This window comes from Trifolium pratense, linkage group LG3, assembly GCF_020283565.1.
Source record: "Trifolium pratense cultivar HEN17-A07 linkage group LG3, ARS_RC_1.1, whole genome shotgun sequence".
Taxonomy (NCBI): domain Eukaryota; kingdom Viridiplantae; phylum Streptophyta; class Magnoliopsida; order Fabales; family Fabaceae; genus Trifolium; species Trifolium pratense.
Window position 1 is genome coordinate 34,334,693 of NC_060061.1, and position 144,179 is coordinate 34,478,871.

Below are 144,179 nucleotides of genomic sequence, written 5' to 3' on the forward strand. Positions count from 1 at the left end.
AGGAAATAACAAAAAATGCTTAGATTCTTTCGTTCTCGTTTTGCAACGAGGAAGTAACAATTCGAGAATCGCAGCTGCGAGAGTTTTGAAATTCATCGCTATAGACGCTGAATCAGAGCTTCTAATCGGTGAGAATGAAGCTTTGATAACCGAATTGTTGAATTTATCAACGCCGGAGAAAGAGAAAGATCCAAAGCTGATTGAGAATTGCTTAGCGTGCTTAGTATCGATTTCAAAACCGAAACGGAACAAGATGAAGCTGGTGAAAATCGGAGCAATGAAGATTCTATCGAAGTTACTAACGGAATCGAATATAAGCGTTGCGGTTGTGGAAAAGGCGTTGAAGTTAGTTGAAACGGCGTCGTCGACGAGTGAAGGAAGAAAAGAGATTTGTGAAGACGCAACTTGCGTGGCGGCGATATTGAATAAAGTTTTGAAAGTATCTAACGTTGCGACGGAACACAGCGTAACGACGCTGTGGAGTGTTTGTTATTTGTTTCGCGATCAGAAAGCGCAAGAAGCGGTTACGCAAGCGAATGGATTAACGAAGATTTTGTTGCTAATACAGAGTAATTGTTCGCCACATGTTCGACAAATGTGTATGGATTTGCTTAAGATTTTTCGGGTTAATTCTAAATCATGTCTTTCAAGTTATGATACTAAGACTTCTCATATTATGCCATTTTGATGATCCATTTTTTATGGAGGCATATATTTTAGTGGTTTTTTTGTTTTTCTATTTTAAGAAAAAGAAAATATTGTGTTGTGTACATGTAAATGGAAAAGAAATTTTGTTAGTCAAAAGAGACAAAAAGAATAAAGTGGCAAATTATTGCTAGAAATTGTGAGATTGTTGAACAAATACATTCATAAGATTAGTTTAGCTTCTTGTAAATTCTTATCACTGAATTACATAATGAAATCAAGTATGTTAAAATTTTATGTAATTTAATTTAGAGAAATTATGTTTTGGATATAAAATCTTTGTTGTGAAATTTGATTTTTTTTTTGGTACATTTGTTGTGAAATTTGTTATCAAGTGTTTTTTTTTTTAAAATATTTTTGAGGTTTTTTTTTTTGTGTATATTTTTTTTAAATGTGTTTAATAAAGTGTAGAAAATAAGTCTCACTATGTAGTTTAGTGGATAGCTATGATATTATTTGAATGGCCAAATTCGAATCGCGAATTTCTTACTTTTTCACACGTTTTAAAGTATATGTGAATCTAGTCCTTGAATTGCTAAATTTTTTTGTAGAAAATGATAAATAAACTAGAGATAAAAATAAATACAATACATCATCAAATATATATATACTGAAATAACGTTTTTTATTTAATTTAAAGAGTCCGATTATTTTATTTACCAATGATCAAGTGTGTCAAATATTGGGAAACTCTATTATTGGATTGTATATATTTATTTATAGAAATGAGAAAAGTTTGTGGCGTTGGAAATAATTTTTTAGAATTCAAACCTTTATGTCTCTTGACGAATTATTGAAGAATCAAATGGAGAAGCGGAATTTCACCAACGTATCATGTGTGTGGTAATGAAGACGAAACAAGCATCCACGTTTGAGGGATTGCATACATGCAACCCAAATTTGGCCTCTAAATCATGTTACTAATGTATTTTCTTTGACTTGAAGGGACTGAATTCTTGATAATATGGCGGGAGCCCACAATAAAGAATGAAACACTGTTTTCATGGTAGAGTGCAGGTACTTGTTAACGTGGAAAAACAAGAATATTTTTTAAGATGATTTTCGACGTTTCAACAACTCAACTCATATGATTCTCAAGGTGGTAATGAAGAACGATAGATGCGATGAGACTCATTTTATTGGTTAGCCTCAACAAAAGAATAATGTTTTTATTGGTTGGCCTCAAGAGTTGTATTATTATTTAGCATTAAAATGTAGATACTACGTGTGAGACTGTGTTTATTTATTGGCAAACTTATATCAGATGTCCTTTATCTTATTTATTTGTACCATTTTGATCCTTTATCTTTTATTTGTAACATATAAGTCATTTATCTTGTATATTTGTAACACTTCGATCTTTTTTTCACATTTTATTAAAAAAATACTGATGTGACAGATAATTATATTTCTTAAATATATTTTTATTAAAAAAATTCATAAAAAAAATTTCATAAAAAGATGAAGATCTTCATCTTCTCCTTTAAATTTTCTTCTTATTCCTTTGAATCTTCATCATCTTTCTTGAATCAAAAAATGCTTACTCAAACACACCTCCAAATATTTCGAATCTATGTTATGTTCATCTCAATCATCTTTTAAGACAAAAATCAAAACCCCCAAATTAACTATAAATCCTAAACCCCACATTCAAATTAAAAAGTTCTTCAATTTATTCATCTTCTCCGTCATAAAATTGAATCCCCTTCTTTAATCATCATCAACAACAACAACAACAAAGATCATCGAGAAATTCTTCTTAACTGTGGGGCTTAATTATGTAATTGCAATTTTCTTGGCAATTTTTTTTAATGTTTTTTGGAACTAATGGGTTTGAAAAATCAACCATTTTTTAAAGATACCATGGAACCTACTCTACCATATGAAATAACCATGTGCCATATATGCAGACTGGTTGGGTGTTTGAGCAGTAACAAATTTCTACTAAGTTTTTGTGACAAATCTTGTGAAGATTCAAAGAAAGAAGATGAAGATTTTCATAGTTCATCCTATTTCTGTTTTTTTTTTAAAAAAAATCAAATTATCTGATGTGGCTGCCACATCAGTATTTTTTAAATAAAATATGAAGAAAAAAAAAAAGGACCGAAATGTTACAATTACAAATATATAAGATAAATGATTTATATGTTACAAATAAAACATAAAAGACTAAATTATTACAAATAATTAAAATAAAGGACTCCAAATGTAATTTTGTCATATTTATTTTTATTTCTTACACCTACATACTTTTTAATAATATAGTTTACATTATTTCTTACACTTAAACATACTTTTTATTTGTACTTTTTGACAAATAATAACGCGGTTTCTGTATTATATATGAATCTTAATTGGTGGTCAAGTGGATGTGCATTGAACTTGTTTGTAACTGCATCTTTAAGAATACACTGACTGAAAGCGAGATTCCGGAACTAGCTGGTAGGGAAGGGAAGGGAACCTATGTGAGATCACCACAAATACTAGTAATAGAGCATTTTTTATACTTATAAAAAGTAGATTACACAATTTTCAATATATTCATACCTTATTTAGCTCCTTAATCAGTGTCTCAGGAGCACTGGTTATCATTTTCCTTTTTTTATTCCATTTACTCACTCCTGCTTTCATGCTACAAACTTCTTTTTAGTTAACAGACTTTTTTATTAAAGTTTGTGTTAATACTCTTGTTATCAGAGGGAGATTCTATGTTAACAGTTTATTCATAAATCCAAAAGCGTTTAAATGAGATGTCGCGAATCTCTTTTAACTCAACCAAGGTCTTATGTACGATTCCAGACATGCAGTGCAGTTGCGTGTAGATGATACTCCACTATATTTATGGTGAAAAAAAAATGTTATTCACGATGAAATCAATTTTTTAAGAATTAACCTAAAATCACATACCAAGAACAATTTACAAATTTAAAACTAACCGGATATTTCACCCGTGCGATGCACGGGTATTACCCGGTGAATATTGTGGATTTTTGTGGTAGAAACACATTTTTTATTTGATTGAATAATACATATATAAACCTTCATAATATATCCAATACACTGATGTGAACAAATAATAGCAAAATGGAAACCAATTATGAATATACAAACAATTAATAGACAAACATGATATGGAGAAAAATCAACGGCTTAATTCATATTATACTTTTCAAATAGTAGTATCAACAACAATGAGATGATGAAGAGAGAAGAGATGAAATTAAAATAAATACAAAACAAACACAACTTGAGTTTTTCCAAGACAACTTGAAAATGCACGAAAAAGAAATAAAATGGAATAAGTTACCTATAAATTCAAACAAAAGGTTAAATAGGTTAATTGTTCTTCAAAAGGAATAGTCTCTTTTATGACATAATATTAAATAAATTTAATTTCTCAAAGTATCATAAGAGAAGTAGTAATCTATAAAAAAATTAACTAAACATCAAGTGATTCATTTGATTCACAACTTATTATGTTCTTCCAATTTATCTGTGAAAATTCTTCTTTTTATCATCTTAACCTTCTTCATAATTCATTGTCAATTCCAAAACTCTTGAAGTGACCCTCCATCTATCAAGTCATAAAATAATGAAATTGAAATAAAAGAATTACTCTCATTTGAAGTTAGACAACTTATAAGACACTTCAAAATAATGTACTCGTAATCTGTAGCAATTACCTCCTTTTTTTGCACCAGTAGCAATTGTCTACTCCTTACACTTAGCTAAAATGCTTCAATAATTATGCATAATGCAGAAAAAAAAAATCTACATAATAAAAAACAGTCTCAAATGCAAAAACTTTGTTTTTTCAAACAAAGCACCCAAGTTGAAATCAACAAATACATCGAAAACCACATATTTATCAAAAAAAAGAAATAACTCAAAATTACAAATTAACCACTAAATAGAATACATATCCGATCTAAGACTTGAGAAGTTTTCCCAATGCAATGTTGGAATTATGGTGTGAGTAATCTAACACTAAATCCATGAATTTATAGAACGCCAATTGAACTATATATATATATATATATATATATCAATTAAAAATTCAAAAAAAAAAAGAGTGAAAAATTCAAATTCCAAAAACTTACATTGGTTGGGATGCAAAAAGAATATCTCTCAGCTATCCAATGTTTCCTGCAAATGCAAAACTTCGAGGGAGTCAACAATGGTTGAATAATGAAGACTATATCCAAACTTAAATCTCCAATAGTAGGGACAACATCAATCTAATTGAAGCTTAAACAAATTAAGAAGACAATTTATACCCTATAAGTCAAATAAATTAGAATCCTTTTAGACATTGAAATTAGTAACAAATAAAGAAAAATGTCAAAAAGATAAATCAACATACATCCCAAAAGCAAAGAAACCGGTGACCAAAAGCGGCAAGATATTCATGGACGACAGCGAGATAAATTGGGAGGACCGGTCCACACATACAATTATATGATATAATAGGTATAATTACTTCATCAAGATGAAATTCAACATAATACGTTTGATACTTGATCCGACAATAATTAACGTACTTCTTCAAGTCAGTTATTGGATTTAGATCCAATAGTGCTATGTGTTTAATAACAACAACAAAAAAAATCATCAATAAATATAAAACAGAGCGAGAATGATTAGTTAGAACATATAAAAGAGATATGAAAGCAATAAAAACATTTTAAACAACGTAGCGCAAGTTGAGTTTCTCTATTTTAATGATCCATATTGGCAATGAAAACAGAAAACACGTGAAACTTCATCTATATATTGATGTGTTTTTAATTAATGATTTTTATTTAATAAAAAAAATGAATATTGCGTAAAAAAAATGAATATGTATAAAACGGAAAGAAAAAAAATCGGGTCTTGTATAAAAAAGGTTTAAAAACGCAGTAACATATTTGATTTTGTAGATGGAAAAAAAAGTGATTTTTGTTTTTAGAAAGAAAAATAAAACGTATTAAGTTTAAAAAGTGTGCATTAAAATGATGTTGATTACTTGTTGGTTACAAAATTATTTCAACATAATTCATATGGCTTAGTGGTAAGTCTATAAAGAAATATAACTAAAAGGTCATGGGTTTGAATCTTGGTGAGTATTTTTTTAACATTTTAATATGAATTATTAAGGTTAGGATTATGGTTAAATTAGATTTAGCTGGAGGTATTACAACTTTTGTGTATATAAAGATAAAGATTTACACACTCTCCAAAATTTAAAATTATATTTTGACCACACCACATGATCATCTTTTGTGTTTGTTTGAGATTTAAAAAGAATGATTTTTTTTGAAAAAAAATCATTTTTAAGAAAATTATTTTTTGTAGAGATTTTGAAAAAAATCTAAAGCTATTTGCCGTTTGTTTATAATCATTAAAATCTATTTTTTTAAGATGGTGAAGGATGATTAATGATAAAAAAAAAGTTTTGATAAAAGCTATTGAAAATAGATTCTCATTTTGATGAAAAAATGAAATTCTTACTAAAATGATTTTTGAAAAAATCTGAAACAAACACAAGTAAAATAAAAAAGTAATTTTTTTTTGAGAAAAATAAATTCTTTTGATAAAAAATCTGAAACAAACAACCCTTAATATCCACATAAAACAAACATCTTATTGAGAGATACTAATACATGGAGCCGTAAAATGCTGAAAATAGGGTAACTTTGCTGACTGTAACGGGAAGCTTTCTCCTTCAATTAAAATTGTCTTTTTGCAATTTAAGAATGAAAAGGATTGGAATTGAAATCCCAATTGAAAATGATTACTATTATAAAAGTAGTATATTATATTTGATATGTTTGACCACTCCAATCCCTACGGCATACATGCATGCAAATTGAATAGTTTTACTTTTAGGTCCGCTAAATAATGCCCGCCCCACATAAAATTTAAAATAATCAGATTTGTCAAATCTTAATAAAATAATTAGCTGATCAATAATCTTGACAAAGAGTGCATATATAATAGTAATATTATGTTAGGTGACCAATGACGTCTACATGGAATACTAGTTTGTCAATTTGTCTATTGTTATGAAATTATTGTTTGCTCCATTCATTCTTTGATTTTATTTTTGACCCAATTTTTAATCCACATATAATGGCTAAGATTTATTTTGAGAGATATTGAGACAAATAGAAATCGAGAAGATCCAAATCCATAGTAGCACAAGTAATGTATTTCGATCATTAAGTTTCAGCCTATATTGTTTAAAAAAAAGATTATATATAATGAGTTTTTTCTATAAATAATTTTTTTAAGCAAATAAATAAAATTTTATAATAGCGGACACACACTTATACAATACAAAATGTATCACATTAAGCAAATAAATCAAACTTAGGCCCCATTTGGATTAACTTATTTTTGAACTTATGCAAACAGTTTATACAATTTTTACGTATTATTATAAGTTTGTCAAATAAGTTTATGATAAAATAACTTATAAAAATATAATTTTCACTAGTGTGAACTTATAAAATAGCATAAAACTTATTTTATATTGAATAATCTGTTTGCATAAGTTTAAAAATAAGCTAACCCAAACATGGCCTTAAAGCTTAATGTGATACTTTAACAAAATATAACAATTTATAGATCTTTTTCCAGTCTGAAACACTTTTCCTGGATGAGATGTCTTACTTGCAAGCATTATTATTTTCATGGCTTACTTGAAATAAAATGTACTAGTAGTTAAATAGTTGTGAAATAATTCAATTACGTGCAAGTGCAAGCATTATTATTTTCATGGCTTACTTGAAATCTAAGGCTAGTTCTTGATTACTAATAATACCACTCTGGTAAGATGGGTACTGCTAATTACTGTAATAGATTACGTTAAATGCTCTTAATTATACTACAGTACCAGCATCCATTCATTCACAACAATTTGCACGCATCATCAAAGACATAAATAATTGCAAAGTCCATGCTTGGCTTCATGAATTATTTATTTATTGGATTGAACACCCACCACACGTACATTTGTTACTCAGACCTCAGTAGTCTATCAATTTCATTCAATTCAACAGCCGTAATTCAGAAAATAATTGATAGTATACGTTATTATATGTCGGGCAGTTAACTTTATAAGTGACTCTAACACCACATATTCACCTAAAACTTTAAGACATTGAGTTTATAGGTCTCTCACTTATAAAATATTCAACCTCAACTCTTCTAACCAATATGAGACTTTTTCTCATAATTGATAGATCTCAACATTATATATTTTCTCTATTCTAAAATATAAACAAAAATAAGTCAATAAAACTTAATGTATACGGTTTAAAATTTTGTTTTGGACCGACTAAACTTAATCGTCCTTGCAATTTTTTTTTTACCATATAAGTTTGTATTTGTTTTGGATTGACTAAAGACTCATGAGATAATGGGGAATGTCAAAATCAATGATAAACCGCCTATTTTGGTGTGTCGCCTTCAAGAGCTTTTGAAGTTGAATTGGCAGGTGCAGTTCAAACATACATGGCGTGAGGGAAATAGAAGTGCTGATTGACTAACTAATTTTAGGGGGGTGTATTGGATTGGGATTTTAAAAGACTTTTTTGGCAAAACAAAATCCTGAAGATTTTAAAGATTTCGTGAGATTTTATTGATTTTGTGGGATTGTAAATGACTTTTTTTAAATGACTTTTTACAATCAGGATTCTTAAACAGGATTTTGATGGATTTACAATACAGACTTTTCAGATTTCAAACTACTTTATAGATTTTTATGATTTCGAATAACTAATTGAATTTTTTAAGATTTTGAAGAATTCATTGAATTTTAAGCAAAATAATTACAAAAGTGAATAAAAAGGATGATAACTTTTTTTTTTGCGCATATAATTCTAACTTTTTATTTATTACATAAATAAATTCTAAAGTTTGAATAAAGCAAATAAAAACGAATTTTTTTATAGCAATATTCATTATTGCCTAAAAAAATAGTAACAAAGTGATTATAAATCCATGATTTTCTAAGTAGCATTTCTCCACATATCTGAACCTATACTAGTCCTCCATAAATTTGCATCTTCTCGTTCCTGCTCTTGTGTTTGAACAATGGGTTCATAATTATTGTCTTCATGATTTGGTAACACTGAAGATGAGGATGAAGACTCATCCGTAGGTTCGACTGGAAATTCATCTGAACGACATTCTTTACGAAGAAAATTATGAAGTGCTGCGCATGCCAACACAAGCTCCGCTTGTGCCTTAAATGGAAATGGAGGCGCGGACTTAAAAATTGTGAACCGCGATTTAAAAACACCAAATATTCTCTCAATCACATTCCTTAAGGACGCATGTCGAAGATTGAATAATTCCTTTTCATTTTCAGGGTCATTACCATGACCTGCAAAATCTTGTAGATGATATCGTACACCTCGATATGGGGCTAAAAATTTGCGTCGATTTGGAAATCCACAATCCACCAAAAAATACTTACCTAATTACATAAGAAATGCATATAAAATTAGTATGAAACTGAAAATAGATAAAACACAGTTTAAAAATTGACGACTTACCTTGGGGTACTTTAAGTCCATTCCTCCTTGTCAACGCATCATTTAATAGCTTGGAATCATGTGCTGAACCCTCCCATCCGCTAAGAACGTACATGAATTCCAAATCAAAGTTGCATGCAGCTAATACATTTTGTGATATATTTCCATGACGATCACGATAACTGCTTACATCTCGTCCTCTTACCATTGCCGGAATGTGTGTACCATCAATAGCTCCAATGCAATCCTAATATATATATATATATATATATATATATATATATCAATTATTATCGATATTATTATAATAATCACAATTATATTTACAATTTTGTTATAATTAGATAATGATCACATATATACCTTAAAATAAGGATAAAACCTTGTGCTTTCCCTTATTTTTGCAGGCGTAGTTGAGCCTGGTCTAGCCATCAAATCAGGTGCTAATGAGTTCAAAGCCTTCAAAACCTTGTGAAAATTTTCACTTGTAGCAAATTGTGACCGGCCAAATGTATTGCGGATTACACAATATCGAGCATTCTGACCGACAATCTGTAGGAATGATGCAAGCATTTCTTCAACACAAATAAATCTTGTATCCTTCAAAGGTGTTTTTTCTCTTATAATCGTGCACAACTTTCGAAATACATCAGGATACATCCTATATACTTGTCGAAAAATTGCAGGATCATCATTTAATGCTTTGTGTATATAGTCATATCCCCGACTAGTAATTCTCCGTCGAGTTAATGGACGCTCAATATGTTCACCACGCATCATATTCAAAAACCGATTCAGTATGTATGTTAAAGCATAAATTGCCATCACATATGTGTATATGGCTTCATAAAATTCATCATCGGTTTCCTCATCATCTATATCTTCATTTGTATCTTCACTATATATATCTTCATCCATTTCTTCGTTCTTTATGTCATGTCCATGGTTATAAGTCAATATCAAAAGTAATATCAAAGTTAATACAAAGTCATATTTAAAAATAAATACAATTAAAGTTTAACCACAACATGTTCACAAAAAACAAATACTTCAACCATAATAGTTCAACCAAAATGCAACAACGATAATTCGACAAAAAAAAAAATAAAACACTTCAACCAAACAAAGTACAACCAAAATAGAGACCCAAAAGTTATAGTTCAACAAACTCACGATGTTTAACATAATATTTTAAATAATAGATGATCAAAATATTAATCATCCCCTAACTTGAATTTTATCCAAGATGAGCGTTCTTCTGATGACATCTTTAAGAAAAAGTCCTTTTTTGCTTTAGTATTCAACAATTCAGCCGTCTTGAAACGCGTCATGTCATTCAAATTTGGAATATCTTTTATAACTTCCCAAATAATACCCTCGAGCTCTCTATCTCTATCTCTATCTTTTTCTCTTTTCTCCATCATGTTAGATATTTTTTCAAAATTCACAGCAATAGTCTCAATGCCAACAGAAAGGTTTCTCATAACATTGTCTTGATTGTTGATCCCAACAGTGGTATAACTTCCTCCATACTCGAATCTCTTTCTCTTGTGACTGTTTTGTCTTTCTAAGGGAACCTCTGAATTTAAAGGGGGATGAGATGGTGGACTAAGTTGGCTTGGTGATGGAGGTTGATATTGTGGTTCATAGTTATCTGGAGGGACAAATGTGTCACTATTAGCATCATATGAAAATTCTTCTATCCCAACACTTCTATTTTCTGGCTCATAAGTTGTTGCATTTTCTGGCTCTAAAGTTGTTGCATCTGTATCATCTGGATCTACCGCTATGGAATTATTCCCGGTAGAAACTCCACCCCCAACAACAATCTTTAAATACTCATAATCAATCATAGTCTTTCCTCGAAGTTTGTTGTGACTTGGGTGTGACTAAAAAAAAACCATTGTTAATATACTGCAAATATTATAAAGTACTAAAATTGTAACTATTATATATGTTTAAAAGATTGTGAACTTAGCACACCTTTAAGTAATCTTTCCATACTTCCTCAGTAGCGGTGAAAGTTTTTGCAATTGAGTCCCATCCAAAACCAGAGTTGTGACGCATAAGTGTTGACATCATGTTATATTGGTTCTTAAACCACTTCATCCGACTCAAATAGTGAGTATAAGTTTTAGGGAACCTAGTCTTAGCATTTAGGTCAGGAAGTATTGACCGTTCTACAGTTTGTTTGCTAAGTAATCCATTAGCATCACGCATCCCCCTATTCATAGCATCCACCAAGAGATGTAACAACTCATTGGTTTCCTCCATTGTCCAAGTTACATAATCTTTGTCTTTACTTTTTCCTCTATTATTTTCTTGCGAGTCTCCCATTTGATCGCTAATATATATACATATAATAAACTAATTATTTGATAGCTGATTTTCTAATTGTCGAAAGTGTAATAACAACTATACACCGATATAATATATAATTCAATAGAAAAATCAAACCTAATAAATAACATTATAATGAAAGGACAAGTAATAATAGTGATTTTTTGAATCAAACTAATAACAATAATATATAAAATAAAAACAATGAACAGTAAAAATTGTGTTTTTTTTAATCAAAATAATAACAATAATATATATAAAAAAAAATAACCGTAACATAAAAAATAAAAAGTGCAGAACATAATATTGTGCTGTTTGGTTATGTTAGGTATACATGGAAAAATTGCAGAATACATTCGCCGTCGTATGGAAAAAGTTGCAGAATCATCATATGAATTTTTTTTGGAAAAAGTCAATTCTTCAAATCAAAGCCATAAACGTTTTTGAACAAATCTGTATGAAAAAATCAATCATCATATGAAAAAATTCTAGCATCATATGAAAAAATCTTAAAAGTTCTAGCATCATATGAAAAAATCATCATATCAAATTGATCAAATAAACACAATCAATCATCATATGAAAAAATTCTAGCATGAACAAATTTCAGACAGATCTGTATGAAAAAATTGATCAAAGTTGTAAGAAAGAACCTAATGATGGTAGTCCTGACGGCTGGAGAAAAGTCTTGGAAAATTCTGAAAAGTCTCAAGGGTTTGAGTGGGATTGTTGGAAAAATATTTTACGTGTAATTTGAACAAAAAAGTCTATCAAAATCCATTCCATAAAAAAGTCATCAAAATCTATAGACTTTTGAATACCAATAGACATTTTAAAAAGTATGAGAAATCTCAATTGAATACCAACAGATTTTGTTGCCTTAAAAAAAAAATCATAATTGTCTTAATTGAATACCACAAGATTTGTTTAACTTTTATAAAAGTCTTGATTGAATACCACAAGACTTTTTAATCATAAAAAAGTCTTTTAAAATCCATTGAAATCTCAATTGAATACACCCCCCTTAGCTTTCTATAAATTCTTTCCAAATTCATGTAATATGGAGACTCCTCATAGTGGGATCTCAAATCTCCTTTTTGATGACATTTCTGAAGTTTGCATTCCTAGAAACATTCGTTTAACCATATAGTTTTATTTTTCTTGTTGGGCTTCGGTCCTCTTTCTCTACCAAAAGGCTCATAAGATAAGTGAACCATTTAGCGTCTGTTTGTTTTGACATTGGAGAACGACAAACGCGAGTTTGGTGCCTCGAAACGTGATTTCACCATTTTTGTATTGTTTGGGTAAATGTAAAATGCAATTCTCTGCAACGTGATTCTCAATCCATACGTGAGTTTTCTTGAAGCTAGAAAACCAAGCTTCTGCGTCAAAAAAAAAAACGTGATTCTCAAATATTTGATTTTTGATAGCATGTATTCTGACTAATTGCCCCTTTATAACTGTTTGCACTGTGATTTTGGCTTTCTTCTATTCTATTTTAGAGTTGCTATGACATGTATCATTTTGGGCAAAGGAAGGCGAGATGTGCCATGGCTGCTGCTACATTTTTTTGTGTGTACTATAGTAACATCTCCAAGGTTAGGAATGATATTGCGGGTCAAACCGGAATAAGATATGGGCTCCAAGACCAAAGGCCCATTGTCTTTTTTGATGTCTTTCCATAAGAAATGGTTTGACATTTTTAATTAAAAAATTACTAGTATAATACATTATGCATTTTAATCTAAAAGAACATAAATAATTAAATTTTTTTCGACGGAAACAAATAATTAAACTTAATAATACAATATAATTTTTTGGTCTTTAATACAGTATTTTTTTTTTTTGCCCTTTAATACAAGATAAATAATTTAAATATTAAATAATTATATATAAATTAAATCTAATTTTAAATACATATGTGTAAGCCTAATTTGGTAATTATACATCCAAACTCAATTTTGACTCAAACTATCCAAACAACATGAAATATTAAGAATCACTTTTATATTGATGTATCTAAACATAAATCAATTTTATTCAACTCATTTTTAATCAAAATCAATTTTATCAAACTCAATTATGTCAAAATCAATTCTTTCTGACTCAGAACCAAACACATACTTATATTAAGTTCATTGACATTCCTCATAATGTGGCTAAGCATGTCAAGAATTATAGGATCATAGTGTCATAGATCATACACATAGGATAGAAAGAGAGCATAGTCATGCTCATGAAGTAAAAGTTCATAGATCATATTTTTAATTTATAAAAGATGATAAAATATGTACATTAGTGTTCTTTAATATTAATAGGACGTAATTAACTAATTAATATAACCAACTATAACTAATTTCTAACTAATTAACTAACATCAACAAACTCTACTTATCTTAACAAAGCATTATGTTCTCGCTATGATGTCACACCACCAAACACAAATTACAAACCTTCGTTGCAGGTCCATCATAACTCATGCGGTACCATCCACATCGGATAAATGACATCCACAAAAAATATTTTTGAAAAATGTTTACCTGTAACTCTAAAGTGTAACTATTTAAAAAATGTTTTTATATTTTATTTTTCAATGTGGGGCTTGTGTATTTTCCAGTAAAAATCAAATGAAATCCTATTGCGTAACCCTTGGATTGTGAAAATCAGTTATTGTTTAGGTAAATCTTTATGTATTTTGTGCTATTTTATTTTTTTATAATGAAGTTGAGGATCAAATCTCACAACTTGTAACCAAAAAAAAAAAAAAAAAACTCTCACAACTAGATCAAATTTTATGTATTGTTCTATAAATAAATATTATGTATCCGGTTTTAAACTAAAATTACAAAATAATTGTGTTAGTTTTCTTGTTAAACTTGGAGCATCATCTGATATAGATCGTTTGGTTCATAACACTCCTCCGTATGGACTGAATGAGCTTCTCTCCACAAACTCTTGTGGAACCTGATTTCAAAGAATGTAGTTTTGCCTTCTCCAATTGGGAAAATTAAAAAATATTTAAATTATAGCGTTTAAGTGCAATCATGTGGAGTCAAGATCTCTCCATTTTCGTGATCACTAAAATTTTAAAAATATAAATTCAACGATGTAATATTCATTGTGGTGATGAAAGCCTATAATGTTTGGGCTTAATTAATTAAGAGAAAATACCCATAAAAGAAAAACGTGTTTCACATAATTAATTAAGAGGAGGGGAAAAAAGTGCAAATGCTTTATTTGGGCTTTCATAATCAAATTAAATGCTACTGGGCCTGGCAGGAATGAGGGTTGTTTGCGTGGAAGGATTCTCTCTCCCCCTCTCCCCACCCAAATTCTATTTCTGCCCCTGCGAAAAACTTCAAAAAGTGTTTTTCAAATTTTTTCTAGTTCAAATATTATTTTTAACGGCAAAAAAAGTTTGGAAAATGCGTTCTAAAATTTTTACGGGGCAAAAATGGATATTCAGGAGAAAAAGAGAGTCTTGGGGGGGTGGTGTCCCATATACCAACATTGTGTTGAATTTTACTCTTTAGACTCCTCAGGTTGCTCTCAAGCCCTCCAAAAATCCACTGCAGTCATTACTACTGGCAGGACATGGAGCACCTCATTTGTTACATTCATTGCTACTTCTAGCAAAGTTCTATTTCCCACAACAATTTACGGCATAACAATTTTTAATCATATATAAAAAAAAAAAAAAAACCAGTTCAATTGTTTTGTTCAATTTCATCAATGAACACAGTGTTCTTCATTTCCTTTTTCTTCTCATGAGCCTAAAAATCTGGTTCTTCATTCCCTTTTTATTCTTTCGAACGCAGTTTCAAATAAATCTGAATCTTATAGTGGTGTTCTTCATTCCCTTTTTAGGGGTTTTTAGCCCGTCTTGCCAAACCTGACTAAAGCCCGCATGGAACCGGTCTGACAAATCTGAATAAATGTAGGAATTTTTTTTTTCTACCCCAACAATTATCAATCTACCCCAACATTAATTTTGAATGGATAAATTTACCCTCATATATAAACTAAAATCCTGAAGAAAAAAATTTGGTTACCGGAACACTTTGAAAAAAAGTGTTCTGATATGTAAATTTTTTTTTGTTACCGGAACACTTTGGAAAAAAGTGTTCAGGTATATAAAATTTTTCTATTTTTTTTTTTACCTGAACACTTTGAAAAAAAGTGTGTAGGTATGTAAAATTTTTCTAATTTTTTTTGTTACCTACACACTTTGAAAAAAAGTGTGTAGGTATGTAAAATTTTTTCAAATTTATTTTGTTACCTATACACTTTGAAAAAAAGTGTGTAGGTAACAAAATAAATTTGGAAAGATTTTACATACCTACACACTTTTTTTCAAAGTGTTCAGGTAACAAAAAAAATTAGAAAAATTTTACATACCTGAACACTTTTTTCCAAAGTGTGTAGGTAACAAAATAAATTTGGAAAATTTTTACATACAATTTGGAAAGATTTTACATACCTACACACTTTTTTTCAAAGTGTTCATGTAACAAAAAAAATTAGAAAAATTTTACATACCTGAACACTTTTTTTTTTCCAAAGTGTGTAGGTAACAAAATAAATTTGGAAAAATTTTACATACCTACACACTTTTTTTCAAAGTGTTCAGGTAACAAAAAAAAATTATAAAAATTTTACATACCTGAACACTTTTTTCCAAAGTGTGTAGGTAACAAAATAAATTTGGAAAATTTTTACATACCTACACACTTTTTTTCAAAGTGTTCAGGTAAAAAAAAAATTTAGAAAAAATTTTATATACCTGAACACTTTTTTCCAAAGTGTTCCGGTAACCAAAAAAAAATTTACATATCAGAACACTTTTTTCCAAAGTGTTCCGGTAACCAAGTTTTTTTTCTTCAGGGTTTTAGTTTATATGTGAGGGTAAATTCGTCCATTCAAAATTAATGTTGGGGTAGATTGACAATTGTTGGGGTAGACAATTTTTTTTTCTAAATGTAGAGCTTGAGAGCCTTAAAATTTTAGTTCGGATTTTTTAGGGTGTTTTAGCCCGGCTTGAAAAAATCTGTTTAAAATACGAGCTCAATATAATGGATTCATTGGTTAACACCTTAATCCATATACTAAATTATAGTATATGATTTGTATCTGATCACCAAAACATGACTCTTAAATATTTTATAATTCTTCATGGAATTTCACAATTTCTTTCCTTTCACACTCAAAGTCTTATATCCATATGCTTATGATATGTAATTGTGCTATGTTATTTCTTTTGACAAAGTAATTGTGCTATGTATGTTTTTTTTTTTACAACAATTGTGATATGTATGTTAATCACCCTTTTCATTTACTTATTCTTTCATAGTCTTGTAAATCAATTTTAAATTTTATTTTGATAAACTCGTTTTTAATTAAAGCTTTTTGGCCCGATCTAATAAAATTCAAAGTCCACTCTAACCGACCCGTTTACGTTCGGGCATTTTGACAGCACTATCTAAGTGTCTTTAAATTATAACTATACCAAAATAGCACCATATCTTTAGTCAACTACCCTTTTCTTGCACTTTATTAAAATTGTACACCTTATGTTCTTTCCTATATTACTCTTAACCGATTTTCATTTTGAAGAATCACTTTAATTTCAAGCAAAAAAAAGAATGAAATGAAGATAATTAATGATGTAGCACTTTACTTAGAGCAATAACTTATCTTCACATAACACATGTACATGTACTACATCTTGCATTGTAGAAAACCAAGCATAATGGTATACATACCCTCCCCTTTCCCTCAATACAAAATAGAGGAGCATCTCTAGGGTCAAAGGTCAACCTTATCAGCTCATCATATAATCCATAACCTACCTCATAAGTTCCACTTACCCTATCTTACAAAAATACTAAAAAAAGCATACCAAATTTGACCATATTTGATACGTTTCTTGTGGCAAAGATACTGTGAGAGAATGTGGAGTATTGTATGCCACGCTTACAATTTAGAACCCAAATATAATATGTCATGCTAGGGACCGACATAGTGCCAAATGTACATATGGATATTCTAGTAAGATCATATTCAACTTAGCTAGCAATTGACTTTGAGTCACATTTTTTTTCTCAGAAGTCAAACGACTCAAGTAAGGTTTTAGGCCTTAAAATTTTAACTAATTCTCTGGTTTAGTTGGAGGCCCCATATCATGATCCTCCTCCGAAATATAGGTTACAAGACTGCATAATCGAAGCCGCTTTAGAAATCCGAATTCGGTAAGTCGAAAACTCATGTAGTTATGCATTCGGTGTTCGTAAAGCCGTACTCAGATCGGACGGTTCAAATCTCAAACTCAAATTTTATATTAAATAAATAATAAAAAAAATCTTAAGATCTGAACCTTCAATATTGACCAGACGATTAAGAGATAATGACTGCGATTAATCCGTTTGTCTATGTTAGGTCTCTAAATATGTTGGGTAGACCCAATTTTTTTATTTTTTTATTTTTTTATTTTATATATATTTGGTGATTGTGATTGATGCTGATATAACATAACATTTCATTATCTCAGGTATGATTTTAAATTTTCAAGAAAATCACACCTTTCTCTTAACGGTTTAATTCACTGCTACGATACCATGTCATAACAAAAAGAGTACACTATACTATTTCCAAACAATATATTGCTATGTGTTTCAATGAGGATCCGCAAGTTTGTTTTCATTTGTTGTTTTCTTGTTATATATTAGCCATATTTCAATTATAAACAACAGTGTATGATTTGGCTTTTTATTTTCCTTCCAGATTTTGTTCTTTTTGATGAAAAGATTGAACAAAGACAAGAAACGACAGAAGTGCAAGGACCAAACAAATAACACGTACCGGTTTGGAGAATTATTTATCGACATAACTTTCTTTTTTTCCAATTTGACAGATATTCATCACATCAATTTGAGTGAGACATGCTGGATTTTTAGCTCCATTTAATCAAAAACTCTTTGTCATTTTAATAATTGATGGTTTGATGAGCAAAGCAAAAGTTTTTGAGGTAGTAAATCGCAGCAGCTTAAACTATTTGCACCTTTAAAAAATGCATTCAACATGGATCAATCTGTTGGGGTTGATTGCAATGTAAGTCCCACATTGCTAATGAAGGGAAAAAAAAGGTCAAAGAAATTATATTGAAGAAGTCTCACATTGCTTAGAATGATGAAGCAATGGGGGAATCAAGACTATATAATGGACCTAAGTTCTTTGTTTATAATTGCACCAGTCAATAGCACTTTAAGCTTATATCTGACTTTTTTTTGTTTTTCTCTTGTACTCTTGTATTAGAGGGTTGAGAGATGTAGTTAGGTATTTGCTTTGGAGAGTGTGGGTGTATTGGGGGCCAAGGGAAGGTTGAGGGTAGTCTATGTGTTGTAACAATTTTCACATAGTGTTTATTCTCTGGTTGTCGGTTTTGACAATGACCGTGGTTTTTTTCTCCGATTTGGAGTTTCCACGTTATATTCTTGTGTGTTGATTGCGTTCATTTATTTTCTCTATGCCGGTTTTTCCCAACAACTGATATCAGAGCTCTTGGTTTGATTCAGGAGTAGGGAGTCCGCTGTGAAGTTTAGGCTAGAGAAAACTAATGGAAGAATCACGTTTGGCTTGTGGGAAATCAAGTCAAGGATATGGTGATGCAATTTGGGTTACACAAGGTCAGCCTGGAGAGGCGGTGGTAATAATACTCAACATCAGTCTAGAGAGGCGGTGATAAGAATACTCGGGTTACGTCTGAAACAACAACTTATTATGATGCAGAGGTGCTAGTGGAAGTTGGGAATTGGTGGAGTGTTGAGTCATGAACTTTGGAAGCGCCTATCACATGTGTTTGAAGAAGAAATACTTTTGAATCCTTATAGCTAGTTGAAGGTGGAGTTGTTCATCTTGGTGACGGAAAGCTAGTAAGGTTCAAGGTATGGGTGAGTTTCTTTTAACATAATGCGAAGTATTTTCTTGAACTTTGATGCATAGATAGTATGTAGATACTTGTTAGATAGTTCTACTATTATTGGTTATGCATCTGTTACTAGTGGTGATTCTCATGTTTTGGTTAAGTTGTGGATCTTCGGGTGGGTACTTGTTAGTGACGTGAGTTTAGTTGGACTAGTTAAACAAGGTTTACTAGGCGGTGTAACTAAACTGGAATTGTTGGAGCCTAACAATGGCCTGAGGTGGTTTCATAGATGTTTGAAGTTGTTCAAGTGACACATTGACATCGGTTGACATGGATGCAAGGTGTGTGATGATAGCGTGCAGGCATTGGTTGACATTGATGCAATGTACGCGGTTATCTCGATGGCTGATGAACTTCCGGAGAAAGCCAACATGGAAGTTGCACCATAAATTTTCAGCGAGGTTTCGAGATGAAATTCTTGGGATGACTTGGTTCCAAGTGAAGAAAAATCTTGGGATGGTTTAGTTCCAAGTGGAGTATACTCTTTATGGTGGAGTATGATAATTTAATTTGTCGGTATAGACAATGAGAATTATGATTGTCGGTGAAGACAATGATTGTCGGTATAGACAATGGAAGCATAAGATAATGATTGTCGGTGTAGACAATGAAGATTGAAGACCATTACAATCAAGGTGAAGATTGTTGGGGTTGATTGCAATGTAAGTCCCACATTGCTAATGAAGGGAAAAAAAAGGTCAAAGAAATTATATTGAAGAAGTCCCACATCGCTTAGAATGATGAAGCAATGGGGGAATCAAGGCTATATAATGGACCTAAGTTCTTTGTTTATAATTGCACCAGTCAATAGCACTTTAAGCTTATATCTGACTTTTTTTGTTTTTCTCTTGTACTCTTGTATTAGAGGGTTGAGAGATGTAGTTAGGTATTTGCTTTGGAGAGTGTGGGTGTATTGGGGGTCAAGGGAAGGTTGAGGGTAGTCTATGTGTTGTAACAATTTTCACATAGTGTTTATTCTCTGGTTGTCGGTTTTGACAATGACCGTGGTTTTTTTCTCCGATTTGGAGTTTCCACGTTATATTCTTGTGTGTTGATTGCGTTCATTTATTTTCTCTATGCCGGTTTTTCCCAACACAATCATCATCCAGACATAAGATTTCTCTAATCAAATAAGAAAATCAGGGCTGACCCTAGCTAAGGCCAGGAGTGTCACGACCTAGCGTCCAAAATTTTAGGGGTCCAATTTTCTTTTTGTATACTCACATACTCTTTTTTAGGGTGGGTGTCTAACAAAACAATAATCATCTAGTGGTGTTGGCTTGAGTCCTTGGAGTATGTTTCTCTAAAGGTCTCAAGTTCGATTCCCCCTGGTGCCAATTTCAATGAGGTAAGTCCATACAGAGCAAAAAAAATCTGGCTTTAAATGGGGCCCCTGCAAGTGGGCGGTGTGATTGGTCCACTTGGATTAGTCGATCCTAAGGCCGGATACCAAGTTTTTTTTAAAAAAAAAAAAACAATAATCATGAAAGAATCTGTCACTTGAATGGTTTGACGATTTTGTCAATTAAGAAAGATTTGTTGATTATAAATGATTTTGCATCTCAATATGTTAGAAGAAATCGCTTTTTATGAATTTTCGAGTAAAAACTCATTTTTTTTGATATTTTGTAAAACTATTATCATGTATTAAGGTTTATTATGTTAAATGAAGTAAGTTATTTTTCTCATGATTTGTCTAGGGACTATAAAAAGTCAGGAACGAGAATGAAGAAAACACAGCGAATGTGACGTTTTCAGGTTACAATGTGCGTACCTCGGCCTAGGCCATGAGTTAGGTTTTATAGAGGTTGAATTAGGATTCCTAGGTCTAAGAACCTTCTTCTGGATAATTGTCCTCTTGGACATGTGTAAGTAGTTAGGTTTTAAGATTTTGGATGAAAATATGATGTTTTGATTCATTTGTTATCTTTAATTGGAATTTGAAACACCAAATCATTATCCAAAACCTTCAAAAAAAAAATAAATAACCGTCTTGAATCGAAAGTGGAACACCATAACTCTTGACACTCCCCAAGCTGCAATTTACAAAATTAACCCTCTAACTAGTAACAATAGTCGACAAACGTCTGAATTGAATTTAAGCATGAGCCAAATTAAAAAAGGATGGATGTAGGACCATAATAGAAAGATGTATCTTTAACAACAAATACAAAACGATCCTAATAATTTATGGACCACACACTACACACAGGTTATCTATAGTATAGACAACATAAGCACTTTTTCATTAATAAAAAAATTACATAATCTTTATTAAAACATGCATAAAAGATTACTATGATCTGCACATTACAAAAACCAAGATTATCAACAACTTATGAGTTAAATATCATCAATTTGGTAGGCAAAATCAATGTCCACATGCACTCTAATCAGTTTCAGGTAGTAGATTAAGCTAAAGAATTAAGTAGGAGAGGATCTTCATATCTTGAGGATAGTCGCAAATCTATATGACCAATCAAAGCTAGACAATTCCAGTGTGTAGTAATTCAAATTGGTATATTCATATTCATAAGGTATAAAAAAATATTATACATGATTCTGCTTCAACTTTGAGTTGTTAGGAGGAAAGTGAATGATTGGAGATAGGTTAGTGAATTAATATATGGTCGTGTGCAATCCAAGTCGAATTCTAACCAATGCGATTAAAAAAATTCTAATGAAATCAGGGGAGTCTTAGAAAGTTAGAATAAAACAATTGGCCATGTGGGTGGGGTCTAAATTTTTGTTGTTGTATAAATCGTGTATCTTCTGCGCATAACTGCAAAGATTAATTTCTCGAGTTTTGTGGAAGAAAAACTTTTTCTAAACGTTTAAACATTGCTGCGTGCATAAGTCAGGAATCATCAAACTCATAACTTTGATTAAACTAGATGAGACTATTGTCATCTCATTTAAGTGCTGTCTAAATTTTGGTCCTGTAATATATTATGATGTGATAAAAAAATGTAATAATCATATCATACCCATAGATTTTGGTAAGTTAGCAAAAGAACTTGTTATATCTTCGATCCACGTTGTACCTTTAAATTTGCATTTTTTTTTTCTCTCTTTTTATTATGCCCAATTTTTGTTAATGGTTCTGTTCTGTCTGCATAAGATTTTTGACACCAAAACTTGTACCGCACAATATATGATTTCTGCATTTTTTAATAATTTTTGTTCTTTCTTTTCATGCTCCGACCAAGTCACAATCTCAGTACAGTATATCTTATTATGTGGTGTCCAATTAATATAGTAATATACATATATCAAATTTGGATGTCTGAATACCATTGCTCAATGGTTTTCTACATTACATTGTTTGGTGTATTAGGAGAAAGAATGTCATTGAAATAATAATATTTGGATGAGATACCATTTGTGTAAAATAATTGTTAGGCAATGGACAAAAAACACAGAACAGTACAGAATGAAAAATGTTTAAGGTAATGACAAATTTTATCTTCGGTGAAAAAAAATATTATTTTGATATTTTAGAAAATATCTACACAAGACAAAAAATTGTCTAGTGATTTATTGAAGGGCAAAACTTTTAATTTTAGTTCAATTTTTTGGTCTCCAATTTATTCAATCTCATAGAGAAATAAAGAAAAAACAACAAGGCAGAGGCAAAAACATTTTATTTTTACTTATTTCTTCAATTTGTAGCCTTTTCTCCAAGACTTTTTACTTTCATCATCATTGTACCAGTTTTTTTTTTTTCTTCTTCTTCTTCATCACCTATCAAATATGCTTTTTTGCAAAAAATATTTTAACAAATTCTACATATTTTTTTACAAACTTTTGATTCATTACAACTTTTTATAGCAAACGAATTTTTTTAGTCACATTCATTTGCTTCTGTTTCCCATCAATGATGGTAGTGATAATTTCTTTATTGGTGATCAGAAACATATATGTAAAAAAAAAATAAGGGTTTTTTATTTTTTTGTTTAAATATTTGCATTCCCAAAAAAATATAATTTCTTTTATTAAAATTTATTAATTCTTTTAAAAATTTTCAAATATACAAAAGTTTCCTAATATATAAAGTATTATGAAATCTTGATTGTAAAAAGTCATTTGAAAAAATCTCTCAAAATCCATTCAAATCATGTGTTAAAAATCTTGATTGTAAAAAAGTCTTGTAAAAAAAGTCTTTAAAATCTCACAAAATCAATATAGTCCAACAAAATATCATAAAATCATCAAGACTTTTTTTTTGCCAAAATTATCTCATGTCAAATAACCGATTATCCCAAAATCTTAAGGTGTTAGGATAGAGCCATATCAATGGTTTTATATTATTTTTAACACGCCCCCTCACGCAAGAGCCCACTTGGGCTTGAAGCGTGGATAATGCATAGGTCCACCTACCATATGCTTAAATTCCACTTTTTAATTAGAAAGTGAGGGGAGCGGAGATCAAACTCTAGACCACTTAGTCATAGAGGCTCTGATATCATGTCAAATAACCGATTATCCCAAAACCTTAAGGTGTTAGGATAGAGCCATATCAATGATTTTATATTATTTCTAACATCTCGTAAAATCTCAAAAGATTGAACTAAAATTAAAAAACAGTACAATTGAATTTATCGACAATTTATAGCCTTTTCTCCATCAATTAAGCAACACGTAAATGATTATGATCAATTATATATTGAAATAAATAAAACATTGAAAATTAATTTCAAACCTGAATGATTATGATCAATTATATATTGAAATAAATAAAACATTGAAATTGCAATTATAGAAATAAGTAAAAATAAAATGTTTTTGCCTCTGCCTTATTGATTTTTCTTTATTTCTCTATGAATTGTTATGAACCTTGTTTCAATTAAAAATCTATGTATATTATTTATTTTTTAAGTGTACGAAGAAGGAAAACAAATGTGGTGACTTTTGTTGTTAAATTGAGAGTGAAATATTATAAACATAAATATTATTATGTGTTAATGTTTACCTTTTTAAAGAAGTTGAAGAAATTTTGGGTAATTAAAAAAGAAATAAAAAATAAAAAATCATTATCCATCAATTACAACACATATATACAGCAGGTACGGATATCATATTTATTCAACGAAACATATACAAATATTATACCATCCGCTCTCGAGAATATCCATTTCTTTTATATATATATATATATAAAATCTTCACTATATATAAATCCCTCTTTCTCTCTCACTAGTATTTAAACACATGCATACCAACAGAACAGAAACTGTGTTGTTTCACTACTGCAGCAAATCCAAGTCCCTACTCCGACACCACATTGGTACGTGTTTTCCGCTTACAAATTTGCAAAGGGGATTGAAACCTTGGGGTCCATAGATCTTATTTGAGGTTAGCTCCAACATTTTCTGTTATTTTTTTATTATTATTATTTTCTCAATGTTTCTGTATTTTATACTCTTACATAAATACTACGAATTTTTATGTTCTACTATTTGTGTTGTGTTGTCATACATTGTTGCTCAATTCATGTGCTTATCTTAAATCTGTCTCCTCAATCACTGTATTTGTTTTTCTCGGATAAAAGCAAATTTGGAAAGGAAATCTCTATAATAGTGCATTTCACTATTTTTCTGGAGCAAGATCACATGATACATTATGTTTATTTAATTTCCTTTCTCATTTTTTCCTAACAAATATTTGCATTATTGTAAAAGTAGAATGAGACTTATGCTAGTAGAAAAATCAAAAGTAATGAGTGTCATTTTTGCAAAACCAAATAATTCACATTCACATATAATAAGATGATTTTTGTGTTTTTAATTTTAAAATTTGACATTGACTTTGGTCAATTAGATCTTGATAGGCTTTTTGATTCTGTCTAGTCAGAATAAAAAGCATTCAACATTATGTCTTGTGACAATTCTTACATATAGTACACTGAAGAATAGTACTAATAATCTGCAACTTGGCGGCTGTGTTAGATTTGATTCTAGGTTAAGCATAACCTCTTTTTCATGTTGGAAATTATACTACTAGTTTTGTTCTAAGAGGGTAAGAGTTTGCCAATTTTGACAAATTGAATGAAGATCACTAGATCCACAAATTTAGTCATTAATTTAGATTTTAAAATATAACTATAAATGTCGCTCATCTGATATCCGTTCAACGAGATTCGACTCTGCAACTAAATACTCAATAGTCTAGTGATCTATATGAGTAGAGTATAATTAAGTAGTAAACCAAAAAAAAAGAGAGGAGTAAAGTAAAAGATATGATTGATTTAGGATTATCCTTAATTAGTGAGAGTCTTTTAAAATACTGCCTCCGATTTTTTATTTTTTTTTGGTTACTACTATCTCTGATTTTTTTTTTTTTGAAGGATACTATCTCTGATTTTTAATATAAAGAGAAACTTTATTTTTTACTTTTTAAATACACACATTAATATTCACCAAAAAAAAAAAATACACACATTGAATAATAGTGTATTTAACTTATATTATAGGTAAAATACATTAGTGATTCAGATATTCAGACTAATAAAAAAGTGCATATATCACAAAAAAAAAAAATCAACAATGTGCATATACTTGAAGGAGCTGGTTGAACATGGTGAATGATTAATTAGCAAGCTAATACATTCTGTATGATTGCCAATTATTTTGTCTAGCTGACATACTATACTAGAGACATCTATGTCAAATTTCCAACAACATTTTCCATGATTAATTAATTGTTATATAGTATTGATGTTAATTATTGTTGGCACATGATATAATTTGTACAAATCACACAACTTGGCATGAAACCAAACACGAGTGTATGTAGTAGTAGTATTCATTATATATACAGCTAATGGTTATGTTATGTGGTTAGGGAATTAGAGGGATACACATTAAGCAGATAATGAAGCCAAATTTTTTTTTTGTACAATTGAAAGGTGCTTCTCACCGTACACTCTAGTGCTAGTGGCTCCACACTAATTGTGAAACAATACACCAGCCACGGATATTTCTCTAAAACAAATCAATCTATTTAATTAATTAACTTTTTTCAATTGGATTATTTTGATCCCCTAAATAAAATAAAATAAAATTATGTGTGGACCCGTTTTAGATACAAGAATACAAAGATACACAATAATTTTCGCTCAAAAAACAAAGCAATTTTTTCTAACCAAAATCATGACAAATTATTGCATCATAAAAATATCATATAATTAGAAACTAAATATATTTTTTTTCATATCAAAAATAAAATAGCAAGACCTATAATTATGAGATATTATGAATAGGAAAATAAAAAAATCAAGGGGTGTAAATAGGGAAAGAAAAGTGTGATCGATGGAACGTGTGTGACAGCGGTGGCAAGTTTTGGAAGGTTCGATCCATGCTAAAATGCTGATAATGATATATACTATGATCCATCTTATCACTTATTATTATTATACTTTTCTATTTAATTATATTATAATTTTTCCATTGATTTTTTTACTCTCATGTTCCATTTTTTATATTGAATATTATCAACATTTCCACGCACGGGTCACGTGAGTTTCATCTGGTTATGACTTGGTGTTGAAAAATCCTCTATAAAGGACAAGCCCAATTTAAAGAAGTTTCTTTTTTATGCAACACCCTATGATCTAGCTATAGCCTTTCAAAGAAAGAACTCATAGCTAAGGGTCATAGTGAAAGAAAGAAAGTGTTACATACAGTACATTAGAAGCACCGAGGTAGGAAGGAGTATATACATATAAAGAAATTAATTTATTTTCTTTGCCTAGATGCTAGTAGTAGTAGTAGTAGTTGAAGCATTTAAACAACAATGTGTGATTAAAACCAAAGCACTTGGCCCAAGAAATTAAAAAGTTGAACTGCAATGCAGTGTTGTAGTAGTAATGTTTTGCTGTATTAAGAAGACCTACTATGGTTCAATGTGGGCACCTATAACTTTTAGACCCTTTCATGTTTCGTCTCATCGCTTTCTCCATCAAATAGTAAATCCCCATTTCTAATTCTATACCCTCCACTATTACTTCTTCTGCCCATGTACCACCACCAATTATTCCTATCTTTGACATCACGGTAGATACGTTAGAATTACACTCACTAATGTGTGGAGGAGTCTGTCTTCAAATTATACTATAAATTTCTCACAACTAGACTAAATTTAGTGGTTTTATTGCGTTTTTCAAGCTCTCTAGATCGCAATTGTGAGATCAAACTGTGGTCCTCCCTACTAAGTTCAATCAATCACTATTAAACCAGCTAACTATGAGGATCTCTTTGATATGAAAGAAAGAAAGTGGGAGGAAAGAAAATTACACAAACCAATGAATGAATTTGAACTAAAGTTAGTCTAGGTAGGTTCATTCATTTGTTTGCGTAATCTTCTTTCCTCCAATTTCTTTCCTTCAAACGAAACGGACCCTTAGTTTACTGCATATGACTTGGATCTAATAATTTTAACATTTTTATCGACTGTTTTATAATTTATTTATTTTTTGACATAACATAATTTATTTATATTGTATGGTCTATATTATGCAACGCACAATATTAATTATTTAATATGTCTTAAAAACAAAGCTAGGAAGAATCATCAAACATGAATGGAAATTGGAATTAAATCTACCTGTATGCAATCTTTTAAAATTAGTAATATTGAGCCAAATTACAAAGATACCCATTTGATTCTGTCTGTATAATTTGGATTTCTTTATATAGAATTTGTTTCCATATTATTGTTCCCTAATAATAGGTGATTGATGAATGGCGCTGATTAGTGGTCACTAATTACAAAATTAATTACACTGAAACAATGTTTTCTTTTTGGTTGTTGTTATGACAGATAAAAGAGAAGAAAACGATAGGTGAGGATTACAAAAGCAAGAAAAAAGCACCAACGTTGTGTAGTAGAGTAGTAGAGTAGTAGAGTACTATAGAGTGGTGGTTGTTGCAGAGACAGAGTAGTAGTAGCACTAGCAACAACAGCTTCTTGTCGCTCGTGCGGTGTTGTTCTTGTTCTTGTTCTTCTTTCTCTTGTTGCTATTTTCAATCACAAATCTCGAGGCTAATTTGTAGAGGTGACAAGAGACAACACTTTTTCTTCTTCCGCCATTTTCTCTTGTGTCTTGAACCAGGGTACTGCCACCTATATCTTCATCTTTTGATTCGGTTCATTGCACTTATTACTTAATTACTTAATTATATAGTTTGAGTTTTGGAATTAAGGGGTCCTTAATATCTGGAGTGTCGGTGTTAAAGTTGAATTTTTTTTATCTTTTGCTTAGTATTTACAAGATGGGTCACTTTGTTCTTTGAGGTTTTGATTTTTGAGTAGTTTATGTTATCTGGTTTTGGGATTAGTTTTTTAATATTAATTAATATTTTTTTAATTTAAGTATTGGGATTCTGGTGATGAGGTTTTTTACAACATGCAAAAACCTCTTTTCATTGGTGGTTGTTTTTTGAGGCTGTTTCTTGGTTCCTCGTACTTGGTCTTTCTGTTTGTAGTTTTAACATAATCAGAGAGAGATTTTCGGTCCGTTGATTTTGGGGGGGTTTCATATTTAAGGGAAAGTTTTGGGAAGAGAAGATAGATACATTTTCTTTTTTCCTTTTTCATGTTGTGTGAGGAACTGAGGATTATTACAAGATATGCTGATGATCTCTGATGAAGGAGATAATGATATGTTCTTTGACTCATTGGATCGTTTGTCGCCTCCTCGAGAATCTCTTTCGACTATAAAAGATTTTGGGTATGAGATTTGGTTGAATGAGCCTCTTAGTGTGAAGGAAAGAAAGGAACAATTTCTACAAGTGATGGGTCTTGTTGATGATTCTTCTAAGTCTTGTGAGGAGAGGATCATCGATTGCAGTCAAGAGGAATCGAGTGGTTGCATTTTGCCTTCAGGAAATGAAGCCACTTCTGATGCACAAGTCTTGTTTGATCCTAAAGACGAGGACGATGATGATAAATCAGATGCGACTGTTGATGGAACGGAACATGAGGTAAGAAATAGAGAATCTGAGATTCCAGAAGAATTTCATGGGACTGATATTGGTAAAAATAAAAAGAAAAAATGGTGGAAGCAATTTGTTAACAGTGGGAGAATAGCTGGAGAGATAGTTAGATCAAAATTTAGTAATGCAGGTACGAATAAAACTCATCGAATCAATGTAAGGCAAAATAAGAAAAGCTGGAATGAGTTCAGTGCTGTGTATATTGGACAAGAGATTAGAGCACACAAAGGTTTAATTTGGACTATGAAATTTAGTCCTAATGGTCAGTATCTAGCTACCGGAGGTGAAGATGGTGTTGTTCGTATATGGCGTGTGTCGTCGCTGAAGGCTTCAAGTATTTGGTTTGCTAAAGAAGACAGTGCTGTTAGCAAATTGAGACATGACTTGTCTTTTTCTCCGAAGAAATGCTCGGGTGAATCTCCCGCTGTTCTTCCAAGTAAGATTCTCAAAATTGAAGAATCTCCTCTTCAAGAACTATATGGTCATTCCAGTGATGTGATGGATTTGGCTTGGTCTGATTCAGATGTGAGTTTAACTTGCTGAAGCTGAATATTTTTATCCCTCAATTATGCTATAAGCTATATTTTGTTCTTATTGATAGTACTTCTTTTGAAATGAAAACTGAATTAAATTATATGTTGCAGATGCTCCTTTCCTCGTCAATGGATAAAACAGTCCGCATGTGGAAAGTCGGTTGCAATCGATGTTTGAAAGTTTTCCATCACAAAGATTATGGTAAGTATGAAGTATTAATGTATTTGCACCATTTACTCGGTTCATTTTCACAATTTTCTATGATGCCAAGTATTAGGCTATTAGCTTAAATAATAATTGTATCTCTATTTTAATTGGAAACAGTTACATGCATTCATTTCAACCCGGTTGATGAAAATTACTTCATCAGTGGCTCCATAGATGGTAAAGTCCGAGTATGGGGCGTACATGAAGAACGAGTTGTTGACTGGGCAGACATACGAGATGTCATAAGTGCTATAAGTTACCAGCCAGATGGGAAGGTATGTTATGAATACATGACACAATCTTTCAAAATTGTCCCTTTTAATTGTTACATTTCTGTTAACTTTCCTCGGTTAGATTTTAAACCGATTGTTTTTTATTTATGCAGGGGTTTGTAGTTGGTTCCCTTTCCGGTACTTGCCGATTTTATGTTGCTTCAGGTATTTACTTGTCTGTTACTCAATACAAAAGAGAAAGTGTCATGAATTTAAAGTAGTTTCTAATTTGGATTTTATGGTTATAGGTAAACAATTCGAGCTTGAGACGAAGATTCGTGTCAATGAAAAGAAGAAGAGATCAGCTGGCAACAAGATTACTGGCATTCAGGTTTTTTTCTTGAAATTCTTCACCGTCAAGTGTTTTGAATTTTACTTCCTTTATTAACATTCTAACACCCAAATTTGTTGCAGTTTTCCGAGAAAAACCATCAGAGAGTTATGATCACATCACGAGATTCCAAAGTTAGAATACTGGAAGGCGGTGAACTTGTTCAGACATATAAAGGTAGATTACTGAGTTTTGATACATCAATTGTTTAATTTGCATTGCAAATATATCCTCTTATTTATGAACTTGGTTTTTGTTGCTTCCGTCCTTGGCATTGGAATATAATTCCTAAATGTTCTTTCTTTTCTCCTAAGCTTTAATCTGCGCAGTTTTTAATGCATAAATTGTAGAAAATCTCGGTTCTTTCCATTTCTCTCCATGAATAGGTTACCAGTATAGATTCTTAAGTAAGTTCATGAGCTGAACCGTAATATAATGTAGCAATAAGGGTTTAGAGATCTCGTGATTTTGAATCCTTCAGATTAATATGATCATGCATTCTATTCTTTTAATATTCTCATATACTATGCATGCTTTAATTGCAAGCTTTTGAAGTTTATTTTGAGTTGTGCGTGTATTGTATGTGTGTATTCCTTATCTGATATTTAATATCTAACTTTTAACTCTATTGTCTATATTATTGATACTTGCTTTAAATGGAATTTTCAAAATCGGCTGATTAAACTACTATAATTTGCAGGCCTTCCAATGTCAGGAGGTCAGATGTCAGGTTCATTTACATCAAATGGAAAACACATAATTTCTGTCGGAGAGGACTCTCGTGTGTATATTTGGAACTTCAATGACTCGGGAAACTATTTTTCCAAACAGAGAAAAACCGAGAGTTCTTGCGAGTACTTTCGCTCCAAGGGGGTTACCGTCGCAATACCTTGGTCAGGAATGACTGCAGAAACAGGCTGCACTCTCAGCGATTTTTCCGACTATTCTTCCATAAAGAAACGCCAATACGTTAGAGAGTCGGAACGTTTTTCTTTTGGTAGTTGGTTCTCCCTTGATGGTTCGTGCCGAGGTTCTATGACATGGCCCGAAGAGAAACTTGCAAGTTGGGATTCACCTCTTTCAGAAGATGAATTTTATGATGAGGAGCTATGTCTTAAAAATCTATGGGATGACAATGGTGTACCAGAAACATGGGGATTATCCGTTGTTGCAGCCGGCCTTGACGGAACCATCAAAACATTTCACAACTTTGGATTTCCTGTTAGGCTATAAAACTGTCACTCATGGCAACTCGATGCATGTTTGGTAACAGGTACATCGAGATTCACTCCTGACGTGAAGTATCCTCGCGATATTGTCAGTTTCCAAACACACACTCCTTCAAATTCAAAGCTCTTTGAATTTTTCCTTTTCATATAAGGAGTTTTCAAATTCAAGGCCTTGAGTTCCTAATTTAATCCTCGCGATATTGAAGCATGGTGCTTAGCTAGAACCTAGAAGTAGGATTTTGGTCATAGGTAAATTCATGTTAGATGCCAAATTTTCTGACATGTTTTGAGGATTTGTGGCCTGCTTGTAGAGTCAGGTCACAAAATCTTGCCACTTTTTTTTTGTTTTAACATTTTTTGTGTGAATATCAGTTAACTTATACAATAGATACAAATTTATAAAAAAAAAATTTATTGAAGTTTTGTTCTTTGATATGAGCTTGTGTGGATTGTAGTTTAAGAGTACTTTGTTAGCTTTGCTTGTAGTAACAGATTATTAGCATTTTTTTGGTGTATTAAATTAAATGAAAAATAGTAAAATGTTATGAATGTGGATGGTTAGAATTCAAGTTGGTGATGTCGATGATGATGATGATGGCTTTGAGTGTTTGATTAAATCAAGGACAAAGTGGCTTTCTTGAACAAAAATAGATAAGTTAGTTTATGTATTGTTTAAAAATGATTAAATAAGAAAAGGAGGAAAAACTAGTGAACACAAATGCAAGTATATATCCCAAAAATTATTTCCTTTATGCAGTCTTTGTTCTATCTAATCCTTTGAAATATTATTAGATTCCAACCTTCTTTTTTATGATGTTAACACATAATACACATTCCTATCTCTACATAATATATCAGCCTTATTTTCTTTCCACTCACAAGTTTCCATCAAGATAGAATTTTGAATACAATGAGTAGTTTATTAAGGGTGTTTTTGGAATGAGTGAAATAGGGGGAAAGAAGGTGTGGGTAAAAAAACAACTTCTCTTGTTTGGTTAAGAGTTTAGACAAAAATTAGAGGAGAGTCATAAACAAGCATGCATGGCCCTCACAAATTCCTATCTCATGAGTGTATTTTTTTTTTGGTAATAAACGTGTTCATTGTCTTTTTTAATCATAATATTCATAGTTTTAACCGCCATAATGATAATTAATCTCAATTGAAAAGTATTCTCTTTTTTTAATTGAATTTTGGGTAAATGATCATTTACCCCCTGCAAAATATAGATTCCCTCATTTTGCCTCATGGATGTACAGCAGGACATGTGACTGTGCAAATCTGCTGACGTGGCTTGTACACGTGGAAAAAATTATTTATATTTATTTTTAAATTTCACGTCAGATAATATTTTCTTTAAAAAAAATAAAAATTAATTTTTTTTCCTACAAAATAAAAAAACGAATGTTCTTATTTTTTTTTTCCCCAATTTTTTTTTTAAAAAAATTCCTATGCGAATTTGAAAAATTTCCAAATAAAATTTCTTATTTTGCTCTCAAAATAAAGATTTACTCCGAAATAAAGTTTATTTCCAAAATAAAAATTTGAAAGATTTATTTTCAAATTTTTTTGAATTAAAAAAAACATATTCTTTATTTTTTAAAAACAAAACTTTATTTTTTTTAACAAGCACTATATTATTTTTGTTAATCTCTTTGAATTAAAAAAAATAGAAAAATAAGTTTTATTCATGTTTTTCTCTTCTACCAAAACCATTTTTCCTAGAACTAGAAAAATAGAAAGAAGCATAAGACAACAATGAAGTAGAAGACGACGACGAATACAATCACGACGGTGTAAGCAAACGATTCCGGCGAAGATTATGTTTTTTTTAATCCAAAAAAAATTGAAAATAAATCTTTAAAATCTTTATTTGGGAGCAAAATAAGAAAATTTGTTTTTTTAATTTTAGGAAAAAAATAATAATTTTGTACGAAAAAAAATTTATTTGTAGGAAAGTTTTTAAAATTTTGTAGGAAAAAAATTTGATTTGTAGGATTTTTTATTTATTTTTGAAAAAAAATAACTAAGAAAATTCGTTTTTTTTATTTTGTAGGATTTTTTTATTTTGGAAAAAAAAAATAATTTTGTAGGAAAAAAAATTAATTATTTTTTTGAAAAAAATATTATCTAACATGGAATTAAAAAAATATATAAATAATTTTTTTCCATGTGTACAAGCCACATCAGCAAATTTGCATAGTCACTTGTCCTGCTGTACACCCAGGGGGCAAATTAGGAATCTATTTTTTTACAGGAGGGCAAACAGAAAAAAAATCTGCATAGGGAGGTTAACGAAAATTTCCTTATTTTGCGGGGTAAATGATCTTTGAATTTTTGTATATGCATGCATGAGTTAAAAAATCCAACTCCTCCTTATTTGTTTAAGGGACTCAAAACTTTTACCTATTGCACCAAATTCATATTATTAATTGTGTTATTGTCTTTGTATATTACTTGTGTTCTTCTATAGCTTTCAAATTTTACTAAAAGATTTGTCAAAAAGAAAATTGACTAAAGATGACAATGATTATACACAACAATACTATATTCATCTTGTTAAATAAAAATGATCTTCATGTCGGTCTGATGTTCATTTTGATATTTACTAGACGGCTATTTTAAAACTATAACTTTCCAAAAATTCATGAAGTTGTTCTCTACAATAATACCTTCTATGTATTTTTATAGTACTCTACGTAAAAAATGACAGGGAAATTCTATTCCTATGGTGATGTAGCCATGTTTAATTTTTAATTTTTTTACCTAATCATGACGTTTAACTCGTTCATCGAGTAAAATCAATGAAAAACGACACTGACAAATCGGAATGCTACGAAATTTTGTAGACTCGATATATATATATTTTTGTAGTACTCTATGCAAAAAATAACACGGAAATTCTATTCCTACGCCGTATATATAACTTTCCAAAAAATTTAAACTATACACGTAAATGACTTTCAATTGTTTTTTTTTTGTTACAAGGCTAATCAAAAAGGAAAAAAGAAAAGAAACAACAAGAACAAAAAAACAATAAATTAATCTCTCAGGAAGAAGGTTCCAGACGAGTCGCTCCTGAGAAGGTCAAGAATGCCGTCCGTCGATGAGGCATGAATTAAGAAATCTGCATCCGAAGAGGCTCCGAGCTTGACTAGGAAATCAACACATTGGCTCCGAGCTTTAACTTTTTGTTCCTTTTAAACCTAGAGTATAGAGGGTTGTAGTTTATACTTTGCACTTTAAGGAAGAGTTTATTCTGGAGTAGTTTATTCTGTTATTTTTACAACTCTTCGTTAGAGTTTTTAAGGAAGAAAGTCCATGTAGTGACTCTGGTATGAGTGACTATATTTATTACTATTTTTCAATATTATGATGATGTTTCGAGATGCATTATTGAAATTGATTATTAATGAATTTGTTTAGTTTTACTTTTGTCAACAATAAATAAATTAGAAGACTCTAATCAAAACGTAATTTGTATAATTAAAATATATATTATATTATAAAATTAATTATATAAAATAAAAATACAAACATCTATCCGAAGCACAAAATGTACCAAAATTGTCTATCATTCTTCAATTGATGGAATAATTTTTATATATAATATATCTTGTGTAAGCTTACAATTTCAATTAAGCTTACATAAGAAAACATCAAGTTGTCTGTCATTCTTCAATTGATAGAACATTTTTTTTTTACGCAATTGATGGAACAGTTTGAAAACTAAAATATCAAATAATTAATTAAAAAAAATTCAAAGCCACAAATCGAATCACAAGCACGGAAATATCAAATTCAAAGTGTTTTTTTTTGTCACATTTTTAACTTGTTGTTCTTTTTTTTTTGACAAAGTAAAATACAATAGTTTTACGATTAAATATCAAATAACATAGGAAAGTTTGTAGAGTGCGGACTGCCAAATATATAATTAGATTAAAAAAATGTCCCAGAAAAAGAAAATGTTACACCATCTGTGGTTCTGGGCACATGTTAATGCAGTTTTGTCTTTTTTTTTTATCCTCCAAAGTTTCATCAAACTTGAAGATTAGATCCTGTTGAAAAATAAAATAGGCTGTCCAATGGACCAGATACCGGTTGTAAAAACAAAACACAAAAAGTAATGATAAAAAAAATTAACTTCGATTCCAATATACAAATAGTAAGAAACCTCAAACCTGAAAAGATCAAATAATCAAAGGAAAGAAATAATCAAGAAACCTGTAAAATGCGAAAAAAATAATAAATTAAAGAAAAGAGTTAGAGTGAAACAACAGAAAGAAAAAAAAACTATTCAAACAATAAACTAAAAAGAAACCTCAAAACCCGAAAAGATCAAATAATCAAATGAAAGAAATAATCATAGAAAAAACCTGTAAAATTGGGAAAAAATAACTAATTAAATGAATGAGTAAGAGTGAAACAAAAGAAAAAAATAACTATTCAAACAATAAACTGATGTTCAAACAAATAAAAAAATAATACTATCATTCAACAATAAAAAATTTATGGACAACTATATAAATATGCTACATGTTTTTCGAATGAAAATGTGATGTATATATAATACTATGATGCTACTAACAATTAAAGGCAGTATCCCTAAAGTTTTGCAAATAGTTAACAATTAAAGGCAGTATTATAAAGTTTTGCATAAACTTTTACGGGATGTCAATAATTAACAATTTTAAAAGAGCAAATAATCTCATAAAAATGGAATCAAAGAATGAAATTAAAAAGAAATAATATATCGCACATTTACTTTATGATATAATAGCCTTAAAGAACGCAACACTAAAATTTATTCTCTCTCTTCTCAAAGAACGAAATTTATAATATAATAGCCTTAAAAAATGAAATTATTTAAAATTGAAACAATTTTTAAATTTTGTGTGTTAAAAACGCAACACTAATTTCGCGTGTTAATTATATATGCAGCTGGCAATCTTCCTTTCATAAAAAAAAAAAATAGAAACAATTGCTTTGGTACAAAAATTATTATTAGAGTAAATTTATGATTTACATAAAAAATAAAATAATGACTATATATATAATTTCTTGCTATATACAGCACTTCAGAAACAATTCCTTATATAGGTATTGATGGCAATTATTATTATTATTATCATTATTATTATTTACGGTCAATAATAATAATAATGGCAATATAATAATAATTACTACATAATGACATGCGTTTTTAAAACATTGAGAAATAATGCAACAAAAAAAAAAACGAAAAATCGTATATTCCCTCTGTCCCAAATTATAAGGGAAAATTGGTCGAAGAAAGTTGATGTGTATACAATTAAATTAATTATTTGATTAAAAGAGCAAATAACAATTTTAAAAGAGCAAATAATCTCATAAAAATAGAATCAATTGAATGCTAATAATTTATTGAAAAAAATAATAAATCAATAACCTCAACAAATAAAGATTAAATGTTACCGTAAAAAAAATAACATTTAGTGAACTATAGTGTTATTTTAATAAAAAGCATTAATTTTTTAATAAATGATTTAAATATTTGATAATAATTTGTGTAGTTTGAAAAAATTATAAAATTATAAAAAATTCTAATATGCGAAATTTATAATATAATAGCCTTCAATTTTTTTTTTTGACGAAAAAAAAAATTGAAATTGAAACAATTTGTAAATTTTGTGTGTTAAAAACGCAACACTAATTTCGCGTGTTAATTAATAATTTATTATATGCAGCTGGCAATCTTCCTTTCATAAAAAAAAATAGAAACAATTGTTTTGGTACAAAAATTATTATTAGAGTAAATTTATGATTTACGTCAACAAAAATAATGACTATATAATTTCTTGCTATATACAGCACTTCAGAAATAATTCCTTATATAGGTATTGATGGCAATTATTATTATCAACATTAAATGTGAGGAATGAGGTTGAATGAGGAGAGGAGAGAGAAAGGGAAATAAGTCTGGCTTATTACATACTAGTATCCAGACCCGTGCCAAGCACGGGTAAAAATGCGTTTGTAGATTTATTGACTTATAAGTAATATATTTTAATATATTTTACTTTAAACTGAAAAATTAAAATTTTAATTGTTGATGAAAGATAATTAATGACAACAATATAAATATTTACGATCTTATATAATTTAATAATTAAAATGACACTGATAAAAACTAACTGTAAAATTTAGTTAAATAAAAAATTAGCTTAAATAAAGTTTAAAGTCAATTGGTAAAAAATAAACGTCTCAAGAATTAGCATAAATTAAATTTAAAAAATCATTTTACTTCAGTTACTAATATTTGGGTTGGATTTCTATCGAGACATCTTGTTGCTAATATTAAATCATCAAAGTATATTTAAATATACTAAAGTCAATAAATATGTATCGTAGTTGTTGTTTATATTATTCTCCACTAAAAGAAATATAAAGTTGATGGAAATTAATTTCTCTATGGGATATATAAAAGATGTTTTGAGATTTCCCGTAAAAATATATGTTTCCGTAGAAATTACAATAAAAAATAGTCTTCATATTGATGTATATGTTGAAATATAGGCCACGTAGAAATTTTTAAAAAATAGACTTTCATATTAATATATGAATAGAAATATAAACCACAGTATAAATTAGAAAATTAAAATAGATCCCCGTATAATATATTAGAAGAAATATGATAATCTTTATCTCTCGTCATCTCTCAAATTATTTTGAGGTTTCGTCAAAAGGCTTTGAGGTGGATATGAAATATAAAAAAAAAAAAAAAAAGGTTGGTGTATCAATTAGGGATGGCAATGGGTAGGGTATGGGTAGGGTACTATAGTACCCATTCCCATACCCACAGTTTGAGAAATACTCGTACCCATCCTCATACCCGCGTGGGTAACAATCTTTGTACCCGTCCTCATACCCTATGGGTACCTAAGTACCCATACCCGTACCCGTTACCCGCATTTTTACTAAAAATAAATTTATCAATTATAAAATATCATATCGTTTTAATATAATTAATTTTTTTTTTAAAGATTTTAATGTTGACTCATGAAAATTATAAACAAAAATTTGTTCAAGTTCATTTCTTTGTTCACATATTCACATTGTGTTTGTATTATGTTATAAATAAACATTTTTATTAAAAATGTGTAATAGTTTAATAGTGTTTAATTTTTTAAAATTGATATACATATGTTATTATATAATAATATACATAAAATAAATAAATATATATTATGTGGGTATGGAGCGGGGTGGGTAATAAGGTACCCGTACCCGTTAATTTTTGCGGGTAATTACCCATACCCAAAATGCGAGTTTTTACCCTACTTATTATGGGTATTTTTTGCGGGTGCCCACTGGGTATGCGTCAAATTGTCATCCCTAATATCAATATATGGGTAGAAATATAGACTACAATATAAATAACAAAAAAAAAATGATTCCCGTATTAATATTTAAACATAAATATAGGTTCCCGTTGATTTTTAAAAAAATAAATAGTCTCCCTATTAATATATGACTTAAAATATAGATTCCGTAAAAATTATAAAATAAATAGATCTCTGTAATATATGAGTAAAAATATAGAACTAAGTAAAAATTATAAAAACAAATCATTTGTATTAATGCATAATTAAAAATATATATTCCCGTAGAAATTACAATAAAAAATATATTGTTGTATATGTTGAAATATAGGCCACGTATAAATTTTGAAAAAATAGATTTTCATATTAATATATGAGTAGAAATATAAATCACATGATAAATTACAAAATTAAAATGGATCCCCATATTAATATATTAGAAGAAATATGATAATATGTGCCCAAAAAAAAAAAAGAAGAAATATGATAATTTTTACCTCTAGTCATCTCTCAACTTGATGAACAAATCTGGAAAATAAAAGCAATCATTGTGAAATAAATTCTTAATCAAAGACAATATTTATAGCTGGAAAGATAGGAAAGTCAATATTTTTGGCTCTGCCTATGAAGCACAGACACCGGACACGACACGGACACTGATACGTCGACACCGATAAAAATTTGGAAAAATGACATAATTTAGTGTAATCATAAGTGTCGGTGTCGGACACGGACACGCCTAATCTAAGGAGTGTTGGTGTCCGTTATAATAACTTTTAGCTAATTAGAATAATTTTTATAACAATGGACCCAAAAAAAAAATATATATAACAACTTGTATTATAGTTATAAATTGTGTATAAGGTAATTATAGTATTTTAATAATAAAAAGGATATTTGTGTCAAAAATCTGAGTCAAGAACTGTATTTTTACATTAACATCGAGAATTTTCTTTCTCCAATTTTACTTAAAGATTAATAGCTTGTTTAAGCAACAATTTGAAGGCATTGAAATTCATTTTTGTCTACCTCCTGTAAACTCATCAACGCTAATTTTAATAGCTTCTTTGGGCAAGTTTTGAATAATTTTAGTATACTAATAGCCAATTCCAGCCATGATTTTGTGTATGACAGCTGAAAAAAGATAATAATTTTTTTTGAATAGCAAAGATAATAATTTTTTTTGAATAGCAAAAGATTTATTAATCAACAGTCAAGACACAAGAAGTGCCAAGAGAGGGCAAACAAAATAAAAATAAACTAAGAAAGGGAGGATTTTCACTCTAAAACAGAGGCAAAAACGCCTCCCCCCACCAACCAGACAGCCAATATCAAAACACTATGTCTAAAAAACTATCAACAATAAATGTCGGGCTCTAGATTCCATTCATAAAAAAGACACGGAGAAATCTTTAATTTCTCCAAACTCCATTTCCATGAAGTCACTTTCACCTCCTCTATAATAACTAAAGGCTCCATAACAATATTATTAAAAACCTTATTGTTTCTTGCTTTCCAAATCACCCAAAGCACCGAATGCCACACAAATCTAAAACCTTTTCTTGACTTTTTAGATAAGGCTGCTTCTCCAAAACAATAAAAAAGATAGAAAAGATTTGGCGGCATCACAATCAACACCCCTAACCACTTGAAGATTGCATATACCAAACAACATGAGCCACTTTACAATGCATTAATAAATGTCTCGAAGTTTCCAGCGAATCATCACACCACACACAATTACCACCCATATCATGATTAATGATACCTCTCAACAAAAGATTTTCCTTCGTCGGGACTCGATCATAAAGAAGTTGCCAAGAGAAAGCTAGCACAAAAAAGATAATAATTGTACATAAAAGTTGCGAAATTTGGAGATGGTAAGTTAAAATGCAACTTTTAATCTTAACCACGTAAAAACATATAAACCAAAGAAATATTTTGTGCCCCCGTCACGAAAAATAATTTTTTTTAAGCCATAAATAAAAAAATTATATGATAATTGAGAAATATATTGAATACAAATACTTAATGGAAAAAACACTACTAACAATGTGCCAAAGAAAAAAAACACTATCTTAACAAAAAAAAAAGAATGACTTAACAAAATAGTTTGCATTCTACTTCTTATACACTAAATCTATTTCTTATACACTAAATCTAAACATCTCATTATCTCAAAGCCTTTTGTAATGCTTCATAACGTGGCTCTTCTTTGTATGAGTTGCCATTTTTACTTACTTCGTCCCTCGATCTGAAATAAAACGCAATAGAATATATAAAAATCAAAACTTCACATAATTTGATAAAAGAAAATAAATATAAAGACAATAAAGATATATTTGAAAAATCATATATACGAAAGCTATGAGTCTATTTGGTATGATGGAAAAAAAGTAGGAAAAAAAAAATTACACAAATCAATAAATGAATTTGGACTAAAAATACATGTTCATAAAAACGCATCATGCTAAGCAAACAGAATATAAAATCTATCCAAGCACATCACAGTAACACCAGGAAGGGATCAAAAAGAAAGTAGCAGCAAGACAGGTTACTAAGAAATCACAGCTTCAACTGCACTTGCATAAAAGGTCGACAATATTTCACCTGAAACCAAGAAATTAAACATTGAACTTAGTAAAAAAAAAAAATTAAAAAGAACTTAGTACAATATCACTTGTGATCTTTGATTCATTATTACTCAAAAATCCTTTCAAACACTTATCAGAATAGCAAAGCACCAAAGAGAAAGAAAAAAAAAATACAGGTTTAAAGAAGAATTTCGAGAATACTAACCGTGATGTTAGACTCAAAAATACTATTTATAGACAAAGATGTATCTCAAAATAATTATCCCCTTAAATTATTATAACCAAAAAAAATTGACCATTAATATTCATCCATTAGCTTATAAAAAAAAATTCAATTTGGTAATCAAAATAATTATCCCCTTAAATTATAACCAAAATAAAAAATCGACCTTTAATATTCATTCATTTTTACATTTCAATTTGAAATTGGAATGGGAATTAGATTATGACAACATGGTTATTATATTAGGAAAACGCGTTTATTAAATTAGGAAAATAACTTAGTAAGGTTGTTTTGATTGTGATGAATAGAAACTTGGTGTAGACAGTCTATTTATAGATGCAGTATATTTTAATTATTTTTTTATTTTGTTACATGTAGTACATTGTTAGGCAATATTGACAATAATTCACATGTTATTAATGCAATTAGATGCAGTACATTGTACTGTACACAGTCAACCATCATATAGTAATCTAATTCTTTAATTTTGTTTACTGTAGTATCGAACAAAATTTAAGGCAATAATCATATTTGATCAACAATTTAGATGCAGTACATTGTACATAGTCAACAATCATATAGTAATCCAATTCTTTAATTTTCTTTACAGTAGTATTGACAATATTTAAGGCAATAATCATATAATCATATTTGATCAGCAATTTCTAAATATATTCCAAATATATGCGTGTGATATTTCTCTATTCATAATTGCGAAAATAATATATATATATATATATATATATATATATATATATATATATATATATATATATATATATATATATATATATATATATATATATATATATATATATATATATATATATATATATATATATAAAGGATGATTAATAATAGTAATTTCTATTCATCACATTTTAGTAATTTACGGTTACAAATTATTTGTAATTCAATTAATTTCTATTCACGGTAATTTCTATTCATCACATTTTAATTTCTATACTAAAGTCAATTTGACATTTTTAATTATTACAAAAATCATTAATTTCTTTTCTTTAATTCCGTTAATTGTAGTCGACCAATATAATAATGTCATTACGTTTTTTTTGTTCATAAAGATGCCAGTACGTTTTAATGCCATAAAACAATGAGAAATACAGGTCATTTAATGGTGTATTAATTCAAAAAAAATAAATATAGTGAGGAATAAATGCAAAAAAAAAAATCAAAAAATTATTTAATTCATTTATTGCTAAAACAATACGAAAGAAGAATGAACGTGGGAATGCCACGTGTACATATTGCTTTGAAAAAAAGCTCTCAAGACTGGAAAGGAGAATCACAGACATTATGATTTGTGCCACTAAAAGATAACTTATTTTAAACAATTAGAAACAAATAAAACCGGTACAAAATCAATATATAATTTAATATCAGTAAATGTATATCACCGTTCACACTTCAGATTTAGCACGACTTAGTGAATTTTCGTGAGTCAAGCCTTCGCGTAATATAGGGGATCTCGAAAGAAAAAAAACCTCCACAAATTTGGCAAATCTCTCACCTATTCAATTGAACATAATATTAAATAAAAATCAAATCAAAATGAAATGAAATGAAATCGAAAGAAAGCAGAGCAATCACAAATAACAAAGAATTTGTTGAATTTGTTGAATAAAACTTTATAGGAGACTCGCTATTTATAGATGTAAAATAATAACATAAAATGTAATAATAATAATAATAATAATAATAATAATAATAATAGGACATAATAGTAGAACATAAATATAGAATGTTGCTTAATTTATATTTGGTATAATCCAATTCATTAATATTGTTTAATTTTCTTTAATGCAGTTTTGACAGAATTGTAAATCAGTAATCATATTTGATTAACAATCATACTTGATCAACAATTTCCAAATATATGCGTGTGTTATTTTTCAAATCATAATTGTGAAAATAATTTAGTTAACACATCTACTATTTGAGAGAAATAAAAAATAAATACAAAATAAATTGCCTTTTACATTTATTTTTATCACAAATACAAAATGAAACGCGTTTTTTTTAAAGTAAAAAATAAAAACAAAATAAAACGCCTTTTTTTTATAACCATATTAAAAAAAAACCTTTTTATTTGAGTAAAAATAAATTTATATGTGATAAAAATATAATATTTAATATTTATAAAATCAAATATGAATGTACATCATTATTTGAATAAAAATAAATGTATATGTGATAAAAGTATAATATTTTAAATTTATAAAATCGAATATGAATGTATAATATTTAAATGGATAAAAATAAATTAATTTATAAAATCGAATATGAATGTTTAATATTTAAATGGATAAAAATAAATTAATTTATAAAATTGAATATGAATGTTTAATATTTAAACAGATAAAAACAAATTATATTTTCACTAATTAAATATGAATTGTTTATAAAATATATTAATTTAGTTAATTTAATTATTAATTATTGTAATAATAGCATTTAATATCAAATGCATGAGAAGAGGAGAGAAAAAGACAAATATGTCTGGCTTTTTACATATTATAGATTATAGATTATAGATTTCCTGCCTAGGAGTGAGCATAAATAACAAACTTTTTAGCCCTTTTCCCTCTCTCTTCTAATTATTGTCGTTTTCTGGGAAAACCAAAACTTGTTCAAAGTTCCCACTCGTAGTACGTACCATTCTCATTGCTATTTCTGGTTTCTTTCTTATTTACAAGAATCCTCTGTTACTTTTTAGGGTTTCCTCTCACTCTGTTCGTTCACTTTCTCACCAACAATGCATCCAACAAGGTATCGTCAACCACAACCTTACAAACACAATGTATAGTATACTATACTATTCATCAAATACATATATATTTCTTTCCTTTTTTCGTAACATTGTTCTATTCTCCATTTTCATACCCTGTTTCATTGTTAATCTTTGTTCCCTTCAGTTCACTCAACTGTTAATTTGAAGGTATTGCCGTTGATTTTGTGACTAAAGTTGATTTTGAGTTAATTGATTTTGCTAAGTTGAATTGATTTTTTGCTAAAGATACATTTAGGTAAAACTAAGTTCAACAATAAATCTTAGTCTAAAAATTAACTATAGGTTTAAATGCTCCTAATTCTAGTTTCAAGTTAGAATCAATTTTAAAGACAGAATCAATTATAGTTAGAGAGTAACCAAACATGTTAGAAGCATATAATTTGAAGTTGCGAATATGTGCATATTATGAAATTCAATGGAGGATGTGCTGCAAAAATAGGGGCATATTCTTATAATTGTCACACAAAAAGCAACATTAAATGTGTCAGTTACAGTAATTTTCAGTAAAGTTGTCATCTTTTTTTGTTTCTTTCAAAAAGATGATGCATGGATTTGGAAGAAGGTTACAAATATTCTAATGTTACAATAATTTTGACTTTAGAATGTTTGTATTTTTCCCAAATATCCTTTTGATATTTTTAAAGAGTTGTAGTAACTTGATACAGTAGAAATTTGCTGCAACTTGCAAGTGACACAGGCTTTCAATTATTTTCATGCTTGTGAGTTGTGAGTAATTAATCACATGTCTAACTGGTTCTTGTGTTTCTATAACTATTTTAATGATCTTCACAGATGAATGTCTGTCTAACATGTGGTCATAGAGGAGATTCAAAGCTCCTCATATACTGTATCCAGTGTAAAGCTTGTGCTGAACATAGGTATGTTTGTCATTTGACTATTCGAATCATCAACGACATTGTGATTTATGTTGGGAAAATGAGTTCTGATTCTATGTAGCTGTAATTGGATTTAGAATTTTTTTATAAGGTAAAACAAGATTATAGTAAAAAAATATATTAAAAATAGTTATATGAGAAATTTTAGTTTATAAGTATAGCATTACATCAAGCTTGAGCGCATGCTCGCGCACACACACCAATCTCGTTACTTGAGGACTTATAGAAAATGTCTGTCAGATTGTCACAATTGCAAATGCAGTTTCTCTGTAGTTATTTTTTCCCTTGAAGTTCTTTTTAAAATCGACCAGGAATATAAATTTGCTTGGCCCTTTGAAAAATGACTGGATCAGATGCTAAGAATATAATAGATGATCACATATGATATGAGAGCTTCATTGGCTAATGCCTATTTTATTTAGATTTTCAAATTTGAGTAGTTATCTTAATTAACTGTATGAACTAAAATCTCTTGGCTCCAATTGAGTAACTACAAATGGGAATTACAGCTTGTGAACTGTTATGATCGAGGTAATTTTAGAAGAAAGTGAACATATAATGTGATCACCACTAATGAAGCTTATGGGACTGTTAAGCATAGATATCAACATATAGCCTCCATAATTTATTTTGTAAAGGAACCAAACACATTGAGATATATTGTAGCTTCATAAACTACAACTGCATTTGTGGATTTAAAAGATCAGGTAGCAAATATTTCACTGAATTCCTAAGAGGCTCTCGAAGCAACTATATATGTGACAAACTTGGTGCATACAATGTACAGCACGCTTAGTATCTTAATATTAGTCAAGCTGTATGCTGATTCTAGAGCTTACTTTTTTCGCAATTAGAATTAACATTGCATCAATTTATACATATATAATATATTGATGTGCGGTCTGATTAGGCTCACTATTCTGAAGTACTACTATATAGTTTTCAGCGGATAATTGGACTGTTCTCAAATTGGCCCGTGTGCCATGATAAAACTGTAGTCTAAGATGTTTTGTCTACCGTTTTTGTTGCCTGTTATTTGTAAAATATGCCTAATAAATAGCATATACATTTGCAGTTATTGTCTAGAGAAGATCCACCGGAATGAGGATGGGAAAGTAATCTGGAGATGCGAGGACTGTACTCCAAATATCCCAAAATGCAAACCTGAACCGTCAAGAAAAAGCGAACGCATAAGTTATGCAACTGAAGCTAAATATAAAAGGATGATAATGAAAAAGAAGAGTTGTGCATTTAGAAAACAAACACTTTTTAGATCAAATGAAGGAGAAAGTGTTGGATGCCTTGCTAAAAAAGAGACCGGGAAGGTATTGCGAACCCTTGAGAATGAAAATGTTCTTTGTAAGCAGCCTGAATCACCCAAAGTCAATGAGACTGAGAAGGTATTGCCAACCCTTGAGAATGAAAATGTTCTTCGTAAGCATCCTGAATCACCCAAAGTCAATGAGACTGAGAAGGTATTGCCAACCCTTGAGAATGAAAATGTTCTTTGTAAGCAGCCTGAATCACCTAAAGTCAATGAGACTGACAAGGTATTGCCGACCCTTGAAAATGAAAATGTTCTTTTAAAGCAGCCTGACTCACCTAAAGTCAAAGATCCTTCGAATATATCATATGGCAAGCAAGCAATGGACTGTGAGATATATGCCGAGTCTGAAGTCTTAAGCACAATGCCTCAGTTCCTTCATTATCCAGAGTTTGACGAACATAGTCGTGCTCAGCCACTTAGGGATCCTATCTGGACGTGAGATCTTCAACTGTATTTTCTATGTTGTTGAGTTTTTTTACTTTGAATCTTTCTCTTTCTTAATTATTGATGCAAAGTTCTCAATAATATTGTTGAATTGCCTTTAGAGTGTTGTTTATGCAAGTCGTTCATTTTCGTTATACTCTTTGTTTTCTTTTATCATTTATAGGGGGCAATTTAGATTGAACAATGCAACACATTTTCATCTTGTTGCGTACATGTCAAGTAAAGCTTCTCCAAAATTCAAGTTGGCAGTAACAGAGCTCCCTAAAGTGTTTGATGTAGAGATGTTACCAAGACGGGTTATTTGGCCTCAAAGTTTTGACGTCCATCCACCTAATAGTGATGATATTGCGCTCTATTTTGTTCCCCAATATGCAAGGTATGCTTCTTCAATGGATTATTTTTTGCATATTAATTGTTAATGTCGTGTTCTGGATTTCCCTTAATATTTTGGTGATTAGCGATGAGAGGAACTTTAATCGTGTGCTGAACGAAGCAATTGAACAAGACAAGGCTCTCAAAGTCGTCAGTAACAACCTGAATATCTTCATTTTTTCTTCGCATTTATTGCCTCCGGATGATAGGCGTACGTTGTTAGAAAACTTATCCTTTTGCAGAAATTTTAGAATGATTTTGCTATGTCAAGGTGTTTGATTCAATATCTAATTTTTCAGGAATCTCCCAAAAATATTACTTGTGGAGTGTTTTCAAACCAAAGCCAAGAAAATAGGAGTGGACTTCTAATATGTTGGTATCAACTCTCAATATGAAACCTATAGTGGTGGGGACAAAGATTAGCAACTTATCAAAGTGTGAATTTTAAGACCACGTTAATGATTCATGACTTGTGGTCTGCAATGTTGAATGTGTAGTTTGGTACCCAATATTATAGGCTTAATGTTACTAAATCCAATCATTTAATCTGTTTTAGGATAAAATTGCAATACCTTGTACATCATAGAGGTATTTGAACAATTGAAAGTTGAAACAACTACTGCAAAACTTTGGAACTATAATGTTACACACTTGAACAAAAAATGTTAAATGAATGAATATAAGGAAAAATCTAATTTCTAAGCTTGATTTTGGATTGTTATTTAGTAACTTATTTATTTTTTTCTTTGCTTTAATACCATATTTTGCCTAGCAACTATTTGCATTCTCTCTAGTCTCTACTATAATGGATTCCCTTCATTTTTTTTCTCTCTCGTGTTTTCTCTTTCAATCTTTAACATTTTTCTTGCATTTGTTATCATACATCATTTCCTTTATTTTTAGTGGCTCAAATTTACTATCTCATGTGAATTGAGAGATTCCATTCTTTGTTTATATGTCTAAAGTATGCATTAATTTCGATCTAAAATTTTCGATCTAAGATCATGTATATAGTTCGAGCACCATAGGCCCATGCATCTGTGTTCCTGTTTGAAAAATTAATCTTTCCTTCTTATTTTTGGGTACAAAACATAAATCTTTTAATATGTAATAATGAAAATAATCTACTAAACAAAAATAAAATTAGTTGATTATTTGCTAAAAGTTTAGGCACAATTAAAATTATTAGAGGGTTAAAATAGTACCATTGAGAAACCAGGGGTTAAAAGTGCATTGAAGCTTAATTTATAAGATTAGGCACAAAACTAAACCTTGGTTAAACCCTCAACTGAAAGAGTGGTTGCATCGTGGTGTAGAGAGACATGTTTTGGAGGACAATTTTAAAGTGCGGCAAAGAAGCTTGTTTGATCCAGAAACAGCTCACATGGAGGAAGACGACGACGAAGATTCCTTTCTCTCATCCTTCTTCCACACATTTCTTTCATACTTTCCGATCCCATCATATTCCTAAGGTTTTTCTTCTATATTTTCTTTATAACCATTCTTTTCTATCTATATATGTATTTATGTACTATGTTAACTTTGTGACCTAGTTTTACTTACGCAAAAATTGATCCTTTTATTTGAGATGATGATTCAACTAGAGCATCGACCCGTGCGGTGCACGGGTCTGATTAGCTGTAAGATGTATAATGATAAAATAAGATATGATAATTCCAATAATGTAAGGTATATGAAAAAAGTTGAGTAACATAAAACGATAGTTCAACAATAATTTTGGAAAAATATTTATACAAAGAAAATTATGTTATATTACAGAAGACTTCCTTATAGACCACATTCGAAGTATTAGTCGTATCTTCACCGTCGTCATCGATGATCAATATTTTTAATCCTTTTCTAGAAGTAACTCTTGAAATTGTAACATATACAACTGACCATGTGAAAACACTGGCGACAGAAGATATATCCCAACATGCTTTAAAGATTGTCCCTGACTCTTATTAATAATCATCGCAAAAGAAATCATTATAGGAAATTGTCTCCGTTGAAATTTAAAAGGAATTATCACGTCAGATAGTGTCATAGAAAGAAAACAGTGTGCTCATCTTCAGGATGATAATTAAGCCGCTCAACTGTAGGATCTCTATAGTGGATATCGAAAGAAAATATCCTCCAAGTAGCTTCACATGCCGACAAATATCTACAGTCATAATACATCTTTATTTCATCAAAACATTGTGACTTGTCGCTTCCATTACCAGATGTATAGAGATTTGCTGTAACACGATCATTGTGACTTGTCACTAAATGCAAAATTGTATCGTGTGTGAAAATCCTAATATCAATACCCGGTATCATAATTTTAATAGAAATAACATATAAAATTAAATTAAATATAAATAATTGAGAATTTTGGTGTAAAAAAAATCTATTAAAAAAGTTGAAACTATACTAACTTCGGTTACGCAAAACTCAACACAGTAGGTCCGATATCTAATTTGCAATTCATTAACTAACTTCTCCCGATCATATAAAGAATTGGGATTCAAAGGATCTGTTTAAATATAATATATATATAAAGTTAGCATAAAGTTTTAAAACAATATCAATTTCAGGAATAAAGATAATAAATCACAAAACAGAATGAAAGTTTATAGACACCTCTGAGTAAATTAAGTCGAATTGTGGTGAAGTTGTTAACATGAGACATTGAGATGTGAAATACGTTTTTTTTTAATAGATTTCAATATTGTTGAAGGTGTTATAGTATGAGAATATATATATAACTTTCCAAATCACACGTGATAATAACTTTTCAAATCTCACATGATAATTATTCTCTAAATTTATGATCCGGTAGAAAAAAATCATTGATTAGGAAAGACATAAAAATATTTCGTGATGAATAATATAGTCAACAATAATTTCGATATGATATACTTTTAAAATTGATGGTGCTTATCAATTATTGCACATAATTTTAATCACAGTTGATATACTTGCCATAGTGGTTGGGAATATTGTCTTGCACTGAAGGGTTGTGAGTTCGAATCTTAGTCAAGACAAAATTGTATTATTTTTTAATAAAAATTGCAAGATAAAATGGAGGAAAAACAAATTAGGGTTTAGGATTTGCTTGTGTATACAAGCTTATAATGTAAAATATTAGTTGAGTTTAGATTGTAGAGTTGTGACTTTTCTGGTTGGGCTTGGCTTCGGGTTCTCCCCATGGAAATTTTTTTTTTCTACCCCAACAATCTTGACTCTACCCCAACATATTTTTCAAAATACCCAGTATACCCTTATAAAAAATTAGTATATTTTAACTTTTTTTTGTCGTGTTATACTGTTCCGGTACACTGTTTCATCCTCAAAAAAACTGTTCCGGTAAGTATTTATCTTTACCGGTATGTTAATTTTACCGGTACACTTTTTAAAAAATATTCCGGTATGTTTTTACCGGTACACTTTTTAATAAGTGTTCCGGTATGTTGATTTTACCGGTATACTTGATTTTAATAAGTGTTCCGGTATGTTCTGAGTTTGGTAGACGCGGTCTCCCGGGAATTGACAAGGCACCTTTTGTCTTCCTATGACCAATGGGATTGTGCTTCTTCAGCGCATCGATTTCCTGTTTTCTGATTGATTCTAAAAACTGCAAATAGAAAGAAACATCATATCAAGGTTCCTGGTTATCGTTGATAGCTTAGCTCAAAACCAGATATAATAGGCTATTATCTAATAGACTAACATAAGGTAATTGCAGATAGACTATTATCTAATATACTAACATAATGTTCCTGATCTGCTGCTAATGAATCTGAGTTTGGTAGACTCGGTCTCCCAGGAATCGATAAGGCAGTTGTTGTCTTCCTATGACCAATGACATTTTGTTTCTTCAGCGCATCGAACGAAGAGATAGTGTTTACCGGAACACTTATTAAAATAGCAACAGAAAAAAAAAAAAAAAAAAAAACCTGTTGAATTGAAGGCAATGCAAACAAGTGAAAAAATAAAGCACAAAAACATTATAAATGGTGTTGAATCGAAAGATAAATGAAATATAATATAAGTATGTATAAGTCAACTGATGATATGATGAAAGATGCATTTGAAACGGCGACGAAAGATGCAGACGGCGATGGTACAAGAGTGCAGCGAGGTGTAATCCAGTACGGCAAGGAGCGTTAGTTGGTTTCATCTAACATACCGGAACACTTTTTGAAAGTGTTCTGGTAACAAAAATTTTCTGCAATTTTTCTATACCGGAACATATTTTCAAAGTGTTCCGGTGACCAATTATGACTGGAAAATATTCTACCGGAACACTTTTAAAAAGTGTACCGGTAAAGATAAATACTTACCAGAACAGTTTTTTGGGATGATGAAAATTCTACCGGAACAGTATAATACGACAAAAAAAAAATTTAATTTTTTATAAGGGTATATTGGGTATTTTAAAAAATATGTTGGGGTAGAATGAAGATTGTTGGGGTAGAAAAAAAAAAATTCCTCCCCATGTCCTGCATGTGAATTTGAGGCCTGAGTATATTTTATTGGGCCCTACAATGGGCGTCAATGTTCTTATATGAAAAATGGGTTACTTCCTTGTTATCATTTGAGTTTCATGACGTGACATAGGGTCCGTTTGATTCGCTAAAAATAAGGGAATGGACAGGATAACTGTAGTTGTACTGTGTTTGATTGTAAAACTGTTTCAGGAACTGGACAAACTGGGAAGCAATGAACAGGACAAAAACAGAATTTTTTGTACCTCACTAAACCACAGCACAACTTTTTGTCCGCAGTACAAGTTGTCTAAAATGCCAAAATACCATTTTATTAACAAAATATCGTATAAGACAAAAAAATGTTCAATATCCCAAAAGTTTGTTCTGTGCTGTTCTGTCATGCGTTGTGCTGTTCTGTCTTGTACTGTTCTGTCCAGTACTTACCCTTTAACAAATCAAACACACCCATAGAGTATAAAAAAATAATGATATTGTACCTTATTTAAGATATCGTATCATTAATGTAAGTTAAAAAAATAAATATAAAAGGGACCACTTGTTAATAATGTATGATACCCAAAGTGGTATCATCATCGATAGGGATAGCAATGGGTGCATATGGGTGCGGGTTTGATACTATCCAAACCCACACCCATATATTCGGGTGTCACCCAAACTCAAATGTTGTTCGGGTGGGAAAATGAAACCCACACCCGCACCCGCTGGGTTCGGGTTTTTTCACCCAAACCCGAAACCCGTAACAAGAACACGCTTAATTGATTATCTGCTCAAACCCGACCCGAACTATATTTGATAAAATGCAAAATGTATCATAATTTGGTAATATAGTTTGTAAATTTTAAAATAGTTTTTTTTCTCACTAAACAATTCATCAAATGTTATCATCACTACAACATGCACTAGTACATCATTCAAAAACTTAAAAGGGAGCAAAATACATAGGGGTAACTAGGTAATTTAATATATAAACGGGTGGGTGAATGAGTTTCGGGTGTGGGTTTGATACTACTCAAATCCACACCCATATATTCGGGTGCCACCCGAACCCAAACCCAATCAACTAGGGTTTTGCCCGTTGACTTGATTTGGGTTTGAGTGGGTCTATTGGGTTTGAGTTTTCCTGCCATCCCTAACCATCGGAGATGCTGACCAAATTTTATGGATACTGTTATTATTTCTGAGATTATATGCTTTAATAACTTAGCTTAAATAAATTTTTTTATAATAAATAATAATTTTTTTGTCAAATAGTCTGGTGGCTAGAAATTCCACCCTTATGGCCCGTTTGGTGTACAGGATAAGAGACATGATAGGATAATTGTATCATATCCTGCCGCAATCCAGTGTTTGGTGATACAGCAGGATATGATAAGTTAATCCTGAAGCTTATCCTATCCTGTCTCTCTAGTTATAATTCTTATCTTGAATTTGAGCTAGGTTACCAGCAGGATAGGATAAAAAAAAATTACTGATTTATTTTGTAAAATATATTTTAAAATACATAAAATAAAATTAATAAAATATAAATAATAAAATAATTAATTTTTAAATATATATGTGATTTTCTCACAAGGGTAATTTTGTAATTTATATATTCTAAAAAATCAAAATTTTACTAAAATTACAATATTTTAAAGTAAAATGATTATTAAAAAATTGACAAATAGGGATATTAATTTAAATTTTATAAAAAATTAAATATAATTCTTTTGCAATAGTAGTTTTATTATTTACGTATGAGATATATCATATATTTATTTGGCTTATCTAACATGTATATATTATTGAGTTATTTATTTGATCATGATTCATATAAAAAATTAAACTTGATTATTTTCTCATGATTTTTATTTTAAATTATATAAAGTTATTTGATTACTTATTTATATTTTTTATTTATAAAATTCAAAGTATTACAAAATAATTTTTAAAAAATAACAATTGTTTTACAAGAGTAATTTTGTCAATTAAATATGTTATATATCTTATCATATTATTATGAGCAAATATGTATTAAAAACAAAATATAATAGTTATCATGTTTGTTATCTTGTGTGCACCAAACACATGATATGATAACTGAGTATAACTGTTATCCTGTTGTTATCATATCCTATCCTTATCTTGTTTTATATCCTATCCTGTCACTATGCTATCCTGCGCACCAAACGAGCCCTTAAGGTGGATAAGTGAAATGATCGGAGTTCAAAATCCGACTTCCTACATATATAATGCAATGTCCCGCCAACTGAGTCAAGCTCATGGGACTAAATAATAATATTTTTAGTTAAAGAAGAAATATATGTTGTACCAAAAAAAATATGCATTAATAAATAATAATATTTTAGTTATAAGAGAATTTTTATTGTTTTGTATAATAATATTTTAGTTAAAAGAGAATTTTTATTGTTTTGTTGGAAATAAAGGGCTAGTCCAAAGTTTAAACAAAAAAAAAAAGGGGCTACTCCAAACAAAAATAACGTTAAAGGAGAAATATATGCATTAATAACTTAGATTAAATAATACTCATTTCGTCCCAGATTGAATGACATAATTTTGACTTAGTGTATTATTCATATGATCTACTTTAACCTTATTTTTCTACTAATATATACATGCAAATATAAGCATATGAGATGTTTGATTTAGGGGTGTTCGCGGTGTGGTTTTGTTTTGAACATAAAAGTTATCCTAACCGCGAGATAAAATTGCAAGTGGTTCGGTTGGTTTTTAAAACATCATCCAAACCAAACCAATGCGGTTAGGGTTAGTTCGATTTGTGCGGTTTATCGCGATATAAAAAATATGACGATATTACCAACTTGTTACAAAATAACATTAGAAAATTTTAATTTATTTTATTTTTTTACGTGATATAATATGCATATACAGAAATTCCATATACATAAGAACTTATTTTTAGTAACAATAGTATAGTTTTAGATCGCGTTAAATGATATATTTTGACAGTCTATTATTTTATAGACTCAATTTTGGTTGGGCTTGCTAAGTTGGTTTAGTTAATAGGTTGATTGCTACTAGTTGATAGAGATAAGTATTGCGGTTTGGTTTGGTTTTTTGAAATGAAAACCGCAAACCAAACCGCGCGGTATAGAAGAAAAATCATCCGTATGGTTTAAACTAAATGCGGTTTTTTTGCGTTTTCGGTTTGGATTAGTTCGGTTTACGGTTTTACTTTTGGATTGGTTCGGATACGATCACCCCTAGTTTGATTTATCTCGACGAGTATTTTCAAAATATACAACTAACAAGGAAAAAAACAACGCTCGAGAAAGAAGCGCTCTCTCTCTCTCTGTCGGCCCTAATTTTCTTTTCTTCAAGTCTCCTTCTTCTTCTTCCTTGAGTGGTGAGGGATGGTTTTAGGTCCTTTTTTTTTTTTTGCCTAAAATCACCCCTTCGCATTTTATTTTCCTCCCGTTTAATCTAAATAAGTGTTTTTTCACATAACCAAGTTTTTTAGTTTTTTCTTTTGGTGTGATTTTAGTCGTCTAAGTGCGGCTGTGTGTTGATCGGCGTCTGATGGTGCGATGTTTTGGATTATCCGTTGTGTTGCGGTGTTTGTTTAGTTCATATTGAAAGATCAACTTCAATCAATGATTTGGACGTCAACGTTGCAGATCCGAAAGCACGGACATTCTGGTGACTTTGATTTTATCATATTACTTGTAGGCATTTTGCCGTTGTATGCTATTAACTTGGATGCTGTGAGTTTGTTTGCAGATTCATTCTTTTCGTTTTTAGTGAAGTTGAATTTTTATTTGCATCTGATGTATTCTATCAATTATTGGAATGAATGAATATCTTATTTTTAGTAAAAAAAAAAAACAATAAATAACTTATTTTTTTATTTTTTTTGGCTTTCACCACGTTGTGCATTGACAAATGTGAATGCGGTCAACTAGGTCATTTATTTTGGGACATAGAGTAATATTTTAGTCAAAGAGAAATATATGCATTAAAAACTTACTCCCTTCTGCTTTGACCACTATTAATATAATTTTGCCGTTAAAAAAAAACTTAGCTTATAAGTAATAAATTTAATATTGTAACTAATCTATCTATTTTAATATACATAGGATTTAAAACGTATTTACGGTAAAAAATATATTTTCATTGCATATATGTTTATAGTAAAAAAAAAAAACTATTTTGACCATCCTTCCTCCCTCTACTTATAAATAAGTATACGTTGTTCTTGCATTTCATTTCAAGTCACTAACTTTCATTTTCTTTAAAGTTTTAGCAAAATAATAATGGATTATTCCTCTTTGAAGTTGGTGATATTGCTCTTCGCTATTGCAAGTATTTTTGTGGTAACGGTACAAAGCATTAATCATGATGATGCCACTGAAAATGCACAAAAATATTCACATCCATATGGTATTGCAAGTGTTTGCTGTAACAAATTTGTCAATTGGTGTTGCCGACCAAATAAATTAACAGTGTAAAACTGTTACATATCAATGTAATAATACTCTATTCAATGATTGAATGAATAAATTGTTTTTCATTTTGTTCTAAGCACAATTTTCCCATTTTCTCGGTTGCTAAGCACATTTTTCCTTCGTAAAAAAAAGAGGGCATATTGTTCCTTCTTTTTATTAATTAAAGTGTATTATCAAATCTAGTACGTGAGGTATTTTAACATGTTACAAAAATTCCGTAAAAAAAAAACATGTTACAACATGAATGGTGATATACACTAATTAGCCGTAAGATATGTAATTATAAATTATGATATGATAATTGCAATAATATAAGGTATATAAAAATTTTTGAGTGACATTAAACGAAAGTTCAATAATAATTTTGGATAAATATTCATACAAAGAAACGTATATTACCGAAGACTTCCTTATAGACCACATTCGAAGTCTTAGTCGTATCTTCGCCGTCATCATCCATGATCAATATTTTTAATCCTTCACTTGAAGTAACTCTTGAAATCGCAACATACAACTGACCATGTGAAAACACTGGCGACAAAAGATATATCCCAACATGCTTTAAAAATTGTCCCTGAATCTTATTAATAGTCATCGCAAAATAAATCATTAAAGAAAATTGTCTCCGTTGAAATTTAAAAGGAATTTTTACGTCAGATGGTGTGAAAACATTCAAGAGCACGTTTTCCCAATCTTGTAATAATAAGTCTTGTTTCATTGCATAATCCTAATTTTTTTATTCAAATTCCTTAATAGCATAACAGGAACTCCAACTTTAAGTCTTAACTTGTGATTTGAGAGTCTCGACGTGGAAATCGTGTTAAAAAATTCGGGAGTATGAACATCATCCACTGTTTGACCATCTACATTATGTGCGAGTGGAGTAGCATAACTCAAATATGTTTTTTCTTCACCATAAATTAAATCCAACATATAATCATTTTATTGTGTTGACTATTGAATTTTTAGAAGCTAATATAGCTCTATTTTGGAAACAAGTTATATGGTTCATGTTTTGTAAAAGTTGAGGATATGTGCTTTCAACGATAGAAGCAAGAGGATCACCTGAATTTGAATTCAATAAATCTGATGGAATGTCAAGTTCTAATTCATCGTCGTTGTCATCTTCAATTTCTCCTTCGCCAACACCTAAGACCTATTCAGAAAACAATCTTCTTTGATCCGGAAAGGTTAGGATACATTGTTAGCAAGAGAAACAAATGTGAATCAGTGATTTTTTTCGTAATTAATAATATAGTCACGTTGATATATACCTGAAGTCAACTACTATTTGCATAAATATCACCTTGATATATATTTGCAGTAATACGATCAATCATACTCCTTCAGAAAGACATAAAAAAAAGTATATTTTCTTAGCATGTTTAGTTAAAAAATAGTAACTTTTAAGTCCAATGATTTTTTTCTTTCCGTAAAAAAAAAATACTAAGAAAATTGTTACCATGTTTAGTTAATTAGTAAAAAATATTGAATTAGGATAAAAAATGTAAATTTTTTCGAAAAATAAAATACTAAGAAAATGTATGATTTGATGATTTGCTAGATTTCTAATTATCGGTTCTTAATTGTTTAAACTGTGCAATGTAATTTGATGGTGTTTAATTGTTGTATGAAATATTTCCTATGAAAATTGATGGTGCTTATCAATTATTGCACATAATTTTAATCACAATTGGTATACTTGCCATAGTGGTTGAAAATATTGCCTTGCACTGAAAGGTTGCGGGTTTGAATCTTAGTCAAGACAAAATTGTATTATTTTTTAATTAATAAAAATTGCAAGATAAAAGTGGAGGGAAAACAAATTAGGATTAAAGTTTGCTTGTGTATACCAATCGTTAGTTGGTTCAGTGGTGATTGGCGCTGAACTTGGTAGGGAGGACCGCGGTTCGATCCCCCACAACTGCGATCGGGAGGGGGCTGGAACCACTTGATGCCAGAACTGACCCCCAAACCAGATTCAACTGGTGGTGAAAAACCAAAAAAAAAAAAAAAAAAGAACAAAGACCCGTGTCCCGTGTGGTGCACGAGTCTAATTAGCCGTAAGATATGTAATTATAAATTACGATATGATAATTGCAATAATATAAGGTATATGAAATTTTTTGAGTAACATTAAACGATAGTTCAACAATAATTTTAGATAAATATTCATACAAAGGAAGGTATATTACGGAAGACTTTCTTATAGACCACATTCGAAGTCTTAGTCATATCTTCGCCGTCATCGTCGACGATCAATATTTTTAATCCTTCTTTAGAAGTAACTTTTGAAATCGCAACATACAGCTGACTATGTGAAAACACTGGCGACAGAAGATATAATATGTTGCCCGGGTGCGGGTACGGTACCGGTATCGGGTACCGGTACCGGTACGTGGTACGTCATTTTTAGAAAAATAAAGGTACGGGTACGCCTCTATAATTTTTTTTTAATATATAATTATACATATTAAATAGGAGAATTACATTGTTAAAACAAATAATTAAACATAAAAAATATCACACTACACTTTTAAAATAATTTAAATTGTTCGAAACATCAAAATATGAAATTAAAAAGCAATTAGCTCAAAAAGAGTCAATTGTTTCCCACTCCGCCATCACTAAAACGAGCGACCTCTAGTTAGGTTCACCGCGAGAAAGACTAGCAACTTCAAGAATATCAACTAAGTATTAAATAAATCTCATTCATTTCTACGAATATCCCACATTTTTGTTGCACTTTCATTATAAGTATTACTATTTCTCTTTCTCGAGAGAAGACGAAGATTGGTATGAATAACAACTAGATCTTCATCTCTCTTTGAATTGAGCCTATTCATTTTCAATGAATGAGTGAATAATTCCGACGACTACTTTGTTATTGATTTTTAGCAGTAGTTGCTACTTTAATATTATAAACAATTAAAAAACCTAAATCTTCCTATAAAAAAAACTAATAAAAGAAAAAGGAGAAGAAAAAAAACGTGTTTTTTTTTTGGATTGGTGTACCACGCGTGTACCACAGGTGTACCAAGCGTGTACCCATTGCAAAAAAAAAAAAATTAGGTACGGCGTTGGTGCGTACCGGAGGAGTACCATACGCGTACCGGTACTCGGTATGTACCCGTTACCGGTACTTAATCTAAAATGGAGTACCCATGCAACATTACATGCTTTAAAGATTGTCTCTGACTCTTATTAATAGTCGTCGTAAAAGAAATCATTAAAGGAAATTGTCTCCGTTAAAATTTAAAAGAAATTCTTACGTCAGATGGTATCATAGAAAATCTAGGTATGAAAACCTAATCACCAATATTACTTCCTGAAATAATTTTTCCTTCAAGAGCACGTTTTCTCAATCTTGTAATAATAAGTCTTGTTCCATTGCATAATCCTAATTTTTTATTCAAATTCCTTAATAGCATAACAGGAACTCCAACTTTAAGTTTCAACTTGTGATTTGGGAGTCCCGACGTAAAAATCGTGTTAAACAATTCGGGAGTATGAACATCATCCACTGTTTGACCATCTACATTCTGTGTGAGTGGAGTATCATAACTCAAATATATTTTTTCTTCACCGGGAATTAAATCCAACATATAATCATTTATTGTGTCGACTATTGAATTTTTAGGAGCTAATATAGCTTTATTTTGGAAACACGTTATATCGTTCATGTTTTGTAAAAATTGGGGATATGTGCTTTCAACGATAGAAGCAAGAGGATCACCTGAATTTGGAATCAATAAATCTGATGGAATGTCAAGTTCTAAATCATCGTCGTTGTCATCATCAATTTCTCCATCGCCAACACCCAAAACTCATTCAGAAAACAATATTCTTTGATCCGAAAAGGTTAGGATACATTGTTAGCAAAAGAAACAAATGTGAATCAGTGATTTTTTTCGTAATTAATAATATAGTCACGTTGATATATACCTAGAGTCAACTACTATTTGCATAAATATCACCTTGATATATATTTGCAGTAATACGATCAATCATACTCCTCAACATGAACAAACTTTTAAGTTCAGAAAGACATAAAAAAGATATATTTTTCTTAGCATGTTTAGTTAAAAAAAAAGTAACTTTTAAGTCTATGATTTTTTCTTTCCGTAAAACAAAAACACTAAGAAAATGGTTAACATGTTTGGTTAATTAGTAAAAAATATTGAATTAGGATAAAAAAAGTAAATTTTTTCGAAAAATAAACACTATGAAAATGTATGATTTGATGATTTGCTAGATTTCTAATTATCGGTTTTTTATTGTTTAAACTGTGCAATGTAATTTGATAGTGTTTAATTGTTGTATGAAATTTTTCCTATGAAAATCGATGATGCTTATCAATTATTGCACATAATTTTAATCACAATTGGTATAGTTGAAAATATTGTCGTGCACTGAAGGGCCACATGTTTGAATCCTAATCAAGACAAAATTATATTATTTTTTAATAAAAATTGCAAGATAATAGTGGAGGGAAAACAAATTAGGTTTATGATTTGCTTGTGTATACAAGCTTATAATACCAGAGATAAGAGATGGCGGTGCTCTTTTAACAAATCAATTGTTTGTTCCATTTTTATTTTTTTTTCCGAACAACAATGGTTTGTTTCGTTAAAGTACAATATAGAATAGACTAATGTTAAACGTATTTTAAGCAAAACGACGAGTTATTCCACCAACCCAACATCACAAAATTGGAGGAACTCACAGGGTCGGCCTAAAGATAAAGCAATGCAAGTCCTTGGTTTAGGTCTCACAAAAAACAAATTAATAGCCTCTAAATAATTACATAGGGGTATATATTATTTATAGGCCTTAATGTAACATGGATTGAATCAAATTTCATAATGTTTTAATATGACAGCAGGAATAAAAAGAAGAGAAATGATATATCAACACAAATTCTAGACACAAACCAAATAAATATACAATTTTTTATTTTTTAAATAATATAATATTTTTTATAAATTTGTGTGCACACTCATTTCCTCTTATATTTATACATTGTCAAATATCTGTTGACCAAATTTGTGTTTAAATAACATAGCTCTAAAATGAAAATGGAGCACGATTCTAAAGTATTAGAACAGAAAACAAAATCTACATGCATTTTTTGGACTCACACTCTACCATCAATATATAATACTTTGTCTTTGAAGCCTTTCAATCAATATCGTCCAACCAAACACGGCTCATGCTAGGGTGAGAGAGCCTATCGTATCTCTCAGACTCTCACCGGTGGCAACTCTTAATGGCCGTCAGATTTTGAGGTCTATATATTTTAGTGTAAGTTTGTTTATACCATATTTTTTCCCTTTCTTCTCTATGCTCTTGTTAACTTGGATTTTATTTTACTTCCTATTTTTTCCATTTCCTGATTATTGTTCATGATTTCTTTTTATTCTTTGTATTTTTTTGATTTGTTATGACTCTACTTTTTCTTCAATTTCAACCTTTTCCATAACTTCTATTGATTCCTCTGAAGCTGGTGATTGACCATTCTTGAAATTTCCAAGGTGATGAAACATAGATTTAAGACTTGAAACTCCATTGATTATCATGAATTTTCAGAAACTTCAGCTTCAGAAACCTTCAATTCAATTAAAAAACTTTAAAATAAAATTTTAAAAAATTGATCTTGAGAGGATGTAGAAAGTGTTAAAAAATTGATCTTCAGAAATTGTTTTTTTTGCGTTCTGTGTCTAGAGAAGAAGCTCTGCGAGACTGCATATGCTAGGATTGTGATTCAGAAAATTCAATGAATTTGGTCGAATTCCATCCTTGTGTTATTGAGAGGTTCATCTGGGGTGGGTTGATCTGGTGACTGGTGGAGATAGAATTTCCCCCTCAAACAAGTTTAGGGTTATTTGAATTTTGGATTCTCCATAATTTTCCCTCCTAATTGGATTTCTACTTATCCAGTGGCTATTGTTATGATATTTCTATTCTTTTGTTGAATGTTTTATTGTTTGATCATATTGAAAATTAGGTTTTTTTTGGGTAAGTTGCATCTTCATGGAAAACCCCACAGGTAGTCATTCTCTATTGTTTTTGTTTTGCTACTGTTCACAGAACTGTTTTATGTGGTGTTATCTGCTATAAGTTTGTTGTGTGATGTATCATTGTTTGAAGCAATAAAAGTGTAGTTTAGTGTGGATAGAAATAGAATTAGTAATTGAGATAAAATGCATTATAGGTGTTTGATAAAATGTCTACAAAGAAAATTGTGATGGATGCAATGGAACTATGTGTGAATCACTAAGTAATTTATTTCCTTTTTCGATATTTATCCTTTATTGATAGCATATAAATATAAATACCTGATGACAATCCAAGTTTTCACACCAAAATTATGCAGCTCAGGCAACTTCAGTGGATTACTGGCGGTGATGCAATGGGAAAAATGCACATGGGATTTTGGAGGTGTTTGCTATTTCTTTATTTATTCCTGATCTTAAGGCTGAGAAAGGTATAGAAATGTGTTCTTTATGCTATTGTTATTGTTCATTTTCCTTTTAATTATATCTAACTCTTTGTGTACTGAGTGTTTATTTCTTATAGATTGTGTTTCTACAAAGTTCCTAACCACTGCATTTTTAACATGTTGAATATTGAAGCATGTTGAATAATGACATATATGTTCTTCCACTCTCATTGTCAGTGTCAAATTTCTCATAATTTCATTTTTAGGGTTCAAAGGGAATTGAAAAATTGAACTGAAGAAGTTTAGATAAAAATAATAATTGAACTCAAGTATTAATAAAAATGGTGTACTAGCATGTTAATTGAATTCATTTTTCTACTCTTTCCATTTAGATTCCTTTTTCCATATGCCAACTGTTAATTGAATAAGTATATTTCTGACTTGCCTTGGTACATGCCAAAAATTGAATTGCAGCAAGTACAAAATGTTGTCAAAATTGCCTTGGTGATCTTTGCCGATGCTTGCACTTTTTTTGGTTATTAACTCGGATGGGATGAACTTATGGCTCTTGATTATCTGGTTGTTGATGAAGTAGAATTTTTAGATAGGACATATGTATTGAAGTACCTAAGAGAGGATACATTGCCTTGCTTGAGTTATTTACTATATGTGTTCTTTGTTTTCCAGCTTGATGCTGTTATTGAAGCAGAAAAGCAAGCTGCACGAAACTTGATTCTTGAAAAGAAGAAAGATAGGGCCTTGCTGGCATTGAAGAAAAAAAAGACACGAGAAGAATTGTTGAAGCAAGTTGACGCCTGACTAATAAACGTTGAGCAACAAGTAATGACTTACTCTTCTCTGTCATTTATTAAAAAAGTTTTCTTCTTTGTTTTGTTTTGTTTTTGTCTAAAAGAGATACTTACATTTATTTCCTTGGTTTAGTTAGCAGATATCGAACTGGCAAGCAAACAAATGGCGGTGTTTGAAAGTTTGAAGGCCGGTAATGATGCAATGAAAGCCATACAAAGTGAGATAAACATCGAGGATGTTCAGAAACTTATGGATGAAACTGCTGAAGCTAAAGCTTATGGATGCAATGTAAGTTTGAGTTCACCCTTATTTATCCTTACTCTCGTTGCTTTTCAAAATTGACTTCCACCTCCAGACTCATTACAATTTTTTGGGGGTCGGAATTAGGGATTAAAATTGTACTGGTTTGATTGAGCTTTTTGTGTTGTTACTATTTAGCTGCTACTTTTTCTTTGGAAATTCTCATCTCCTGCATTTTTTTGTTTGTTTGTTTATATTTGAAACTTGCTGATGGTTTACATTATTTTGTTGAATTTGAAAGAAATTCATGCAATACTTGGGGAGGAATTATCAGTAGAAGATGAAGAGGAAGTTTTGGCAGAGTTTGAGAACTTGGAAACCCAGGTACATGGATTTTCAATTTTTATGATTTTGTATTGACTTATAATCCATTCATATTGTTCCATTTGTATTAATGCTGTAATCATAGTAGTATGGAAAGGACATGCTATATGTCATTATGCTTCAATATTCAACATGCTATAATTTTTGTTTTTTCTTTATTTTCAGACCCTGTTTTTCTTGCTTCAATATTCAACATGTTATAATTTTGTTTTTTTTATTTGATTTACATTGTTTTATTATTGCTATATTGTCTTAGATCTCATAATTTTTTGTTTTGACTTTTATTGAAAATTTGGTGTTACATTTTACTTATAATTTTCACAATTTCTTTATCAATGCATATTATAATTTTTTCAATGGATTTTCTTGGTTTAATGATCACTTGAAAGTTTCTTATTGAGTGAAAAAGATTGGCCTGCACTTCTCTTTTGAAGTGGAATAAGTTAATAAGTTTGGTCTATTCAGAGGGAGTGTGGTTATAAACTGAGCTTTTTTGCCAATTAAAGTTGCAGGTTAGTATGGTTGGCCAAAATGTGGAATGCATTTATTTTCATTTTTCTTTGGATATCTCATGTTTTCCTTTCTTTTCTCTTTTCTTGCAGAATTATTGTAAAAGAGAGGGGTAAAATGATTAGAAAAGCTATTACAAGAGAAAGAATTGAAGATGATAAAGGAGATATATATAACAAATATGAAGGAATATATCACATATTGTCTACCACTACCAATCACATTGTTTCACCTCTTCAATTTGTATGCTCAGAGGCGAGATTTCTTGGTTCAATGATCATATTCAAAGATATGCCAACTAAATTGTTTGTCTTCTTTGCACCACTCACCTACCCTAAATTAGTCATTACAAGGCTAATGTGCTAGCTTTCATTAATCTATCTCAAATAATATGACAACACAGTACATATGAAAATAACACTCTTTATTGTTCATGGATGAAAATTGTTTCTACTATCCCAATAGGATTCGTGGATTATCACTCTCTGCCATTTGTATTAGAGTATACCTTTCTTCGTAACAAAATTTTGTTTCTATTATCAAAAGATCAGGCTTCTCTTGTGCTCACAACTTGATGCAATCCATTAGAATCCTGTTGAGTGTGAAGAGAATTCAACTTGTGTTTGAAAAGTGGTGCTGCTGCATTTTGATGGTTCGATTTAATTTCTTTTTTTTTTTTGTGCTGGTTTTATGTAAGGGAGGTCAATATGGACATTTTAATTTGTTGAAAGTATCTTGATGTAGTGGACATTTTTAATTCATTTTTCTACTGTATAAAGGAAAAAAAATCTGATTATAAAAAAAATCTACCGTAAATGTTGTATATCATGAGGTATTTCAAAAAATTTGAATAAAATAATATATTATTTACTCTCTATAAGTTATTTTCGTATGTCACTAATTTTTCACTAAATGTCACTTAGTTTTTTTGCATATAATATTTGTTGGCATTTCTTCTTCAAAAAAGTATTTGTTGGCATTTCGTTTAGAAACGGCGGGTGTTACCATGAGAAACTTTTATTTTACTGGTATCGCTAGTGGGCTATTACCGGTTACTTGCGCGTCCTACAACTTTTCAATTTTACCTTTCCACTACTTAAGTAGCGTATGTTAAAAAAATCAAAAATTTTGAAAAATAACGTCCGCTACTTAAGTAGCGAACGTTATATAAGTAGGATGTTTTGAGGGGTGTCTGCTACCTAAGTAGCGGACAAGAATATTTTGGTAATTTCTTAGGGTGCATCCCATAATTAGTAGAGTGGCAAAATAAGTTCTCTTTTTTAAATTTATAATAGGTCATGATTCAAATAAAAGACCTGATGGGCCGTGCGAAAGCATGGTTAAAAAACTAGTTAATGAACATTGAGAAAAGCATGTCAAGGTAAAGGTAGAGAGAGAAGAGAGGCACATTGATACAGTGTAGCGTATGTATCATGCATTTTCACCAACGAATGGTCCAGATTCAATCTTTTAGTAGTTCACCTGTGAGCTATATGAGAGGCTCGCTCACCCTAGCCTCCGCCAACAAACACGCCAATTGTAGATGGGACACAACATTTTCACAATTTTCATAGCGCTATCTTTGTCCATGTCAGCATTAACCAAGAGAGTAAAATAACAGTACATGATGAAACCTGTAATTAAATTGTTAAGATAAGATTGTATATTTTTTACTCTTTAAGGACTAAATTATGTTAAGATTCATTCAAGAAACTCACTTGGGGTTGGTCTAGTGATGTTGGTTTGGATCCTTGAAATATGCTACTCTCAATGTGTCAGGTTTAATTTTCTCTGGTGTCAATTTCGGTGGGTCAAGTCCATACAGAGAAAAAAAACTCTAAATGGACCCGCAAGTGGGCGGTGAGATTAGTCCACTTGAATTAGTCGGTCCTAAGGTCGGATAGCAAGTTTAAAAAAAAAATCATTCAAGAGCTCTAAACTAGTGTCTTTGTTTCTAAAATGTGATTTTTGTTATGTTTCTAATTATTTCTTGTAATCATTATTCTTGTTCTTATTCATTGTTTGAGGTTCAAATCTGAAGTGATCATTTTTTTTTTCTTCCTTGATCATGAATAATCGGTTTGGACCTGGAGACCTAGGATTCATAAATTTGTAAAGTAGCTTGTGTAATTAAAATCCATTAGTGCAAAGTTTACTCTGTACAAATACTGATACATAAGATCGTGATTTTCGCACAATAATGTTATGTAAACACAAATTTTAAACACAAAGTTGACAAATATACCATTTTACAATTTTTTTAATTTGCTTTGTTATGCGTGCATAGACTCAATTTATCTATTATGTCAAATACGTGTTTGGAAAACTGTGTTGAAATAACACAGCTCATTTTCGCATATGATATATCGTGCACAAGAACCAGGGCAGGGGTGGTTGAGGTGAGTCACAAGTCACCCCAAAAAGAAAAAGAGAGAAATTACCAAACTATCCTTGATTTTTTATTATAAAATTATAAACGTCGTGTTTAACTCTTGGGGTCTGCATATCTGGTATTTTTTTTCATAAAAAAAATAAATAAATCATTTTTTAATACAAAGGGTTCAAACATGTCCTTGGGGACAGCAAAGACATTTTTCCTAAAATTTGATTTTGATACGAGTATTAATACAAAAAATGCAAAAAATTTATTTTCTTTTTAGTATTGTGTAATATATTAAAATATATTATTTTCTAATGATCAACTTTGTAATTTTAAGGTATGTAATTTAATTCATTGATAATCGAATTTGTACTTACTTGAATTTTTGTATGCAATATAATTTTCGTATTTAATTTGTATGCTACAAATTTTTTAGTGGCCACCCAATATTTTTTTACAGTTATGCCATTTGTATGTGGTTGCATGATTTTGTGTTGATTTTGTGTTAGTTGTATGTTAATTGATTGATATCAATAATATGTTTGATGTTTGATTGTGTATTTATGCATGTGTTGAGAGTTTCTTTTGCTGTGGATGTACTTCTTACGTGTCATTCAAGTTTTTCATTTTATCCATTTATTACTTAAGTAGCGGACATTAAAAAATGATAAATTTGAGAAAGAAAGAAAAAACACTTTAATATAAAATTTTCAATATTTTACACATCATTTTTTTAAGTGGCAAAATGGATATTTTGATAATTTATAGCGCGAGAAAAATCAGGGGACACAATAAGAAGTTCCTGCACGTATGTATTTTGGTAAAGGAAAATGGACCAACTATGGGCCGAGCCCATTACCAGGAATATTAAGCCGGGTCATATACTCATCGTTAGGTTGTGCTGAGCTCATATAGTCATCGTTAGGAACAAACAAAACCCTATCAAAATTCGTTGTGCTGAGCTATCTCTTCCGCCGCCGGAGTAAAAAGCATCCACCATGGCTACCGACGCACCCTCATCCCGTCAGCTCTCCCAAAAGGAAGCTGACATCCAGCTGATGTTGGCTGCCGATGTTCATCTCGGCACCAAGAACTGTGACTACCAAATGGAGCGTTACATTTTCAAACGCCGTCAAGACGGTAACATTCAAATCCCTACTACTTTCTTAAGCTTTATGTTTTATTGGTTTGACATTTGATTGTTCCGAATCGAGATTAAGATCTGGTTTATAGGATAATTATTTAGTTAATTACTATTTGGGTTCCGTAAAATGGTTTTAAGAAGTTTATGCCTTTTTTATTTTGTTTAGTTCTGTTTTTTAGGATAGTTTTAGTGTTAAAAATCTAATTTTGCTTAATTAAAGCACACCATGTGTTTGTTCTATTGTCAATGTTCTATGGTTGGAAAAATTGGGTTTTGATTGTTTATTGTTTATTTGAATGTAAGGTATTTATATTATTAATCTTGGAAAGACTTGGGAGAAACTTCAACTAGCTGCTAGGGTCATTGTTGCCATTGAGCACGCTGAGGATATTATTGTCCAATCTGCAAGGCCTTATGGACAGAGGGCAGTTCTGAAGTTTGCTCAGTACACTGGAGCTCATGCCATTGCTGGAAGGCACACTCCCGGAACTTTCACCAATCAGCTTCAGACTTCATTCAGCGAGCCTCGTCTTCTCATCCTCACCGATCCAAGAACTGATCATCAGGTTTCCCCATTATCCTTAACCCACATTGTTTTGCTAATTTATGCATATATATCATTGAATGGTTTTTTTTTTGTGCATTGCCGTTTATGAGTTTTTTATTTGTATGATAAATTTGTGTAATTTCCATATGCATGTTTGTTTAAGTGCAGCCAATCAAGGAAGCTGCTCTTGGAAATATTCCCACAATTGCTTTCTGTGACACTGATTCTCCTATGAGATATGTTGACATTGGAATTCCTGCTAACAACAAGGGAAAGCATAGCATTGGTTGTCTCTTTTGGCTTTTGGCTAGGATGGTTTTGCAGATGCGTGGTACTATTCGCCCTGGTCATAAGTGGGATGTGATGGTAAACTATTTTTGGTTTTTATACTTTTGTTATTGTTAAAAGTACACGGAAATTCTGGAACGTGAAGTATGAATACAATGCACTGTACCCCTTCAAATTTTGAAGGTTGACTTGCAGATTTCAATTATCTACATTGTCTCATGTTTTTCTTTAATGCAGGTTGATCTCTTCTTCTATAGAGAACCCGAGGAAGCCAAGGAGCAAGAGGAGGAGGAAAATCCCGCTCAAGATTACGCCATTGCTGACTTCAATGCTGTTCCATCTGATGCTCAGTGGCCTGCTACCATTGATCAACCATGGGCTGATGCTGTCCCACAACCTATTTCAGCAGCTCCTGCTGCCAACTGGGCAGGCCAAGAAGCTGGTACGTAATTATTTTGCTCTTTTGAAATTCCTAGACTAAACTGAAGTTTTATGCACCATACTTTAGCCCTGAGTTCGGTTTTTCCTATATCTCCGATTTGTTTAACTGCTGTTATTGGCATCTGCTAAAAAAATTATTTTTACTTTACTGAGCTATCATTTAGTCTGCTTCCTTGTTAATTCTCTAATTAAGATTTGTTAGGATAAAAGTTGATGCAGTATTATATTCTGTTGAGTTAATTTTTGAGTACTATATTCAAGTTTTGTTGATATAGAGTATTCTTTCAGTTGCAGGGGACTGGGGTGAAGCTGTACCACCTCCACAACAAATTCCCATTGCCGGAACTGAATCTGTGGCAGCAACTGGCTGGGATTTAAACTAGTTTTTTTTATCATATGATGTTCCATTTCCCTAAGTAAAATTTTGGTCAGTTTTTTTGGTAGCTTAGGAATTTTTGCTTCTAGTATGCTATGAGTTACAGTAATATTTGCGACTTGAGTTATTTTAATTGTACTATTATAGTTTTTACTGATTATCAAATTACTCTAGTTATTCTATTTCAATTCCAGAATCAATTTGAACTTTGGTTTTACCTGTCTATGGTGTTTTTATTTTTCTGTTAGAAATATTGTTTTTTTTTATACCAGCTGCTTGCCCTATGCATCATCATTACTAATTTAATTCTACTTATATTCAAATTATGTATTATTTCTATCAAATCTCTGATGCCATCATCCCTAGAATAAACAAGTAAACATCATCAAAGGCTTCTTGATCAAATTAGTAGGGACAACCGTAGGATAAACACCGAATCAGATTATTGGCTGGGTACGACTATTATTATTCCTCCAAATCTGTTTCATCTGTTTGCTTGTTTGTCTGATGCTGCTATTGGGAAAAATCATAGGAAGGGTGTCCGCCTGATTTGGAATGCGACTGTGTGGTTAATTTGGAAAGCAAGGAACGATACTCTGTTTGGGAATGGTTTTAAGGAAGCGGAACAGGTTGTTGAGGACATTAAAAGGCTGTTCTCCAAGTGTGTTTAGGCTTGGAGTCTCTCTTTACTGCTTGTGTTCTGTTCCCTTTCTCTCCTTGTGTACTTGTGCTTAAGGTTGAGTTAATAAATTTTTGCTGCTTCAAAAAAAAAAAAAAGATTATTGGAAAGAAAAACTCAAATTTAAGTAATCATGTAGAGGAGTGCTGCTAGAAAAAATTGATGTTCGTTTTTGCAATAAAAAATAATAAAATAAAAATTGATGTTCCTTTTTTTTTTTATTCAAATTGATGTTCCTTTCTAAAAACAAATAGACAGGGGACATATGTGTCTCTCGTAATGTTAATTCAAATTCACATCTGTTTGGTAGTTTTTATCTATATTTCAAAAACTTGTTTGGTGGTACAGAATGAGTTATTGCCTCAATCGAATTTCTTATACGCAAAAATCATAAATTGAACTTTGGATCATTTATCTCTTGCGAGAGGCATAGAATGAGGATCATCAACAAAACCTGGAGATTGAAATTCACGACCAAGTTGAAAAAAGTTCATTGTAGTGTATGGAACTATATTTACTCCAAACACTTCCAAATCCAGCATACACCAGCACGAAACAAAGAAGTATTATCACCACTGGACCTAGCTTTCAGCAATTGAATCATGTAATAGCTCAAATAGATTAGAGCATCTCAATGGGTGATGTTACCTTTTGAGTATCATACATTAATAACAAATGATTACTTCTATATTTATTTTTTTATTTTGTCTAAATAAAAATTTATTTAATTGAAATTGTGTAATATATAGAATAATATGAAATATGATCAAATATAAGTTGAGAAGAAAATATGTAGAAAACAAATAAAATACGACTTGAGAAGAAAACAAATAAAAATCGTGTAATATATAATATATTGAATAATATAAAATATCATCAAATTAATGTTAGTAAAAAAAAAGGACAATCACAAATTTAATGGAGAAAGAAAACACTCTTCAGCACCTTGACACCTCTTACAAGTATTGAAATCAAGAAGACCCCTATGGTGGAGCAAACTGCTATTAGAGGCGGAATTATGACAAACAAAGGTAGAAAATAAACAATACTCTCAGACCCTTTTATTGCCATAAGCAAGACCTGAAGGCCAAGAATCAATCAATAGGATGATGAGTGACCCTATTATTATATTCTCTCCAGTAAGTAAAACTCAATTGATAGCTACATGAACGTCGATATACCGTGGTCATACTAAACAAAAGAAGAAAATAATCGGATAGACCTCCATTTTAGCCTCTAAAAATGTAAATTATTATTATATCTGTCTTCGAATGTATTGAAATTGCAAGTATATATAACATTTTATTCTATAGTTATTTTATAAACTAAATTGTCCAACAAAGAATAAGGGTTTGCTTGGCACAACTTTTTTTTAGAGCTTATGCAAACAACTTATACAATATAAATTAAGTTTTATGTTATTTTATAAGCTATTTTATCATAAAATACCTTGACAAACTTATAATAATATATAAAAATTATATAAGCTGTTTGCATAAGCTCTAAAAAAAGTTGGGTCAAACGAGTCCTAAATATAAGAACTAAATTGATTACGTATTCAAATGCCAAAATGATTGATAAAAAATATATTTGTGCATCTGTTTAAAATTTTGAGAGACTAATGTATATGTGACAATGTGATTCTGATGTAGATTCAAAGACTAAAAATGTGGTTTGCCAAAAAAATCCTACTCAAAAAATATATCTTTGACTAATATATCTATTTGGTCATTTGTGTCTAGTAACATTTTGCAAATTCTCCCTAAAATTTCTACACTTTTTCATAAAATCCAACAAGTACCCAACCCAAAGAAAAAGTTGAGCACTACCCTGTGTTTTAGTTTTACAATTTTACTAGTATGAATACCCGCACGGGATCAATCATTATATATAAACACGAAAAATATGTAGAAAAATAATAACTTGAAAGTTTAGATAAAATTATTATTTAAAATATGTTTATTAATTAATGAAGTTGATATACATACATTAATCAGTCACGTTGTGATATACTCCCTTCGTTCTAAAATATAAGCAAATTAAAAGCTGGTAAACAAAAGTGAATATATTTGATCTGAGGGAGTACTTCTTCAGTCCTAAAATATATATAAAAAAAGTGTCAATAAAAATTAATGTATTTGATGTATTTGATCATTTTTGTTTATATCTTAGAGAAAGATGTTTCTTTCCAAAGCATGTACAACAATGGCATAATATATTTGATTATGTACATAACTTGTTGCTTACTTAAAGATGTTACAATTTTTATTTGGTATTACGATAAATTTGTTAGAATCACATACTCACAAATGAACTACCATGATGGTGCAAACTTTTCGTGATATAAACATGTATAAAGTTTAGCTTTTGTAAGAATTATAATGACTATGTAATTTTATCACAAAAATCCTTAAATAGTCACAATTTTTTGGTCACAATATTTAATCACACATACATCAAAATATATATCATTTAATTAATTAAAAAATATATATTATTTAATTATTTTCTCTCTTTACCTTTTTCTAAATATGTGAGAGTGACCAAATATGTTGTCTGGTAGTGACCACACAAGTTTTTCTCATTTTATCAACCTTATTGTCAAACTCACTATCAATCTAAATATACAATAAATAATTAAGTCTCTTTATTTATGTTACAACTCACAATCTGTATCGATGTTCTTATTTATACTTTGTGGGTTCAAACCCATGTAGATAATAAACTTACATTCAAATTAATATTTACAATCAATTTTGAAAAAGATCTAACAATTACAAATATAATGGGAATAAACTGAAATCATGCAACTCATGCATAAACTTGCTGGCTAAGACCAAAAAACTCGTCAACTGAAAGGATGAAATTCTTCTACTGAATTGCACATCTAAATTCCATTTTTGCTATTTTATTAATGCACACATTTGAGAATGTGATGTTGAAAAAGTTGTCACCTGCCACCATATTTGGAAGTCATACCTAATATGAGAACCAACACCATTCTTGTTAGCAATCGAGTAGCAAGAAGAATACATAGAGATACCAAAATGAATATTCCTCTAGAATTCAAAGGTATGATCCCAATTAGAAGTCAAATACCACATCTAAGTTTTACTTAGAGGTACCACCATATGCTAAAAACCCCATAACTCACATATTTGCATTACATTGTTTGACTATCTTAAAAATAAAAAATAGGTGAGGCTATTTGTTTCGTATTTTCTCCACAACATAACACAACAAAGCCATGTGTGTGTTTATAAGGTCATTAGGAAATTAGGAAATAAAATTAAAATATTGTACCTTTTGAAATATCAATAATAAAGCATTAAATCTAACACACCAATTATAACTTTGTCAAAAAAAAAAGAAAAGAAATATATTATTATTAGGTTGGAGTTGTATTAGAATGTTGCAAATAAAGTCCAGCATCATCAGGATGACACTATACTCCACCTGATCAATCACATGACATCCTACAATTGTAATACAAATTTAAGCAACCATTTCATATCCATCACATGGAAAGAAAACATGTAAAAATATATAAATTTTAAAACAATATTTACAAATTTACTACTTTCAAAATGCTATACTGCAGCCACTAAGAAATTTGCAAAAATAAACTATATAAAATTATGAACAAACTAAAAAACCATTTTGAAATAGTTAGTACACACAATATGGTCTTGTTCAAGGTTAATCTTTGTGGACTATGGCAGAAGGCAATATGGTGAAAATGTTATTGAATTGTCAAAACCTTGAACTCCTGCACAAAACAAATAGAAACTTGAGTTATTTTAAAATAATGCCACAGTTTTTAGACACTCAAATATTACATTGACAGAATGTAAACTAAAAGGAAACTTATATATGAATTCACATAATGGAAAGGAAATGAACCAATGAAGAAACAATCACATGGCATGTGGTCTCAGAGAAGCATGCCATGATGAATGTTGCAGAGAAGAAGACACATAGTGGATGAAACACATAATTTTCTGCATAGAAGAGACATAAAACGTTTTTTTTATAAGCATGACAAAAAAAATGGTTTTATTTGTGGATTCTTGCAGAGGATTTGAAGAAGTGAATGGAGTTTTTTTTTCTAGAGAAGTGAATCACAATTAATTGTGTAGTTAAGAATACAAAAGGTTCTCGTAAAACAAAAAGCAGAAGAAATGAAGAGATTTATTTTATTTAAAAAAATTAAAAGGAATATGAATGGTTTAAGAGGCTAATAGTCATTGAGCAGGATTTTGTAGAAGTTTAGGTAGAAGTTTAGGCGCTAAACTATGTTTGCACATGTATTCTGTCTTAATATATTAAGGATTTTAGATATGAATTTGAGAGCTACCCTAAACGTTTTTTCTCTCACCTCTCTTGTAACCAGCCTACATCACCACATCAGTTATCGCCGCTGCTATCTCCACGAACCTCCCTTTTGCTGGAGTCTTCCACCACCACCACCACCGCAATTGAAAATCTATCACATAATTATAGAAAACAATATTGCAATTGAAGATAAATTGATAGAAAATTCAAACAACATAGATGCTATTTGGTCACCGTGGAGGAAAACAAGAGAGCACAAAAGAAGACACAAATTGGGTGATGGGGAAAATAATAATGCTGAACGAAATTAGTGATTTCAAGTTTTAATTTGGGAAAATAGGGGTATTTTAGGTAATATAAATAGAATTAAAAATTAAAACATAAAATCAATTTTTGCTGATGTGGCATTGCCTAGTCAATTAATGAACCTATGTGGCACCGCCAAATCATTAAAATTTGACATGTCATAGTGTCATGTTAGCAGGGGCGGATCCAGTGTGCAACCAGGGGGTGCACCTGCACACCCTGAAATTTGAACAATTGCACCTAATACCCTCTGTTATTTCTACTTTGCACCCTCTGACATTTTACATTTGCACTCTGCACCCAAACTCGGACGCGTGTGCGGTCCAGATTTCCCCAATTTTATGAACTCTATCTTCTTGTTTTAAAGAACCGATGCATATTATTGATATTATATAAAAAAAGGACAGATGCATGATAATCAAAAAGCAGGATTGACGCATGTACAGACCAAAACCACTGCAGTCAGTCTGTTTTCATAGTTTCTTTTTACAATACTTTGTATTTTTTATTTTATTAATTCAAAATCTCTTCAATTTTTTAAAGGTTTTAAATCAGTTTGGCTAAAACAAGAAGATATGCTACCATAGCCAAAATTCCGTCAATAAAAAATGTTACCATAGCCAAACACTGCCTGTTTTCTATATATCAAGCAAAAGAACAAGTGACGTGTACACGTGAGACTCAGTTAAATACTCAAAAATGAATAATTTTATTGTGGATGCTTTTACTTGCCAATATACTACTACTTCAAAAAATAAAAAATAAGTGGATATAGCACTACTGTTTTATAAAACGCTTCTAAAAATTGTTAACTTGTACTTATTTATTTTTTAGAAGGAATATTTTAGCAAAATGCATATTTAGAGTAGATATTACCATCTTTTTCAAGAGGTATTCTTGATCGGGCACAAGGCTAAAGTATTTATATTTAGGCGTACACACTAAAAAATATTAAAAAAATAATAAGAATGATAATAAAGTGATGATAAATGATGTGACTGATTATTTAATATTTAAATTTTTTCAATCATGTGTTTGCCCAAATATTTTTTATTTGGGTTTTTGTCTATATTAAAATTCCTCCTTTTTTTTTTTTTTTTTTTTTTTAAATTTACACTTACTAATATACTCCTAAAAGGAGTATTATACATAAATTTAAAAAATTTGTATTTTATATCATACTTATAATAATTATTAATTAAAATAAAAAATTTTGCACCCCCTGAACTAGGGTCCTGGATCCGCCACTGCATGTTAGCTTTTGTTAACTCAACTTGATAGCGGAGATCAGGTTTGAAAACATGAAATTTTTTAGGAATTAATATCCGAAGAAATTTTTTCGGGGAACTAAAAATGAAAATTTGTTCTACCAAAAAAGAAAATGAAACTTTGAATTTTTAGGGATTAAAATTGAAACTTAATGTTGGGTTAATTTTGCCATGTATGCTAGTGAGATTATTGTTCATAACGGAGATTAATTACCATTGGATTTAATTGATATGCACCGACGGTGTAAAATAATTTTACACTGTCAACCAATATAAACCATGTTTTCCGCCACATCACCCCACTTCATCTCACTTTCTTGACATGACATGGCAAAATGATGGTTATTTATTGGACGATGGTGTAAAAGTATTTTACACCGTCGGTGCATATCAATTAAACTCAATTACCATTAGATGGATGCAAAATTTCATACCAATAATATGGTAAAAAAATGGCAATAAAATTGAATTTACAAATGACACTAATAAGAATAAATTTGTACAATAATTAATTTTTTGTAAGCAATTAATTATTATTTTTTGGTCAAGGAGTAATTAATTATTTTAATAGAGGGGTTAAACAAGTTTTTTGTCCCTATAAATATCTCGAATTTTATTTTTAGTCCCTATAAAAAAATTCAACAATTTTTTGTCCCCCTAAATATTTTTTGTCACATTTTTTTGCCCCTACGTACTTTTAATTAATTCTTGTGTACTTTCGAATTTTTGAATGGTTTTTTATTCATGTTTATAATATTATAAAAACATATCCCACAAAAAAATTAGAATTTTTTAACACTATATATAATATTTAAGATTTTTTAAGCGCATAACACTTAAAAATTCATATTTAATTCATTACCATGTTTAAAAAAATTAATCTTTTACAAAAAAGATTCTTATAATGTACTAAACACATAGACAAAAAAGCAGAGACATAAGTTTGTGTTTTCGTGTTTTTCTTTCCTCCCTTTTTCTTTCCCTTAAACCAAACACACGGTTAAGCAAAACTCAAGGGAGGTCAATGTAATTTTCCCTAAAATTTAACCAATTATATATTTTTTATAAAATAATAAAGGGTGGCATAATTTATGGTTTTAACATAATTTACAACTGATCAATCAAGTTTTTCCTAATACATTCCTTGAAAATTGATAAGCAAATGACTCAACTGTTTAATTTGCCATGAATGTTATAGAGATAGTTGTTTAGAAATAGTGATATTTTTTTTATAAGGCGAATAACATCTAGACATCAAGGGACAAAGCAGGTTTCGCCCCCATCGTTTGCCTATATCTCTTTATTAGATAAAAAAAGAAAAATATACATATATACAAAAAATTTGGGGGGGACATAGACCTAACTCAGTGAGTCTCATAGGATATTGAAACATACTAACTTCTAGTTAAGCCTAAAAGACAAAATAGAAGTCCTAAATATTATAGGCGAATGAACCGACCGTCAACACGAAATCAATCCAGTACCCGCAACTCCCTGCAGCAAGCAGCAAGAAATGATGGCTTTTTAAAGCTAAATGGTCTGAAACCAAGGAACTATCATGGAATTATACAGATAATGAGATAGACGAAATCTCTCCATCTACCTCTTGATGAATCAAGTCTTGTTAAAAGCAGTCCAAAACCTATCGGAAACCAGACTGAAGGATGGTCAATCCACGAAGTTGAGCACCACGAGCACAAGAAACACAAAAAATCAACAACCCGTTGGCACGACAAACGACTATCTTCGTCAACACGGAATATTTACGCACCTAACCCTTTCGAGCAATATCAGGGACGATTTTTTATGAATTTAACTCATGGAAAGCTTCAAACAAACTCAATTCCTCCAATACATGCCATCTGGTTTATACAAGCAGGTGATGTAAATTTTAAATCATCCAAGTACCCATGAATAGTACCTAGTAATAATAACCATAGACAGGTTCAACATTTCCATCCTTTCCATTGACTAATATTCTATTTTCCTCTGTTTTCCATCGACCGTAACCAACGACAGATTCGACGAAACCAACGGTCAACAGGATCTTGCCGGAAAGGATGGTTCCATTAAAACCAACCAGTTGTTTTCCATCGAGATCGACCTCTATTTTCAATCGACGGTAACTATCGACAAAATCCCCAAAACCAACGAAATCAACTGTGAATCTCGTCGGAACAGTTTAATGGTGGCATCGCGACTCCAAAGGAATTGATCACACCACCCAAACCTGCGTCTACATCGTAATTGATTCAGGTGGAGGGACTGGACGGAAGGGTGGCTCGCGAGTATAGGAAGGCAGACAACGGTGGCTCAGGAGAGGTGAGTAAGAGAGCTAGTGATATTAATTTTGACGTGTAGTTTTTCTTTCCAAGATGAGCTAATTGTGCCACATCTGTTATTCAGATAGCAGATAGTTATTACGAAAAGGTGGTATAATTTATGAAGTTAAAATAATTTGCAACTGATGTTATTCAGACAGTTGTTCTGAATATGTGTCATAATTTATGACTTTAATGTAATTTGCAAGTGGTTATTCAAGTTTTACACAACACGGGAAATTCTTTTTGAAAATTGAGAAACAAGTAGTCCAACTGTTTATCTTGTCATACATGTTTTTAAGACAACAATTACGGTGACAGAATTTACGAATTTAATGTGATTCACAATCCGTCATTCAATCTCTTTGAAATTCACATATTATTTATTGGAAATTGTTAAAAGGTGGTCCAATTATTTATTTTATCGCATGGTAATGAGATAGCTATTTGAAAATGGTGAAATTAATCTTGATGTGTTGTTTTTCTTTCCATGCTGAGCAAACTGTGTCACGTATGTTATTCAAATATTGTTCTGAAAGTATTGCGTAATTTATGACTTTAATGTAATTTGCAACTGATGTTATTTAGGTAGTTGTTCTGATTGTGTGGCATAATTCACGACTTTAATGTAATTTTCAATTGATTATTCAAGCTTTACACAACATAGACAATGCTTCTTGAAAATTGGGATTCACAGTTTGTCATTTAATCTTCGTGAAATGCATATATTTTTTATTGGAAATTTTTAAAGGAGGTCCAATTATTTATTTTGTCTGTATGTAATGAGATAACTATTTGAAAATGGTGAAATTTATTATTAATATAAAATTTAACCAATTTGATATTTTTTATAAAATAATAAAGGGTGACATAATTTTTGGTTTTAACATAATTTATAACTGATTATCAAAGTTTTACGCAATACATATATTATTCCTCGAAAATTGAGAAGCAGATGACTCAACTGCTTACCTTGTCATGAATATTAGTGAGATAGTTGTTTGGAAATTGTGAAATTAATTTTGACGTGTAGTTTTTCTTTCCACATTGATCTAATTGTGCCACATATGTTATTCAGATAGTTGTTCTAAAAGTGTGGCATGATTTATGACTTTAATGTAATTTGCAACTGATGTTATTCGGATTGTTCTCGTACTGGGGCGTAATTTACGACTTTAATTGCAATTGATTATTCGAGTTTTACGCAACATAGACAATGCTTCTTGGAGGTAGAGAAACAAGTGGTCCAACTGTTTATCTTTTCATACATGTTTTTAAGACAATAATTCAAAAACAGTGGCAGAATTTATGACTTTGATGCGATTCACTGTCTGTCATTCAATTTATTTTTTTGTATTTTCCTTGAAATAAGTTGCATGGAAAAGTGTTAAAATAATTTTGATTGATTATTGCTTATGGAGAAAATAAGAAAGAGAGAGAGAGAATTAAATGCAGTTGCATTTAATTTCAAGAGAATAAGCAAAATCTTTTCTGACAAAAAAAAGAGAGTATATTTTACCAATCGTTAGTTGGATTAGTGGTGATTGACTGTTTCGATCCCCCGCAACTACGATCAGGAGGGGGATGGAACCACTTGATGTCATAACTGACCCCGAACCAGATTCAACTAGTGGTGAAAGCAAAAATAAAAATAAAATTTTTTTACTTATAATTTGGGACATGAAGAAATAGTTTTTTCTCTTATATATTTGGATGTAAAATCCATTGTAAAATCATTAATTAATTATTATGATATAAAAATATAGATCCATTCAAATTCAATTAAGTAATTTATTGTAACTTAGTTTTTTTTTGACCAAGCATTAATTGTATTGTAAAAAGTAATTTACACATTCAATTCAATGCATGAAGTTTGTTTTTCTAATTTAGTAAAAAAAAATCGTAACAACCAACACAGTGTGACACAAGTGGTAGATGCTTGGGTCCCTTAACCTTTTGATCTTGGGTTTGACCCCTGATCGGTGCGTATGAAGAAACATTTGTTGGGAGAGGTCAACCCCTTAAATGAATCGGTTGCCTCAAGGGGATTAGTCTCTACGGTTGCGCGAAGATGATACCTTTCGTTTACCAAAAAAAAAAAGTCATAGCATTTGTCTAACACACAAAACATGGCTAATTTTTTGGCTCATCGACTGGAAACAACTATGAATTAGTAAGCAAAACTGAAAAATTGCACAAACATAAAAGTATGTGCACATTACAAGTGAACGTTAGCACAGTCAATCAAAATTTTTCACGTCATTGTTTGTAAGATTCACTTTTTTCCATCAGTAAGTGTGACATTCACTCTCCGGCGAGTGAGAGTAACAAACAAAACAAAGAATTTTTATTTTATTTTATTTTATTTCTTTCTATCACCTTCATTCTTCTTCACAGTTGAACATTTTCTCGCTTTTCTCTATAAAAATTGAATCTTTCTCTTCTTTCTCTATAAAAAGAGAGAAAGTTTAACCAATTTGATATTTTTTATAAAATAATAAAAGGGGACATAATTTTTGGTTTTAACATAATTTACAACTGATTATCAAAGTTTTACGTAATACATATATTATTCCTTGAAAATTGAGAAGCGGATGAGTCAACTGTTTGCCTTGTCATGAATGTTAGTGAGATAGTTGTTTGGAAATTGTGAAATTAATTTTGACGTGTAGTTTTTCTTTCCACGTTGAGCTAGCTGTGCCACATATGTTATTCAGATAGTTGTTCTGGAAGTGTGGCGTAATTTATGACTTTAATGTAATTTGCAACTGATGTTATTCGGATAGATGTTCTGATATTGGGGCGTAATTTATGACTTTAATTGCAATTGATTATTCAAGTTTTACGCAATATAGACAATGCTTCTTGGAGATTGAGAAACAAGTGGTCCAACTGTTTATCTTCTCATACATGTTTTTAAGACAAGTATTCAAAAATAGTGACATAATTTATGACTTTGATGTGATTCACAGTCCGTCTTTCAATCTCTTTGGAATGCATATATTTATTGTAAATTGTTAAAAGGTGGCCCAATTATTTATTTTTTCGTGTATGGTAATGAGATACTGTTGGGAAAAACCGACATAGAGAAAATAAAAGAACGCAATCAACAACACAAGAATATAACGTGGAAACTCCAAACCGGAGAAAAAACCACGGTCGTTGTCAAAAACGACAACCAGAGAATAAACACTATGTGAAAATTGTTACAACACATAGACTACCCTCAACCTTCCTTTGGCCCCCAATACATCCACACTCTCCAAAGCAAATATCTAACTACATCTCTCAACCCTCTAATACAAGAGTACAAGAGAAAAACAAAAAAGTCAGATATAAGCTTAAAGTGCTACTGACTGGTGCAATTATAAACAAAGAACTTAGGTCCATTATATAGCCTTGATTCCCCCATTGCTTCACCATTCTAAGCGATGTGGGACTTCTTCAATATAATTTCTTTGACCTTTTTTTTCCCTTCATTAGCAATGTGGGACTTACATTGCAATCAACCCCAACAATCTCCACCTTGATTGTAATGGTCTTCAATCTTCATTGTCTACACCGACAATCATTATCTTATGCTTCCATTGTCTATACCGACAATCATTGTCTTCACCGACAATCATAATTCTCATTGTTTATACCGACAAATTAAATTATCATACTCCACCATAAAGAGTATACTCCACTTGTAACTAAACCATCCCAAGAATTTTATTCACTTGAAACTAAACCATCCCAAGATTTTTCTTCACTTGGAATCAAGCCATCCCAAGAATTTCATCTCGAAACCTCGCTGAAAATTTATGGTGGAACTTCCATGTTGGCTTTCTCCGGAAGTTCATCAGCCATCGAGATAACCGCATACCTTGCATCAATGCCAACCAATGCCCGCACGCTATCATCACACACCTTGCATCCATGTCAACCGATGCCCATGTGCCACTTGAACAACTTCAAACTGCTCTGAAACCACCTTCAGGCCATTGTTAGGCTCCAACAATTCCAGTTTAGTTACATCACCTAGTAAACCTTGTTTCACTAGTCCAACTAAACTCATGTCACTAACAAGTACCCACCCAAAGATCCACAACTTAACCAAAACATGAGAATCACCGCTAGTAACAGATGCATAACCAATAATAGTAGAACTATCTAACAAGTAATCTACATACTATCTATGCATCAAAGTTCAAGAAAATACTTCGCATTGTGTTAAAAGAAACTCACCCATAACTTGAACCTTACAAGCTTTCCGTCACCAAGATGAACAACTCCACCTTCAACTAGCTATAGGGATTCAAAAGTATTTCTTCTTCAAACAAATGTGATAGGAGCTTCCAAAGTCCATATGATCAACACTCCACCGATTCTCAACTTCCACTAGCACCACCGCATCCTCATAATAAGTTGTTGTTTCAGACGTAACCCGAGTATTCTTATCACCGCCTCTCCAGACTGATGTTGAGTATTATTACCACCACCTCTCCAGGCTGACCTTGTGTAACCCAGATTGCATCACCACATCCTTGACTGGATTTTCCACAAGCCAAACATGATTCTTCCATCAATTTTCTCTAGCCTAAACTTCACAGCGGAACTCCCTCCTCCTGAATCAAACCAAGAGCTCTGATACCAGTTGTTGGGAAAAACCGACATAGAGAAAATAAAAGAACGCAATCAACAACACAAGAATATAACGTGGAAACTCCAAACCGGAGAAAAAACCACGGTCGTTGTCAAAAACGACAACCAGAGAATAAACACTATGTGAAAATTGTTACAACACATAGACTACCCTCAACCTTCCTTTGGCCCCCAATACATCCACACTCTCCAAAGCAAATATCTAACTACATCTCTCAACCCTCTAATACAAGAGTACAAGAGAAAAACAAAAAAGTCAGATATAAGCTTAAAGTGCTACTGACTGGTGCAATTATAAACAAAGAACTTAGGTCCATTATATAGCCTTGATTCCCCCATTGCTTCACCATTCTAAGCGATGTGGGACTTCTTCAATATAATTTCTTTGACCTTTTTTTTCCCTTCATTAGCAATGTGGGACTTACATTGCAATCAACCCCAACAGATACCTATTCAAAGTGAGACTCAACATATTTACATATGTTTGAACTTAGAACATCATCGTCCTAAATTATAAGAAAGAAAAAAGTCATACTTATTAGGAAAAACCTAAATATAATTTTTTTTCACTACAAAAAAACGTGCCTTTTCGCGGAGGTTGCAAACCTCCGCAAACTATTTTGTGGGATTTTTTCAAGCTGCCGCGGTATAGGTTCCCATAGAATGGTTGTGGCGGTTTTAAGATTTGTTCCGGCAGTTTCTAAAAACCGCTGGTATCACGTTTAATTCGCGGAGGTTATTTTGCGGGAGTTTAGAACCCCCGCAAAATAGTAAATATGAGTAAAAAAAATTAACACAGTTATTTTTATTCAAATTATTACAATGCTCAAACTTTCATAAAATATAGTCACAGTAGGACAAAATGTACAACAAATAAACATAAAAAATTCATAATTACCAAAATAAATTATTATATACTAAATTAATATAAAAAATGAAAATAGTAAATACATAGATGTACTTCACATGCCAAATAATTGATAATTCAGTACCACTAGATTTCATTGTAATATTACACTTTCTCCTTCAAGTTTCTCTCTCTGATGAGCCTCATCTTCCAACATCTTGTGAAGTTTTCACATCTCTAACTCTGATGATGCCTGCAGCTGTCACAGTGACCATATCCATGATGTAAAACTCAATTTTCAAAGTGCCCACCTTCAGAGCCATCTTTGCTTCTCCATAATAAAAATCTTACCCACTTGAGAGCAAAAGCAACTCATCAAAAATAAAAATCAGAAAAGCTTCATTAAAGATGCAAAACAAGAACTTAAAGATATACTAAATTACTCTCACCTCCACCTTGATCTTGTGGAAAAAGTACAACACATAGTTAATTATAGTCTTACCCTCACCTCCTTGATCCTAACAACATTTATGGTTCTGCCTCATGCTTCTAACATTCATGGTCTTTTGAAGGCTGCACATCCAAATGAGCAATCAAGTTTAAAAACTACAGAGTAGGAAAATGATCTATCACCAATATACTCATTTTATTCACACAAAAAAAAGCAAAAATAACTTCAAATAAACACCCAGGGAAATTGAAGTTTGACATTATAAGCAGCCCAAAATCCAATTTTGGCTTCTTAATAGCACTCCAATATCAGTTCAGCATTAATGCTTCAAATTAATGACACACTCACATTTCAAATGACACATTGATTATAATTCCTGCAAATTAGATCATTAAAATTGATCAATCAAAGATGGTAGGCAATATAAGTTCAAGTAACAACATCCTAAACAAAGTGAAACATAAACATGTACGAACACAAATAAATATAACGTAGAAGGTTCCCTTGAAGATTGCTACATAGGATGCAAGTAAGATAAAAAACTTCAATCCAAAAAACAGCACAATAATTGTAACATCTACTACATTTACTACACAAATTAATTCTAAAACAATTATTATTACTACCTATTATGCCAATGAACAATCTCATTCTGAACTTCGATATTAGAATCTGATGAACCACCATTAACTTGCAAAAATGAAGGGCAACCTGAAATAGAATATTGGAATTGTGAAATCACAAATTTCTTGAATGTTACAAACCAGCCAACGCCGCTTAGAAACCGCATGAGTACAAATGAAGCCAAAATATTTATAGTTCTTTTTTTGTTGAGGCAAACATACTTTTGGACCGAAACTTAAGTTTGCAATGGAAATCCAAACATAGTATTAGCTATTGCTCCAAGTCTCCAATGTAAAAGTCCTCAATGATGTCAAAGACCTGAGTTGCATGTTGTGGCCTGCAATGTAAAGGTAAAAAACGACAATTAGAGTTAGATAAGTTATTAATAAAGGCAGGATTATGGAGAAGCCACCAATCATGAATGAGATTAAGCTTTGTTAAAAAGGAATCTCACACTATTGCCTTTTAAAATTGATATACAATTAATGTTGGAAGTGCAATACATTGTGATATTGTATGATAAAGAACATCACTCAATCTCTGGAACTTCAATGTAACCTTGTAAGATACAATACCACGTACAAAAACTCAACTTACAAGCAAATCTTCTCAACAAGTAGAAGAATATCCCAAAATTGTGAGGTTGTTACCTGAGGTTAAAGTTGTGCATACACCTACAAGGCTAAAAGTTTGAAAATAACTTAAGACGAGCTTCTCCATTTTAAAATCACATGGGCGTAGATTACAATTCCATCTGCACTGAACAAACACCAAATCATACTAGAAACACAAATAAATTATCAGCTAAACTACCCCTTTTAGGAGTGTAACAATCCATCGATCAATCCATAAATCCATTAAATTCCAAAAACTAAAAGGATAAGAGTAGAAAGAATGAGAAACATGTTACCTCAATCTCAGGCTCTAATGGCTCCTCCTCGTCCCTGTGTCATCACCATCGTTTAAATAATGGGAAATAGTTCAACGAAGCACAAAGATCTAATTGCTTTGATATTTATATTCAACATAGAGAAACTAACAATCAAATATATTTGTGTAATTGTTTATTTTGCACTATATATGCTTTGTGTAATTTTCTATGCCAAAACATAATTCTCTATGCCAAATTACATCTCAAATTACAAATTAATCTCAAATATATTGGCATAATTTGTATATTGGCATAGAGAATTACACATTAATCTCAAATTACACAAATAGATTTGATTTTTAGTAATTCTCTATGTGTAATTAGATCTCAAATTACACAAATGTAATTCTCTATGCCAAAACAGTGAAATTATGTACCACACATTAATCTCAAATTGCTAACAGAAAATTAAGCAGTAAATATGAAACTCACTCGGTTAAAAAAAGTGGAAAAATCAGAAAGGGGAAAAAATAGTGATTTTTTTCCTCATAGTTTACCTAATAATTTAAGAAAAACCAACCATTAAGAACTTTTATCAAACAGTTTATGTGCACTCGACAAAACTCAAAAAAAAAGTGAGAATGCTTAGCTCAAATGATTCTTTCTTGTTGTTACTCTCTTCCTCTAACAATCAACCTTCAATCAACCAGCACTATATGCACTTATTCATCTAACCAGTCCTACAAAAAGCACACAGGATGCACACATGCAACATTTCAATCTTTTCAATCACTACTAGAAAAATCTTAAATACTGACGGCCAAAATCTGTCTCTAAAATGCCAATATTCTGTCACTAAGCATGTTAGAGACAGAATTAGAGACCAATTTGATTCTGTCTTTAATTTCCTCGTCTCTAAACTATCAGAGACGGATTTTATATTCTGTCTCTGATTGGAGACAGAATTTATCTGTCACTATCAAATAAACATCTGTCTCTAAACATTGAATTCAAAACATAATAAATCCGTCTCTAAAGGAGACAGAATTGTCCGTCTCTAAATTCAAATAATTCTGTCTCAAAAATTCCGTCTCTAAACATAGAATTCTGTCTCCATATTGACAAAACACATTTTCCGTCTCTATAAAGTTTTTTTTTTATTTTCTTATTTAGCAATTAAATGCTTATACAATTTTTCAAATATTAATTTTTATCTACTATATGTAATTTATATAATTCTAGAATGTGAGAAAATCAAATTTCGATTGACACCAAATGTATGTCATTCTTACAAAGTATCAAGTGCACCATTACTGCACTAAATATAATATCAAACCTAAAATTGTCAAAAACACAAAAATTCATATAATTGATTTAAGAAAAATACATAAAAGAAAATAACTAAAGCTAAGCTTCATCATCCAACACATCATCTTCATCATCCATCACATCATTTTCATTAGTATCCATCTCATAATTTTCATTATCACCTTCTCTTCCAAGTTGACCCGGAGAGTTTTGATTAATACTAGGCACAAACCTTCCAAAAATCTGCTCCCAATGCTCCATCTTTTGTTTTAACGTTTCTTGTCAAGATTCTTTTGCTCAAGTTCAACGGTTAATGCTTCAATCTTAGCCTCCATAGCAGCAACTTTATCCGGCTGTACCACATCAGTAGAAATTGAAGGAGAAAATTTCAAAGATTCTTTGATAGTGGAAGCTTGAGATCCCAATCCAAATATGTGTCCCTTCTTGTTAATGCCTCCAACAACTTCCATGTATATACTATCATCAGATTGTTGGTTACTACCCTCACCTATTTGAGAATTTCTCTCAAACAATTTAGTTTGGTAAGTTTCCTGAAAAATTGTAACTATTAGTATATATTATTTACATTGCTAAAAGTTATAACTTAAACAAGACTAGTTATAACATGTGGATTTGATTGCAACTCATTATTGAGGGGAGGATCTTGTGCCATATATCCATAGATGTACCAGTATGGGAATCAGGAGATGAGGCATATGCAGGGATGAGTGCTTAATTAAGTAGTTTATCCAAACACCGCCTAACTCTCATAAGAATGAATTTCTTTATTGTAAAATAAATAAATAATAAACTTACTGCTTTCCCGGCTGGACCAGTGGCAGGAGCATCCAAGACAAGCACTCCACTTACCCCTAATTGCTCCACAGATTGATCTGGAGCAAATTTGATCCCTAATATAGGTCTAGTAACCTTCCCGAACTTCACCATAATTGATCAACAATGCCATTTACCTAAATATATAAAATAATAAAGCACATAAATTATTTAAGAGAACAAAAAAAGATGGCATGTTTCTATGGAATTTGTCTCCTTAAAACAGGCCACTAAACAACAACAATTAAGAGAAAATTGCAGAAAATTGTAGAAATTTAAGAGAAGAAGGGTTAACAAGGAAAAGATCACAAAAAGAAAAACCTAAGAGAAAGCATTACCGAATCCGGGAAACGAATTGAGTTCGCGACTGAATCGTGGATGGAGGAGTGAACCTGACCTCTAAAAAACATAACAAAGAATCTTAAAAACAAAACACGTTTTTCACAGAGATTCAGAAGTAACCAGTTAAAAAACAGAGAGTGGCAAATAAGAGTAATATAGGAAAACAAGCATAATATTAAACATACATTAACTTCAAATAATAATAATAATAGGACAACAAGCATAATAACACATTAATATCACATCCAACTAAGCCTTAAATTACTTGAACATTGGATTATTAGACACTTATACCTAGACACTTAACAGTAGTATACAACTTAATTTCAACCTCTCATTTGACTTACACGCTTTGATCCTCACACTAAGTACACTATAAATTAGTTTATGGTATCCAACATATTACTACTACTAGTACTCCAATTCTAATCACGACACACCAGATCCCTAAACTACTAAAATACAAGCACACCTACAAACAAACAAAACACAACCAAACTACCAGCAGGAAAAACCAAGCAATAAGACACCCATGATCAACACCTTTGATTCATAACCAATATAAAAAAATAAACACCTTTGATTCATGTAGCCTAACCTTCATAACCAATATATATATATACTCCACACCAAACCCTCACAAATATAGTCCACATAAAATATGTGAAGCATAAAAGAAATCCACTTGAGTATTGGACTATGATTGTGGCTATGAATCAGACCAACTTCAACTCCACACCAGACCCTCACAATTATGTCATTCGTACAATACGAGAAAATATCAATTGTATATCATGTAAATTACCTTGCCTGCACGATTATGTCAATCATAAAAAATTCATTCAATCATACAATCATACAGTGTCTCACGATGTGAAATATTGGTTTCAAACAAGTTATTTTTTTTAGTTAAATCAAACAAATTTTTATAATCATAAACAGAGAGGTGAATTTCTAACTTATTTCAAACAAGTACTTACATCAACTGTTAAGCAAGAATAGAACTTTAAATCTTTCTCCTTCCGATTAGATTTGTACCTACTGTCTTTCTTTCAACTCTAAATAAAGAAAACAGGCAAAAATGTCATAAAATGGAGAATAGAGGGAGCAATGGAGTAAACTGGTTAATATTGCATAAGCAGAAAACAAATTAATAAGGGAACAAGTTAAGCAAAAGAATGGAATACCATATAGACAACTTATAGCTTTATTTCGGCAGTTGTTCCTTTCATTCCATAGACTAAGACATGAGTTTTGCTTAATATAAAACAACAGAATCAACAAAGACAACTAAAAATAAATTTTCAATGTTATTTCATTAGAGACAGATTCTAGAGACAGATTAATTCAGAGACGGATTACTTCTGTCTCTGACAAATGTTTGACTATTTTAATTTTAAGTTGATCAATCAGAGACGAATATAGAGACAGAAATTATCAGACACGACTAAAATCCGTCTCAAATTTTCGTCTCTGACTATTTATTTCAATTATAATTATAAAAATAATAAAATAGAGACGGATTTAGACACGAAATTTTATTGACACGGAAATTTCTGTCTCTAAAATCCGTGACTAATACATATATTTGAATTTCGGTCTCTAACAACTTTTTTCTGTCTCTAATTCCATCTCTATTAGAGAAGAAACAAATTTCGTCTCTAAATTCCGTCGGTATTTGAACTTTTTCTAGTAGTGAATGACAAATCAATTCACTCATACGAAGAAGGAAATCCTAAGTAGAGAAAAGTAAGAAACCCTAAGTTGAAATTGAAATGAAAATGGATGTTAATGAAATCATAAATTGAAACCGAATAGAAATCATAAATAGAAACCAAATAGAAATCATAAATTGAATAGACATTGAGGTTAATGAAATCGAACAACACTGATGCGTTTCCTTTTCTAACGAAATCGAACCTGGAAGTTGTGAGTTCACTAACTGAGGCCAGAGAAGCGGCGACGACGGCGGAGACGGCGGAATACTGAGTTTCGAGTGACACCGACGATGGAGTACTGAGTTTCGAGTGAGACGGAGGAGCGGTTTGTGAGTTTAGAGTGAGAGGGATGTTCTTCTCTTTTATTTTTTTTCTTTGTTGCGGTTTACAAAAATAAAAGTGGGAAAAGGAAAATAAAATGAAAATAAAAAAAAGCGCCAGGGAAAAAAGAGAGCGGGAGTGTAAAAATTACATTAATTGCAGTATTCTGCGGGGGTTTTGATAAACCGCCACTAAAAAACCGCCGCAAAAAGGCGAATTTTTTGTAGTGTTTTGTAGTTTCCTTGAAATAAGTTGCATGGAAAGGTGTTAAAATAATTTTGATTGGTTATTGTTTATTTTTTATTTTTTTATAAGCATTGATTATTGTTTATGGAAAAAATAAGAGAGAGAGAGAGAGAATTAAATGCAGTTGCATTTAATTTCAAGAGAATAAGCAAAAACTTTTCTGAAAAGAAAAAAAAATGTAGTACCTTTGTCCCTAATTATAAGACCATGTTTGGCAAAAATGTATTATTCATTTACCTTGATTTTGACCGTATTTTTTTAATAATATATAAATGTAAATATTAGCATATAAGATCTTGTTCAATTTGTTTTAAAATATTGGATTTTTTTATAATTTTTACTAATAGACAATTAAATATTTTAGTGATCAAAATTGTAAATTGGCGTACGTGCAATGGTCAAACTCAAACAGGATCTTATAATTAGGGGGACGGAGGTAGTATATTTTTTACTTATAATTTGGGACATGAAAAAATAAATTTTTCTCTTATATATTTGGATGTAAGGAGTATATTTTTTTAAATCCATTGTAAAATCATTAATTATTACATTTTTTTTTTTGGATGTAAGGAGTATATGTTTTTTTTTTACCGTAAAATCATAAATTTTGACCGTAATTATTACATGTTATAACTACATGTTTTATACTTTATAGCTTAAAATAATCTAATTTTCTCTTCATCATAACTTTTTTTTTTCAATTTAATTTTTGTGTGTTCATATTAATAACTTTTTTTTTTTTTTTTTAAACTTCAAATATCATAGATAAAAATAAAAAGTGGGATACAAAAGAGGGGGACCAAGCCTAAACCCTCAACAAAGGAAACAAAACAACTAGCTAGCAACATCTAAAATAAGGAAAACCTAACCTATTTCTAGTTAAATCTTCCCTAATTTCAACTGGAGCAGATGTCCACCATGTGAAACCTTGCAAAGATAACCCGAGATTAGCAAGCTTGTCTGCACAATGATTGCCTTCCCTATAGATGTGAGATATAATGAAGCTCATGTTTCTAGTCATGTATATACAGTTCATCCATCTGTTCTTTAGTTTCCAAGGAATGATATTCGGAGATTTAAAGGCCAAGGAGACTAGTTTAGAATCACTTTCTATCCAAAGATGAGACCAATTCTGAGCATATGCATGTTCAATAGCAAGAATGACCCCCATTGCTTCCGCAAACAAAGCATTAGCCAACCCCAAATGCTTGGAAAAACAACTAACCATTTCACCTCTATGGTTTCTAAAAATACCAGAACAAGCAGCAATACCAGGATTACCCAATGAAGCTCCATCTGTGTTACATTTATACCAACCAAACATAGGTGGTTGCCACAAAACCTCAATGATCTTAGGGGGCCTAACATGATGTATATTGATTTTAAAAAATTTCAAGATACTAAAATTAGTAATAGATGAGTTAGAAGACAAAGTAGAGCAATTACCAGTTAAAGAAACTGAAGCAATGATTTGAGATATGATAGAAGTCAAGTTTGGATTAATATTTTTGAACCTTAAGTTATTCCTGCTTTGCCAAATACTATTGAAGATGTTTATAACTGCAGCAGTTATTGTGATTCTGCACTGAGGGTTCCATCCAGCACTGGTTATGTTCAAAATGGATGTGTATGAACTCAAATCAAGCCTTTGATTAATTATAGAGGCCAACCAATGCCAAATAGACAAAGCAAAAGGACATTGTAAAAATAAATGCAAAGAGGATTCACTTTGCTTTTTACATAAGCTGCACATAGAGGTTAGATAAAAACCTCTAGCTGATAAAGCATCATCAGTTGGCATTTTGTGATGAAAAAGCCTCCACACCAAGAAGGATTTAGAAGGAGGGATAGCAATATTCCATATGGTTTTGGACCAGCTAGCAGTAGGACCAGGATTAGAGAAAAATTGATAAGCATCTTTCATGGTCAACTCACTAGAAGTAGTGTGGTTCCAAATAAGAAAGTCCTCTTTATCTTCAAAGGGGATGGAGAATTGCTGAAGATAAGACAGCAGTTGAGGGAAAGCAGTCTGAATATCCATGGGAATGTGCCACTGGTGGTCAAAGATAAAATCTGAAACTGGATAGTTTAATTGACTTTGAAGGTTGCGAGGGACATTAAACAAATCCACTAAAGGAACACCACTCCAATTATGAAGCAAAAAATTAATTCGTCTACCATTGCCAATCATCCAACAAGTGTTATTCCAAAGATTCTGAATTTGAGCTTTAATACTGGACCAAACAGAAGAGTAGATGTGGTGCCTGATAAAACTTTTGTTTCTGACAACTCTACTTCTCAAGAAGCTAGCCCAAAGGCTATTGGAGTTCATCAGATCCCAAATGATCTTCAGATTAGAGGCTTGGTTCAAGGAAGATAAAGATCTGACTCCTAGACCCCCTTCATCCAAAGTGGAACAAACAATATGCCAGGGCACTGTAACCAACTTCCTAGCGTTCATGTCACCACTCCAAAGAAAGTTTCTCATAAGTTTTTCCAAATCCTTGATTACACTGACAGGCCAAGAATAAATGGTTATGGAATAAATTAACATGCTTTGGATAACACTTTTGAGCAATTGGACCCTCCCAGAATAAGAAAGAAGTGAAGCCTTCCACTTAGCTAATTTGAGCTTGATTTTATCAAAAATAGGGGCAAAATGACAGGTCTTTGGCTTACCTTTGAAAATTGGAACACCCAAATAGATGAAAGGAAGCGAACCAATAGAAAAACCGAGAGAGTGAGCAATATTGTTAACTCTAGATTGAGACATTGAACCAGCAAAGATTGTTGATTTAAGAGGGTTAACATATTGACCTGAAATCTGGGCATACTTAGCAAAAAAGTCAGTGAGAACATTGATGTTTGCAGAAGTTCCTTTGCAAAAAAGCATGACATCATCAGCATAGAGGATATGTGAAGGAATGTGGTTGGATCTAGTACCCTTTATGAGCTTTAGGTGACCATCATTGACTAGCTTAGTGAGACCTCTGCTTAAGACTTCTTCAGCAAGACAAAATAGCAAAGGTGATAGAGGATCTCCTTGTCTGACTCCCCTAGCACATTCAAAGTAACCTTCATTATTGCCATTGATTGATATGGAAAGCCTAGCTGAATGTAAAATGGTGGATATCCAATTACAAAAGATGGAGTTGAAGCCAAAAACTTTCAAAACCTTAATTAAAAAGGACCAATCAATAGTGTCGAAAGCTTTTGCAATATCAATTTTGATAGCAAGATTTCCACCATAGGACTTCTGATGTAACATATTGATGGCTTCAGATGTTAGAAGAATGCAGTCCTTGATCTGCCTGCCCTGAACAAAACCTCTTTGCTCGTTTGAAATTAAATCAGGTAAGACAAGAGCAAGCCTGTCAGCTAGAATCTTAGAAATTATTTTGAATTTGAAATTGGCCATGGCAATAGGTCTGAATTGACCAATAGTATCAGCATCCGAGACTTTAGGGATTAAAACAACTATGTTGGAATTAAAATTGGGCAAGATCCAATTGAAGGTGAAAAATTCCAAAACTGCATTGCAAACATCTTCTTTAATGATATTCCAGTAAGTTTGGTAGAAGAAGGCACCAAAACCATCCGGACCAGGAGCTCCATTCTTGTTCATAGCAAACACAGCATTCTTAATTTCTACTATAGAAGGCAAAAGAGTAAGCAAATTGTTGACATTATCATTTACCAACCGGGGGATCACATCTTCAATTAGACCATTGTCATGAACATTGTTGCCCAGTAAAGAGATTTTGAAAGTGATTCACCACATGAGAAGCAATTTGAGCAGGTTCAGTGAGAACCACATCATCAACTCTGATGGATGAAATCTTCTTGTAGGCCTGCTTGATTTTAGCTGATTTATGAAAAAAAGTTGTGTTTCTATCTCCCTCATACGAAGAAGGAAATCCTAAGTAGAGAAAAGTAAGAAACCCTAAGTTGAAATTGAAATGAAAAATGGATGTTAATGAAATCATAAATTGAAACCGAATAGAAATCATAAATAGAAACCAAATAGAAATCATAAATTGAATAGACATTGAGGTTAATGAAATCGAACAACACTGATGCGTTTCCTTTTCTAACGAAATCGAACCTGGAAGTTGTGAGTTCACTAACTGAGGCCAGAGAAGCGGCGACAACGGCGGAGACGGCGGAATACTGAGTTTCGAGTGACACCGACGATGGAGTTTTAGTGTGACATGTACTTGCAATAATACTACCTCTGATCCTATATATAATAAATGTTTTAGTTTTTACGTTTATCCTAAAATCCATGTATTTAGACTATAATAGAATATAGATTCATCCATTTTTCAATAAACGTAAAAACTAAAACTTTTATTATATACTAGTATAACTTACCCGTGCTATCGCCCGGGTTAATGTTCTATGAAAAATATAGATCATTTTTTTTCACATATGAAAAATATGGATTATTAAAATCTTAATATTGTGATTTTTTTAATTATTTGTAAAATTAATTTTATATTTAATGTAATAATTTATTTAAATATGATAAATGATCCAAATTTTGGAGATTTTAAGGAGAAATGGTAGAACGGAGAGTGATACTCCACTCCTCGTTCCCAACCCACATGTTCGTATATTTTACGATTAAATTACTATTTTTATTTTTTTTTATATTCCTTTTAAGGTAAGTATTTTTGTTCAGTGAAGGTGAGAAGAGAAAATAGAGAAGGGGCGCTGAGACACTAAATGACCCTCACTCTTACATGTTGACCCGTATATATAGAAACTATAGTAGATTTTTGGTCCTTAATTTTTGAAATTTCCATACATTTCAGCATTGATTTAATTTAATCAATATATATTCCAAAAATGAGTTGGTCAATAATCAAAAGTTTCCATATGTAAAATTTCAATTGTATCAAAATATTAATATATAGACATTTGTTCATAAAACCTGATTGAACAATTTCTATATTTATAATTGAGCACTAATGACTAAAGGAAAAAACATAGAAGAATGACATATCAGCAAAATGAATTGAGAGATTGTCACGTGACATTTTGACCGGTAAAAGAAATGAGATGACGCCACCTAAGAGAATGATGAATGAGAGGATGCCACATTGGATTAATAAAAATTAAAGTTAATAAGAAAGTGACACGTAGATTTGTTTCCTTGAGAAAAAACTCTTAAACATATAAATAATAGATAATAGATAATAGATTCACAAAAATAAAGATCTCCTTTTTTTTAAAAAAAGAAGTATAAAATAAAAATTGCAATAGAAAAATATACAATAATGATGAACTTAATACTATTGGAAAAATACATCATTTGATTAATTTGTTGATAGATTCATCAAGTAAATACATCATTGATATTTCAACTTGTATCCAAGACATCATTGATATTGATAAAGTGCTATAAGCAAGATTTTCTAAAAAAAACAAAACTACAGTTGTTAAAACAGACTCCGAGCTCTCAATTCAATCCATTTTGTGAGAATGTGATGCATTTCGTCTTGCCTCTCAATTATTTCCCTGTCACGAAAAATAAATAGGATTAATAAATAAAAAGATGACCTAAAGAAAATAATCTAAAAGGTAAAACAAACAATATATTAAAAATATAAGAAATATCGAACAAAGAAGAAAAAATAAAGAAATTTAAAATGGTGACGATATACAGAAAAAATAGTGATTATCGAGAGAGATGAATAAGAGATAATGAAGATTGAAAAATTGTGAGTTTTAGAGTTCAGACAAATGTTATATATATAGTAAAAAAAAATGGACAAATGAGTAATTTTGTCTTTAATATGAAATTAAATTCATTAAAAGTCAAATATATTGATTCCATTTTTAATTTTAAAAATATATTAGTAAATTAGTAATTAGTAAATTAGTAAATAAGACATATTCCATTATATTATAAATAAATTAAATAAATTAATGCACATGAATATAACACACATATTCCAATTTTTTTAAATAATAATAAAATATTAATTATATTATGTGACTCTATATAATTATAAAATTATGAAAATATATAATTTTTTTTTTTTACCGTAATACAATATATATATATATATATATATATATATATATATATATATATATATATATATATATATATATATATATATATATATATATATCTATGTGTGTGTGTGTGTGTGTGTGTATGTGTGTGTGTGTGACCTTAGTATTTTGATACACGACCATTTAGAAAAAATTTTGTGAGAGAATAATTTGGAGACCATAAAGATTTAATATTTTTTTAATTGAATTTGAAGACCATAAAAATTATTATATCCAGCTAACAATTATACCTAATTATTATATGCAGTTGCCAATCTTCCTTTCATAAAAAAAATTTTAAAAACAATTGCTTTGGTACAAAAATATTTTTTTTTTGACGAAATTGGTACAAAAATAGTCAATTATTTCCTTTTAAAATTATTTTTAATAGGTGCATTAAATTCGATTTATAAACAATAATTGAAAAATGATTGAATTTCCAAATTAGCCAAAGATTCTAAGTAAAATGATGTTAGCTGATGCGTGTGTATGAGCAATGTCCTGTGAGTCTGAGCTCATTGTTGTTAGCTGATGTTATGGGGATAACTACCCTTAGAGTCATCTCTTTGTAGTTTCTTTTCTTTTGGGCTTTGGCCCCTTTTGTATCCAAAAAAAAAAAATGATATCATCATGTATTAGAGAAATTGCAAAGGCCTTCATAGTTAACCACATAGGAATTGGAGAAATATTAGAATGCCACATAAGACATGGATCAAGGAAATGGTGCCACATAGGAATAAGACCATGAGAGAGAAACTCCTAAATATATAAATAATAGATAAGACCAAAGGGAGTCTCCAACATATTAATAACTTTTTTTAGTGTGACGTGTACTTGCAATAATACTGCCTCTGATCCTATATATAATAAATATTTTAGTTTTTACGTTCATCCTAAAATCCATGTATTTAGACTATAATATAATATAGATTCATCCATTTTTCCATAACCGTAAAAACTAAAACTTTTATTATATATAAGACCGAAGAAAGTATCCAACATATTTTGCTCTGATATCCAAAATATTTTCACTCATACTCCCTCTATCCTGATTTATAAGGAAAATTCTACTTTTGAGATTCATTCAATAATGGATGTATTTGGTCTATAATATAGACTAGATACATTAGTTTTTCAATTAATCTGAAAATTTGAATTTTGCTTCTAATTACAAATGGATAGTGTAACACCCTAACCCATACTACCCTTAAAAACGTAATTTTAAAAACTTTTTAACAAGTGTAAAGGCAGAGTGCCACGCGGTAATTAAAACACAAGCATACACACAGAGCGTCATGAAATTTAACATGAAAAGCAACAGCGGATTCAATCACACCAAGCATGCATATATATATATATATATATATATATATATATATATATATATATATATATATACATAAGCCATATTCATCCCTAAGGATGTCACTTATACAAGAACTAGCATATCAAAAGGTAACACCGATATACGATGAAATCCAAGCGTAATCCCCGACTCGATGTTACATTACCAGAGCATTTATTATTTACAAACTCTAACCAAAAGCTAGTACTAAGAGGAGTAATCTATGCTAAGTCTCCTCACCAAAAGGTACTTCAACACCAAGCTAAAACAGTAGTCTAAACGTCGGCACAGTCCTCAGCCTGAATATCTGAACCCCCAAAGGTCCAGCAAATAACACAAAGCAGAGAGTTAGAAAAACATAACCGCATATCATACGAGCATAAGAAAGGCCTTACACTTCCAAACTATCATACATATTCTAACTCACACCAAAACATCTCACTAAACAATTATCAATTAATAAGGTTCAACACAATTCAACCAGATAATGTCACATACCATTTATCAAATATATGCGCATTTACCCTAAGGTATCTAATGCCAATTAATTCACTGTCATGCCATCCCTAGACATGACTAAATGCATGTGGTACCAAGGTGTCTCACCAACGGTGGACCAAGAACAGTTTTATATCTTGCTGGATATGTCGGAACTTACCGAACCATCTTATCTCCCTTGGATAAGCCAACACAGTTTTATATTGAAATTCTGGCACACTAGTATTAAGATGTTGTACTCAACGCTTCACCACTATAGTATACTTTTAATGCGTGAATCAATGATCCAACATCCAACAGCGCATACACAAGGAATAATAAACTAAACAAACTGAAAGTAAATTAACACAGTGATTTGTTAACCCAGTTCAGCATAAGCCTACTCTGGGGGATACCAATCCAGGAGTGAATCCACTATGATAGTATTAGTTTGAAGCCCTCAATAAACCTCCCGTTTATGACTTCTCACCTAATCACCACCCGTGCTATATCCTACCTAAGACACACCTAGGTATGAGAACCTCCGCTCACCTCCTCTTGATCACAGCCACTGTGATCGTACACTTCTAGATTCAATAGGTGAAGACACACTTCATAAAACACACACCAATTCCTTACTTAAAAGCTTTGGAATTGTATACACACACTATCTCCTTGCTTAGAAGCTCCAGAGATATTACAATGCAAAATCACACAGTTCCTAGTCTAGTGGGAAATCAACACAAGACTTAGAACACAATAAAACACAATACTAAAACCTAAACTCACGCTTTGTAAGACTCAATTCTGGTTTCAGTGATTTGAACAAAAGCTTCAACCTTCTTTAAATAGCCTTCACGAGCTCAGGCTAGGTCTTCAGTTAGGCTTCAATGGCATAGCTTGATTAATGGATCCTTCAAGGAATATTCTTCGATAAAAATGTTTTGTTTCCTTAACTTGAAGATCTGATTAGTAAGCAAAACTTGATCACGAGATCCATTAATAATTATGCGTGACAACGCTCCTTATCACAAACGATCATTTATTATGGATTCCATATTTAGAACTTAGGCGCGAGATCTCAACATACACAGGCCCGGCCTACTGGATGTGGTATCCAATGTTGAAGCATTGTACCGAACATCTTGCTTATACTGGATGGTGGAAGCATGTAGTTCCACATCAGGAAAGATCACATGTTTTAGCAAAATGAGGCCAACCATACAACGCCAACAATCTCCCCCTTTGGCAATTTTTGGCTAAAACATCCTAAGATAATTTCAACCGTCCTAAAGGGACACACAGGCTACCTTTTCTTCAACTCAACGTAGGCACACAATCATGAAGTGAAGTAGAATAATTTAACATGCTTGTTTTAATAACCCCTCAAAAACAAATAGCATATTTATCATGTATCACATTAGAACTTCAGAGGCATGCAACAGCGGAAGGATAAGCACAAAAGCCTCATAGGAATTTGCCAATAGAGAGTATAAGATTCTCATAAAAGAAACACTGGGGAAAAATAAATTCCCTCAAAACTGAGAAAAATAAATTCTCAGGAACAGATGATGCTTCAACATGCAGTAGCACATTGTGTGCTAAGCAAAAAAATATTGCTCCCCCTCAAAAATAGAATCGAGTACCAAGTTCGTCTTACTCCCCCTTAATTCATGCATAGGAGTATTCAGATGATCCAGCATCTGATGGCACATCAAGCTCAGCATCTATTATGGCATATAATAACTACTCCCCCTTTTTAGCCACAAAATAGACAAAATGGGAACTGCATAAAATAATATCCAAAGACAGTGCAGATAGTAGCAGAACAGAAAGTGCAGACAAAATATTACAAACCATGCACACTAGGTGCTAAATTCAGGGCTCAGCCCACAGACAGGCAAAACAAAAACAAAATCCAAATAAGCAAACATCAGAATTACACAGAAGCACTTGGGGAGGAATCACTTTCTTCTCCTTCAGCATCTGAGTCCGCTTCTTCTCCACCACTAGAACTATCATCATCTGCATCAGCTGCTTGAGCCGCAACCTCTTCAACCCTGAGAGCATGTATCATCCTTTCAAACTGCAACTTCTTTTCATCTAGCTCTTTACAGTTTGCTTCCAGCATAGCAATCATCTCCTTCCTTGTCATAGGAGTGTCAGCAGCAGCATTTGATGGTCCAGCAATATCTGGAGCATGCTGTTTACTGAACAGCTTCTGATGAATGGCCAAAGGAGTTGCCCTTTTCTTAGCAGACTCGTTGGAAATGCAATGGGTTGCTTGGTGACAGAGGTTTTAGCATGCTGCACAACTTGATTGAAAATATATAGACCAGCATTAAACTTAGTACCAGTACCAATCATATAAATGAGCTTACCCAGATTTGTTGCAATATCAGATGCATGTGTTGTAGGAACCTAGTTGACAGATGCAATACGATTCAAGATGGCATACTTTTGGGTTAGCTTGACAGCAGGTACCTTCGCCTTCTTTGGCCAGGTTTTCACCTTTTCAGCTGTGATAGTTTTGCAGACCACATTGTCAGATACATCTATGTCAGGGTGAGGATCATCAGCATTACCTAGCACCTTGTTGATCATACTTGGAGAAAATGTCACACATTTTCCTCGAACAAATACCTTCTGAAATTCTTTGTCCAAGGGATTGTCACAACCTATAGGAATGTTGACAACAAACTCCCTAACCAGCTTCTCATAGCAGGAGCCTAAGCCCCACACAGTTTTGATCAATCCAGCATCATTGATCAAACTCACAATCTCTTCACATTCCAGAATATCTTTACCTAGTTCCCTTTCCAGAGCCAATCTTCGTTTGCAAATGATTCCCCATCGTTGAGCATAGGATGGAAGATGAAATGAAACATTGTCACAAGGAAAGTCTTCAATGTCAGGAGCAACAACTTGAGGCATGGCCTTCTTAGCAGACATAGCCTTCTTAGCAGGAGGCTTGATGCTTGAATCATCCTTTTCAGCTTCAAAATCAGAGTCACTAGATGGTGCACTCTTCCTTTTCAGTACACCCTTTTTCTTTTCAGGAGGAGGTATAGACTTGCTCCAACTTTTCTTAGGACCATACTTGACAGGCTTCAGAGTAGTGTCCTTTGCTTTCTTGGTGACAACAGGGGTAGTGGTAACAGCAGGTGCAGGTGTAGTGGTCCTGCTTCTCAGTCTTCTCCCAATTCCTTTCTGAGTAGGTGGAGGTTGCAGATCTTCTTCAGAGGGGACTTCATCAACATCTACTATGTCCTGCTCTTCATTGGTGGTTTTCTCAGAATCTTCACCAGCTTCATTTTCTGGCTCAGAATCAGCCACATCTTCAGGGGTACTTTCTTTGTTTACTTCCTCTTCAGTGGAAGCTTCAGTATTAGATCCACTGCCAAACGACCCAGTGGCAGTGTTAGCATGTGGGCTAGATCCTCCTTTGGATGCTTCAACATCCTTCTCAGCATCAGTTGGTATAGAGGATGGTTCAACACCGGTTGGAGCATCGGTTTCAACAGCCTTTTCTTGAGATTTATCAGTAACATCAGTTATGACATTCATGGGAACTGTCATATTCTCAGGAACACTCGGATTATTACTCACACCAACATTCTCAGCAATATTTTGGGTTTTTCCTAGGGTTTCAACAGAACTAGGGTTTTCCTCTACAGAAGGGTTTTCTTGATTCACCTTTTCAGACACAGACTTAACAGACGATTCAACATTCGCATTTTTGCCGGAGGCAACATCATGCGATTCCACATTCGCAGTTTCAGAAAGATCCTTATTCAAGTATAGATCAGACATGCTTAAACCCCTTTTTATGGGAGATTGGGGTTTCTTCTTTTTAGACCTAACAGAATCAGACTTAATAGAGATTGAGGGAGACGATTCACTTACTTTCTTAGTGGATTTTACAGATTTCTTCTTCTTAGAAGTAGTTCCAGGAATACTTGATAAAGGCATCGCATCTACCACAACAGTTGTTCCTTCCTTCTTAGACTTTGATCTTGTTTTCACAGTATCAGCAATTTTGTTTTTGATCTGAGCGGAACCGGAAGATTGAGACATTTTCACAAAGAATTTGTTGAAGTTTTTGAGATTTTTGGTGATTTGAGATGATGATTTGTGTTTGAGGATCGCAGCAGAAAGTTCAGAGGAAGTTGAAAGTTTTGGAAAGAAGTAATGATGACATGAGAGTTGATAGCGTGTAATAGAGCAGTTATGGAAAGTATTTTTTGTCTTTCCTTGATTTACGTGCGCCAATAGATGAAATTTGGAGAACAAAACGGTTGCGCGCACATAATGCCTTAACTGCTATAATTCCTCATATAGGCAAATTCCTAATTTGCCCCTAAGCCTTTCAAACTGATTTGCATCTAAAGCTTTGGTAAAAATATCAGCTACCTGTTCTTCAGTTGCAACATGCTCCAACTTCACAATATTTTCTTCCACCAAATCCCTGATGAAGTGATGACGAATGTCAATATGCTTTGTTCTACTGTGCTGAATAGGATTTTTTGAAATATTTATGGCGCTTAAATTGTCACAGTACAATGTTAGAGCATCCTGTTCAACATTGTATTCCTTAAGCATCTGCTTCATCCACAATAATTGAGAGCAACTACTCCCAGCTGCAATGTACTCAGCTTCTGCAGTGGATAGAGAAACGCAGTTTTGTTTCTTGCTAAACCATGAGATAAGATTTTCTCCTAGATAAAAACATCCACCAGAGGTGCTTTTTCTGTCATCTGCACATCCAGCCCAATCTGCATCACAATATCCCATCAACCTAGCATTGTTGGTGTGGGAATACATTATTCCATAATCAGAGGTTGCATTGACATACTTCAAGATTCTTTTTACTTGTGTAAGATGGCTCATTTTTGGCTCAGCTTGGTACCTAGCACATACACCCACTGCAAAGGTGATGTCAGGCCTGCTTGCTGTGAGGTACAGTAGGCTCCCTATCATGCTTCTATACAGGCTTTGGTCTACATCTACACCTTTCTCATCCTTGGTTAATTTTAGATGTGTGGCAGCAGGTGTTCTTTTGTGTGCAGCATTTTCCATGCCAAATTTCTTTATGATATTTTTAGCATACTTGCTTTGAGACACAAATATTGTGTCTTCCATCTGTTTCACCTGTAGTCCAAGAAAATAGGTTAGTTCTCCTACCAAGCTCATCTCAAATTCAGACTGCATCTGTCTCACAAAGTGTTGGACCATCGGTTCCGCCATCCCTCCAAAGACTATGTCATCAACATATATCTGTGCTATCAACAAGTTTCCATTCATTTCTTTGACAAATAAGGTCTTGTCATTTCCACCTTTCTTGTATCCTTGGTTAATCAGGAATTCAGTTAACCTTTCATACCAAGCCCTAGGTGCTTGTTTCAAGCCATACAAAGCCTTTTTCAGTTTGTAGACATGATCCGGATGATTCGGATCTATGAAACCTTTGGGCTGTTCAACAAATACTTCTTCATGAAGATACCCATTTAGAAAAGCGCTCTTGACATCCATTTGGTTGAGTTTGAGTTTGAGGATGCAAGCTACACCAAGAAGCAGCCTTATGGATTCTAGTCTTGCCACGGGAGCAAAGGTCTCATCAAAGTCAATTCCCTCCACCTGAGTGTAGCCTTGAGCTACCAGTCTTGCCTTATTCCTTGTTACTGTACCCTTCTCATCAGACTTATTCTTGTATACCCATTTAGTGCCTATGACATTTACTCCATGTGGTCTTGGAACAAGGTCCCAGACTTCATTTCTCTTGAATTGATTCAATTCCTCTTGCATTGCTTCAATCCAGAACTCATCAGTAAGAGCCTCTTTTATGTTTTTAGGCTCAAATTTTGATACAAAACAAGTGTTTGAGATAGCATCAATCTTTCTTCTGGTAGCAATGCCCTGGTCTGGATCACCTATGATTAGATCTTTAGGGTGATTCTTCTGTGTCCTAATAGATGGTGCTTTTGCTGGGGCAGGTACAGAGTCTTGATCAGATTCATCACCTTTTAGTTCAGACTTTTCACTTTGTGTCATCTCATCAGAGTTGTCAGGAGATGGTTCAACATCTGTTTCCACATCCGATGGTTGAGTGGATGGTGCATCATCAATCACAACATTGATCGTTTCCATAATGATTTTGGTTTTTGTGTTATAGACCCTGTAGGCTCTGCTATTCAAGGAATATCCCAGAAATATACCTTCTTCACTTTAAGGATCAAGTTTTCGTCTTGGTTCTCTGTCAGCAAGAATGTAGCATTTACTCCCAAAAATGTGAAAGTGTTTCACAGTTGGCTTTCTTCCCTTCCATAATTCATACAAGGTTGCAGATGTTCCCTTTTTGAGTGTTACACGGTTGTGTATGTAGCAGGCTGTACTCATAGCCTCTGCCCAGAACTGATATGGAAGACCCTTGGCATGAAGCATTACTCTAGCAGACTCTTGAATGGTTCTATTCTTTCTCTCTACTACACCATTTTGTTGTGGTGTTATGGGAGCAGAGAATTCATGTTGGATACCTTCTGCTGCACAGAAATCATAGAATTTGCTATTCTCAAATTCCTTTCCATGATCACTTCTGACCCTTATAATGACAGACCCCTTTTCTCTTTGAAGTTGTACACATAAGTTTCTAAATGTTTCAAAACTATCTGATTTTTCTCTAAGGAAGTCTATCCATGTAAATCTAGAGAAGTCATCCACCATAACAAAAGCATACCTTTTTCCTCCAAGACTTTCAGTCTGCATAGGTCCCATCAAATCCATGTGTAACAATTCAAGTGTTCTGGTAGTAGATTGATGTTGAAGCCTTGGGTGTGCCACCTTGGTTTGTTTGCCTATCTGACATTCTCCACATATTGTTCCTTCGTCTATCTTTAGTTTGGGTAATCCTCTGATTGCTTCTTCAGCTATGGCCTTTTTCATTCCTCTCAGGTGTAGATGACCCAACTTTTGATGCCAGAGTTTGACTTCCTCATTTTTGCTTATGAGGCAGGTAGACATATAATTTCCTTCTTCAGACACCCACAAGTAACAATTGTCTTTGGACCTTACTCCCTTCATTATCAGTTTTCCTTCTTCATCTGTAACAAGACATTCTGATTGTGTGAAGTTCACCTTCATGCCTTGGTCACATAGTTGACTGATGCTAATCAAATTTGCTGTAAGTCCTTTTACTAACAGAACATTGTCTAAGTTTGGTAACCCATTATCAATTAGGTTTCCAATTCCTTTTATTTCTCCCTTAGCTCCATCTCCAAATGTTACAAAGCTTGTGGCATAGGACCTTAGGTTGGCTAGATACCCTTCCACTCCAGTCATGTGTCTAGAGCATCCACTGTCAAAATACCAATCTTGTCTAGATGATGCCCGCAGTGATGTATGAGCTATCAGGCTTACACCATCTTCCTTCTTCTTCCATTCTTTCTTGACATTCACGTTCTCAGATTTGGGTTCAAGTGGCCGTGAATTCTGTGGATAGCCGTACAGTTTGTAGCAATAAGGTCTAATGTGCCCTTTCCTACCACAATAATGACACCTCCAATTCCTTCTTTTAGTCCTAGATCTTGACCTGTTGTATTGATGGTGAGGCGGGTGTTGAGCCATCGAGTTAGCCTGGACATGCTGCTTGGGTTTTAACCATGTGTCAGTTCCCTGATGTGTGGGAGGATGAGGAGGTAGTAACCCACCACTAACAGGAAAAGTTTTGTCAATGGGGGTAGTGATTGTAGCTTTGTTGTAACCCATTTCTTGATCCACTATCTCGTAATCAAAACCAATAGGTTTCTTACCAGCACTTTGTTTTAGAAGCATGGCTTGAAACTTTTCTTCTCCTGATGCAAAGACCCTAACTTGTTTTCTAGCATGCTCCAAGTCTTCATTCAGCTTTTCAATCTCTTTGTTGAGAGTCTTAATTATATCAAGACATTCATTCTTCTCGGCCTGAAGTTGACAATTTGTCTCCTTTTGTTTTTCCAAGGCTTTGCAGAATTCATTGCTCCTGATGAATAAGTCCTTATAGGTAGCCAGAAGTTTTTCATATGATGTTTCATCGCAGGATTCAACATCAGATTCATAGACACCTGTCAATGCATTGACAAGTTTAGCAGATTCACCTTCATCTTCTTCTGAATCATCCTCATCTGACCAAGTAACAGCAAGACTCTTCTTCTTCTTCAGAAAAGTAGGGCATTCAGATTTGATATGACCAAATCCTTCGCACTCATGACACTGAACTCCTCTAGATGAAGTACTTTTATCATCACTTCTGGTCCTCCTTTGACTAGATACAGGTTTGTTGAAGTCAGATTTGGTGCTTGGACCATTGAACTTATTGTTGAGGTCAGATTTGGTGTTTGGACCATTGAATTTATTTCTTTTATCCATCCTCTTCATGATACGGTTGAACTGTCTTCCAAGTAACACCATGGCTTCAGATAAACTTTCATCACTCTCCATATCTATCTCATCATCTTCTGCAGTATTAGAAGTAAAAGCCAAACTTTTGTTTTTCTTGTCTTTTCTTTGGTTTATGCTCATCTCATAGGTTTGAAGTGAGCCTATTAGTTCATCCACTTGAATGTTGGCCAGATCCTGAGATTCTTCTATTGCTATTACTTTCATGTCAAACCTCTTAGGTAGAGATCTGAGAATTTTGCTCACCAGCTTTTCATCTGATATGGGTTCTCCCAAAGCATCAAATGAGTTTGCAAATTCTAAAATATTCATGTGAAAGTCATGAATAGTCTCTTCTTCCTTCATACTCAGATTTTCAAAATTTGTGCGAAGCATCTGAAGTTTGGACAGCTTTACCTTGTTGGTTCCTTCATGTGCTTTCCTGAGTATTTCCCACGCCTGTTTGGCTACAGTGCATCGTTTAACAAGTCTGAACATGTTGATGTCCACCCCATTGAATATGGCATTCAAGGCTTTTGAATTTCCCAGAGCTAGGTCATCCTCGTCTTTGGAATAGTCTTTATTAGGCTTGATTTCACCTGTTACCTTTCCATCCTTATCAATGACCATAGGAGGTTCCCATCCATTTTCTACAGCTTTCCATGTTCTGCTATCAATGGATTTAAGAAACACCATCATCTTAGCTTTCCAGTAGTCATAGTTATCAGGCCTAGTTAGCAGTGGTGGTTTAGAAACCGTTCCTCCTTCCTTGTCCATCTCACCAGAAATTTCCGTCCCTGAAGCTCACCCTGAGATTCGAGCAGGGTGCCTGCTCTGATGCCAATTGAAATTCTGGCACACTAGTATTAAGATGTTGTACTCAACGCTTCACCACTATAGTATACTTTTAATGCGTGAATCAATGATCCAACATCCAACAGCGCATACACAAGGAATAATAAACTAAACAAACTGAAAGTAAATTAACACAGTGATTTGTTAACCCAGTTCAGCATAAGCCTACTCTGGGGGATACCAATCCAGGAGTGAATCCACTATGATAGTATTAGTTTGAAGCCCTCAATAAACCTCCCGTTTATGACTTCTCACCTAATCATCACCCGTGCTATATCCTACCTAAGACACACCTAGGTATGAGAACCTCCGCTCACCTCCTCTTGATCACAGCCACTGTGATCGTACACTTCTAGATTCAATAGGTGAAGACACACTTCATAAAACACACACCAATTCCTTACTTAAAAGCTTTGGAATTGTATACACACACTATCTCCTTGCTTAGAAGCTCCAGAGATATTACAATGCAAAAACACACAGTTCCTAGTCTAGTGGGAAATCAACACAAGACTTAGAACACAATAAAACACAATACTAAAACCTAAACTCACGCTTTGTAAGACTCAATTCTGGTTTCAGTGATTTGAACAAAAGCTTCAACCTTCTTTAAATAGCCTTCACGAGCTCAGGCTTGGTCTTCAGTTAGGCTTCAATGGCATAGCTTGATTAATGGATCCTTCAAGGAATATTCTTCGATAAAAATGTTTTGTTTCCTTAACTTGAAGATCTGATTAGTAAGCAAAACTTGATCACGAGATCCATTAATAATTATGCGTGACAACGCTCCTTATCACAAACGATCATTTATTATGGATTCCATATTTAGAACTTAGGCGCGAGATCTCAACATACACAGGCCCGGCCTACTGGATGTGGTATCCAATGTTGAAGCATTGTACCGAACATCTTGCTTATACTGGATGGTGGAAGCATGTAGTTCCACATCAGGAAAGATCACATGTTTTAGCAAAATGAGGCCAACCATACAACGCCAACATATATCCTGTTGGATAGCAACTCCGGACTCATGGATTCATCTAATCCGATCCTCGGCTTCATTATGGACACATAATCCATTTTCGTTATTGGAACCCAAGTTTCCAATGTTCACATACAATCATGAATGCATGTATGCATACACATATCAACCATATGATATTCTCTAGCTCGAAGCTACACTTTTATGAATGCGGGAACACAATCCTAACACATTCACTTAACATTGCAAATTAATGCCAAAACATAACATTGCTCACTTTAAGCTACAACTTATTGCATACACGTTTATCAATCATATAACGATTAACAATAAGCATTAACAGTATCAACATGTATCAACAATCATGTAAGGATACTCTTAAACCATGTTACAAGTGCCTAATCACACTTACAAACATCAACAATAATTGCTGTCACAGAGGCCTTCGCTAAGCGAAGCCACAGCGAGACATGGCGAACCACGATCCAGGAAGTCACCTGCTCATGGCGAGCATTGGCGAGCTTCAACGAACTATTCGCTGAGCGAAGGCTTAGCGAGCCTACGCGAACATCACCAGGGAATCACCTGCTCATGGCGAGAATTGGCGAGCTTCAGCGAAGATGTTCGCTACAGCGAACTCCTGGTCGCTTAGCGAACTATACCAGAAAAATATCTGTTCTTGAGTTTCAATGAGGCGGTTTAACCTCAAATCAACTCAAAAATTCATTCAAACATGTTATAAATTCTTATAAACAGCTATTTCAAGCATATATGGTATCAAGGAACATTAATCATCCCTTCCAAACATCCAAATACCTCAAACAATCAAAATCATGCCAATTTCTTGGGTTTTAAGCAACTTTCATAAACTTTTTCAACATGATCCAAACACATGCATATTTTTCATGAAATCAAGCTAGTGATTAACACATACAAAGTGATGATGAAGAACATCACACTCACATACAAAAGCTTAACCAAAAGTCTAAAAGAAATTGAGTGGGAGAGTTCGGGAATGGAGACATAGACAATCTCCCCTCTCCTTGCCACTCAAGAATCATGAATTCTAATCTCTTACCTTAAGCAAAGATGATGATCCAAGCCTTTCCTCTCCTCTCTTGCTCGTGATTCTCCTAGCCAAAACCCTAGCTTAGCTTTGCTCTTGCTCTTACTCACTCAAAACTCAAAGAAATGAATTGTGATACTATTCATGTGTTTGACTTGCTACTTATACTACTTTCCATGGTCATGAACCAAGCCCAAATGGCTTAGGCCCAATGCCTCTCACGCCCATTAAGCCCAAAACAAAGGTTCTCGCGCCTAATAACTTACGTTCGGCTAAATAATTATTCGTCGCTCACTAAAATAATAAAAGCCAATTAATAAATAAAATACATTTAATAAAATATACGAATACGAAAAATGGGTCGTTACAATCCTACCCCCCTTAAAAGAATTTCGCCCTCGAAATTACCTAGAAACAGATCGGGATAAGAATCTCTCATCTTGCTTTCTAGCTCCCACGTTGCATTCTCACCAGCCGGTCCTCCCCACACGACTTTCACGGATGCAATCTCTTTGTTTCTCAACCTCTTCACTTCTCTTCCTTCGATTCTCAAAGGCACAGTCTCGATGGTCAAGTCATCCCTCACTTGAACATCGTCCGATTCAATCACGTGTGTCGGGTCAGACACATACTTGCGCAACTGTGATACATGGAAAACATCGTGCAAATTCGCCAATGATGGCGGTAATGCAATCCTATACGCAACTTTCCCAACTCGCTTCAAAATCTCAAACGGTCCAATAAACCTCGATGTCAAATTTCGCGACTTCAACGCACGTCCTACTCCAGTAGTCGATGTAACTCGTAGGAATACATGATCCCCCTCTTGGAATTCAATGTCCTTCCTCCTTTTATCATGATAACTCTTCTGTCGACTTTGAGACGCTTTCATCTTCTCACGAATCATCCGAATCTTCTCTGTTGTTTCTTGTACAATCTCTGGTCCAAGAATTGCACCTTCTCCAGTTTCATACCAACACAGAGGTGTCCTACACCTTCTCCCATACAAAGCCTCAAACGGTGCCATTCCGATACTAGAATGGTAACTGTTGTTGTATGTAAACTCTACCAACGGCAAACAAGAATCCCAATTCACGTTTTGCTCCAAAACACAAGCCCTCAACAAATCCTCTAAGGATTGTATCGTCCTCTCCGACTGACCATCTGTCTGAGGGTGATACGCTGAACTCAACCTCAACTTCGTTCCTAAAGCTTCTTGCAAGCTTTCCCAAAATCTGGAAGTAAATCTCGGATCTCTATCCGAAATAATACTTGTTGGAATACCATGTAGCTTCACAATCTGCTCCACATAAATCTCGGCCAACTTAGGCACCAAAGTACCTTTCCTGATAGCAATGAAGTGAGTACACTTCGTCAGACGATCTACCACTACCCATATCACCTCGTTACCTTTCTTGGTCTTCGGTAAACCTCCCACAAAATCCATTGCAATGCTATCCCATTTCCATTCAGGTATAAACATTGGTTGCAACAAACCAAACGGCTTCTGATGCTCAATCTTCGATTTCTGACAAGTTAAGCATGAATAAACAAATTCAGAAATTTGCCTCTTTATTCCCGGCCACCAAAATAACTTCCTCAAATCCTGATACATCTTGGTTACTCCAGGATGAATACTCAAACCACTTCTGTGACCTTCTTCCATGATCATTCTCTTTAATTCGGGTACATCCGGTACACAAACTCTTCCGTGAAATCTCATGACTCCACCTTCGTCAATCTTGATATTGGTCTCCTTGCCTTCATTGATGAGTACCATCTTCTCCATCAATTTCTTATCCGATTTCTGACGTTCTTTAATATCTTCAAGAAAAGGATTCGTCAATCTTAACATTCCAAGCTTCACACTTGAAGAAGTAACCTCACACACAAGACTCAAGTCTCGGAATTCTTCAATCAACTCTAACTCTTTCACCATCAATGATGACATATGCAAAGTTTTCCTACTTAATGCATCGGCCACCACATTGGCTTTTCCGGGGTGATAACTCAATTCAAAATCGTAGTCCTTCAAGAATTCGAGCCATCTTCGTTGCCTCATATTCAACTCCTTCTGGTCGAATAAATATTTCAGACTCTTGTGATCACTAAACACTTCAAACCTCGATCCATACAAGTAGTGTCTCCACACTTTCAAAGCAAACACCACTGCGGCTAACTCCAAATCATGCGTTGGATAGTTCCTCTCGTGAACCTTCAGTTGCCTTGAAGCATATGCTACCACATTACCCCCTTGCATAAGCACTCCGCCAAGTCCTAACTTCGAAGCATCGCAATACACGACGAACGACTCTTTGGCATCAGGTAAAATCAACACGGGTGCAGTAGTCAATCTTCTCTTGAGCTCTTGGAAACTCTTCTCACAAATACCATCCCAAACAAACGGTTGATCTTTCCTCGTCAACTTGGTTAACGGTAAAGCCAACTTCGAAAAACCTTCGATGAATCTTCTATAATAACCGGCTAAACCAAGGAAACTTCTAATCTCTGAAACAGATTCCGGCGTTCCCCACTGTGACACAGCGTCAACCTTCGCAGGATCTACCGCGATTCCTCCACTTGAAATTATATGCCCTAGGAAACTCACCTCTTTCATCCAAAATTCACACTTTGACAACTTGGCATACAACTTCTTCTCCTTCAAGACTTGCAAAACAATCCTCAAGTGCTCTTCGTGCTCTTCCTCGGATTTTGAGTAAATCAAAATGTCGTCGATGAACACCACCACGAATCTATCCAAAATGAATGGAAAATTCGGTTCATATACTCCATGAAAACTCCGGGTGCATTGGTCACACCAAACGGCATAACTGAATACTCGTAGTGCCCATACCTCGTCCTGAATGCAGTCTTAGGTATGTCTTCCGTCTTTACTCTAATCTGATGGTATCCAGATCTCAAATCGATCTTACTAAACACGCAAGCTCCAACTAGTTGATCCATCAAATCATCTATCCTCGGAAGTGGATATTTATTCTTGATCGTCACTTTGTTCAACTGACGATAGTCTATACATAATCTCATGCTTCCATCTTTCTTCTTCACAAGCAATACCGGTGCTCCCCATGGCGAAACACTCGGTCGAACAAACCTCTTCTCAAGCAGCTCTTCAAGTTGCTTCTTCAATTCATTCAACTCTGACGCTGACATTCGATACGGCGCCATCGATATCGGACTAGTTCCAGGTATTAGGTCGATAGAAAACTCTACCTCTCGCTTTGGAGGCACGTCAGATATATCATCCGGAAACACATCTGGGAATTCACAAACGATCGGTAACTCTTCTATCTTAACTCCTCCTTCGAGTTTCAATGATGCAAACATCATGAACATCTCGGCATGTTCTTTCAATGCTTCCGATACTTCCTTCCCGCTCATCAAATGCAAGTTCTCCTCCGGCTTCGGAAAAACAACGGCCTTCTCACGACAGTTGATATGAATTCGGTTGAAGATTAACCAATTCATACCAAAAATTACATCCATACCACTAAGTGGAATACACACTAAATCCATACCAAAGTGCCTACCAAAAATGGTTACGGGGCAGTTACGACATACTTGTCGGGTAATCACTGAACCATTTGCAGGAGTTTCTATTTCCATCCTACCCGTCATATCCGTTAAAGGAATACTAAGACGCTTCGCACAATCCAAAGAAATAAAAGAATGCGTCGCTCCCGTATCTATAATCGCAATTAAAGGAGTGTCATAGATGAAACACGTACCTCTAATGAGATTGTCCTCAAGGCTAGCATCCTCTCCACTCAAAGCAAACACCTTGCCCATCACCTTCTTGGGCTTCTTACAAGTCAGACTCTTGTGGCCTTCATCTCCACAGTTGAAACACACCACTTTTCCTCTGCAAGCTTCGGTCTTGTGGCCCAGCTTTCCACAATTCTTACACCTATCTCCCTTCCTCGGGCAATCATAAGACATATGACCCCGTTCTCCACAGTTATAACAACTTCCATTCATCGGCTTCTTACCACCACTTGTATTCCCTTTACCGCGGTTGTCATAAGGTTTTCCGCGCTCTTGCCCTTTCCCTTTTCGGTCGTTCACAGCTTTGTAGTAGTTCACCTTTGCCCTACCATCTTCATCAAAGATCCTACTCTTGTTCACAAGGGTCGCAAAATCCCTTATCTGTGAAAATCCAATCATATGCTTAATGTCTGGACGTAGACCACTTTCAAACTTCACGCACTTGTCGTTCTCCGCTTCCAAAGTGTTGTAATGCGGACTAAACGCACACAAAGTCTCAAACTTGACGGCATAATCAGCTACCGTCATATTTCCCTGTTTCAACTCCATGAATTCCACCACCTTCTTATTCTTCACATCAACAGGAAAATACTTAACCAAAAATTCTCTTTTAAACATTGCCCATGGTATAGCCATACCACCGGGTCCTAGCCTCAACTTGGCGTTCTTCCACCACACATTCGCTTCCTCACGCAACACATATGTCCCAAGGGTTGTCTTCCCTTCCTCGGAACAATCCATTGCTTCAAAAATTATTTCAAGTTCCTCCAGCCACTTGTGAGCTCCATCCCGGTTGTAACCTCCGGTAAATGTTGGCGGTTTCTGCTTCATGAACCTTTCCAACCTCATCTCTACCTCTCTTCCAGGTTGATGATCTCTAACCACTATGTTGGTGAGTGCGGCCAAAGCTTCCGCAATCTGGGCATTCGTTCTCGCAGCAGCCATGATTCCTGAACGAATCACAACTAGACGTTAGAAAGTACTAACAGTGTTCCCTACACATGCTCATACGGGGAAAAGAAAAGTCCTAATTGGTTCACACGAACCGACCTGCTCTGATACCACTATTGTAACACCCTAACCCATACTACCCTTAAAAACGTAATTTTAAAAACTTTTTAACAAGTGTAAAGGCAGAGTGCCACGCGGTAATTAAAACACAAGCATACACACAGAGCGTCATGAAATTTAACATGAAAAGCAACAGCGGATTCAATCACACCAAGCATGCATATATATACATATATATATATATATACATAAGCCATATTCATCCCTAAGGATGTCACTTATACAAGAACTAGCATATCAAAAGGTAACACCGATATACGATGAAATCCAAGCGTAATCCCCGACTCGATGTTACATTACCAGAGCATTTATTATTTACAAACTCTAACCAAAAGCTAGTACTAAGAGGAGTAATCTATGCTAAGTCTCCTCACCAAAAGGTACTTCAACACCAAGCTAAAACAGTAGTCTAAACGTCGGCACAGTCCTCAGCCTGAATATCTGAACCCCCAAAGGTCCAGCAAATAACACAAAGCAGAGAGTTAGAAAAACATAACCGCATATCATACGAGCATAAGAAAGGCCTTACACTTCCAAACTATCATACATATTCTAACTCACACCAAAACATCTCACTAAACAATTATCAATTAATAAGGTTCAACACAATTCAACCAGATAATGTCACATACCATTTATCAAATATATGCGCATTTACCCTAAGGTATCTAATGCCAATTAATTCACTGTCATGCCATCCCTAGACATGACTAAATGCATGTGGTACTAAGGTGTCTCACCAACGGTGGACCAAGAACAGTTTTATATCTTGCTGGATATGTCGGAACTTACCGAACCATCTTATCTCCCTTGGATAAGCCAACACAGTTTTATATCCTGTTGGATAGCAACTCCGGACTCATGGATTCATCTAATCCGATCCTCGGCTTCATTATGGACACATAATCCATTTTCGTTATTGGAACCCAAGTTTCCAATGTTCACATACAATCATGAATGCATGTATGCATACACATATCAATCATATGATATTCTCTAGCTCGAAGCTACACTTTTATGAATGCGGGAACACAATCCTAACACATTCACTTAACATTGCAAATTAATGCCAAAACATAACATTGCTCACTTTAAGCTACAACTTATTGCATACACGTTTATCAATCATATAACGATTAACAATAAGCATTAACAGTATCAACATGTATCAACAATCATGTAAGGATACTCTTAAACCATGTTACAAGTGCCTAATCACACTTACAAACATCAACAATAATTGCTGTCACAGAGGCCTTCGCTAAGCGAAGCCACAGCGAGACATGGCGAACCACGATCCAGGAAGTCACCTGCTCATGGCGAGCATTGGCGAGCTTCAACGAACTATTCGCTGAGCGAAGGCTTAGCGAGCCTACGCGAACATCACCAGGGAATCACCTGCTCATGGCGAGAATTGGCGAGCTTCAGCGAAGATGTTCGCTACAGCGAACTCCTGGTCGCTTAGCGAACTATACCAGAAAAATATCTGTTCTTGAGTTTCAATGAGGCGGTTTAACCTCAAATCAACTCAAAAATTCATTCAAACATGTTATAAATTCTTATAAACAGCTATTTCAAGCATATATGGTATCAAGGAACATTAATCATCCCTTCCAAACATCCAAATACCTCAAACAATCAAAATCATGCCAATTTCTTGGGTTTTAAGCAACTTTCATAAACTTTTTCAACATGATCCAAACACATGCATATTTTTCATGAAATCAAGCTAGTGATTAACACATACAAAGTGATGATGAAGAACATCACACTCACATACAAAAGCTTAACCAAAAGTCTAAAAGAAATTGAGTGGGAGAGTTCGGGAATGGAGACATAGACAATCTCCCCTCTCCTTGCCACTCAAGAATCATGAATTCTAATCTCTTACCTTAAGCAAAGATGATGATCCAAGCCTTTCCTCTCCTCTCTTGCTCGTGATTCTCCTAGCCAAAACCCTAGCTTAGCTTTGCTCTTGCTCTTACTCACTCAAAACTCAAAGAAATGAATTGTGATACTATTCATGTGTTTGACTTGCTACTTATACTACTTTCCATGGTCATGAACCAAGCCCAAATGGCTTAGGCCCAATGCCTCTCACGCCCATTAAGCCCAAAACAAAGGTTCTCGCGCCTAATAACTTACGTTCGGCTAAATAATTATTCGTCGCTCACTAAAATAATAAAAGCCAATTAATAAATAAAATACATTTAATAAAATATACGAATACGAAAAATGGGTCGTTACAATCCTACCCCCCTTAAAAGAATTTCGCCCTCGAAATTACCTAGAAACAGATCGGGATAAGAATCTCTCATCTTGCTTTCTAGCTCCCACGTTGCATTCTCACCAGCCGGTCCTCCCCACACGACTTTCACGGATGCAATCTCTTTGTTTCTCAACCTCTTCACTTCTCTTCCTTCGATTCTCAAAGGCACAGTCTCGATGGTCAAGTCATCCCTCACTTGAACATCGTCCGATTCAATCACGTGTGTCGGGTCAGACACATACTTGCGCAACTGTGATACATGGAAAACATCGTGCAAATTCGCCAATGATGGCGGTAATGCAATCCTATACGCAACTTTCCCAACTCGCTTCAAAATCTCAAACGGTCCAATAAACCTCGATGTCAAATTTCGCGACTTCAACGCACGTCCTACTCCAGTAGTCGATGTAACTCGTAGGAATACATGATCCCCCTCTTGGAATTCAATGTCCTTCCTCCTTTTATCATGATAACTCTTCTGTCGACTTTGAGACGCTTTCATCTTCTCACGAATCATCCGAATCTTCTCTGTTGTTTCTTGTACAATCTCTGGTCCAAGAATTGCACCTTCTCCAGTTTCATACCAACACAGAGGTGTCCTACACCTTCTCCCATACAAAGCCTCAAACGGTGCCATTCCGATACTAGAATGGTAACTGTTGTTGTATGTAAACTCTACCAACGGCAAACAAGAATCCCAATTCACGTTTTGCTCCAAAACACAAGCCCTCAACAAATCCTCTAAGGATTGTATCGTCCTCTCCGACTGACCATCTGTCTGAGGGTGATACGCTGAACTCAACCTCAACTTCGTTCCTAAAGCTTCTTGCAAGCTTTCCCAAAATCTGGAAGTAAATCTCGGATCTCTATCCGAAATAATACTTGTTGGAATACCATGTAGCTTCACAATCTGCTCCACATAAATCTCGGCCAACTTAGGCACCAAAGTACCTTTCCTGATAGCAATGAAGTGAGTACACTTCGTCAGACGATCTACCACTACCCATATCACCTCGTTACCTTTCTTGGTCTTCGGTAAACCTCCCACAAAATCCATTGCAATGCTATCCCATTTCCATTCAGGTATAAACATTGGTTGCAACAAACCAAACGGCTTCTGATGCTCAATCTTCGATTTCTGACAAGTTAAGCATGAATAAACAAATTCAGAAATTTGCCTCTTTATTCCCGGCCACCAAAATAACTTCCTCAAATCCTGATACATCTTGGTTACTCCAGGATGAATACTCAAACCACTTCTGTGACCTTCTTCCATGATCATTCTCTTTAATTCGGGTACATCCGGTACACAAACTCTTCCGTGAAATCTCATGACTCCACCTTCGTCAATCTTGATATTGGTCTCCTTGCCTTCATTGATGAGTACCATCTTCTCCATCAATTTCTTATCCGATTTCTGACGTTCTTTAATATCTTCAAGAAAAGGATTCGTCAATCTTAACATTCCAAGCTTCACACTTGAAGAAGTAACCTCACACACAAGACTCAAGTCTCGGAATTCTTCAATCAACTCTAACTCTTTCACCATCAATGATGACATATGCAAAGTTTTCCTACTTAATGCATCGGCCACCACATTGGCTTTTCCGGGGTGATAACTCAATTCAAAATCGTAGTCCTTCAAGAATTCGAGCCATCTTCGTTGCCTCATATTCAACTCCTTCTGGTCGAATAAATATTTCAGACTCTTGTGATCACTAAACACTTCAAACCTCGATCCATACAAGTAGTGTCTCCACACTTTCAAAGCAAACACCACTGCGGCTAACTCCAAATCATGCGTTGGATAGTTCCTCTCGTGAACCTTCAGTTGCCTTGAAGCATATGCTACCACATTACCCCCTTGCATAAGCACTCCGCCAAGTCCTAACTTCGAAGCATCGCAATACACGACGAACGACTCTTTGGCATCAGGTAAAATCAACACGGGTGCAGTAGTCAATCTTCTCTTGAGCTCTTGGAAACTCTTCTCACAAATACCATCCCAAACAAACGGTTGATCTTTCCTCGTCAACTTGGTTAACGGTAAAGCCAACTTCGAAAAACCTTCGATGAATCTTCTATAATAACCGGCTAAACCAAGGAAACTTCTAATCTCTGAAACAGATTCCGGCGTTCCCCACTGTGACACAGCGTCAACCTTCGCAGGATCTACCGCGATTCCTCCACTTGAAATTATATGCCCTAGGAAACTCACCTCTTTCATCCAAAATTCACACTTTGACAACTTGGCATACAACTTCTTCTCCTTCAAGACTTGCAAAACAATCCTCAAGTGCTCTTCGTGCTCTTCCTCGGATTTTGAGTAAATCAAAATGTCGTCGATGAACACCACCACGAATCTATCCAAAATGAATGGAAAATTCGGTTCATATACTCCATGAAAACTCCGGGTGCATTGGTCACACCAAACGGCATAACTGAATACTCGTAGTGCCCATACCTCGTCCTGAATGCAGTCTTAGGTATGTCTTCCGTCTTTACTCTAATCTGATGGTATCCAGATCTCAAATCGATCTTACTAAACACGCAAGCTCCAACTAGTTGATCCATCAAATCATCTATCCTCGGAAGTGGATATTTATTCTTGATCGTCACTTTGTTCAACTGACGATAGTCTATACATAATCTCATGCTTCCATCTTTCTTCTTCACAAGCAATACCGGTGCTCCCCATGGCGAAACACTCGGTCGAACAAACCTCTTCTCAAGCAGCTCTTCAAGTTGCTTCTTCAATTCATTCAACTCTGACGCTGACATTCGATACGGCGCCATCGATATCGGACTAGTTCCAGGTATTAGGTCGATAGAAAACTCTACCTCTCGCTTTGGAGGCACGTCAGATATATCATCCGGAAACACATCTGGGAATTCACAAACGATCGGTAACTCTTCTATCTTAACTCCTCCTTCGAGTTTCAATGATGCAAACATCATGAACATCTCGGCATGTTCTTTCAATGCTTCCGATACTTCCTTCCCGCTCATCAAATGCAAGTTCTCCTCCGGCTTCGGAAAAACAACGGCCTTCTCACGACAGTTGATATGAATTCGGTTGAAGATTAACCAATTCATACCAAAAATTACATCCATACCACTAAGTGGAATACACACTAAATCCATACCAAAGTGCCTACCAAAAATGGTTACGGGGCAGTTACGACATACTTGTCGGGTAATCACTGAACCATTTGCAGGAGTTTCTATTTCCATCCTACCCGTCATATCCGTTAAAGGAATACTAAGACGCTTCGCACAATCCAAAGAAATAAAAGAATGCGTCGCTCCCGTATCTATAATCGCAATTAAAGGAGTGTCATAGATGAAACACGTACCTCTAATGAGATTGTCCTCAAGGCTAGCATCCTCTCCACTCAAAGCAAACACCTTGCCCATCACCTTCTTGGGCTTCTTACAAGTCAGACTCTTGTGGCCTTCATCTCCACAGTTGAAACACACCACTTTTCCTCTGCAAGCTTCGGTCTTGTGGCCCAGCTTTCCACAATTCTTACACCTATCTCCCTTCCTCGGGCAATCATAAGACATATGACCCCGTTCTCCACAGTTATAACAACTTCCATTCATCGGCTTCTTACCACCACTTGTATTCCCTTTACCGCGGTTGTCATAAGGTTTTCCGCGCTCTTGCCCTTTCCCTTTTCGGTCGTTCACAGCTTTGTAGTAGTTCACCTTTGCCCTACCATCTTCATCAAAGATCCTACTCTTGTTCACAAGGGTCGCAAAATCCCTTATCTGTGAAAATCCAATCATATGCTTAATGTCTGGACGTAGACCACTTTCAAACTTCACGCACTTGTCGTTCTCCGCTTCCAAAGTGTTGTAATGCGGACTAAACGCACACAAAGTCTCAAACTTGACGGCATAATCAGCTACCGTCATATTTCCTTGTTTCAACTCCATGAATTCCACCACCTTCTTATTCTTCACATCAACAGGAAAATACTTAACCAAAAATTCTCTTTTAAACATTGCCCATGGTATAGCCATACCACCGGGTCCTAGCCTCAACTTGGCGTTCTTCCACCACACATTCGCTTCCTCACGCAACACATATGTCCCAAGGGTTGTCTTCCCTTCCTCGGAACAATCCATTGCTTCAAAAATTATTTCAAGTTCCTCCAGCCACTTGTGAGCTCCATCCCGGTTGTAACCTCCGGTAAATGTTGGCGGTTTCTGCTTCATGAACCTTTCCAACCTCATCTCTACCTCTCTTCCAGGTTGATGATCTCTAACCACTATGTTGGTGAGTGCGGCCAAAGCTTCCGCAATCTGGGCATTCGTTCTCGCAGCAGCCATGATTCCTGAACGAATCACAACTAGACGTTAGAAAGTACTAACAGTGTTCCCTACACATGCTCATACGGGGAAAAGAAAAGTCCTAATTGGTTCACACGAACCGACCTGCTCTGATACCACTATTGTAACACCCTAACCCATACTACCCTTAAAAACGTAATTTTAAAAACTTTTTAACAAGTGTAAAGGCAGAGTGCCACGCGGTAATTAAAACACAAGCATACACACAGAGCGTCATGAAATTTAACATGAAAAGCAACAGCGGATTCAATCACACCAAGCATGCATATATATACATATATATATATATACATAAGCCATATTCATCCCTAAGGATGTCACTTATACAAGAACTAGCATATCAAAAGGTAACACCGATATACGATGAAATCCAAGCGTAATCCCCGACTCGATGTTACATTACCAGAGCATTTATTATTTACAAACTCTAACCAAAAGCTAGTACTAAGAGGAGTAATCTATGCTAAGTCTCCTCACCAAAAGGTACTTCAACACCAAGCTAAAACAGTAGTCTAAACGTCGGCACAGTCCTCAGCCTGAATATCTGAACCCCCAAAGGTCCAGCAAATAACACAAAGCAGAGAGTTAGAAAAACATAACCGCATATCATACGAGCATAAGAAAGGCCTTACACTTCCAAACTATCATACATATTCTAACTCACACCAAAACATCTCACTAAACAATTATCAATTAATAAGGTTCAACACAATTCAACCAGATAATGTCACATACCATTTATCAAATATATGCGCATTTACCCTAAGGTATCTAATGCCAATTAATTCACTGTCATGCCATCCCTAGACATGACTAAATGCATGTGGTACTAAGGTGTCTCACCAACGGTGGACCAAGAACAGTTTTATATCTTGCTGGATATGTCGGAACTTACCGAACCATCTTATCTCCCTTGGATAAGCCAACACAGTTTTATATCCTGTTGGATAGCAACTCCGGACTCATGGATTCATCTAATCCGATCCTCGGCTTCATTATGGACACATAATCCATTTTCGTTATTGGAACCCAAGTTTCCAATGTTCACATACAATCATGAATGCATGTATGCATACACATATCAATCATATGATATTCTCTAGCTCGAAGCTACACTTTTATGAATGCGGGAACACAATCCTAACACATTCACTTAACATTGCAAATTAATGCCAAAACATAACATTGCTCACTTTAAGCTACAACTTATTGCATACACGTTTATCAATCATATAACGATTAACAATAAGCATTAACAGTATCAACATGTATCAACAATCATGTAAGGATACTCTTAAACCATGTTACAAGTGCCTAATCACACTTACAAACATCAACAATAATTGCTGTCACAGAGGCCTTCGCTAAGCGAAGCCACAGCGAGACATGGCGAACCACGATCCAGGAAGTCACCTGCTCATGGCGAGCATTGGCGAGCTTCAACGAACTATTCGCTGAGCGAAGGCTTAGCGAGCCTACGCGAACATCACCAGGGAATCACCTGCTCATGGCGAGAATTGGCGAGCTTCAGCGAAGATGTTCGCTACAACGAACTCCTGGTCGCTTAGCGAACTATACCAGAAAAATATCTGTTCTTGAGTTTCAATGAGGCGGTTTAACCTCAAATCAACTCAAAAATTCATTCAAACATGTTATAAATTCTTATAAACAGCTATTTCAAGCATATATGGTATCAAGGAACATTAATCATCCCTTCCAAACATCCAAATACCTCAAACAATCAAAATCATGCCAATTTCTTGGGTTTTAAGCAACTTTCATAAACTTTTTCAACATGATCCAAACACATGCATATTTTTCATGAAATCAAGCTAGTGATTAACACATACAAAGTGATGATGAAGAACATCACACTCACATACAAAAGCTTAACCAAAAGTCTAAAAGAAATTGAGTGGGAGAGTTCGGGAATGGAGACATAGACAATCTCCCCTCTCCTTGCCACTCAAGAATCATGAATTCTAATCTCTTACCTTAAGCAAAGATGATGATCCAAGCCTTTCCTCTCCTCTCTTGCTCGTGATTCTCCTAGCCAAAACCCTAGCTTAGCTTTGCTCTTGCTCTTACTCACTCAAAACTCAAAGAAATGAATTGTGATACTATTCATGTGTTTGACTTGCTACTTATACTACTTTCCATGGTCATGAACCAAGCCCAAATGGCTTAGGCCCAATGCCTCTCACGCCCATTAAGCCCAAAACAAAGGTTCTCGCGCCTAATAACTTACGTTCGGCTAAATAATTATTCGTCGCTCACTAAAATAATAAAAGCCAATTAATAAATAAAATACATTTAATAAAATATACGAATACGAAAAATGGGTCGTTACAGATAGAGCATATAAACATTGAGACCAACATGTGGGACCAATCTCTTATTGGCCAAATCTATACTTCTCGATCTTTCTAACTTTACCATAAACATATACAATACAAAGTTGTCTTTTTCCAATAAAACAAGATCTTCCTATAGATATACTCTTTTAACGAAAAGGACAACAAGAATATACTACCAACTTCATTAACTCAAATTTTTCACGAAAAAACCGCTGTCTTCCTCTGTAAACGATAAAACCGCTGTCTTCCTTCATCTCCAGCCATTCGTTCTGCGACCATCGCCTTCGAGAATTCACCCAACCATTCAGATCTGCCATGGAACCTTCTTCAAACAAGTAAAAACCTAAACTTTCTCAACTAATTTACCTTTTTCACGCATCAAAATATACACTTGCATGCTTCAAAAACTTCAAAATTTGTGGTCTTTTTCAATGAAATCTGTTTTCAAGCTATGGTTTTTATATGTTCTATATGAAAATCTTCAAAATCTGTTTCTCATATGTAACTGATAGATATGTTGTATCAATTTTGGAGAGATTGTATCTTCTATTTACCATTAAATTAGTTTAATATATGTTGTCATCAAACAATTTTAACTGACGATGATGAACTCTTTATATCAGAAATGAAAACGAAAGGAACAACAAATTTGAAACACTTATTTCCCCTGATGAGGTATACCATTCAATTTATATACTTTACTTTTTATATTGTTTCATATATTTTTAAACCATCATTTTAAAATCAATACCTCCTATCAACTTTAGGGCAAAATTGAAATACCAAGGAGTTTCTTTGATGAATGGAAATATGAACTGCTCAAAAAACAAGATGCCAGGATAACCACAACTCATAAGTCATCAACAGTACGTTTATGTTTAACCGATGAGGAAAGTTTCATGTTTTATGCGCATATGGTAGCTCAAAGGTTTGGTTTTGAAAAACCCACTAAAGTTATTTTGGATTATAAAATTGTCAACAATGAGTTCCAAATGACAGTGATTGGAACTATCGATAATCATAATAGGCCGACAACATTCGAAACTATCATCAATCCCTTTGAGGTATATCCCACTTGATTATAAACTGTATTTATATTAATTGATGTTATGCAAAAAAAAAATTAATAACTAAGGTTTTTTCCGAATTTAGAGATACATTCACATCCCAATTGATTTCTATCAACAATGGGAAAGGGAATTGCATCGTCTTGACTATGGTAGGATTGTGTGGAATGATAGATCAGTAGCTGTGTATTTTCGATTCAACGATACTGATAAAGTTATGTATGGATATGAGGTTTCCTATACATTTGGATTTGAAAGACCAACGAAAGTGCGTCTAGAATATAAAATTACAAACAATAAGTTTTCATTGACTTTCATTGAATCACTTGATGATCAATCCCATGCATCCACTGAAATTTTTGAAGAAGGCTTAAATGATGATGAAGCTGATGAGGGAACCGTAGTATTGGTAAAGTACACTCTTAATATTTCATTTAACTTGGTGAGAAATTTCAATCCGTTTTCCAAAATTAATATTCTATTACATACTATTTTATTTTAAGGATGGAGTTGAAGAAGGTGAACATGCTGATGAGCCTCAAGAAGTTGGTCAAAATGAACCTGCTCCAGAGCCTGTAGATGTTGGTCAACAACCAATTGAATGGAATAAAACTGTTTCCAGAGCAATGGCAAATCTTTCCAAGAAACAAGTTTTGGTAATTCCTACAAGTTATTTAATGTTTGTTGTTATTTAATCATGACTATTGAAAATAACTTCCTACTAAGTCTTATGAAATACTTTGAATATCGCAGCACTTTCCAAATGCTTTTTCAAGAGGTATCCTTTCAAGAGCAACCCATGTTGACTTAATCTCGGAAGATATGGATTTTCATCACCGATGCGTTGTTCATACTTCTACCAGATCACAGGATGTTGGAGCATTTGAAAAACATATTGGCGACGGCTGGTATGCTTACATGCTTACTCACAGGCCAAGAGCCGGTGACAACTTGATATTTCAGCTATTTCCAGATACATTTGAACTCAATGTCACTCTTCAACGTCGCAATTAGAGGGGCAATATGAGGAGGAATTAGAGGTTATCATTTTGTTGTTCGGCATTTTACAATTGAACCAACTTTATGATCAATATGTATGTTTAGTAATTACCCTGTTTAATTTCATTTTGCAACTTATTAAGTTATCCGAATCTGTACTCCGACTAGCTGATATGATGATATGTTGTATGATAAGCTATGTTTCGTGACTGTGTGATATACTATCTTATCGCTTTATATTATACGATATGTTATGGCTGTCGACAAAAAAAATCACTATGCATTGGCTTAAATATAAGATTTTTTTTTGTATATGCGTAAATTGAATGTAACAGTACTTTTTTTTATTGTTGCAGTACATATTACTTAAAAAATTAGTGTTGTTGGTTTATCTTGATACCAATCAATGAAACTAAATTTGAACCCACCATTTTTTCAGAAAACTATGTTTATCTCATATTTGATATATATTTAATGGCTCTTATTCAATCCCCAATTTTATTTGAGTTCAAAATTAACATTTTTATCTTATTTACAAACTTTCTTATAAAATATAACATTCATTATTGTCTCGCTTAAATATAATACAATAATTTCATTCAACTCATTGTATGTATTTTACAAATTCACTTTTTTTAAACTAACTTATTAACGCGTCGAAGGCGCGTTCAACACGCCGAACACCCATTACAACCTAACGCCCCCACGCAATATAACGCGCCGAAGGCGATCCCATGCGTACGCACGAGTTTTTAAATAGTTATGATATAAAAATATAGATCCATTCAAATCCAATTAAGTAATTTATTGTAACTAAGTTTTTTTTGACCAAACATTAAATGTATTGTAAAAAGTCATTTACACATTCAATCCATGAAGATTGTTTTTCTAATTTAGTAAAAAAAAAGTCATAGCAACCAACACAGTGTGACACAAGTGGTAGATACTTGGGTCCCTTAACCATTTGATCTTGGGTTCGATCCCCGATCGGTGCGTATGGAGAAACATTTGTTGGGAGAGGTCAACCCCTTAAATGGATCGGTTGCCTCGAGGAGATTAGTCTCTACGGTTGCGCGAAGAGGATACCTTTGATTTACCAAAAAAAAAGTCATAGCATTTGTCTACCACACGAAACACGGCTAATTTTTTGGCTCATCGACTGGAAACAGCTATGAATTAGTAAGCAAAACTGAAAAATTGCACAAACATAAAAGTATGTGCACATTACAAGTGAACGTTAGCACAGTCAATCAAAATTTTCCACGTCATTGTTTGTAAGATTCACTTTTTTCCATCAGTAAGTGTGACATTCACTCTCCGGCGTGTGAGAGTAACAAACAAAACAAAGAATTTTTATTTTATTTTATTTCTTTCTATCACCTTCATTCTTCTTCACAGTTGAACCTTTTCTCGCTTTTCTCTATAAAAATTGAATCTTTCCTCTTCTTTCTCTATAAAAAGAGAGAAAGTTTAACCAATTCGATATTTTTTATAAAATAATAAAGGGTGTTGGGTTTTTGTATATTGGCTACATTTTGCGAAAACATATTTTAGCCAAGTGTTGAGACAAATGTGCTGACCCCAAGTGTTGAGACAAATGTGCTGACCCCAAGTGTTGTGACAAATGTTGTTACACTTTGGAACAACACCTGACTCTGTTCTGCGCGCGCCAGCTAGATGTTATTATTTTCTACTCAATCTTTTGAAGATCTGTTTGAAGAATTATTTCGTGGTTTCTTATACAACAAGGCGCACGTGATCAATGTGTTTCAGAAGGCAGCTGAACCCTAGTTCTATTTTCCAAAGGAATTATATTTTTGGAAAATATATTTTTGTGTTTCAAAAATAGAACTATTATTTTCAAAAATATATCTTGTGAAGATTGCTGCAGAAAATATAAAAGATTTATTTCAAATAAATCTTTGTGCTTCAAGAAGATTAGAAGATTTAATTTTAAAATATATTTACAACAAATATATTTATGGGAGGAATATTTGATGCAAAGAAAGATTTGGTAAAAATATATATTTTGCATCTAGAAGATTTCTTGGAGCTGAAGCATGGTGAAAGCCCACGAGGCTGTGCTATATAAAGGGTGCTGCTAACCCTTATTATACACCGAAACTTGAAGCAAAAATAGAATATCAAAGATGTAGTCTTTTAGGGTTTCGTGTCTTTAAGCCACTCTCTAGGAGAGTTGGTGTAAAGTGAACCACTCGGATTGTGAGATGGTCACTATGTCCTCACTCAGAAACCTGTAGGTAATGAGTTGAGTATTGTCTTGGAGGAAGCTTTTAAGCAACTCCAAATTGTGAACTTAGTCGTTGGCTAGGTGGTGATGTTATTGAAGTGTGTCTTCATCTTTGTCAAGGAGAGTGTCTCCATTATGTTGTTATTGAAATCCTTACTGGTTGTAAGGTTGAGGGGAGTGAGACGGGGTCTCATATCTAGGAGTTCCTAGGTAGAAGTTGCATTGGGTAGGGATTAAGTGAGGAGTTGTAAACGGGGGAGTTTAGCTCCGAATTAATACTGCTGATAGTGAATTTCCTCCTGGATTGGTATCCCCCAGATTAGGCTGTTAGGCTGAACTGGGTTAACAATTATGTGTGTCGTTTATGCTTTTCAGTATATGTTTTTAATGCTCTGTTCTATTGTTCTTACTGCTAAGACAAGTGTTGCGACAAGTGTCGGCACATCGTGGACAACACTTGTCTACTGTGTACCAGAATTTCAATTGGTATCAGAGCAGGCATCCTGTTCTGTATCTGGGTGAGATCCTAGGGAAGATACTTTCTGGTTATGAACAAGTAAGGAATACTGAAAAGTTGTTTGGACTTGAAGAAGTTCATATTTGTTTGAATGGTCCCTAGAAGTGGAGGATGGACTATTCATGGCACGGTGTATAGCTTTGATGTTTGAGCTTCTGTATGGTTTGATTTATCTTCAAACCTATGTTAACCTGTTGCACCTAAAGTGTGGAGTTTGTGCAAAGGTCATTATGGTGTGCCTGAAGTTTGTTGAGGAGTTTTCTGGTTTGAATTCCGCTGCATACATATATGATGGGAAAACTCCTGGTGGTTTTGAGTGTGCTACACTCTGTTCTCCTCTGGTGAGGTTCAACTAACTTGTTGGAGATGCCAACGATACTTGAGGGTGATCTCAAGTCCACTCATAAAGGCACTCATATATGAGTTTGTTGAAGAGAGATCTGAACGAAGTTGTGAGCAATTTATTTTTGCTTCTAACCCTAAAAGCCAACCTCCAGGGGCTTTGATAAAGGATCTCTTGGTGTGTTCCTTGAGAAGGGGACTGATGTCGTCCCAGATGTTGCTACATCTGACCAGCAGTATGCAGAATCTTGTTTGATTTATTTTGACACTAGAAACTTATGGTTGACTTCTTGGGTGAGTTTATTTCTGATCCAAGTAAGTGGTAGTGCAGATGTGTGTTTTGCTTTTCCTGTGTAAGCTTGATAAAGGATCTATTATTATGGTACCTGAGAAGGGGACTGATGTGCTCCCAGATGTTGGTACATCTGACCTGTAGATTATGCAGAATCGTGTTGGATGACAGTTGGGCATGTAAGGTGCTTGGAATTATGCATAGGAGTGCTCAAGTTGTATGGTCAGAAGAAGCTTATCTGCCTATGTGAATCAGAATGTGGAGGTTCTGATCTTTCTTTAATAGTATGCTCTAGCAATGCATGACTATTGATTCCACTAGTAGTGGATGTAAGGGCAGCAAAATATTGTCAGATACTGAGGTCTGATAATTGTCTTTGGTTATCTACTGCAAGTCACTCGAGAAAAGGGCTGATAATCAGAATCTTAGTCAAGCTTTTAAGCAAACTAAGAAGTTTTGGAGTTTGTGAGTGACTTCACACCTATTAAGCATGACATCTTGCCTATTCAAAAGGTCATGATACAGAGTGTGGTTCTGCAAGGACAGTGATCAAGATGTGTCCTTGTTAAGTAAAAGGGTTAGAGTGTTGTTCAAACATGTGTGGATGATCTGGTATTAAAGGTTAATCAACTACTGATGGTTGATCCTCTTGTGTCCCCCTGCTGTTGTTAATTGTGACTTTGGTGCTTTCACTAAGGCCACAAGTGATTGTGTTGGTGAAACTCTCAAGGAAACTATCCCTGAGACAAATGTTGTACCAAGTGTAGGTACATTTGTGGCACCTGCAACTGCCACATATTTTGATACATCTGCAGCACCTGAAACTATAATAGATCATAATGTTTCAGATATTTCTTACCAGATGAATACTACTAAGAAAGAGAATACTACAAAAGTAATTATGACTGCTCATGCTCTGATTAATAGAGTGCTAGTCTTTGTCGTGATGTTTGTGGATGTGTTATGCTATGAATCTAGTCATCCCGATCTAATATGTTCTTTTGTGAGAATTTATATCTGTCTGTCAATGTGCTATGTGGGCTCGGTGAACCCAATTACGCTGAATGCCTCTGGTGTGTGTTTTTGTTGAAGTGAAAGAAGGTATGTCTTGTATCTCTCTCTCCATTGTCTGGTGCACGCTAATCAAGGGAAATATGATTTAAATTCTTCGGCAAATGTTAATTCTGCTGTTGATGCTTCTACTAAGGTCAATAGTTACTGTATTGATGAGTATATCAAGGAAACTGTTCTTGAGACTAATGTTGTGCCAGATGTTTATACATTTGTGGCACCTGATACTGGTGTAGGCAAGAATGATCAAGATAATCCTGACCAGGTGGATACTACTGAGCAAGAAAGAATTCCAGTAGTAGTAAGGACTGATAATAACTCTGGTAATAATGCTATGAGTTATTCTAAATCTGATGAGAGTATTAGGTCTTTGTTTGCTGATAAAGAACTTTTGACAAAAGTGTGGGTGATGATCCTGATGTTGTCATTGTGAATGATATAGTGGCTGGTAACAAGTCACTAGATAAGACACCTAGTGCTAATGTTGTAGGAAGAATCAGAAGTAGGGCTGGTAAAAATGTGACAACTGTCAATACACTTGTCCAGAAATCTAAATCATGAAAGGTGACAAGATTTGTTGGGAAGAAACCTTTTTATGGTCCACCAAGGACAAAGAGTAATAATGTATCTGTTACTGGGGAGAAGAAAAAGAGTCTGAAAAGAAAGAACCCCCTTCTAGTAAATCAGACTTTGAAAGGGAGACAAGTGTAGCTACATTTGGTGACACATTCAGAAGAAGTGTGAAAGGAATGAAGGTCTGATGAGAACAGTGTCTGATCTAGGTGACTGTTTTGATAAGCTGGTAAGGGGATTTGTAGTGAATGTTGGTGACAATTGTGATGATCCTAAAAACCCTGAGTATAGGCAGGTTTTTGTGAGAGGAAGGTGTGTTCACTTCTCACCCTCTATAATCAACAAATTTTTGGGAAGAAGTAATGAGGAAGTAGCTGAGCTGGAAGTCACAGATAATATTTGTAGAACAATCACTGGGAATAGGCTGAAGCAATGGCCTTGTCAAATGAAACTTTCTGCATCTCAACTATCTCCTTTATATGCAGTTCTGAATAAGATTGTTGTTGTTAATCGGGTTCCTACCACTCATTCCAGTAATGTAGCCAAAGAATTGGCTAGGTTCATTTATGTTGTTGGAACTAAGGCCAGGTTTGATTATGGTGCTTATGTCTTTTATGCCACTTTGGAACATGCTAAATCTTTTGCTCTACCCATAGCATTTCCTACTTTACTGTGTGGTATTGTTCTTGACCAACATCCAAATATTCTTGTGGACACTGATGTCCCTTGTAAAAGAAAAGGAAAGCTGAATATTGAGCAAAGGCTGCTTGCAGGGACAAATGTTGCAGCAGGTGTTGGTACATCTGTCCAGCAAAAGCTGGTGCTCTCACTAGGCAGCAAATGATAACTGACTTGATTGAGTCTAGTACAGCTCTTGAAGCCAGGAAACTGAAGACTGTGATGATCCTTTGAGCAAAGAATTCATGAAGGTTTTTGACATGGGTAGATGTGTTGAATTTTCACCTGATGTGATTAATAAGTTTTTGGGCAGGAGTGAAGAACCTGAAGCTGAGGTAGAGTTTTCTGACAGTGTTATAGGCTTGAGTAACTTTATCTACACTGTTGGTACCAAGACCAAATGAGATTTTGACTCTTATATTTTTCAAACTACTAAGCATGCTAAGCCTTTGGATGTGAAGATGCCAACAACATTTCCAATCTGCTTTGTAGTACTATTCTTGATCAGCATCCTAGTATTTTGATCATCCCTGATGTTATCTGTAAGAGGGAATCTCCTCTGACATTGCACTATAGACTAGTTGAAGGGACAAATGTCTCACATAATGTTGCAACATCTGGCACGAAAACTTCTAGGTTCATGACCAGAAAAAGAGATGATTGCTGATTTGATGAGACCTATGCAAGTTGAAAACCCTGTTCGAAAGAAGTATGTCTTTTTAGTTGTTGATGATTCCTCCAGATTTACTTGGGTAAATTTTATTAATATCTAATCAAATGTTGTTACTCATGTTAAAGATTTTGTCAGTTCAAATGTTGTGGGTAGTGTTGGAACATCTGTCAGATGTACCTCTCAAACTGTCGATCTAGTATGAATGTTGCTGTTGTTGATGACATTGTTGTTGAAATTGTGCATATGTCATCTTCCAAGGTTGTTGGTTCTGACACTTTGTCATCCCTCACTAAATTTGTCGTTGAGTCCCCCAAAGGAACCTAACATAAGTCTAATGTCATATCGGATGTTGAAACATCCTGGACCAACCCGTTAGTGTTGTTGAAACCTGTTCTGCAATCCCCCAAACTGATGCTTATATGGTTCTGAGAGTCCTCAATCTAATGAGGTTGAAGATCAACTAATGGTGGTTTGGAGTATTGATGTTTTGAATGTGGTAGAAGAAACTGATCTTGATGATCTTCCACTTGACCAAAGTTGTTGCTCAAAGTGTGACTAAAAAGAGAACTAGCATGGTACGATTGTTTGGATGTGCATTCTGCTGAGAAGTATTATATGTGTTCAGATGTGTTATGATCATATGCGATAATGTGATGATCAAAGGTGATTACTACTATGGTAAGTGACTATTTCAGACCTGTTTCTGAAACCTCTAGTTTGATGTTCTTATATGATGACAATATATCTATTGTTGAAGATGCTTTTGGTATATGTCTCTTGAGATTGACACTGAATAATACTCATCTGTGTTGAATAACTTGTCTGTTCTGGTACGAGATGTTGTAACATCTGTCTCAACATCGTGTTATCTCAAGTGTTCCAACATTGTGTACAACATCTGTCACCAAAATGCCAGAATGTGGTTGACTATGAGCCAAATATTGAGGATGTTGTTCTGGGCATCATGTCACTTGACAGGAAGAAAGTTGACATCTCTTCTGTCCTCTTAGAGAATGTTTCATTCATTTTGAAGAAAATGTCTAGAAATAGAAATTTGTGTTTTAAAGGAGATAATGCTACGAGAAGCTGGATTTTTGAACAATGTTCTCTCATGCTCTTGTCATGTTGTGGAAACAAGGGGAAAAAGTCTGTTTTATGAGTGTTGACTATGGAGTTTGATGTGGTAGATATGATATGGTTCCTCCACTTCTGATATATATCTGATGAACTATGTATCCCATGGTGTTATATTTGGTTGTAGTAGCTCTGTGCACTATGTGGTTGATGTGATGAAGATAGTATAGGTTTATGCCTTGTTACTTATGATCTTCATGCTATACTGTTGGAGTTTGGTCATGGTATTGTGGATGAAAGCGCGCATGTTCTCTTTCCACTACTTTTGTTCTCCGTATCATTTGTGGGCTAGGCCATGGATTTCTAGCACCTGTATGTGCCTATGGTCTGGAATATCTGCACTCTGAATATTTCTGTTTTTGCTACTCTGTGTTCTGATATGTATGATGTTTGTCAAAATTATGACTAAAAAGGAGGAGTGTGTGTGGACAAATGTGTGGACCGATGTTCTTACATTTGGTGAAGTTGCTGTTCTTATGCTTCTATGCTCGTATTGATGTTCTTATGCTTCTATGCTCGTATTGAGGGGGAGTATGAGTAATATATATATATATATATATAAATATATATATGCATGTGTTGAGGGGGAGAAATGCTATTCAGGAGGAGTAGTAGTGTGTAGCTAGCTTGATAATGTGTTCTGTTAGTGTGTAGCTAGCTTGATAATGTGTTCTGCTAGCTTATGCTCTGATAGTGTGTTTAATGGTTGTGGGAGTGTTATGTTCCTGATGTGTGATGTCATGTCTGATGTCTAGACATCCTGATCTGATGTGTGAGAATTTATTTTTCTCGGTATGTGGGAGTTTATTTCTCCCTATGTGGTTCTTTTGTGAGAGTTTAGTTCTCTCTATTATGTAACTTGCACTTCTGATACTGCTATGGTACCTCTTTGCCTCTATTCTTTTGTTTAATGCACACTGACTTTATTTGTCAGAATTTGTGGCTAAAAAGGGGGAGTAGTGATCTGTGACATCTGGTATCTATCTGTGTGGACAGATGTGCTGACATCTGGTATCTGCGTGATGTGTGGACAGATGTGCTGACATCTGGTATCTGCGTGATGTGTGGACAGATGTGCTGACATCTGGTGTGTATGTTGTTGCGGTTCTTTCTGCGATGTTTTAATCTTCTAGGCCTATGTCTGAGTGGAGTAAATGTTACCTTCAGCTCTGTGTGATGTGTTGCAAGAATTCCAAAAAGCATTTAAATTTGTAGCATAGGGCATGATCATAATCATAGTCATAGAAATATGGATGATTCATCGTGCTTAGTCATAATCATAGAAATATGGATGACTTTTATGCTTAGGATCACAGTCATAGAAATATGGGTAACTTGTACATGCTTATTTATGAATGCACACATGTGTGTCTACAACAACCATTAAGCGTTAATCACTCTGATTGAATGCTTCTGCTATTACAAGGATGTTGTAGTTCCTATGGTTGACTACATTGTATGCTTGTGCTCTATCATGCACAAATTCAGGGGGAGTGGTAGTATGAATAAGTGACAAGTGTGATGCCAGATGCTGAGACATCTTGGCTTTATTCTCTGGTGGCTGGGAATTTATTTTTCCTAGTTCTATGTTTGTGGGAATTTATTTTTCCCTGGTGATCTTTTGTTGAATGGATGTACTCTGATTATAGGAGTTTATTTCTCCTATCTTTGAATCCACTATGAGAGTTTATTTCTCTCTATCTGATCTGTGAGGCTATATGTGGTTATTCCTGCTATTGCATGCCTCTGATGCTACTTACCTCTCTTGGAAGTAGTCTTACTATGTGTTACTTTCTTTCCTAGTTGTGTGATCATGTTGAATCGAAGGAAAGGTAATACTGTATCTCTCCATATACTGGTCTAATATTGTTTTAGCCAAAATTTGCCAAAGGGGGAGATTGTTGGGTTTTTGTATATTGGCTACATTTTGCGAAAACATATTTTAGCCAAGTGTTGAGACAAATGTGCTGACCCCAAGTGTTGAGACAAATGTGCTGACCCCAAGTGTTGTGACAAATGTTGTTACACTTTGGAACAACACCTGACTCTGTTCTGCGCGCGCCAGCTAGATGTTATTATTTTCTACTCAATCTTTTGAAGATCTGTTTGAAGAATTATTTCGTGGTTTCTTATACAACAAGGCGCACGTGATCAATGTGTTTCAGAAGGCAGCTGAACCCTAGTTCTATTTTCCAAAGGAATTATATTTTTGGAAAATATATTTTTGTGTTTCAAAAATAGAACTATTATTTTCAAAAATATATCTTGTGAAGATTGCTGCAGAAAATATAAAAGATTTATTTCAAATAAATCTTTGTGCTTCAAGAAGATTAGAAGATTTAATTTTAAAATATATTTACAACAAATATATTTATGGGAGGAATATTTGATGCAAAGAAAGATTTGGTAAAAATATATATTTTGCATCTAGAAGATTTCTTGGAGCTGAAGCATGGTGAAAGCCCACGAGGCTGTGCTATATAAAGGGTGCTGCTAACCCTTATTATACACCGAAACTTGAAGCAAAAATAGAATATCAAAGATGTAGTCTTTTAGGGTTTCGTGTCTTTAAGCCACTCTCTAGGAGAGTTGGTGTAAAGTGAACCACTCGGATTGTGAGATGGTCACTATGTCCTCACTCAGAAACCTGTAGGTAATGAGTTGAGTATTGTCTTGGAGGAAGCTTTTAAGCAACTCCAAATTGTGAACTTAGTCGTTGGCTAGGTGGTGATGTTATTGAAGTGTGTCTTCATCTTTGTCAAGGAGAGTGTCTCCATTATGTTGTTATTGAAATCCTTACTGGTTGTAAGGTTGAGGGGAGTGAGACGGGGTCTCATATCTAGGAGTTCCTAGGTAGAAGTTGCATTGGGTAGGGATTAAGTGAGGAGTTGTAAACGGGGGAGTTTAGCTCCGAATTAATACTGCTGATAGTGAATTTCCTCCTGGATTGGTATCCCCCAGATTAGGCTGTTAGGCTGAACTGGGTTAACAATTATGTGTGTCGTTTATGCTTTTCAGTATATGTTTTTAATGCTCTGTTCTATTGTTCTTACTGCTAAGACAAGTGTTGCGACAAGTGTCGGCACATCGTGGACAACACTTGTCTACTGTGTACCAGAATTTCAAAGGGTGACATAATTTTTGGTTTTAACATAATTTACAACTGATTATCAAAGTTTTACGCAATACATATATTATTCCTTGAAAATTGAGAAGCAGATGACTCAACTGTTTACCTTGTCATTAATGTTAGTGAGATAGTTGTTTGGAAATTGTGAAATTAATTGTGAGATAATTGTTTTCCTTGAAATAAGTTGCATGGAAAGGTGTTAGAATAATTTTGATTGGTTATTGCTTATGGAAAAAATAAGAGAGAGAGAGAGAGAGAGAGAGAGAGAGAGATAGAATTAAATGCAGTAGCATTTAATTTCAAGAGAGAGAGAGAGGGAGAGAAAGAGAATTAAATGCAGTAGCATTTAATTTCAAGAGAATAAGCAAAAAAAATTCTGAAAAAAAAATGTAGTACCTCTGTCCCTAATTATAAGATCATGTTTGACAAAAATGTATTATTCATTTACCTTGTTTTGATCGTATTTTTTAATAATATATAAATGTAAATATTAGCATAGAAGATCTTGTTTTTACTAAAAGACAATTAAAGATATTAATGATCAAAATTGTGAATTGGCGTACGTGCATTGGTCAAACTCAAACAGGGTCTTATAATTAGGGGGACGGAAGTAGTACATTTTTTACTTATAATTTGGAAATGAAAAAAATAATTTTTTCTCTTATATATTTGGATGTAGCGAGTTGTCAAAATTGGCTAACCCGAATGGGCCGGCCCGCCAAGCCCGATTTTTTCCTGGGCTTGGGCCTTGAAAATCCTTGCCCGAATTATTTACGGGATTTTTAGCCCGGCCCAATAAAGCCTGATTAAAATATGGGCTAGCCCGAATGGGCCGCGGGCGGCCCGCAAGCCCGAAAAAAGTATAATAAAAAAAATTTAAATTAAAAATAAATATAAATAATTTATTTTTGATGATATGAACTTAGTTTGTAATATAAATTATAAAACACCGTTCGCTACTTAAGTAGCGGATGAATAAAAATAGGGCACCCAAGAAACTCGTAGGTAGCGGATGAGTAAAAATAGGACGTGCGAGAAACTCGTACGTAGTGGATGAATAAAAATAGGGCGTGCGAGAAACTCGTACGTAGCGGATTTGTAAAAATAGGGCGCACAAAAAACTCATAAGTAGCGGATGACTAAAAATAGGGAGCGCGAGAAAGTCGTAGGTAGTGGATGAGTAAAAATATGACGCATGAGAAACTCGTAAGTAGCGGATACGTAAAAATAGGGCGCGAGAAAGTTATAGGTACCGGATGAGTAAAAATAGGGCGCGTGAGAAACTCGTAGATAGTGGATGAATAAAAATCTGGCGCGCGAGAATTATTATTATTGTTACAATATATATATATATATATATATATATATATATATATATATATATATATATATATATATATATATATATATATATATATATATATATATATATATATATATATATATATATATATATATATATATATATATATATATATATATATATATATTGTCAACATTTTATTGGTGATCCATCCCTTATTAAAGATAGGTCTGGCGAACTTTTATCTAATCTCAAATGTAGAACTTTAGGAGATTTTAGATATATCTTTAATAAGGCTTTAATATATATATAATATAAGTAGTGGATGAGTAAAAATAAGACGCGCGAGAATTATTAATCCTAATTATAATGTTGAGTTTAAACACTAAAAGTAAAATAAAAAGTAAACCGGGCCGGCCGAAAGCCTAACAACCCGTACCGGGACGGGCTCGGGCACTAATTTTAGTAGCCCGTTTTTTATCCTGGCTTTTTAGCCCTGCCCGAAGAAGCCCGAAGCCCGACCGGGTTGGCCCGAATTGAGTCGGGCTGCCCGTTTTGACAGCTCTAGATATAGGGAGTATATTCTTTTAAATCCATTGTAAAATCATTAATTAATTATTATGATATAAAAGTATAGATCCATTCAAATTTAATTAAGTAATTTGTTGTAACTAAGTTTTTTTTTACCAAACAATAAATGTATTGTAAAAAGTAATTTACACATTCAATGCATGAAGATTGTTTTTCTAATTTAGTAAAAAAAAAGTCATAGCAACCAACACAGTGTGGCACAAGTGGTAGATACTTGGGTCCCTTAACCATTTGATCTTGGGTTCGATCTACGATCGGTGCGTATGGAGAAACATTTGTTGGGAGAGGTCAACCCCTTAAATGGATCCGTTGCCTCGAGGAGATTAGTCTCTACAGTTGTGCGAAGAAGATACCTTTGGTTTACCAAAAAAAAAAAGTCGTAGCATTTGTCTAACACACGAAACATAGCTAATCTTTTGGCTCATCGACTGGAAACAGCTATGAATTAGTAACCAAAACTGAAAAATTGCACAAACATAACAGTATGTGCACATTACAAGTGAACGTTAGCACAGTCAATCAAAATTTTCCACGTCATTGTTTGTAAGATTCACTTTTTTCCATCAGTAAGTGTGACATTCACTCTCCGGCGTGTGGAGTAACAAACAAAACAAAGAATTTTTATTTTATTTTATTTCTTTCTATCACCTTCATTCTTCTTCACAGTTGAACCTTTTCTCGCTTTTCTCTATAAAAATTGAATCTTTCCTCTTCTTTCTCTATGAAAAGAGAGAAAGTTTAACCAATTCGATATTTTTTATAAAATAATAAAGGGTGACATAATTTTTGGTTTTAACATAATTTACAACTGATTATCAAAGTTTTACGCAATACATATATTATTCCTTGAAAATTGAGAAGCAGATGACTCAACTGTTTACCTTGTCATGAATTTTAGTGAGATAGTTGTTTGGAAATTGTGAAATTAATTTTGACTTGTAGTTTTTCTTTCCACGTTGAGCTAGTTGTGCCACATATGTTATTCAGATAGTTGTTCTGGAAGTGTGGCGTAATTTATGACTTTAATGTAATTTGCAACTGATGTTATTCGGATAGATGTTCTGATATTAGGGCGTAATTTACGACTTTATTTGCAACTGATTATTCAAGTTTTACACAACATAGACAATGCTTCTTTGATATTGAGAAACAAGTGGTCCAACTGTTTATCTTCTCATACATGTTTTTAAGACAAGTATTCAAAAACAGTGACATAATTTATGACTTTGATGTGATTCACAGTCCGTCATTCAATCTCTTTGGAATGCATATATTTATTGTAAATTGTTAAAAGGTTACCCAATTATTTATTTTTTCGTGTATGGTAATGAGATAGCTATTCGAAGTGAGACTCAACATATTCACCTATGTTTGAACTTTGAACATCATCGTCCCAAATTATAAGAAAGAAAAAAGTCATACTTATAAGGAAAAACCTAAATATAATAATTTTTTTTTTGAAAAATGCTAAATTCAGCGAAAATATTTATCACGAAGTATCCACGAACGAGTGTGATTGGCTATATATGACCACTACCGGGTGATTTCCACCAATTCCAGGATTGAAGCTAATTCACTTAATATGTGGTTTCCTTTTTAACTCACAAATATGCCGTCGTGAAATTCTGCGAATTTTTTTTCGCTGAATATAGCATTCCTATTTTTTTTTGTAGTTTCCTTGAAATAAGTTGCATGGAAAGGTGTTAAAATAATTTTGATTGGTTATTGCTTATGGAAAAAATAAGAGAGAGAGAGAGAGAGAGAGAGAGAGAGAGAGAGAGAGATAGAGAGAATTAAATGCAGTTGCATTTAATTTCAAGAGAATAAGCAAAAAAATATTTCTGAAAAGAAAAAAAATGTAGTACCTCTGTCCCTAATTATAGGATCATGTTTGACAAAAATGTACTATTTATTTACCTTATTTTGACCGTATTTTTTAATAATATATAAATGTAAATATTAGCATATAAGATCTTGTTCAATTTGTTTTGATGACTATTTTTAAAATATTAGATTTTTATAATTTTTACTAATAGACAATTAAAGATATTAGTGATCAAAATTGTGAATTGGCGTACGTGCATTGGTCAAACTCAAACAGGGTCTTATAATTAGGGGGACGGAAGTAGTACATTTTTTACTTATAATTTGGAAATGAAAAAATAATTTTTTTTACTTCAACGGTCAGTGACTACTTGGTTAACGGTCATTGGGTTATACCTCCACAATTGACTCAAGCTTTCAACAACTTGAGTGCTATTGTTAATCAAGTAACCATCCCTTTGGAACCTTGCCAGGATAATTTGCTTTGGAATCATACAGACACAGGGGACTTGCAACTCAAGGCAGCATACCAGTTCAAAATGCAGAATTTTCAAGACCTCCATTGGGCAAAAACTATTTGGAATTCTGATATACCTCCATCCAAATCTCTTCTTGTTTGGAGACTAATGCTTAATAAAGTGCCAACTGATGAGAATCTTATGATCAGAGGTTGTTATATGCCTTCTATGTGCAGCATTTGCAAAAGTTAAGTGGAATCTTCATTTCATATTTTCTTTGAATGTAGCTTTGCCGTAAGAACTTGGTCTTGGCTGGCTGGTTGTCTAAACTTGGTCCTTCAATTTTCCTCCATTGAGGACATATGGAAGCTATGTGATTTAAACTGGTCTCCTCAGTGCAAGACTACCTTAACTGCTGCCATCATAAACTTGATCAATACTTTATGGTTTGTCAGAAATCAAGCTAGATTTAACAACAAGTTGATGCCTTGGGATTCTGCTATTGCAATGATCATAGCTAATACCACTCTTACAGGTCCCAATATGTCCAAGTATTATTAAATCAGGATATGACAATAGTTGCTTAGAAATTGAACTCTCTGTAACTACATGTTCAGCCTCCTCAAAGTGATCTCTCTTTTCACTCTTATTGTCTTGGATCTGTATACATCAAATCAAAGGAAGCTCTTGCTAAGGATGTTTTTAGGATATTGTGGAGATGTGTTGTGGCATTCAAAACCCTGCTCCTGCTAAACATTACTTTCATATGATTTCTGCAATTACAAAGTGTTGGCGTTGTATGGTTGGCCTCATTTTGCTAAAACATGTGATCCTTCTTGATGTGGAACTACATGCTTCCACCATCCAGTATAAGCAAGATGTCGGGTACAATGCTTCAACATTGGATACCACATCCAGTAGGCCGGGCCTGTGTATGTTGAGATCTCGCGCCTAAATTCTAAATATGGAATCCATAATAAATGTTTGTTTGTGATAAGGAGCGTTGTCACGTATAATTAATAATGGATCTCGTGATCAAGTTTTGTTTGCTAATCAGATCTTCAAGTTAAGGAAACAAAACATTTTAATTGAAGATTATTCCTTGAAGGAACCTTTAATCATGCTGTGCTATTGAAGCCTAATTGAAGTCCTAGCCTGTGCCAGTGAAGGTTATTTAAAGGATATTGACACCATTGTTCAGATCACTGAAACCAGATTTGAATCCTACAAAGCGTGAGTTTAGGTTTTAGTATTGTGTCTATTGTGTTCTAAGTCTTGTGTTGATTTTCCACTAGACTAGGAACTGTGTGTTTGTGCATTGTGATATCTCTAGAGCTTCTAAGCAAGGAGATAGTGTGTGTATACCATTCCAAAGCTTTTAAGCACGGAAGTGGTGTGAGTGTTTTATGAAGTGTGTCTTCACCTATTAAATCTAGAATTGTACGATCACAGTGGCTGTGGTCAAGAGGAGGTGAGCGGAGGTTCTCATACCTAGGTGTGTCTTAGGTAGAATATAGCACGGGTGGTGATTAGGTGAGAAGTTATAAACGGGAAGTTTATTGAGGGCTTCAAACTAATACTATCATAGTGGATTCACTCCTGGATTGGTATCCCCCAGAGTAGGCTTATGCTGAACTGGGTTAACAAATTACTGTGTTAATTTACTTTCAGTTTGTTTAGTTTATTATTCCTTGTGTATGCGCGGTTGGATGTTGGATCATTGATTCACGCATTAAAAGTGTATTATAGTGGTGAAGCGTTGAGTACAACATCTTAACACTAGTGTGCCAGAATTTCAATTGGCATCAGTGCAGGCACCCTGCTCGAAACTCAGGGTGAGCTTCAGGGACGGAAATTTCTGGTGAGATGGACAAGGAAGGAGGAACGGTGTCTAAACCACCACTGCTAACTGGGCCTGAGAACTATGACTACTGGAAAGCTAAGATGATGGTTTTTCTTAAATCCATTGATAGCAGAACATGGAAAGCTGTAGTGTTGGATATTTGTGTGTTGGCCTCATTTTGCTAAAACAAATATACAAGCAAGATGTTGGACCAAATGTTTCAACATGTTAGGTACAAAAGATGTTGGACCAAATGTTGTAACATGTTTGGGTACGACAGTCAGATTGCCCAAATCTCGCGCATTTATTACACGTATCTGCTATATATGGAAATCCACTATACAAACGTGTATATCAAGATTTGATCTGATCAAGACGTTATTAGTGCAGATATGTTCTTATCAAGACTTAATGGAATGATTCAACACATTGTTTATTTCCTAAAGAGGATCAACTATTTTAGGAAAGTTTTTATTAAGGTCTGATTTGCTTAGCTGGACGTGACTCAAAGACCAGCTGTGTTCTGAAGCTTATCTTGGATGATCAGGAGTGTGCTAGCTCTGTCTATATAAAGAAGACTCAAGACCAAGATTTCATGAACCGAAACCATTG

General features: G+C 33.1%; 7 protein-coding genes, 1 long non-coding RNA gene and 1 pseudogene across 12 annotated transcripts in view; 5 read left to right on the plus strand and 4 right to left on the minus strand.

Moving 5' to 3' along the window:
* LOC123918340 (U-box domain-containing protein 27-like) overlaps window positions 1–842 on the plus strand; it is a 1,497-nt gene extending 655 nt beyond the window's left edge. Inside the window, exon 1 of the mRNA XM_045970362.1 lies at window positions 1–842. This exon is cut by the window's left edge and continues 655 nt beyond it. Within this exon, the coding sequence (XP_045826318.1) occupies window positions 1–688 (688 nt within the window). The 3' untranslated portion in view covers window positions 689–842.
* A 7,807-nt stretch (window positions 843–8,649) lies between these two features.
* Window positions 8,650–9,435, minus strand: LOC123914993. The gene is made up of 2 exons (XM_045966153.1): window positions 9,249–9,435; window positions 8,650–9,169 (listed from the first exon to the last, which is right to left on the minus strand). The coding sequence occupies exons 1-2, from the start codon at window positions 9,433–9,435 to the stop codon at window positions 8,700–8,702; spliced, it is 657 nt and encodes a 218-aa protein (XP_045822109.1). The 3' UTR covers window positions 8,650–8,699.
* Window positions 9,436–10,355: 920 nt separating this feature from the next.
* Window positions 10,356–11,615, minus strand: LOC123917374 (uncharacterized protein At2g29880-like). Its single transcript, XM_045969073.1, has 2 exons — window positions 11,211–11,615; window positions 10,356–11,116 (listed from the first exon to the last, which is right to left on the minus strand). Exons 1-2 carry the CDS (start codon window positions 11,562–11,564, stop codon window positions 10,442–10,444), a joined length of 1,029 nt encoding a protein of 342 aa, XP_045825029.1. The 5' UTR covers window positions 11,565–11,615; the 3' UTR covers window positions 10,356–10,441.
* A 16,638-nt stretch (window positions 11,616–28,253) lies between these two features.
* LOC123917069 (2-deoxy-glucose resistant protein 2-like) lies at window positions 28,254–32,665 on the plus strand. Its single transcript, XM_045968689.1, has 7 exons — window positions 28,254–30,068; window positions 30,188–30,278; window positions 30,402–30,559; window positions 30,670–30,721; window positions 30,805–30,887; window positions 30,971–31,064; window positions 31,588–32,665. Exons 1-7 carry the CDS (start codon window positions 29,178–29,180, stop codon window positions 32,118–32,120), a joined length of 1,902 nt encoding a protein of 633 aa, XP_045824645.1. The 5' UTR covers window positions 28,254–29,177; the 3' UTR covers window positions 32,121–32,665.
* Window positions 32,666–44,897: 12,232 nt separating this feature from the next.
* LOC123916594 lies at window positions 44,898–48,861 on the plus strand. Of its 2 annotated transcripts, none has more exons than XM_045968083.1 (6): window positions 44,898–45,110; window positions 45,894–45,979; window positions 47,073–47,759; window positions 47,932–48,144; window positions 48,227–48,351; window positions 48,440–48,837. In XM_045968083.1, the coding sequence occupies exons 1-6, from the start codon at window positions 45,066–45,068 to the stop codon at window positions 48,493–48,495; spliced, it is 1,212 nt and encodes a 403-aa protein (XP_045824039.1). In that variant the 5' UTR covers window positions 44,898–45,065; the 3' UTR covers window positions 48,496–48,837. The 2 variants fall into 2 exon arrangements, with proteins under 2 accessions (XP_045824039.1, XP_045824040.1); XM_045968084.1 differs by having other exon boundaries at window positions 44,939–45,079; window positions 48,440–48,861.
* A 13,585-nt stretch (window positions 48,862–62,446) lies between these two features.
* Window positions 62,447–66,365, plus strand: LOC123914994 (annotated as a pseudogene).
* A 2,325-nt stretch (window positions 66,366–68,690) lies between these two features.
* LOC123916844 (40S ribosomal protein SA-like) lies at window positions 68,691–70,882 on the plus strand. Its single transcript, XM_045968408.1, has 5 exons — window positions 68,691–69,008; window positions 69,316–69,578; window positions 69,728–69,925; window positions 70,085–70,289; window positions 70,577–70,882. The coding sequence occupies exons 1-5, from the start codon at window positions 68,867–68,869 to the stop codon at window positions 70,669–70,671; spliced, it is 903 nt and encodes a 300-aa protein (XP_045824364.1). The 5' UTR covers window positions 68,691–68,866; the 3' UTR covers window positions 70,672–70,882.
* Window positions 70,883–85,138: 14,256 nt separating this feature from the next.
* On the minus strand, window positions 85,139–87,252 carry LOC123916674. 3 transcript variants are annotated; one of them, XR_006812227.1, is made up of 4 exons: window positions 87,053–87,252; window positions 86,364–86,896; window positions 86,145–86,229; window positions 85,139–85,894 (listed from the first exon to the last, which is right to left on the minus strand). It is a non-coding gene; the product is annotated as an uncharacterized LOC123916674 (long non-coding RNA). The 3 variants fall into 3 exon arrangements; XR_006812228.1 differs by having other exon boundaries at window positions 86,364–86,479; window positions 86,793–87,252; XR_006812226.1 differs by having other exon boundaries at window positions 86,364–87,252.
* A 1,005-nt stretch (window positions 87,253–88,257) lies between these two features.
* On the minus strand, window positions 88,258–90,793 carry LOC123918802. 2 transcript variants are annotated; one of them, XM_045970948.1, is made up of 5 exons: window positions 90,685–90,793; window positions 90,478–90,555; window positions 89,494–89,554; window positions 89,138–89,292; window positions 88,258–88,872 (listed from the first exon to the last, which is right to left on the minus strand). In XM_045970948.1, exons 4-5 carry the CDS (start codon window positions 89,267–89,269, stop codon window positions 88,591–88,593), a joined length of 414 nt encoding a protein of 137 aa, XP_045826904.1. In that variant the 5' UTR covers window positions 89,270–89,292; window positions 89,494–89,554; window positions 90,478–90,555; window positions 90,685–90,793; the 3' UTR covers window positions 88,258–88,590. The 2 variants fall into 2 exon arrangements, with proteins under 2 accessions (XP_045826904.1, XP_045826905.1); XM_045970949.1 differs by having other exon boundaries at window positions 89,494–90,555.
* Between the last annotated feature and the right edge of the window lie 53,386 nt (window positions 90,794–144,179).

Excerpts from the sequence above, each read along its gene's own strand:
- LOC123917374 (XM_045969073.1), bottom strand. The coding sequence starts at position 11,564 with ATGGGAGACTCGCAAGAAAATAATAGAGGAAAAAGTAAAGACAAAGAT. Across the intron at positions 11,117-11,210 it reads TATGGAAAGATTACTTAAAG|TCACACCCAAGTCACAACAA; the intron begins GTGTGCTAAGTT and ends GTTTTTTTTTAG.
- LOC123914993 (XM_045966153.1), bottom strand. The coding sequence starts at position 9,435 with ATGGTAAGAGGACGAGATGTAAGCAGTTATCGTGATCGTCATGGAAAT. Across the intron at positions 9,170-9,248 it reads TGGACTTAAAGTACCCCAAG|GTAAGTATTTTTTGGTGGAT; the intron begins GTAAGTCGTCAA and ends TTATGTAATTAG.
- LOC123917069 (XM_045968689.1), top strand. The coding sequence starts at position 29,178 with ATGCTGATGATCTCTGATGAAGGAGATAATGATATGTTCTTTGACTCA. Across the intron at positions 30,279-30,401 it reads TTTCCATCACAAAGATTATG|TTACATGCATTCATTTCAAC; the intron begins GTAAGTATGAAG and ends AATTGGAAACAG. Across the intron at positions 30,560-30,669 it reads GTTACCAGCCAGATGGGAAG|GGGTTTGTAGTTGGTTCCCT; the intron begins GTATGTTATGAA and ends TTATTTATGCAG.
- LOC123916844 (XM_045968408.1), top strand. The coding sequence starts at position 68,867 with ATGGCTACCGACGCACCCTCATCCCGTCAGCTCTCCCAAAAGGAAGCT. Across the intron at positions 69,926-70,084 it reads GTCATAAGTGGGATGTGATG|GTTGATCTCTTCTTCTATAG; the intron begins GTAAACTATTTT and ends TCTTTAATGCAG. Across the intron at positions 70,290-70,576 it reads CTGGGCAGGCCAAGAAGCTG|TTGCAGGGGACTGGGGTGAA; the intron begins GTACGTAATTAT and ends GTATTCTTTCAG.
- LOC123916594 (XM_045968083.1), top strand. The coding sequence starts at position 45,066 with ATGCATCCAACAAGGTATCGTCAACCACAACCTTACAAACACAAT. Across the intron at positions 47,760-47,931 it reads CTTAGGGATCCTATCTGGAC|GGGGCAATTTAGATTGAACA; the intron begins GTGAGATCTTCA and ends TATCATTTATAG. Across the intron at positions 48,145-48,226 it reads TTTGTTCCCCAATATGCAAG|CGATGAGAGGAACTTTAATC; the intron begins GTATGCTTCTTC and ends TTTGGTGATTAG.
- LOC123918802 (XM_045970948.1), bottom strand. The coding sequence starts at position 89,269 with ATGGTGAAGTTCGGGAAGGTTACTAGACCTATATTAGGGATCAAATTT. Across the intron at positions 88,873-89,137 it reads CTGGTCCAGCCGGGAAAGCA|GAAACTTACCAAACTAAATT; the intron begins GTAAGTTTATTA and ends ACAATTTTTCAG.